The 111,883-nt window shown below is 45.5% G+C and overlaps 2 protein-coding genes across 5 annotated transcripts; both read left to right on the top strand.

The window, feature by feature from the left end:
- Positions 1–34,617: 34,617 nt before the first annotated feature.
- Positions 34,618–35,967, top strand: S1PR4 (sphingosine-1-phosphate receptor 4). The gene has a single exon (XM_033955990.1). The coding sequence runs from the start codon at positions 34,618–34,620 to the stop codon at positions 35,746–35,748; it is 1,131 nt and encodes a 376-aa protein (XP_033811881.1). The 3' UTR covers positions 35,749–35,967.
- Positions 35,968–56,588: 20,621 nt separating this feature from the next.
- On the top strand, positions 56,589–89,208 carry NCLN (nicalin). 4 transcript variants are annotated; one of them, XM_033956634.1, is made up of 15 exons: positions 56,589–57,042; positions 60,341–60,531; positions 61,917–62,061; positions 64,653–64,747; positions 65,143–65,223; positions 65,375–65,478; positions 65,668–65,756; positions 66,307–66,446; positions 66,754–66,932; positions 74,870–74,957; positions 75,032–75,103; positions 75,244–75,407; positions 80,266–80,319; positions 80,403–80,481; positions 88,514–89,208. In XM_033956634.1, exons 1-15 carry the CDS (start codon positions 56,868–56,870, stop codon positions 88,571–88,573), a joined length of 1,716 nt encoding a protein of 571 aa, XP_033812525.1. In that variant the 5' UTR covers positions 56,589–56,867; the 3' UTR covers positions 88,574–89,208. The 4 variants fall into 4 exon arrangements, with proteins under 4 accessions (XP_033812525.1, XP_033812529.1, XP_033812527.1 ...); XM_033956638.1 differs by having other exon boundaries at positions 56,868–57,042; positions 75,032–75,070; positions 75,247–75,407; XM_033956636.1 differs by having other exon boundaries at positions 56,868–57,042; positions 75,032–75,070.
- Positions 89,209–111,883: the final 22,675 nt, after the last annotated feature.

Below are 111,883 nucleotides of genomic sequence, written 5' to 3'. Positions count from 1 at the left end.
AGCAAAACAACTTTAGCTGGCCTTTTTTGTAAGATTCTCCACTGATATGTGTATCACTGCTCACCTCACTTTGCTGGTATCAAGATCATCGTAGTCTGCCTGCACAGAAGTGATATTCTGACTTAGGCCATGGTATATATAAACATGACCTTTGCGCGAAAACAAGAGACTCCTCTAAACACTAGCAACCTTCTCACAGCCCTCCCCAGTCTGTCTCTATATGTCTTCTGCCCCTCTAAAGACACTGGGCTGTGTGTGTCTCAGATCACACTTAGAAAACAGAATAAGAACACATACACATGAAATGAGATGATCAGCACATGATGTGTGGTGGGTAGGGGTGGGGGTGGTTCTCATCCATCTGACCCCAAGCTGCAAAGACAGATTACAGACATGTATAGGCTGCTCAAGGGAACAAAAGGAGTCTCGGCAGGAACAACTGTGCAATTGCTGGCTTTGCGGGGGGGGGGGGTAACTGAGCATGGGGGTCATAATATTGTGATTCTGGTTAAGAAAGAGGAAGTGCAGTTTATCAAACACCAGATGGTGAAACCTTCATGTATTCTGACTCTATCTTGAATGGTTGGTTGTGCTGTAGATGGGAATGAGGAGAGACCGCCATGTAGATATTTTAGACTGAAGCATGAAGATATAAACCAAGATGATAGTTCTGACTCTCTGACAAATGGACAAGGTTCTGGAAAGTGGGGTTTTTTTAAGAAAAAAAATATAAGATTTACCTAAATGACAGCAGATAAAGACCTGAACGATTCTTCTAGTTTGCCCTGTAATTACAGGCATTACAATTTCATGATTAAATTCAAATGTCTTTTTTTCTTTGCTATTTCTGGGACATAGACCTTAGAAGTCTACCTGGTACAGTCCTTAGGTTCCAACTACTTGAGTTGCTGTTGAAGATCACTCCAGCCTATCCAAACTATCTCCTTTGCAGGATTCACACCATGAAAGTTTGCTCATTCATATCCTAATTAGAGATCCTCTGTGTTCATCCCATGTTTTTTTTTTAAATTCCGTCACCGTTTTCCTCTCCACCACCTTCCTCGGGAGGGTGTTCCAGGCATCTACCACCCTCTCCATGAAAAATAATTTCCTAAGTCTTAAGTCTACCACACCTCAACCTCAATTTATGTTTTCTAGTTTTACCAATTTCCCTTCTCAGGAAAAGTTTTGGTCCCATATTAATACCTTTCAACTTTTTTTTTTTTTTAATTATCATTATTATTATTTTTTTTTTATTTATAAGTTGTTTAACACAAAACACAACATTCAAAAACATAGCCCAAATAGAAAAACAAGTGATAAGAAAGTCTATCGTGTTGTTCTTCACGGAGACTATAAAGACTCAAAAACAGACCGCAACTGCCCCCCGCCCTCTCCCAACCCACCTCCCACCCCTAGCACTCCAGTGTCAAAAGTTCAGGAGAGCACTTCGGGCTCTATGGGATATGTTGTACCAAACAGGCGCCCAAATAGCCTGAAATCTCCTCCAATGTCCAGGACCACCATGTTTAACATCCAAATATTCATATTTTAACAAAAGAAACACCTCATTTCTTCATATAGTAACAGTAGGAACTTCAGCCTGTCTCCACAATAAAAGAATACATTTTCTAGCCAACAGGGAAGCTTTTTGGTACCTTTCAACTATTTAAATGTCTGTCCCTCCTCTCCTCCAGAGTACACATAGTGAGGTCTTTTGGTCTCTTCTTGTACTTCTATTGACGCAAACTCCCTATCATTTTCATCACTTTCCTCTGGATTGCTTCAAGTCTTTTTACAGCCTAGCATCCTTCTTGCTACAGCTACTGCCTTGTCACACTGCTTTGTCGCCTTCAGATCCTCAGACACTATCACCCCATGGTCCCTCTCTCCATCTGTGAATATCAGCCTCTCATCTCCCAGCACATACATCTCTCTTGGATTTCTACTCTGCAAAAGCATCACTCTGCCCTTCTTTGCATTGAATTTTAGTTGCCAAACTTTGGACCATTCTTCCAACTTTTGCAGATCCTTTTCCATGTTTTCCACTCCCTCCGAGGTGTCCACTCTGTTACTAATCTTCGTATCATCTGCAAAAAGGCAAACCTTTCCTTCTAACCCTACGGCAATATCGCCCTCACAAATATATTGAACAGAATTACCGTATTTTCATGCATATAACGCGCGCGTTATACACGATTTTACAAACTGAGCATAACCATGCGCGTTATATATGTGAACGCGTTATATAATATTTTTTTTTTCATTGCGATCCGGCATCCCCCCTGCGAACCGGCATCCTCCCCCCCGCTTGCGTCACCCCCCTCCCCCGCGATCCTACATCCCCCCCAGCACCGCAAAGACATTGCTTACCCCGATTGGGCACCAGCACCAATGCACAGGACGTGCCAGTGCCAGTGCCCGAAGATCCTCCTTCGCCTGGGCTGGGCTGGGCGGTGCGAGGGAGATCCTCCCTTTTCCCTGTGCTGGGCTGGACTGGGCTTTGAGCATTTGCGCATGCTCAAAGCCTTCTGGTCTCGCTCTCTCCGAGATTCTCAGATTCAGAATCTTGGAGAGAGCGAGACCAGAAGGCTTTGAGCATGCACAAATGCTCAAAGCCCAGTCGAGCCCAGCACAGGGAAGAAGGAGGATCTCCCTCGCACCGCCCAGCCCAGCCCAGCCCAGGCGAGGGAGGATCTTCAGGCACTGGCACTGGCATGTCCTGTGCATTGGTGCTGGTGCCGGAGCCCAATCGGGGTAAGCGATGTCTTTGCGGTGCTGGGGGGGATGTAGGATCGTGGGGGGGAGGGGGGTGACGCGAGTGGGAGGGGGAGGATGCCAGTTCGCAGGGCCAGAATAGGGAATAAGCGGGGGTGGCGGGAGGAGGTTTTAGCAGCATGCGCGGTATACGCGGGTGCGTGCTATATAGAATAAATGCGTTGTTCCCGCGCGCTATACGCGTATGCGTGTTATACACGTATGCGCGTTATATGCGTGAAAATATGGTAGTCCCAGTACCAATCCTTGAGGCACTCCACTACTCATCTTTCCTTCCTCTGAACAAATTCCATTAACCAACACCCTCTGACATTTGTCCGTCAACCAGTTTCTAATCCAGTTCACCAGGGATAAACAGTGGTTTTCCTCAGGTCTACCTTAAAAATGTTTTATGGACTTTTCCTATAGGAATTTGTCCAAATCATTTTTAAACCCAGCTATATTAGCTGTGTTTTTTTACTACTTGCTCCAGCAAGTAACGTTATGCTGGGTGAAAAAATACATTCTCCTAATTGTTTCAAATGTGCCACCAAGTTACTTCATGGAGTGTCCCCTTGTGTTTGTACTTTTTTGAAAGAGTAAACAATCAATTCACATTTACCTGTTCCACTCTATTCAGGATTTTCTATACTATACTTCTATCATGTCTCCCCTCAGCCATCTTTTTTCCAAGCTGAAGAGCCTTTCCTTACATGAGTTCCAGCCTCTTAATCATTTTGGTTGCCCTTCTCTGTACCTTTTCTAGTTCCACTATATCTTTTTTGATCAGCATTTCACACAATACTCAAGATGTGGTCTTGCCATGGAAGGAGCTTTTTCCATCTAAGACAGTGGTCTCTAACCTTTTCCATGTACAAGGCCGCAAGGTGGACATGAGAAAGCTCTGGGGGCCACAAAAAGATTTTAGACTCACAAATGTAATTTTAAATACTAATTAAGATCCTACAATTACACCTGGCAAGCGACGAGGGTGCTCGTAACACAGCCATTACAATCCATTGCTGCCTGTCGGTCCACCTTGGTGCAAAGTACCAAAGACTTTTTCTCTCATTTTCAAACCTATCAAGCTAATATTAAAATGGGAGTTGCATGTTCACTAGCAACCAGCAAACCTGTGATTTCACTCTGCTTAGATTTTCAGGTCTGAGCTGGAGCAGAGGTGTACCATTGGGAGGTTTTGCCATTACCACGACTAAAGAAAAGGCCCCATGAAGCTCTGCTGGGTCATGTGTGACTGCATAGTCACAGCTTCACAGGGCTTTTCCTCTATCCACCATAGCAACAGGGGTCACTGGATATGAGGGCTCTGTGTTGGGGACTACTGATATAAGCTAAGAACATAAGACTAGCCTTACTGGGTCAGTCCAATGGTCCATCAAGCCCAGTAGCCTGTTCTTACGGTGGCCAATCCAAGTCATTAGTACCTGGCCAAAACCCAAAGAGTAGCAAGATATTTAGTTTAATCCATTCATTTACAAATCATATTACACATAAAAGGCAATAAGTGATACAGAAATCTGTATAATAAATTTGAACATAATACAATCCAAGCCGCAGTCATTACATACCATGTAATGGTGATTTGGTGTAGGATGGGCTGGGGAGAGCATCAATGGGAACTCCACTAACTTGACACCTGAGGATGTTACTGGCTAGTCTTTCCAGTAGATATCTTGCAAACAACGGAATGGTTGGATAGGCTGGAGTGAGCTTAGATGGCAACTTCAGCAGTTGGAACCTAGGACAATACCAGGTGGACTTTAGTCTATGGCCCAGAAACATCAAAGAAGAGACAAGTGAATTTAATCATGTATTTTTAATGAGAATAACTAATGGGCGGACTGGATGGACCATTCAGGTCTTTATCTTCCGTCATTTACTATGTTAATGAGATATTATTGCTAGGGGCTGACAATAGCAGTAATAGCATGAAACTACCACTAGAGGTCTTGGCCACCATACTTCTGTCACAACCACCAGGGGCAGGAGTGAGGTTTGTTGCTGCCTATATTGATCCAGGGAGTGAAAGGTAAGCCCAGAGGACCTACTGGATGTGTGTGGGAAAGGTTTCTGTAGTTGAGGTGGTTCTATGGTGGGAGTCTTAAGAGAGGGCCTGAAACTCATTGTGAGAGGAGCTTCTATGATTGAGGGGGCACACACCTTGTTGTGGAGGGGAAGCTTCTATGGTTTGGAGAGTCTGGAGGTGGAGGAAGACCTTGTTGGGGAAAGAGGGAAGCACATTGCCCAATTTGGATCACCACCCAGAAGCTAGGCAGGTACTGGTTGATATTCAGTGCCAGCACTCGCAATGCTAAGCATTTCTATCTGCCTACTTAGCTATGTGGGTGCTGGCACCAGTTATCACCAGTACCCACCTAACGGCCAGCTTCTCCCTAGCCACATCCCCATAACAGCCTTTTAAAATGGCCAATTAGTGCCAGTATTCAGCAGCCCTGTACAATTAAGTGCTGCTAAATAGCAGCAGCCAGTCTGCTAAGCATGATTTAAGCAAGCAGGAGCCTCATTTACCTACTTACATTGCTGTGAATGATAATCCCTACAAAGTCCTGAGATGGAGTGCCCTTTTGTGGACTGGAAACGGGCTAAAAGCCAGGAATCTGAGAACAGGACTGAAGGATCAATAGTGGAGTGATCCAAAGGTGTGGAGTTTGTACTGCTTAACATACTAATGAATGATCCGGAAAAAGGAGCGACAAGGTAATAAAATTTGTGGATGATAGAACATTACTCAAAGTAATTAAAATGGCAAAGGATTGCAAGGATTTGCAAAAGGATCTTGTGAGATAGTAATCGGAGTATTAAAATGGCAGATGCCCAAAAGTTAGCAGGCATTGAATTTACTACCACTGCTACTATTAATGATTTCTATAGCGTTATCGGACGTACTCAGCGCTGTACAGAGTCACTAAGAAGACAGTCCCCTCTCAAAAGAGCTTACAATATAAACAGACAAGACAGACAAACAGGATGTCATGGATACAGTTAAAGGCAACGATTAATCTGCTGGCTTGGTTGGAGGGCAGAGGGAGTACAGGACAATTAAGCCATTGTGACATCACTGATGATGTTGGCTCTTATTGATGGAATGAGGCATTATGACATCACAATCTCAGTTCTGCTTCCCAAAGATTGAAACACTTCACACTAGTATCACTACCAGACACACACAGCACTGTACAGAGTCACAAAGAAGACAGTCCCTGCTCAAAAGAGCTTACAATGTAAACAGACAAACAGGATGTTATGGATACAGTTAAGGGGTACGGTTAATCTGCTGGCTGGGTTGGAGGGCAGTGGGGAGTAGGGTTATGGATTGAAGGCTATATCAAAAAGGTAGGTTTTCAGTCTGCTTTTATTTAGAACATGGGGGTTCCCTGGGAAGGGAGAAGAGGATCATGAAGGAATTGCAAAGGAAGCAGCAACTGGATCCAGCACAGCCAGGCAACTCTGGGCATATGGAGGATTGATGGACCAGATTTTTTGCTCTCAATCCCATGATCATCTTGATCCTTGGAAGATGTTTGATCATATAAGTGTAGACACCCAGAGGAACTGATTTTTTCCACCAGATCTTACAGACCAAGGGACCAGCAGCATCTCCTTAAAGGGAATATGGATGAAATTAGGCAGCACCATGATAAAGGCTGTGCAAGTAGATGCATGGGGCAAATATGCAGGGGCCCAAAAATTACATAAGAATAGCCTTATTGGGTCAGACCAATGATCCATCAAGCCCAGTAGCCTGTTCTCACGGTTGCCAGTCCAGGTCACTAGTACCTGGCCAAATCCCAAGGTGTAGCAATATTCCATGCTACAATACAGGGCAAGCAATGGCTTCCCCCATGTATTTTTCCAATAACAGTCTATGGACCTTTCCTCCAGGAACCTGTCCAAACCTTTCTTAAAACCAGCTATGCTATCCGCTCTTACCACATCCTCTGGCAATGCATTCCAGAGCTTAACTATTCTCTGAGTGAAAACAATTTCCTCCTATTGGTTTTAAGAGCACGTCCCTGTAACTTCATCGAGGGTCCCCTAGTCGCAATAGCTCCTATCATTTATTTATATGTATATATAAGTTAAATAGACTGGAGTTAAATGAAGAACCTGCTAGGGCAGAGGGAGCATCATTGGTGACCCTGGGAAGGGTGATGTCTTGGTTTATTATTGTTTTGTTAGTCACGTATTTGGGAACAATGGACTGGTTAAACTGTAACATGTTTACTTCTTTCTCACTTAAATTAATATTTTGATCATGTAAATGAGGGGTTCCTTGTAAAGAGGGTCAAAGAAGTCACTCCAGTGAACCCCGAATAATCAGATTTCTCACTTCTCTCTTTGGGTTTTGACTCTGGAGGAGCAAGGGTGAGAAATGGTACCATAGACAGCCATGGTTAGGTTCACCCACTGTTGCAAGTTACATTGAGGTATATTGATGAGAAATAAGTGGGGCAGGGCTGCCCTTCCACTGAACTGGAAGACGTTTTCTGATGGATGAAGAATGGTAATAGGAGAAAAAGGCATTTATTTCTTCATTAACTGTGGGACAGCTCCTTGGAGGGAGGAGCCACTAATATTGTCAGCCATTATCATTGTGAACAGTGTTCAACTGTATCAAAGCAAACTAAAAAAAAAAAAATGCCACATACTTGGTGATTTCCTTTAAGAACTCTATATGTGTCTATTTTTTAAACTTTTGGATTAGCTTCTGATTTTTCATGTGCTTTACAGTTTACAAACAAGAAAATTGTTCTGTGAATGGATTAGAAAGAAATCATGGACAAGTATCATCACCTCAGTAACTGACTAAATTGGGGGAGGGATTCCAGTTCTTGTGCTGATTGAACTGGAAACCCAAAGGGTGGGAGGAAATTGCCCCCCCCCCTCCCCCAACCAAATTCCAAAGGGTTGTTTAGATTATATTAAAGTACATTTCACTGTAGTTCAGCACCATGGTCTGGACAGCTCCTGTAAATCAGATGGACAGATGACCAACTTATGCTGAATAGTTTTTTCAAACTTTGGAAACATTCTGATATAAAAGAATTGTTGTAATAACTGCCCCCCCCCTAGGAAAGTCCAGATGAAAATATACCCCCTCCCCCCTTTTTACAAAACCATATTGTGTTTTTTAGCTCTGGCCATGGCGGTAACAGCTCCAGTGCTCATAGGAATTCTGTGAACGTTGGAGCTGTTACTGCTGTTACTGGCGCTAAAAACCATGCTATGGTTTTGCAAAAGGGGGGATAGTGTTGTCTGCTAATTTATTGGGATTTAATAACCACTTTTATGAAGGCATTTATCCAAGGTGGTGTAAATATTTTGTTGTTTTGGCAACCATTGACAATCATTTCTCTGACTAGGATATGAACTAAGCAAGCAGACCAGAGAGGAATAACAACACAAGCAAAGACTAGCAAAGAGATAAATCAACTTGATGTTCTTATCTACTTTTATTTTCCCTGTGGAATCATTACTGGAAGGTTTGCATCTTAGAGACAACTATTGATTCCTGATGCAAGCAATAGCCACGGGCCATGTCGTATGAGCAATAGCCACGGCAGAGGTAGGTGCTGCTCTTCAGGACACTAGGAAAGCAGAAAAAAGATGCAATGACATCATTGGGGGGAGGGTCTGTTGGATATGCTGGATGGTCAAATTAGGAAGGTCAAATAATCATGACTCTACTGCTCTTTTTATTCCTTTGAAAGCTGCCTACAAAATACACATGCACCTGATGTTCCTGGAGGAGACTGATCGGGGCTAAAACAATGCATGTAGTTTTGAAAATCAAATATAAAAATGTTGTTATCCTTATGGACTTAATCACACCTCCAGAAATCCCTCTTTCTAATCTAATTGTGAAAGCTCATGAGCACTTTTAGCCACTCAAAGGTGGGGCATTTTTCAAACTGTCTGGGTAAATGAATTGTTCTCCCAATAGTACGAGCCCCTTTAGACATATCAAGGGCATTATGGGTTTCCTGAATGGCTTTACTGTCCAAAAGTGAACACAACACTCATTGGGAGAAGGAAGTAGGGGCTCACCAGGGTTCACTCCTTGGAGCTCTGTACAGAGAAAAGATAATGTGAACTCACCAAGTGTGCTGGCAGGACAGTGAAGAACACAGATTCACCCTTTGCAATAAGTGGCTGTCATGACCCAATCAGGAGTCCCAATCAGGAGCCATAAGAAACCACTTACAAGGGGTCACCAGAGAACACAACAACATTGTGCAGTAGAGCTGGTGAAAAGACATTTTCTCACCAAATCTTGCCGATTACTTTCACATGGCAACCTTGTTGTATAAAATCCATACCAAATCTTAGTAAGGTACCAATACAATTCAAATATGGCAGGAAGAAAAAATAAATATTCACACTGGTCACCCATTGTCCAAGATGCATGAGGGGCCACTGAAAAGTTCTCAGCCCAACCAAGAAGAGAACAATGTGGAGCCATGAAACTTACACGTTATTCCACACTTTATGTTTCAATGATATGAAATGAAATGAAAAATGTCAAGAAAAGTGTGGAATAATGTGTAAGTTTCATGGCTTCACATCATTCTCTTCTTGGTTGGGTTGAGAACTTTTTAGCGGCCTCTTGAAGTTTACAGTCTATGGTTAGAGAAAGAGATGGTGGTAACCATAGTGTAGAAACATAGAAACATAGAAACATAGAAATAGACGGCAGATAAGGGCCCACGGCCCATCTAGTCTGCCCACCTTAATGTCCCTCCCCTACCTTTGCCCTGTGAATAGATCCCATGTGCCGATCCCATTTGGCCTTAAAATCAGGCACGCTGCTGGCCTCAATCACCTGCAGTGGAAGACTATTCCAACGATCAACCACTCTTTCAGTGAAAAAGAATTTCCTGGTGTCACCTCGTAGTTTCCCGCCCCTGATTTTCAACGGATGCCCTCTTGTTGTCGTGGGACCCTTGAAAAAGAAGATATCTTCCTCCGCCTCGATGCGGCCCGTAAGATACTTGAACGTCTCAATCATGTCTCCCCTCTCTCTGCGCTCCTCGAGCGAGTATAGCTGTAATTTGTCAAGCCGTTTTTCGTATGGTAGATCCTTGAGTCCCGAGACCATCCGGGTGGCCATTCTTTGCACCGACTCCAGTCTCAGCACATCCTTGCGATAATGCGGCCTCCAGAATTGCACACAGTATTCCAGGTGGGGCCTCACCATGGATCTATACAATGGCATAATGACTTCCGCCTTACGACTGACGAAACCCCTTCGTATGCAGCCCATGATTTGTCTTGCCTTGGACGAAGCCTGCTCCACTTGATTGGCAGACTTCATGTCCTCACTGACGATTACCCCCAAGTCTCGTTCTGCTACCGTTTTTGCTAGGATCTCGCCATTAAGGGTATAAGACTTGCATGGATTCTGGCTGCCCAGGTGCATAACTTTGCATTTTTTGGCATTGAAGTTGAGTTGCCATGTCCTAGACCATCGCTCCAGTAGGAGTAGGTCGTGCATCATGTTGTCAGGCATTGAATCTTCGTCTGTTGTGCATTTGCCCACTACATTACTCAGTTTGGCGTCATCGGCGAATAATGTTATTTTACCTCGAAGCCCTTCTGCCAAGTCTCTTATAAAGATGTTGAATAGGATTGGGCCCAAGACTGAGCCCTGTGGTACTCCACTAATCACTTCCGTCATTTCGGAGGGGGTGCCGTTCACCACCACCCTTTGGAGCCTACCTCCAAGCCAGCTCCCAACCCATTTCGTCAATGTGTTACCTAATCCTATAGAACTCATCTTGCTCAGTAACCTGCGGTGTGGTACGCTATCGAATGCTTTGCTAAAGTCCAGGTACACGATGTCCAGGGACTCCCCAATATCCAGCTTCCCTGTCACCCAATCAAAGAAGCTGATCAGGTTGGATTGGCAGGATCTCCCCTTAGTAAATCCATGTTGTCGGGGATCCCGTAGATTCTCCTCCTCCAGGATCTTATCTAATTGGTGTTTGATTAGAGTTTCCATTAGTTTGCTCACTATCGATGTTAGACTCACTGGTCTGTAGTTTGCTGTCTCCATCTTTGAGCCTTTCTTGTGCAGTGGAATGACGTTAGCCGTCCTCCAGTCCAACGGGACGCTGCCTGTACTAAGGGAGAGGTTGAAGAGCGCGGACAGTGGCTCCGCCAAGACATCACTCAGCTCCCTAAGCACCCTGGGGTGCAGGTTGTCCGGCCCCATTGCTTTGTTAACCTTGAGCTTTGACAGCTCACCGTAGACACTGCTGGGCGTAAACTCAAAGTTACTAAACGGGTCAACTGAGCCAACCCTTGCCTGTAGCTGAGGGCCGAGCCCTGGTGCTTCTCGGGTGAAGACTGAGCAGAAGTATTCATTTAATAGTTGGGCTTTTTCCGAATCCTTTTCTACATAGTCTCCATCTGGAGTCCTAAGACGTACAATCCCGCCTGAGTTTTTTCTTCTATCACTGATATACCTGAAGAAGGATTTATCTCCCTTCTGGATGTTCTTTGCTAGAGACTCCTCCATGAGGAATTTAGCCTCCCTGACTGCTGTTTTGACGGCTTTTGATTTGGTCAGGTAGTCTGCTCTAGAGTCCTGCTTCCCTGATTGTTTGTAAGAGATGAATGCTTTTTTCTTCTCCTTGATCAGGTCTGAGATCTCCGCAGTAAACCACTGTGGCTTATTGTTCCTTCTCCGTTTACTTACTGATTTTACATAGCGGTTTGTTGCTTCTTGTATGGTTGCCTTCAAAGTCGACCACATGTCTTCCACGTTATCGGTTTCTTCTTGGCTTTGTAGCGCCTGGTGAACGAAGTCTCCCATATCTTTGAAATTTGTGTCCTTGAATTTGAGGACTTTGGTTAGTGTAGTAGATTTAGTGAAACCTTTCCTGATATTGAACCATACCATGTTGTGGTCACTGGAGGCCAATGTGTCGCCCACCGAGACCTCTGTGACACTTTCTCCATTGGTAAGTATCAGGTCCAGTATTGCCTGATCCCTTGTTGGTTCCAACACCAGTTGCCTGAGTTTTGCTCCTTTCATAGAGTTTAATAGCCTCCTGCTGCTGCCGGAAGCAGAGGTAAGTGTAACCCAATCCACATCAGGCATGTTGAAGTCACCTAGCAGTACTGTGTCCCCACGCAAGGTGATATTTTCTATATCTTCGATTATTTCCATATCCAGGTCATCCTGTTGTCTTGGGGGTCTGTAAATTACGCCAAGATACAAGCATTTGTCCTTCCCTCTGGCCAAATTAACCCAAAGGGATTCCCCAGTATACTGGACATCTGAGATTCTCGTGACCTTAATGTCATCTTTAGTATATAATGCTACACCCCCTCCCATCCTACCCTCTCTGTCCCGGCGAAGCAAGTTGTAACCCGGTATGACCATGTCCCACCCGTGGGAGTCTGTGAGCCAGGTTTCGGATATCGCCACCACATCCAGGTCGGCATTCCTTATTTCTGTTTCCAATTCCAGGATCTTGTTTCCTAAACTGTGTGCGTTGACGTACATAGCCCTCCATGTTATATTTTTGTTACGTCTCAGTGGGGATATTCCTGCTTGAGCTATTTGAACACCTTTAACATTGTTTGTGTTATTTGTGCTTTCCTGATGCTCAGAACCACAATGTGTACTCCCCATATACCCAGAACTACAGTGTGTACTCCCCCTAGACCCGGAATTACAATGTGACCCATAAATATGATGTGACCCTACTCCCGACTCAAAAGTGTGTGCACTCACCCCTGACCCAGAATTTCGGTGACTACTTTCCTCAGCCTCAAAAATGTATTGGCATTTTAGTTCGCCTGGTATGTTGTTTGTGCCTGTACCCTCCCCCGACTTACCTAGTTTAAAGCCCTGTGGAGTAGGCGGGCTAGGCGGTGTCCAAGGACATTCTTCCCTCTTCTGGTTAGGTGTAGCCCGTCGTGTCCCTGTAGTCCTTGCAATGCTTCTCCATGGTGCAGAAACCCGAAGTTCATCTCCTTGCACCATCCTCGCAGCCAGTCGTTCACCCTCTGTATTAGATCCTCTCTGGCTCTGCCCTTGCCCCTCACTGGAAGAATCGAGGAGAAGACTACCTGCGCATCCATCCTCCTCAGCTTCTCCCCCAGGGCCCTGAAGTCTTCAGGTATGATGTCCGGGCTGCTCCTTGCGGTGTCGTTGGTTCCTACGTGGATTAGAACCATGGGGAAGTGGTCTCGGGGCTTAATGAGTCTGTCAATGCAAGCAGTGACATCCCGGATCCTGGCCCCTGGCAAACAGCATACCTCTCTTGATTGTAGGTCTGGTCTGCAGATTGGTCCCTCGGTGCCCCTCAGCAGCGAATCTCCGATGACCACCACTCTGCGCTTCTTAGGGGTGGGCTGTACTGTTGATTGCGGAGTTGGAACCGTCTGCTGAACAACTACTTGCAGCTCTTTCTCCGGACCTTCCTGTAGCAGCTGATATCTGTTCCTCAGGGCGATATGAGGTGTCGATGTTGAGCGGTCTTTGCTAATTTTTAAGCAAGGACCAATTTGGATCCAAAAGGGCTAGCAGAGAGCTGACAAATATCTTCCTACTTGGGGACATGACACCAATAACGCTTCATGACATTCATTCCTACCAGAACACCTAGCCTTGGTCAGACGTGCAGAATACAGATAAACACATTATGCAAATCCATTCAGCAGAAATAAATAGCCCTAAGTGAAGTGGGACGCTAAAAGGAAGTACCCTGAAAACCCTCGCTAAAGGCACATCGGTGGCAAAACGGGTCCCCGTCGGGCTTGTCAGCACTCTGCACACTTTAAGATAAGTTTTTTGCTGTCTATGAAAAAAAGTTTTAAAATAACTAATATATGACACAATAGAAATTAGTTACACAAAAAAAGGGAGGTGGAGGCAACTTTGGTCAGTGATGGAAACTACAAACCACTAATAGCTTGGTATTGGATTGAATATATCCTTATCCAAGCAGGTTTCTGAGACCAATCTGCTCTCCACTATCCTATCCGCAGTTGGATTTGCTGTGTATTTCTGACTTTGTTCATCGACCCAGTGCAGGAGATAAAATTGAGAAGTTAATGAAAACATTAGGGCAGTGTATCACAAACTGTGCCGCGGCACACCAGTGTGCCTCCTGAGATTTCAGGTGTGCCGCGACACACTGGCAAGGAGGAGAGTCATCCACGCCGGCTGACGTCGACACGATGACATCACACATGCATGTGATGTCATCACGTTGAAGACCGCGCACTTCCGGGTGCCTTCTGGCCGGGGCACTGGGTTTAGTGTGCTGCCAGCTGGAAAGTTTGCGAGACGCTGCATTAGGAGGTTGATATTCAAAGCACCTCTGAAAATGTCCGATTAGCACCTAACTGATAACCAACTATTTGGGGGGCATTCCAGGAGCAGAGTCAGCATTTCGCCAACTTCCAAAATTTAGCACTTAAATGGCCAAGGAAACTGCATATAGAGGCCTGCATAAAAGTCAGTTCCATCTTTATGCAGTCTGCCACAGCCAGTTAAGTACTGAATTGCACTTAATCAGCTATGGTTTAGCCGGCTCTCTAAACCTGGAAATTCAATACTGGAGTCTGGACATGGTCTGATATTGAATTTCTGGGCATAACACCAGTAGCACTTAGGTGCTGCTGGCTGTTCAGCTACAATTAAGTGAACTCCTGCAGATAAATCAGAGATAATGAACTGCTACCTTTATGCTACAAACTAGAGAATGACACGGTAACAAAATTAATCACTGTTCCCGTCTCCACGGATAAACGCGGGAAACCATCCCTTGCCATTCTTTAGTGTCTCTCTCAACCACCAAAGCTTGAGGGTCAGTGGTTGTGCCCATCCATACTCTGGATTCTTCCCTCTCTCCTTAAAGAATGATATAGAGATATAGAGATGGTTTCCTGCGGTTATCCACGGGATTGGGGACAGTGATGAATTTTATCACTGTGTCATTCTCTACTACAAACCTCTATTTACATCAAGAAGGTATACCAGGAGAGTCTGCCAAAAACTGAAGGAAAGGAATACAGTGCTCCCCCACGAATTCGCGGTCAGTGATTCACAGTCCCGGTCAATCGCGGTATTTTCCGACCATGAATGACCGGGCAGGAGAGGGCAGCTGGAGAGGCAGGAGAGGACAGCCGGAGTGCCGGTGAGTGAAGGAAATTACTCGCGGTATGCTCCGACCGGCTCTTCCTGCACTAAAGTCGGGCCTCACCAATCTGGACCGTGTTGGGTCCGTATTTCATGTATATGAGAGCCATTTTTATGGATTACAATTTTGTATAGATTTTTAATAAAGATTCCTGTACCTGGTACATTCTACTCTGCAGTTTTTCTCTTTGGTTTTGTTGCTCACCTTTCACTGCAGACCTGTTGGATTTTGCTTTGCTTTGCTGTGTAGCAGAACTGCAGAAGGAGGTACTTTGGCCCAACGCAAGTGCGGAAACGAGCTTTAGCAGTAAATCTAAGAGACCTAGGTTATCTCCAGCATAGGGGATGAGAATCATTTCTGGCGCAGTATGATTCTCATCCCCTATGCTGGAGAAAGAGTCTTAAGAAAAGTAGCAGAAGATAAAAACCCATCATTTTAGAAACATATCCATATGTAAATATAGCTGTTGTTGTTAGGTGCCATTGACTTGTGCTCGAGTCCTAGCAACTTGATGAATTGCAGATCTAAAAAGAAATCGGTTTTGTGTTAGTCCGGAAAGGTCCTCCAGCGTCATCCCCACGGTTGTTTTCAACGTGTCCAGCCACCTGATTGCAGGTCGCCCTCTTCGCCTGGTTCCTTTGATCTTCCCAAACATGATGTCCTTCTCCAGTGATTTAATTAATTAATTAATTAATTAAGATTTTTATCCCGTCCTCCCAGTAACTCAGAACGGTTTACAAGTAAACATTCACAATGGAGTGAATTGGACATACAAGATTATACAGTAGATTTAAATACTTGGACATACAAGACTGTGCAGCAGTTTAGATATAGGGACTATACAGCAAATTAAGAACAGTAGTTTAAATATAAGTAGTTTAGTTTAGATACAAGTTATTTGAGTATAGGCTGAGAGTGGACTATACCGAAATTTAATCAGAAGATTAGAATGGAGAAAGAAGGGTAGAGGTAGGGTTTAAGGGAGTTGGGTGTAGACTGAGGGTGACCTTTAGTTGAAGAGGAGGGTCTTTACCATTTTCCGGAAAGTCATTAGTGAGTTCTGTAGTCTGAGTTGAGGGGGGAGTTGGTTCCAGAGTTGGGGAATGAAGTGGCTGTAGGAGCGTTTGCGATTTCTCTCTTCTAATGGTGTGACCAAAATAAGGCAGTCGTAACGTCATCATTTGGGCTTCGAGTGACATAGCTGGATTGATCTCTTCCAGAATCGATTTGTTAGTTCTACATTTCCATATTTATTTATTTAAAGAAAAACCACTTAAGAACTAAACGGTTCACATGAGTTAAAATAAACACAATAATTATAACAAAGTAAAATCTTAAAATCAACAGGGCAGAACTATCTTTTCTTTTCCGAAGGAGTATTAAGTCAAAAGAATGCAGTGACAAACAATTGGGTTTTTAGTTTCTTGAATTGAAAACGATCAATACATTTTCGCAACCGACCCACCAAAGCATTTCACATCTTAACACCAGCTATGCAGAATGTCATTGCTCTGGTGTCTGCATAGTAACCTTGCTTCCTTGAGGTTAATAGATTTTTATTTTCACATCATAAAGATCTGCTTGGTTTATAGTTCACAATGACTTGGTGTTTGATGATTAACAGTTTGATGGATCACAGAAATAACCTTGTGTTGCACTTGAAAAAAAACTGGTAACCTATCTACACCCAAAATTAACCTGGCCGCAACATTATCATGCATTTTGTGTTCAGCTCATTTTCAAAAAGCCGCTATCTACACATGGAGATCCATACCACATAAAGATTTCAAGGGTGCGTGGCTTGGAAACGAATAAAAATTACACGTGCCTTCCCCGTTTTACATAGGGAATGCACATGTGTGGGGAAAAGTTTCCATGTTGGATTGTGCACCAGCTCAAAGGCATGTATAAGCTTTAAAGAAGGGCTTGTTTTAGCCAGAGTTTTACACAAGGGAGTCATTCTTAAATCCCACATAGTTCATTTTGACGTCCAAAATGAGACAAGTTACAATGATGGCCTCGTTACTTAATTGATGGCATCTACACATTGTAAAATGGGGCAGCTACACATGGAAGTAGCAAAATTAGCACTTCCACATGCAAACACCATCACCTCCATGTGGAAGCTACTGGCAGTGGCATAGTAAGGAGGGCGGGGTGGGAGTGGTCCGCCCCAGGCGCCGTCTTGGTGGGGGCACCCCGCTGCGGAACCTAGGCTCATTCCAATTATTTCGAAAGCATCTGAAAACCTGGCTTATCTCCAAAACGTAAAGCTATCTATTTAAAATGTAAAGCTAGCTATCCTCTTCATAACCTCTAATTTCTTATTATGTCCTTCCCTCATTTATTGAATTACCTGTAAACCGTGTCGAGCTCTATCTTTATAAAGATGATGCGGTATACAAACTTAAGGTTTAGTTTAGTTTTAGTTTAGGCACTGGCAACTCTCTGCCCCCCACGCCATGCTCACACTCTCTCTTTCCTGTCCCACCCATACCTCTTTAAAATCTTCACCAGCGCAAACAACTAGCCTGCCCTGCTGCTGATGCAGGCCTGGCTCTGAAATCACTTCCGGGCCGCGAGGCCAGAAAGTGACGTTAGAGGGAAAGCCAGTGCGAGCAGCAGACTGGAAAAGCTGCTTACCCTGGCAAAGATTTTAAGAGGTATGGGGATGGGAAGGGAGGGTGCGAGTGTGGTGCAGAGAAGAGGGCATGGGGTGGGAGTGAGGGGGAGAGTGTGGCACAGTGGTTAAAGCTACAGCCTCAGCCCTCTGAGGTTATGGGTTCAAACCCACACTACACCTTATGACCCTGGGCAAGTCACTTAATCCCCCCATTGCCCCAAGCACATTAGATAAATTGTGAGCCCACTGGAACAGACAGGGAAACATGCCCGAGTACCTGAATAAATTCATGTAAAACTATTCTGAGCTCCCCTGGGAGAACAGTATAGAAAATTGAATGAATGAACAAATAACTGTGCAATTTATAGGGCAGCCTAATGGTTAAAGCAGCAGATCAGGAGCCAGGGTTCAAGTTCCACTGTAGCTCCTGTAATTTAGCTCTCTGTTTCCTCAGGTACAAACTCAGATTGTGAGCTCCTCCAGGAACAGAAATAACAAGTATAGCCAGAATACCTGAAGGTCCACTGCTTCAATAACCTTTCAGTTTGCCGGTGGTATTTAAGAAATTGAATACCATCAGTTGTGCAAGTTGCATGGTGCTTGAATTACACTTCTCCCTCCGTATTCGCGGTGGATGCGGGCAGAACATAGCCGTGACTATGGAAAAACCGCGAATAACTTTTATATGTTATTTGCGGTTTTTTGTAACAGCCAGCGTTTTTACTATTGAAACCGCGAATATCGGTGAAGACAGCAGCGATTTTCAGGCTGATAGCAAGCAAGCAGCGATTTCCAGCGATTTTCAGGGTAACAGCGATTTTCTCCATGCATGCTGGGAAGCAGCGTTTTTCTCTGTGCACACTGGGAAGCAGCAATTTTGTGGGAGAAAGCAAGGAAGCAGCGATTTTCTGAGTGAATGTTGGTAAGCGCTAACACTTATATCAGTACAGTAAAGGAAAAGGAACTTTACTCATGACATAATTTGGGGGGGCAGAGTCAGCATGCAAAAAAATTGCAAATAAATGAAACCACAAGTGTAGAAACTGCAAATACAGAGGGAGAAGTGTAAAATCCGGATATCTCAAACCGTCCTCCTTTTTCTAGAGCCACTATCTACGTAGGACTGTCCCTCTGAAGATGCAGCTCATGACAGGAATTTCCAGGCTCAATGGCTGTGCAAAAGAGGGTTGTAGATTTCCTGCTAACTGCTATGCACTGCCAGCAGGGGTCACTAGCAGGGAGGGAAAGCCCATGCTCAAAATCAAAGGCCAGAAAAAGAAAAAGTTGTCAACATGCACCAGACAGGGTGGTTTCTCACATTTTCCTGTTTTCTTCTGAACTATAAAAAGTCACACTTTTTTTTTTTTTTTTTTTAAACAGAGCAAAAAACAGCTCTACCCCACCCTGTATCAGTGATCTGTATCAGTGAAGGTAACAATTGTTTTGGTTAGAGGGGAGGTGGAGGGAAGAGAAGGCATCTTATAAATACTGTTTTTCACTTGCTATGAGATATCGAAGATTACAGCTTATACATCTGGTAATAAATGCATTCTATATATACAAAAATTATTTATACGAAAGAGGCAGCCAAAGCTATAGTTAACGAGACACAAAAATAGAGTGGAGGACAGGCATGAAACTTTGAGTGATATCTTGGAAAAGTAATTCATAACATTTGAAATATGGGGACTAAAGTAATCCACCTAGAACCACAAGGTATTGGCAGAATAAAAGAAACTAATGTAATGTAAAGTGAGCGAGGGAACAAGAACCGATTACCTCTGAAACAGGAGGATTGAGGGGATGGACACGGGGATAGTTTCAAGTTTCTCAAGTTTATTAAAATTTTTGATTGAAAGCCTATCATATATTCTAGGCGATGTAAAATGGGAATATTAAAAAAAATGGGAATATAATTATAACCTTTAAAACATATTTACAACATAAGACATGGATAATGACAGACTCATAGTAACATAGTAGATGACGGCAGATAAAGACCCAAATGGTCCATCCAGTTTGCCCAACCTGATTCAATTAAAATTTTTTAAATTTTTTCTTCTTAGCTATTTCTGGGCAAGAATACAAAGCTCTACCCGGCACTGTGCTTGGGTTCCAACTGCCAAAATCTCCGTCAAAACCTTCTCCAGACCATCTACACCCTCCTAGCCTTTGAAGCCCTCTCCAGTCCATCCTCCCCCGAACAGCCATATACAGACACAGATCGTGCAAGTCTGCCCAGTACCGGCCTTAGTTCTTCAATATTTACTATTATTTTCTGATTCTAGTTCCTCTGTGTTCATAAATACACAGAAGGGTTAGGGTAGAACTGCGATAAATTCCGAAAAGTAAACATAAAGAGGAAAAACCAAGAGGGAAAGGTAGAAAATGGTTGTAGAATGAGATCAAAACATGGGCAATGTATAAGGGTCAAGAACATTTACTGGACCAAAAAAGGAAAACATATCCCCTCTAGGACTGGAGGGCTCAGAGGATGGACGCAAGGAAACACAGCCTGTCACCTCTAGGACTGGATTGTTTGGGGAATGGACACAGGGATGCAGAACCTGTCAGCTGTCGCCTCCAGGACTGGATGGTATTTGTGGGATACACACTAAATACTACACTCAGGATGCTCTTTCAGGCATTAGAATTTTACAACTGTGCACTTGCTTTTCACAGCTTGTCACCACACCCAGTGAGAACATTATTTTTAGTCCAGAGTTGAGAAAGGTCTCTGAAACTTTTCTCATTCTCAGAGGCTGCAGAAAGTGAGCAGTCTGTGATAATAACTGTTTGGGTGCTGGGGATTCCCTAATATTGCAGACCAGGTGTCCCTACTTTCATTCAGTGGCTCAAATTTAAAGAAAGGTGCTGTGAAAGGACTCTCTATGGCACTAGGCTTGTAGGTTCTTATTAAGCAGGCAGTGGGGTAGAGCTATATACAGTGGTGCCTCGCATAACGAACGCCTCGCACAGCGAACGCTGCGCACAACGAACTTCATGTCTTGCTTCCTACAACGAACTTCGTTTCACACAACGAAGTCGCCCGAGCTGCATCCTTCCGCGCAGGCACTGCACTTAACTGCCCTCTCTCCGCCTGGCTCCCTGTGCAGTGGCGGACCGTCGGCTCGCAGGGGCCCGGCGCCTACTGCTGATGCGTTGGGGGGGGGCGGAGCTACTCTTGCCGCTTCCCCGATGCTAGAAAAAAAAAATAAATGAACAGTTAAGTCCCAGTTTTTGCCGCTGAGACTCTGCCCTCTCTCACTGTAAAATTAGACTCTACTTAGTCTGTCTTTAAATTTAAAAAATGTGTGTTGTTTTAAAAAACAATTACGTTTTTAGATGTATCTAAATAAAAATAATAACAAAAAATTTATCTTTTTTTATGTCATCTTAGCATATTTTATGCTACAGAATGAATTATTTTTTTTAACATGTATTGTTATGGGAAAACGCGTTTCACATAACGAACGTTTCGCATAACAAACTTGCTCCTGGAACCAATTAAGTTTGTTGTGTGAGGCACCACTGTATTCTGAAGATTCATTCTTTACCAACTCTGAGGCTGATGTAGTAACCTTGTGTCAGAGCTCCATACTAAAACTCAGCACATGATCTCCTAATGCACACATACAGAAAACATTTTACCCTCTGCGGCAGTAGCATAATAGTACAGAAATAATGTGTGCCTAAAAATGTGTGCTAGCATGGAAGAACACATCAGAAGCATGTGCACATGGGTCTGCACTAGCAGCAGCTCAATTTTGCACACATAAAAAGTGCTCAGAACTGTAGGAGTGGAGGAGTAGCCTAATAGAGAAGTGGCCTGGAGAACTGGGTTCGATTCCCACTGGAGCTCATTGTGACCCTGAACTAGTCACTTAATCCTCTATTGTATACCGCATAGATTCCTTGTAGAGAACTGCGGGATATGGGATATAAGACATTGTACTGTATTGCCTCAGGTACAAAAAGTTAGATTGTAAGCCCACTAGGGACAGAGAAAAGACCTGCATATAATAAAAAAAACTTATTGAGAATAATTACATAAGAACATAAGAATTGCCACTGCTGGGTCAGACCTGTGGTCCATCGTGCCCAGCAGTCCACTCACGCGGCAGCCCTTAAGTTAAAGACCAGTGCCCTGAGACTAGCCTTACTTGCGTACATTCTGGTTCAGCAGGAACTTGTCTAACTTTGTCTTGAATCCCTGGAGGGTGTTTTCCCCTATAACACCCTTCGGAAGAGTGTTCCAGTTTTCTACCACTCTCTGGGTGATGAAGAAGTTCCTTACGTTTGTACAGAATCTATCCCCTTTTAGCTTTAGAGAGTGCACTCTCTTTCTCTCTACCTTGGAGAGGGTGAACAATCTGTCTTTATCTAGTAAGTCTATTCCCTCCATTATCTTGAATGTTTCGATCATGTCCCCTCTGTCTCTTCTTTTCAAAGGAGAAGAGGCCTAGTTTCTCTAATCTCTCACTGTACGACAACTCCTCCAGCCCCTTAACTATTTTAGTCGCTCTTCTCTGGACCCTTTCGAGTAGTACTGTGTCCTTCTTCATGCAGTATTCCAGGTGAGGGCGTACCATGGCCCTGTACAGCGGCATGATCCCCTTCTTAATCATTCCTAGCCCTTTTCGCCGCCGCCACACATTACGCGGACGGCTTCATTGACTTGTCGACCAGTACTCCCAAGTCTCTTTCCTGAGGGGTCTCTCCAAGTACTGCACTGGACAACCTGTATTCGTGTATAAGATTTTTGTTACCGACATGCATCATCTTACACTTATCCACGTTAAACCTCATTTGCCATGTCGTGGCCCATTTCTCGAGCGTGTTTATGTCACGTTGCAGGTCTTCGCAATCCTCCTGAGTCTTCACTACTCTGAATAACTTTGTATCGTCTGCAAATTTAATCACCTCACTCATCGAACCAATTTCCAGGTCATTTATAAATATGTTGAAGAGCATGGGTCCAAGCACTGAACCCTGCAGCACTCCACTCGTGACGCTTTTCCAGTCCAAGTATTGTCCATTTACTCCCACTCTTTGTTTCCTATCCGCCAGCCAGTTTTTAATCCACGTGAGTATTTCACCCTTGATTCCATGGCTCGCAATTTTTCAAAGTAGTCGTTCATGCAGAACCTTGTTGAACATCTTCTGAAAAACCAGATATACAATGCTGACCTGGTCTCCCTCGAAGAAGTGCAGCATGTTCGTCAAGCGAGATCTTCCTTTTCTGAAGTCGTGCTGGCTGGTCCTCATCAGATTGTGTCCATCAAGGACGGATTAAAGGGTAGGCCCAGTAGGCACGTGCCTCAGGCCTGAAAACATCAGGAGGGCCCACCGGCGTTAGGGGGAAGGCATCTTTTCTCTTTCCCCTTCCAGAGCTGGTGTTAGAGGGCAGCAAACAGGGCAGGGGGCCCCCGACTGCATGGTGAGGTGATGTAAGCTTCCCTCCCTTCGACTCCCTCTCTCCTGCCGCTGCTGCAGCCTGTAAGCAAATTGAACCCATGCTGCGGGACTGCTCTAATACTGTGCGTGCCTACTTCCCTTCTCCTCGGGGGGGGAGGGGGGGAAGGAGGGGAAGGAGCAGAGAGAAGGAAAGGCACCGGCACCAGCTGACTCATGTATAGGACATCTCTCGTGACACACCCAGAATTTTGCCGCAGCTCACTATGCAATTCACTACATTAAAGCTTAAAGGTTAGAAAACTCACTGCTCAGCCTATGGGTCTTCTCTCTTCTGCACACTTCTATGCATTGGGGTTTAATAGCTACTATCTTCTTTCCCTTGCAATTTGAATGTGGTGTTGTACATAGTTAGTTCTAAAATAAGGTGCCCAATGTTAGAAACAAAACCATACACAGAAGCCACACTAAATTGGGCACTTTATCACATCAGCCCCTGTCTCTATTTTTTTCCCCATCTCCTCAGAGTACCCTTTTTGGCAACACACAGGTATTTTATAGCACCAGAACTGACAAAGTGGGTCAGACCAGAGCCACAGGAAGTGTACCAGCCACAGGGCGTGAGTAGAGTTAGCTCTCGGTTGTCACACCCTTCCTGTTTCTGCTAGTCACGGTTTAGGGATAGACTGAATCTATGACATCCCTGACTGTTATGTTTAACCATACTCAATCTCATTAAACTATCTGCACATTTTTAAGTTATCTACCATTGCAAGCAAGACATCAGGCATTTTGCCATGTTTCTAGGTGCCAGCATCAGTGAGACTTCAATTTCTTCCCAGACGGGAGCTGCCTTTTAAAATTTCCACTTTGCAAATCCATGCTAGAGATTGACCACTATTGGTTTTACTCTTGGAAATGCATGCCACCCTATTCTTTACATGGGGAAGGCTCATGGCTCGAATGAGGGGGAGCGCTAATGCATGCTATTTACTGTAGGTCCCAGTTTATGCTTTGAGACCTAGTTACTAATAATGTATGTGCTAACACCCATATTCTGTAAAAACTGTGCACACAATTTAATTAAATAACAAGCCAATGAGCGCTGATAATTGGCTTTTTACCAAGCAATTATGGGTGCTAATTAAAATCAATTACGTAGTAAGGGTGTGTGTGTGTTGGGGGGTAGGGGGATGGACCGTCCCAGGCACTGTCTTGGCAGGGACACTGGCACCTCTCCTCTCTGCCCACCCCTACCTCTTGAAATCTTTACCAGAAGCACCGAGCATCTCCAACCTGCTGCTTGCACCAGCTCAGCTCTCCCTCTGATGTCATTTCCTGGTCACTGGCTCTTTGGTTGGTTCCACAATTGAAGGAACCCGCAAGGGGTGGGGGTTGGGTTTACTTGCTGGCTCTAGAGCTGGAGCTGAAGGGAAGGGTGGTGCTGGATCTATTCTGGGGGCTGGAGGGGAGAAAGGTGCTAGACCCATGGGAGGTGGGGCTGGTGCTTGAGGGAAGGGGCCAATATACTGGGCCAATGTGGGGGAAGCCTGGAGCTGAAAGGAAGGGAGAAGTGCCAGATCCGTAGCAGGGAGCTGGAGGGAAGAGAGAGGTACCAGACCCAGACTGGGAGCTGGAGAGAAGGGTTGAGATACTGGACCCATGGCTTAGAGTTGGAGCTAGAGGGAAGGATGAGAGATGTTGGAACCTTAGGGAGGGGAATGGAGGGAAGAGAGAGAGGTGCTGGATCCATGGGGAGAGTTGAGTGGAGAAAGATATTTGACCTAAGGGGAAGGAGTGCTGGAGGGAAGGGAGAGAGGTGCTGAACCTGAAGGGAGAAGGAGTGAGAAGAAAAGGGAAAGAGATTTGCTGAAGGGATGAAGGAAGAGGGAGTGAAATATTTAACACAGTAGTAGGAAAGAGGGAGGAAAGAGAGGGTGAGAGACAAATTAGTGTAAGGGAGTAAGAGAGGGGAGAAGCTGGACACAGGGAGATATACAAACAGATGGGAGGTGGTGGGTATGAAAGAGAGTATAAGGACAGGGATACAAAGGGGAATGCTGCATGGCGGGTGGTATATGGGCCCAGTCACTGAGGCAACACCTGACATGGGAGGGTATATGGACATAGACATGGGTAGACATGGAGGAGAATAGGAAGGCAGATGGGAGATGCTGGACTTAGGGGGCATAGGGACACATAGGAATGACACTGGACACAGGGGGCAGGGATAGGGACACAGAATGGTGATGATGAAGGCAGGGAGATGGGCATAGGGGAAATACTAGAAAGGGAAGTATAAGAGACAGAGAATGGAGATGCTGAACATGGGGGAGGGGGGGAATATACACACAGATGGAAGATTGATGGTGAGAATGGGGAAAGAAAAAATGTCAAATTGTCAGGAGACCTTGGTGAGTGAATTAAGAGAAGACAGAAGGCAACAGAAACCAGAGCCTGAGACCAATATGACTTGAAAAATAAAATGACCAGAAAACAAAAGGTAGAAAAAAAATAATTTGGTTTTGTGATTAGAATATATCAGATTTGCTGACTGCTGCCAGTGTTAAACTGGGAAAATCAATGCTAAACCATGTCTGAATTTCCGGGTTTGTGGAGCTGGCTAACACAGAGTCGGTGAAGTGCAATATTCAGCACTTAATCAGCTAAAGGTTACCACATAAATATAGGACTAGTTTTTATGTGGTCCTATTTATGCAGGTAACCTGGCCGATTAAGTGCTCAATTTCAGCATTTAATCAGCAAAGTGCTAACTCAACCCTTAAAATGCCCCCCACATCGCCAATTTGCAGTTCAGCAGTACTAGCTGGCCAAGTGCTGCTGAAAATGAGCGGTTAGCCCAGAACAGGCAATTTAACCAGCCAGGAGCCATTTATGGCTGGTAAATCGCTTTGAATATCTACCTGTATAATGCTGCATTTAGAGTGGGAAGAGAGAGTTCCAGGTCAGAGCTGCATATCTGTATAAACTAAATATACAAGATAGCCCTTTACATATCGGAGTTGATATTTAAAAGGGTTCAATTGGGCAGGAGAGGCTGTTAGGTTAGGGGCAGTCTGTGGCATAGGCATAGTAAGGATGGGGGGGGAGGAATCATTCCAAAAATTAGTACCCCTTTTTTCCTTAATTGTTCTTTCCTTTCAACTTATTGTAGTTTTACCCTTTTCCTTTCATGTCAGTTGGTTTGTGAGATTTTGTACTCATCTTTATGGGATATTAATTAGCTTTTAATTTTAACATGTCTGTATTACCCTGTTTTTGCTTTTTATTGTAAAGCCGCTTTGTAATTTTGAAAAGACAAGATAACAAATTTTTAATAAACTTGAAACACCTCTCCTCTTCCTCTTTATATACTTCTTCAATTCTTTGCCAATCACATTCTTTGCAGCATCTGTTACCCACTGCTCGTGCCAGTTTCATCCCTCCCTCTGATGTTACTTCCTGTTTGTGGGGACCAGGAAGTGATGTCAGAGGGAAGGTTGAGGCTGGCGTGAGCAATAGGTAAGAGATACTGCTTGCATATAAGAACATAAGAATAGCATTACTGGGTCAGACCAATGGTCCATCAAGCCCAGTAGCCCGTTCTCATGGTGGCCAATTCAGGTCCCTAATATCTGGCCAAAAACCAAGGAGTAGCAACATTCCATGCTACTGATCCAGGGCAAGCAGATTTGAAGAGGGCCCCCGGGGGAAGGGCTGCAGGCTATGGGTAGGGTGAGTAGGGTGGAACATGATGCAATGATGCCAAGAGGATTAAGGGGAGAAAATTGCACAGCGATGCTGGATGCCTCTATCCCAGGCACAAACTCCCTTTGCTACATCACTGGTCTGGGGCAGATCAAGGGCAGAGTGCCAGCTTAGCCAGTTAGCAGTGATATTCAGTCTGCTAACTGGCTAAATGAGCACATAAAGTTACTCAACAGCAAAAAGGCCGTCCTAACTTTATGCACTGAATTAACCAGACACCAGTCTGAATATGGGCCTGCACCCAGTTCAGTTCAAGATCTGCGCTTATACCCACATATGCCCTAGCCCTGAATATCCAGGGTTAGGTCCACCCATGGCTGGAAGCAGCTTACTAGTTGTTCTTCAGATATGTGAAGGGGAAGCAACCGGCAAGGGAAGAAGTGGGGCCATTGGATGATGGAGACAAAAAAGGAGTGGTAAAGGAGGAAAAAGAGATAGCTGACAGGTTAAATAAGTTCTTCACGTCAGTCTTCACGAGGGAGGACACATCCAATATTCCGGAACCGGAGGACATCGTAAATGGGGATCGGGATGAAAAGCTGGTCCAACTAGAGGTAAGCCAAGAGGATGTCCTCAGGCAGATAGACAGACTAAAGAGCGACAAATCGCCAGGTCCGGACGGCATTCACCCAAGGGTACTCAAGGAACTAAGGAACGAAATAGCAGAGCCACTTCGCCAAATATGTAACCTATCCTTAAAAACTGGAGAGATCCCGGAGGATTGGAAAATTGCAAATGTCACGCCCATCTTCAAGAAGGGTTCAAGGGGGGACCCGGGAAACTACAGGCCGATGAGCTTGACCTCGGTCCCGGGAAAGATGATGGAAGCACTGATTAAGGACAGTATCTGTGAACACATAGAAAACAATGGACAGCTAAAGTCGAGCCAGCATGGCTTCTGCAAGGATAGGTCATGCCTCACAAACTTATTGTACTTCTTTGAGGGGGTAAACAGCCAGGTGGATAAAGGGGAATCCATTGACATCATTTACCTTGACTTTCAAAAAGCCTTCGATATGGTACCGCACGAAAGACTGCTTAAAAAGCTGTGGAAACACGGGGTGCAAGGGGAGGTCCACCGATGGATCAAAAACTGGCTGGCAGACAGGAAACAGAGGGTTGGAGTACAGGGCCATTACTCAGACTGGCATTGGGTCACGAGCGGAGTTCCGCAGGGGTCGGTGCTGGGACCGCTCCTGTTCAATATATTTATTAATGACCTGGAGGCGGGAACAAATTGCGAAGTTATTAAATTTGCGGATGACACCAAACTCTACCGCAGGGTTGAAACCATGGAAGACTGCGAAGATCTGCAAAGGGACCTAACGACGCTAGAAGAATGGGCCAAGAAATGGCAAATGAACTTTAACGTAGGGAAATGCAAGGTCATGCATGTAGGGAAAAAGAACCCGATGTTCAGCTACAAAATGGGGGGATCACTGCTAGGGGTAAGTAACCTTGAAAGAGACCTGGGAGTGATGGTAGACACATCTTTGAAGGCGTCGGCACAGTGCGCCACAGCCTCAAGAAAAGCAAACAAAATGTTGGGTATCATTAAGAAGGGTATCACGACCAGGACAAAGGAGGTCATCCTGCCACTGTATCGTGCAATGGTGTGACCGCATCTGGAGTACTGTGTCCAGTACTGGTCGCCGTACCTCAAGAAGGACATGGCGGTACTTGAGGGAGTCCAGAGAAGAGCAACTAAACTGATAAGGGGTATGGAAAACCTCTCATATACTGACAGACTGAAAAAGCTGGGGTTGTTCTCCCTGGAAAAGCAGAGACTTAGAGGAGACATGAAGGGTATAGAAAAGGTAGACAGGGACAGATTTTTCAGATTATGGGGAACCACAAGTACAAGGGGGCACTCGGAGAAATTAAAAGGGGACAGGTTTAGAACAAATGCCAGAAAGTTCTTTTTCACTCAGAGGGTGGTGGATACATGGAACGCGCTTCCGGAGGCTGTGATAGGCCGGAGCATGTTACAAGGCTTCAAAGAAGGTTTGGATAGGTTCCTAGAGGATAAAGGAATTGAGGGGTACAGATAGGAGTAGCGGTAGGTTATAGGGATAGTCTGGGACCATTGCTCAGGCAATGGGCCTGATGGGCCACTGCGGGAGCAGACCGCTGGGCGAGATGGACCTCTGGTCTGCCTCAGCGGAGGCAACTTCTTATGTTCTTACCATTGCAGGCTGAGTATTAGCCCCATAGATTATACTTTTGGCTTGGACATGGGAAAGCCAGGTATAATCTGGGCTGTTCGAGCCAAGTACATAACCTATACACATGAAAGGCAATTCTGGCACCTAGCTGTGCACATCTTTGTGCCTATTGCATGTGTAAATATTCAGAGTACCAGCACTTAGGTGCGTAGGTGCACATATACCTGTGTGCATCTACACACATACCAGAACGTATGGGGCACTACTCTGCAAAACCTGCTTGTTACATAGCAAGTTTGCAAGGGAGATGTACACAGGGGCAGAGCTTATGTGGGACAAGGTCATGGCTCCCACTTAGATGTGTTCCTTTCAGCATACTGTCAGTTACCGTATCTGTTTCCACATACAGTCCAAACTCCTCTTCCTGACCTACAAGTGTATTCACTCTGCAGCTTGAGGAGGAAATGAGGTGTGAGAGGTCCTGGGTAGAGAATGACACGGTGACAAAATTCATCACCGTTCCCGTTCCCGCGGATAACCGTGGGAAATAATCCCATGTCATTTTCTAGTGTCTATTTCAACCTCAGTCCTTCTACACCAGCATTCTTCAAAGCAAAGCTTGTGGGTCAGTGGTTGTGGTCATTCATACTCTGATTCTTCCCTCTCTCCTTAAAGAATGACATGAAGATGGTTTCCCGCGGTTATCTGCGGGGACAGGAACGGTGATGAATTTTGTCACCGTGTCATTTTCTAGTCTTGGGTTCAAATTCCGGATGAGCCCCCATTATAAGCTCCTCAATATCTCTCCTCTCTCCCCACACTCCCCTCTACCCCCGGCATGCTGCTCATTAGATAAGTCTCTCTAATCTGTACCCTTCTCTACAGCCTGCTCCAGACTCCTTGCTGCACCACTGGAACAAACTGTCTGACTCAATATGTCAGGCTCCATCTCAGGTAGTATTCAAATCCATACTCAAAGCCCACTTCTTTGAAGATGTTTTCAATTCCAAATTCCAACCCACCTGCTAAGTACCAATATCTATCTTATCATTCCTTCTGTAATTCCCCCCCCCCCCCTTGAGCAGTGTATTAATGCACCTTTTTGTCCAGTTTATCTCTCTTGACTAGATTGTAAGCTCTTTAGAGCATGGACTGTCTCTTCTATGTTTTGACGTACAATGCTGCGTATGTCTAGTAGCGCTATAGAAATGATTAGTAAGTGTAGTAGTTACAGACACAACTGCTACGTTTAGATGCCTGCACTTATGCCAGATCTATAGTGGTGTAAATGTGGCACCTACATGTTAGACGTGCCAGTAGTGGGTTATGCTTGTATTCTGTAACAGAACCTAGCCCTCTAGGCTCGTCTCACATGGTCTCAAGCTGCCTAAATGAAGGTGTCCTTATTATAGAACCCTCTGTGGTACAGCTAATGGGGGGGGGGTGAGGGGGGAAGGGTGTTACACATGTAGCTCATGTGTTATAAGCCCTAATATTTTGTACATCTACATATAAGTTTAATTATACTGGCTTACTCAAGCTACAAGTACAGGGCCACTGAATATGGGACTAATTTGAAACACCTTGAATAGACATTTGCTATTATCCCTTTTCTTAATATTGAGCTGAATATGTCCATATTTTTTTGCTTTATTATACCGGTATGTTCAACACTATACTAGAAGGCTGAATGCGGTTACAGGTGGAGTCGTGATGGGAGGCCACTGTGGTTTCCGCTGTGAAACCCTTTCAAGCATTGAAAAACATGCTTCTGTCTTCTGCAAGTATTATTATTGCTTTTGTCTTGTTTTGAGTGAACCCAAGTGCTGGCAACGAAGTGGTTAATGCTAGGATTTTGTAATATCCTTTTTTCTTTTAATTAGACTTTTCTCCCACACGTTGTGAGTTCTTTGCCTGATTCTATTGAGAGTCACACACCGTTCCCCGGGACGTGAGACAGCGGATCGCCAAAAGGTGAGTTCAGAAAGTTACACTTGCTGAGATTCAGGAAGCAGAGCGCCTGGCAGCGGAACAGGTCTAGGACTCTGTGACTTTATGCTTTCTATGTCGCTATGAAGGCTATGAAACCTGCTCATGTCAGACTCTTAGCATTAAGATTAAGGGCCCCTTTTACAAAGCCGTGGTAGCAAGTACCAGCGCAGCAAATACAACGCAGCCCATAGGAATTGAAAGGGCTGTATCGCATTTGTTGTGGGAGAATTGCTGGCACGGCTCTAATGCATTTTGCCAGGTCTACAATTTTTGCCATGTAAAATACTAATCAGTAGAGTTATCAACATGGGCTGTTGTTAAGAAGACATGTTATTTCACCACAAACTTGTGTTATTTTATCACAGATTCTACTTTATCCAATGAAATCTAGTTACTACTAACTGGAGTTAACAGTAAAATAGCACATCTTAATAGTTCCCTCTAAATTGTTAAAAATGTGTTAAAAGGAATCAAATTGTCACGTGGTAAGAAAATAATATAATTGTAATTTGCTCTGTTCAAGGGGGAAAAGTTTATAAAGCTAGACTACTACAAAAGTTAAGATGCAGGAAATCAGAACTGACATATCTATATTATAATCCAGGAAACAAATATCTGGAAAATTAGACCTGTGAAGTGTCTGTGGTCTACTGCAGGATAGCAGGTATTTGGGTTGGATACAGAACCAGAATCTGAAGTGCAAAATTCAAGGGCTGAAAATTCTGGGCTATCTGGAGAAATGCCTTTCTCCAGTGTCCATGCTTTCAGAAGTGGATTAAGCTGTACACAGAAACTTGCCTGAACGTTACTTATGAGGGGCATAAGCACTGTTTATGTTTTTTTGTGATTCAGTGTCTCCGACATCCCAAGGGACTCAGATCTGGGGTTTTTTTTTTATTCAAGTCCCAATGCATTCTGGTATTTGCAGTCCTTTAGTTCATCCCTTTGAAATCAGCACCACAGGTTCCAAACTGCATCAGGACATAGGATTGTCAGAAATCTGAGACTGGTTTCAAATATTCATTCTTGAACTGAGTCATGTTCCAGAATTTCCAAGTGATGGGTCCTGCACCATCCCTCCAACCAGTCAGGTTATTGAGATGTCTCTTTCTTATCTCCCCTTCCCTGCCTTTCTTGCAAAGTATACATATTGAGCTTTTTAAGTCTTTCCCCATGTGCTTTATGATGAAGACTACTGACCATTTTTAGGAGCTGTCTTATGAACTGACTCTGTCCTGTCTCCAGAATTGTACACTGTACTCTAAATGAGATCTTAGCAAAGGCACTGCCATCTTTTTCCAGCTGGCCATTTCTCTTCCCATGCACCTAAGCATCCTTCTGTCTTTTGACATCACCTTTTCTACCTGTTTGGCCACCTTAAGATTATCATATACAATCACCCCCATGTCCCACTCCTCTTTCAAAAAAGAAAAATCTTGGGAGACAAAACAATATATAAATTGAATTCATAAAAAACTATTAATATATTAGAATTCAATGAAAAAACAAAAATGTTATTCTTTAAAAACTGTGTTATATAAATATATGTGAAAAAATAAATTAAATATTAAGTTATGAGTGCTCAGTTTAAAACACCATCTAAACACAGCAGTAGTGTCAACTAATGATGTTAGAACAAGACATCATCGCACCCACCTGCCTGCCTTAAACATTGATATAGTTATTATTGTAAATCTGTTAAGCAAGTTTGTAAGGCCATATATTGTATAGAAGTTGCACTTAACTCTGATGGAAATGCTCCGTGATTAACTTCCGGTCGGGGGTGCGAGAGTCTTATTGAATAAGGTCTATACTGCTGGTTAGTTTTCAAGTTTCCAAGTGCTCTCAATCCAATTGTACTCCAAAAAATGTGATGTATAAGTGCAAATCCCTTGAACACAAAAATCCACTGCTTCCTCTTCCTCACTCCTCTTTCATACATAGAAGTATTTCACCCCTATAGTACACTGCTCTCTCGGGTTTTTGTAGCCCAAATGCACGACCTTGCATTTTTGAGCATTAGCTGCCAAATTCTGGATCATTCTTCAAGTTTTACTAGATCCCTCCACATGCTCTCCACACTTTCGGTGGTGTCTACCCTATTGCAGATTTTGATATTATCTGCATAGAGGCAAACCTTACCAGATGCCAGATGATCGTCCACTATAATATCAGAAACACTCTCCCTATTCAAAAGCACCAGGTCCAGTATGGTCGCATCCTACTTGGGTTCATCAGTTGTTGGAACAGTTTTCTGTGTAGAAAATCCAGGATCTTCTTCCTTCTAGATGACACCACAGCAGGAAGGTCCCAATCAACTTCTGAGGTGATTTCAAAACACATCTATAATACTTCCTCTTTCATAGCAATATTGTGAATATCTTTGATTAAATCTCTGCACACTTCTTCTACCCCCGAAGGTCCATACATAACATATATGTAAATAGGTGTTCCATTACTTCTTTCCAAATTAACCCACAGTGCCTTCTTCTAACACCATAGGTCCTGTAATTCTATTCCTTTAATAATATGGTTAACATATAGGGCTGGATTCAATACCAGGAACTGAAAGTTAGATGTCAGAAAGATCTGCACTGAAATCGTATTCGATAAAGAACGGTCTGCACCAAGCACCCTTTATAGAATAGCTTTTGGCACTAATTCTCACAACTAACTTGGGTTGTGTGGACTTGCACCAAGTGGAACCTGGTATGAATCCTGGCGCACAAGTTGAGTGCACAACTCCAGGATTCTATAACATTGTGACTAAATGATGGGAACACCTCTAACCCACCCATGCCCTCCCATGGGTTGCATGTGAGATTTTTGCCGGGCAACTTTATCAAAAAGCGCCAGGCAGAAGCATGTGGAAATCCAAATAATTGCCCAATTAACACCAAAAATTAGCATGTTAACTACTTATGCTGCACATGCATTTCAGAATCACGCTTACATTTTGATGCACAGAATTTGGCAACCTTTATAGAAGCTGGGGGATAATGCTTGATAACCCTGAAAATCAGGTCTTACTGCAGCCCTAGAGGATTAGAACTGACCCTCCCTGATGAAGAGAATACAGACAAGGATAGATTTCATGGACAGGAGAGAAGCAAAAGAATTGTGAGAAAATGCCATGAATATCAGACAGGAGAGCATGGCCATAGCTTGCAAAGAGCTTGAGCCCTGCACTGCCAACCGCAGAGCATTAAAGGCCAGGAAAGCATTGCTTTCTGACTTGACTTCTGAAGTGACTGGTAGCAGGTTCTGTGATTTTTGTTCTGACTCTGAGTGAGAAGATGTGGTGGCCATGTTAGTCCACTCTTCAAGGTAATATGTAGAAATAAAACAAAAACATAAGGGGGGGGGGATAATACCTTTTTATTGGACTAAATTAATGTAGTTTATGATTAGATTTCTAAGGTAACCGCTTCTTCCTCAGATCAGATCTAATTCTAAAACAAGACCCTCTCATTACTCTTCCTGTCCCCCACCCTACCCCTCCCCATGATTAAAGGGAAATGGCTTTTAGCAGTGCCAACGCCTTTGCTCAAAACAGGAAACTCTGAAACAGGAAGAGATAATCTATTATAATTTTACAAGTGTATCCATTTCATAACATCTCTTCTTCCTCCACAGTTACCTGGTTTCTTCTGGTTCTTGCTGGTAGTGGAAGTAAAGATCTCATACCATTAGCATGACCCCTACTGAGGAATCCTGCTGGGAAGCTTTCACCAATGGGACCGGCAATATCATACTTTTGCACTATAACCTGACAGGAAGGCTGAAGCTGAGGAGACCACGGAAAGAGAACTTTGATGCCATGGCCATGTTCGTCATTGGTATCAGCTGCCTGATTGTGCTGGAGAATCTCGTGGTGCTGCTGGCCATTCTGAAGAACATGCACTTCCGCCGATGGGTGTACTACTGCATTGTCAACATCACACTGAGTGACCTCTTGACTGGCATCGCCTACCTCATTAATGTCTGCCTGTCAGGCAATATTACCTTTCAGCTCAGCCTTGACATCTGGTTCCTTCGAGAAGGTGTGCTCTTCATAGCCCTGGCTGCCTCCATCTTCAGTCTCCTTATTACCGCCATTGAGCGCTATACTACCATGATCCGGCCCAGCCCAGAAAGTGAAGCCAACAAGACTATCCGGGTCTACGCCCTCATTGGGTCTTTCTGGCTCCTGGCTTCAATCATTGGTCTCTTGCCCATGCTGGGTTGGAACTGCACCTGTGACTTCCAGAACTGCTCCACCCTCCTCCCTCTCTACTCCAAGAAATATATTCTGTTTTCTGTGATTATGTTTAGTGCCATCCTGATAGGAATAGTTGGTTTCTATGTTGCCATCTATATTTTGGTACAGCGCACTTCCAACAAAACGCCCAGCACCTCACACCACAGAAAGAAATCCCTCAAGCTTCTGAAGACTGTATTAATGATACTGGGGGCTTTCATTCTCTGCTGGAGTCCTCTTTTTGCTCTGCTGATGATGGATGTTTTCTGCCCCTCCTTAACCTGTGAGTCCCTTCGAGGTATGGATTGGGCCCTCACACTGGCTGTGCTCAATTCTGCTATTAATCCTATCATCTATTCTTTCCGCAGCCTGGAGGTGAGAAAAGCCATTCTCAGCTTCTTGTGCCACTGCTGTATCATGAAAGGCATTCATGGCCCCTGTGACTGTCTTGTGACAGCTGACATCACTTTGGGATCTTCAACAGAGAGCTCTCTGCGCACCCGAGACAGTTTCAGAAAATCAAGACCGCTAAGCGTCTTGAGCCGGGAGCCTCTGACTAGTATCTCCAGCGTGCCAAGCACATAGAGCAGGATCAGGAACCACCGTGGTCCGTGAAGGATCCTCACTAGCTCACAGCCTATGAGAAGCAAGGTGACAAGAGAGAGACTCAACTTAGCAGTCATTAGAACCAGCTCACCTCAAGAAGCCACAGTAAAGTCAGGGATATCCTTAGCAGACTGATTTCCACATCAATCCATCATGAAGCCAAGAATATTTCCAGGCCTTAGACTTTGGTATTGGCAATCCACCAGAGATATTTATTGACTTATTTCTGGAACGTGACGACAGTGTCCTCAGGTGTACTGGCCTTTGAGCCCTGCAGTACAGCAATTGCCTTATTCTGTGCTTGTTAATATTCTCTCTATTAACAAAGCAAACATTTGAGGCTAAGTCTCGTGCGAACATTTCTCTGTGTACAGCTCAGTGCTTGAAGCACAATGGCCTCTTACACACAAAAAACAAATGGAAAAAAAATCATACACACCAAAGTGCCCTTCCATTTAAACTGCATGGAAATGAAAGCATTAGTTATTGCTTCAATGCAGAGAAGTGCACATAAACTCCTAAAGCTAGGCTTTTATTTTATTTTGCTTTTGCCACTGGAACTTTTACTCCTGGTCAGAAGCAGAATCCTTGTGGCTGCAGTAAGTGAAGGTTGCCACTTTCTTTGTCCTTCTGAATCACCTACCTCTCTCAACGAGGGCGAGAACTAGAGCTTGAGAGAAAGAGGTAAGGGAGACAAGAGACCAGAGCAATAAAGTGCAAAGGATGAGAAGAAAGAAGGATAGGACAGCTCTGGCTTGAGCTCAGCAGGATTTCTTGCATCACTCTACCAGAACCAAAATCCAGAGAAAAGACCCTGCGATGTGAAAACCAATAGAAAGAAGTAGGGCTGAACAAGGGACTTCTAAACAACCAGGAGAATGCTCAGGGTAAAGCTGTAGTTTATTGTAAAATTCCAAATATGTGCAGGGTAACTAACACGGCACCGTGTTTCGGCGAAAGTATGCCTGCCTCAAGGGTTAAACAATTCTGTATCAAGATACATGGAGAGCACAAAACAAAGGTTGTCTTTGTGGGTGATATACAGCATTAAAACTGCAATTACTTTGAAAAGAATTGTCATTTTAATACCATATATTACCCACAAAGACATTTATTTTGGGCTCGCTATGTATCTTGATACAGAGTGGTTTGACCCTGAGACAGGCATATTTTCGCTGAAACACGATGCTATCTAGAATTACACACTTCTCCCTCCGTATTCACGGTGGATGTGTTCCGGATATAGGCGCGAATATGGAAAAACCGCGAATAACTTTTTGATAATTTATTCTTGGTTTTCTGTAAAAGTCAGCGTTTTTACCATTAAAACCGCGAATGCAGTAGTGTACTATGGGGATTTAAAAGAGCTCCTGAGCAGGGGGAAAGTACACACTGTTGAGTGCATGGCGGCCGGCACCAACGATCACCTCCCCGCCCCTTGCTTACCTTGGACATGATTAGCTGCTTCCTGTGCTCCAGGCCCCCTCCATTTGCACCTCTCGCTCGCACCGCTTTTTGTTCCCCTTTCATTGGGTGTCACAGTTTCCTCTGAAGCCAATGGAAGGGTGTGCAGAGACCTACCTGCAGGGTGTCCTCAGCCCCAAGACGCGCTGCCACTTGTGATATGCGGCTGTCTCTCTCTCCTCCTCCCCGGCCTTTTTTCCCGGCACGGAGCCTTCAGCCTTGGCTGAGCAGCCGAGCGTTCAAAGCCCTCCTCTCCGCCGGCTGCAGCAAGCTCTTGATTTCCAAAGCGAGGGGGGGGGGTTTGTCTCTCCCCTGGGAAAGAAGATGGGGATTGTTGCTTCTTTTTTTTTTAAGCACTGGCTTCAACGCTGTCGGAGAAGCGATTATTTTGGATAAGTGAGAAGTTTCTTTCTGCCTCTCAGCTCGGGTGCAAGTGGGGTCCCATGACAAAGTGAACCTCTTGAGGTGCCTGAGGCATGACAAGAGGCTACACGGTCAGGTCAAGTGAAAGGCTGCTCTTATGGATAAGGAAACCTCGGGACCTTAGCAAAAGTGATTTGAAACTGAGGGATTGCTTGCATAGAAGGAGGGAGGTGGGAAGGAGTTTTCAGAGTGATGTCATTTGGGGGGGTGCGGAGTCAGCCAACGAAAAATCGCGAATAAGCGAAACCGTGGATACGGAAACTGTGAATATGGAGGGAGAAGTGTACAATAAACTACAGTCTTACCCTGAACTTTGCATCACTCTGTGCACATTAAAACCCATTTTTAATTCATACATTATTTATCTGCGCCGGGCTCAGTTCCAGATTTGCAGGCAAAATGGGAGGCAAGAACACTGCACACAAACACCCTTTTACAGTGCAGCTTTCAGTGTCAGCAGCGGTGGAAACAGCTCCATCGCTCATAGAATTCCTTTGAGCTTTGGAGCTGTTACCACTGCAGAAGGTGCTAAAAACTGCACTACGATTTTGTAAAAGGAGAGGGGGAGGGGAGGACAATAAGAACTGTGGTTATCCCAGGACAAGCAGGCATGATATTCTCACATGTGGGTGACGTCATCTACGGAGCCCCGGCGCGGACAGCTTTTCAAGCAAACTTGCTAGAAGTTTCAAGTTTGCACACTGCACCACGCATGTGCGTGCCTTCTGCCCACTAGAGGGCGCATCCCACCTCGTGGTCCTCAGTTCAAATTTTTCCGCGGAGCAAGAAAGCCCTGTGGATCTGAGCTCCAGTGTTTTTGCCTTCTAGCTGCCGCGTTTAGTTTGTTTATTGATCGGATTAATCGCGGTGCTGCTTTATTTTTCGTCCGTCTTACAAAAAAAAAAAAAAAAAAAAAAAAAAAAAAAATAATAATTGTTTTTCGTTGGGCTCCGGGGGCTCCCGGAAGCCTGAGCCGGGGAACGTCGGTCGTTCCCGGCCTTCTTCTTTTTCTCGTCGATGTCCCGTCCTGTTACGGGATTCAAGAAATGCAGCCGGTGTGAGAGACTACTCTCCATCACCGACCCTCACCGGTGGTGCATTGTCTGTCTTGGGCCCGAACATCCAACAGCCTCGTGTGATCGCTGTGCTACCTTCCAGAACAGGGCCCTCCGTCGCCGTAAGGCCAGAATGGCGGAATTGTTCGCCGTCGACGCGCCGCCCAAGGCCTCGACGTCGGCCCCGGCTTCGGCCCCGGCCTTGACCTCGGCCTCGGCGTCCTCGGGGGCCTCGGCGTCGCCTCGGCCCTCATCTTCGAAGCCGTCGTCATCGAAGCCAGCTTCGGGTAAGTCCTCTGTTCCATCCCCTTCAGCAAAGAAGCCATCCTCGAGTCAGGCCAAAGCGGGTGGGTCGACCCCGGCCCCGCATCGGACCTCGACTCCGCACACCCCGAGGGAATACTCGAGACCGAGGTCGCCCTCCAGGGAGTGTGCCCCGGACTCGGAACTCCCCACCTTCGTGGGGATTCCGGCCTTCCAGGATCTCCTTCGAGCCTTGATCTCATCGGAGCTGTCGGGAGCCCTGGAAGTGCTGCAGCGTGCTGCGGGCCCGGCGACGTCGACCTCGGCCGGGGCGCCCTCGGCCTCGGAGGCCCCGGTCTCGGCTCCCTCGACCTCGGGAGCCCCGGCCTCGGCGACCTCGGTCTCGGGTATTGCGGCCCCGTCCACCTCGGTCTCGGCCCCGCCCCGGACCTCGACCTCGGGGGAGCCTCCTGAGCGCAGTGTCCGCCCAAAAGAAAAGTTCCGCAGAGTGCGCCGACTTTCCTCCTCGGCTTCGGGATCTTCCCCAGACGCCTCGCCCTCGAGGCGACCTCGGACGAGGCGCCGATCGAGGAAGCCTAAGCGACCCCGGGGCTCGCCTCGGCGCGATCGTTCCTCGTCGTTCGGGGGCGAGGCGCTGCAGGTGTCGGAGTTGCGCCTCGATAATCCGAGGCTCCTCCGCTCACCTCGGGGAAAGTCTTCCCGCGCCGCCTCGCCGAGGAAACGGGAGAGGACCCCACGGACCCCGGGATCCTCCCCCAGGGACTCCCCTAGGAGGATGATTTCACCCTCCCCCTCGAGGGCCGTGGAGAGAGGATCCTGGGATTCAGGATCGGTTAGGAATCCTCAGTATTCCCATGAGGCCTCCCCCCGCTCCTCGGTGGGACGGTCGAGAACCCCGTCCCCCCAGGCTAGGCCGTCCTCCTTCTCATCTTTTGTCCAGGACATGGCCCAAGCCCTGGGGATTGACCTGATGGTAGGTTCCAAATATTCCAAGGAATTTCTAGAGGAACAGGACCTTCCCACTCCCCCTAGAGAGGTACCTAGACTCCCTCTCAACAGTGTCCTCCTGCAGACCTGGCTGAAGAACTTGTCGAGCCCTCTTACAGGCACATCTGTCCCGTCAAAAATGGAATCAAAGTATAGGACGATTCCCCCGAAAGGGTTTGATAAGGCGCAGCTCTCCCACCAGTCCCTCCTGGTGGAATCTGCCCTTAAAAAATCACAGCCCTCACGGGTTTCTGCGGCGGTTCCACCCGGCAGGGAGGGGCGGACCCTGGACAAGTTTGGCCGTCGCCTCTATTCAAACACTCTGATGGCCACCAGAGTTCTAAATTACTCCTTCACCTTTTCCTCCTACTTGCGTGGGATGGTGAAGGACCTTCCTCAATATCGGAACTCGTTACCGGACTCCAAAAGAGCAGGATTCGATAAGTTTATGTCCAACCTGTCTCAATTGCGGTTGTACCTTTTCCATTCAGTGTACGACACCTTTGAGCTGGTTTCGAGGGTGTCGGCCCTCGCAGTGGCCATGCGCCGCTTGGCCTGGCTTCGCACCCTCGACATGGACCCAAACCTGCAGGAACGTCTTGCAGACCTGCCCTGTGTGGGGTCCGAGTTATTTGACGAGTCTTTGGAGGCGGCGACCAAACGGTTGTCGGAACAGGAACGCTCTTTAGCATCCCTGGTCCGCCCCAAACCTAGGCCCCCGCCACAGAAACCTTTCCGGCCTCCGCCGCGCCGGTACCCCCAGAAGTCGACCCCGTCCTTCTCAAGACCGCCTCCGAGACGTTCGTCTCAACGAGGCAGAGGGGGACAAACCCAAGCCCCGGCGCAGGGCCCTTCTAAGCCCGCGCCTTCCTTTTGACGGGCTGAGCGGACGGGGCGGGTTCCCCTCCGCACCTTCACCAGAACCCCTTCCTATCGGGGGGCGTCTTCGGTCCTTCCGGAAGGCATGGACCGCGATTACCTCAGACGCTTGGGTGCTCCGGATCGTCTCCGAAGGCTACTCGCTCAATTTTGTGTCCTCACCACCGGACAGTCCCCCAAGTTTAGCCTGGTGCAACCGGTCGCAACTACCGACCCTTATGACCGAAGCCAAAGCTCTCCTGAAGCTTCGGGCGGTCGAGCCGGTCCCCAAGGACCAGTGGGGGACGGGATTTTACTCCCGTTACTTTTTGGTCCCAAAAAAGACCGGGGACATGCGCCCCATACTCGACCTCAGGAAGCTCAACAAATGCCTGGCCAGGGAGAAATTTCGAATGCTATCTCTCCCGGTCTTGTATCCTCTCTTGGAGGAAGGGGACTGGATGTGCTCCCTCGACTTGAAGGAAGCATATACCCATGTCCCGGTGCACCCCACCTGCCGAAAATTCTTACGATTCCAGGTGGGAGACCTACACCTCCAGTACAGAGTCCTGCCCTTCGGCCTGGCCGCGTCCCCACGAGTATTCACGAAGTGCATGGTAGTAGTGGCGGCAGCCCTGAGGTCTCGCGGGCTCCACGTGTTCCCTTACCTGGACGACTGGCTCATCAAAGCCCCGACCAGGGAGGAGGTTATCTCAGCGACCCGACAGTCTATTGCCTTCCTGCAAACCCTCGGATTCGAGATAAACTTTCCAAAGTCTCAGTTGAGGCCGGCTCAGTCTCTTCAATTCATAGGTGCGGTGCTGGACACGGTGCGCCTGCGCTCCTACCTTCCGACCCAACGGTTGGAAGTCTTGGTACGGATGAGCCGCCAGGTCTCTCAACTACCAAGGGTGTCGGCCAAGCGCATGATGATGCTGCTCGGCCATATGGCCTCGACGGTACACGTCACGCCATTTGCGAGGCTGCATCTGAGGATCCCTCAGTATACACTCGCATCACAATGGCGCCAGGAGTGCGATCCGGAGTCGCGCCTCATTTCGGTGACTCCGCTTTTGCGGAAATCGCTAAGTTGGTGGACAGACTCTTCAAATCTGTCCACGGGACTAATGTTTCGCACTCCCCCATTTCGCAAGGTTCTGACCACGGACTCCTCGGACTACGCGTGGGGAGCCCACCTCGACGGTCTTCGCACACAGGGCCTGTGGTCGGCGGAGGACCGTCGCTGTCACATCAACGTGCTAGAGCTTCGGGCCATCTTCCTAGCACTTCGAGCCTTCGTTCACGTAGTACAGGACCAGGTGGTCCTCGTCCGCACGGACAACCAAGTAGCAATGTACTATGTGAACAAACAGGGGGGAACGGGGTCGTGGCCCCTCTGCTCCGAGGCCCTTCGCCTCTGGGAGTGGGCGGCCTCCCGGAACATCTTCCTCCGGGCGGTCTACATCCAGGGGGAACTGAATTGCCTGGCGGACAAACTCAGTCGACTCCTGCAACCCCACGAGTGGACTCTACACTCAGCAGTTCTGCACGAGGTCTTCGCTCGCTGGGGAACGCCACAGGTAGATCTGTTCGCCTCTCCGGAGGCACACAAACTACCACTATATTGTTCTCGGATGTACTCGCGGGATCGTCTGGAGGCGGATGCCTTCCTTCTCGATTGGGACGGGAAGTTCCTCTATGCATTCCCTCCTTTCCCTCTGATCATGCGAACGTTGGTACACCTCAGATCGTCCACGGCCACGATGATTCTCATAGCTCCTCGGTGGCCGCGTCAGAACTGGTTCTCCCTACTGCTCCAACTCAGCGCCAGGGAACCCCTTCTTCTGCCTGTCGGTCCTTCTCTGCTATCTCAGAATCAAGGATCCATGTTACATCCCAATCTGCAGTCATTGCACCTGACAGCTTGGTTTCTTGTTCCCTGACCCCTCCGGACCTGTCTCAATCAGTGAGGGAAGTGCTGGAAGCCTCCCGCAAGATCTCGACGAGGCTTTGCTATTCGCAGAAATGGACCAGGTTTTCCACCTGGTGCTCTTCTTTCCTCCTGGACCCGGTATCGGCCCCGGTACCCTCGGTTCTGGACTACTTATTCCATTTGTCGCGCTCTGGCCTGAAAACCACTTCGGTGCGTGTCCATCTTAGTGCGATTTCCGCCTTCCACCAACACCTGGATGGACGCCCTCTGTCTCTCCATCCCTTGGTGACACGCTTCATGAAAGGATTACTCAAGGTTTGTCCCCCGCTCAAACCTCCCCCAGTCGTATGGAATTTGAATGTGGTTTTAGCTCAACTGATGAAACCACCCTTTGAGCCACTCAACAAGTCCCTCTTGAAATTTCTGACTTGGAAGGTGGTGTTTCTGATTGCCCTCACCTCCGCTAGGCGGATTGGGGAACTACAAGCCTTGGTTGCGGACCCACCCTTCACCGTATTCCATCATGACAAGGTGGTCCTCCGCACCCATCCTAAGTTTGTCCCGAAGGTTGTTTCTGATTTCCACCTCAATCAGTCCATTGTCCTTCCTGTGTTCTTCCCTAAGCCCCACTCCCATCCTGGCGAGACGGCGCTTCACACGCTTGACTGTAAGAGGGCGTTGGCATTTTACCTTCAACGCACCAAGTCCCATCGGAAGGTCCCGCAATTATTCTTGTCCTTCGATCCCAATCGATTAGGGCACCCAGTTTCCAAGCGCACTCTGTCTAACTGGTTGGCGGCGTGCATCTCCCTTTGCTATACTCAGGCTGGCCTTCCTCCCCCGGGTCGAGTCACGGGGCACAAGGTCCGAGCAATGGCAGCTTCGATAGCCTTCCTCCGTTCCACCCCGATGGAAGACATATGTAAGGCTGCCACTTGGTCTTCGGTTCATACATTCACCTCTCACTACTGTCTGGACACTCTGTCCAGGAGTGACGGCCGGTTTGGCCAGTCAGTTTTACAAAATCTGTTTTCTTAAAATTGCCATCCTCCCACCTGCCCTTTTTGGTTTGGCTTGGAGGTCACCCACATGTGAGAATATCATGCCTGCTTGTCCTGGGATAAAGCACAGTTACTTACCGTAACAGGTGTTATCCAGGGACAGCAGGCATATATTCTCACAACCCGCCCACCTCCCCGGGGATGGCTTCTAAGCTAGTTATGGAACTGAGGACCACGAGGTGGGATGCGCCCTCTAGTGGGCAGAAGGCACGCACATGCGTGGTGCAGTGTGCAAACTTGAAACTTCTAGCAAGTTTGCTTGAAAAGCTGTCCGCGCCGGGGCTCCGTAGATGACGTCACCCACATGTGAGAATATATGCCTGCTGTCCCTGGATAACACCTGTTACGGTAAGTAACTGTGCTGTTTGTGCTCACTTTGAATGCCACTGAGACCAGCAGCCCATTAAAGCCAATTCTGTAACTAGGTGTTAAGATAATAGACTCTTGTGTGTGCTGAAATACAGGGAAAATTAGCTCTTATTTCCTGGATGCTATATATGGCGCCCAGATTTGCGTACCCAAATTAATTGAGTAATGAGCTTTTATCTACCAACACTTGGGTGCAAACAATCAGTTACCGAAGTTTAATTGGCATTCATTAAAATTTGCACCAGCATCTCTGGCTGTGCTCTATTCCAGTGTTCTTCAACCCACCGGTCCGTGGACCGGTGCTGGTCCACAGAAATTTCCTGCCGGTCCATAGGGCCATGCATCAGGCCCAAAACAGTGTTCTTCAATTGCCGGTCCACGGTGCGATCGATGCGGCATTATCTTCGAGCCAGCTACTTTTTCCTCACTGATTCAGTGCACAAAGCCACGGGCAGTGGCTCCTACGCTGAACCGGAAGCCTTCTCTCTGACGTTGCAACGTCAGAGGGAAGGCATCCAGGTGAGACACGGGATGCACAAGGAGCCGCTGCACTGCATCAGTGAGGAAGAGGGAGCCGGCCTGAAGATAACACCGGGGGCGGCATAAAATGGCCAGGTGGGAGCAGGCCAGAAGGTAAGGCATAGCATGGAGGGAGGGAGACAACAAAGGTAGGGGGGAATGATTTTATTTTTGAATTTAGTGATTGAATTATGTCAATTTTGAGAATTTACATCTGCTGTCAGTGTGCTTTGTGTAGTTTAATTTTGTGGTTAATCATTATGTGTTGTTAATAAGATTATATTGTGTATCTGTGAAAAATGAATGGAATAAATAGTGTTACAATTAGTATTATTATGGAGGCGGGGTCTGGGGTGGAGATAGGCAGGGTCCGGCCCACGACAGCCCAGTGTTCTTCAACTGCCAGTCCACAGACCGATGCCGGTCCACAGAATAATTATTTTATTTCTGCTGGTCCATAGATGTAAAAAGGTTGAAAAACACTGCTCTATTCTATAAGGCACGGTGCCTAACTCTGCTAGTGTATAACCCAAAAGGGGGGATGGCCTTGGCTAGGTCAGTGGTGTTCCATAAAGTTGCCTGCTTAATTACAGAATACTGCCTCGGTGCACCTAACTTGGGCGCCATCATTTACACCAGGCGTAAGTCTGGCACCTACGGTTAGGTGCGGAGATTGGACAAACCACAATAGCCTCATCTGTGCTCAGTTCCTGACTCCTCTTGCGCTTTTCTTCAATCAAAAAGGACATTCCATTGAACTAAAGGGCTGCTGGGCTGCATGTCTAGAAAGAAGTCTTTCAAGCAAAATACAGATGTTTTCTGTTGAGGTGGGAGGTTGCGGTGCATGCGAGTGACATTAGCAGCGCTGCACTTACACAAGAATCAGTTAAAAGCTGGCAGCAGGATTTCCCCATCAGAGTGAGAGTTCCCTGTCCTCCTCACTGCTGCCTAATTCTGAGAAATGATTGCAGACAAAGCAATCTTGCTTACTCATTTACTCTAAGAGTTACCTGTGCTTCTTCTGGTTTCTACATTAACGGTTCCTTGCATGCGCCACGTGAAACGGATTTCAGCTCTCTGAGATAAATGGTGCCCGTTGGAACAAGCTCCTCTCCTGCTACAGCAAACGTCATGGGAATCCAGCATTGAGGCTGTGGAACCTGCACTCTGATTTCTGCTATCAAATAAGCTGCAGTTAATGATCAGGGAACTCCAAAAGAACTGATTAGCCTGGCTGAATTTGGCTTTTCTAGAGAATAAATAGCAACCCAGGAGCAGATGCGGTCTGCATAAACTGTGCTCTGAAAGCTCAAACGTTCAGCTTTACTGAACATGCAGCATTCGGGCTGGAAGCGGACTGTGGTGTTTCTGCTAACTTCACTGTTAGCTGTAACAAGCTGTGGGCTTGGTGTGTTTGTGCAGAAACTTGCTTGAGTGCAGTATGAAATTGTGTGAGGGGCAGCAATACTCATATGAAGATAGGGCCCTTCTTAACAAAGGCACCAGCTTTGGAGGAGCAGCAGGGGTGAGAGCACCCTCAATATTAAGGCAGGGTTCCCTGACTGGAAAAACCTTAATAATCAATATAGTATGGAGTTCTTATGCTTTCAGGCGGACTTCTTGGGTCACCAAGCCGCCCAGTGGTATAAATGGCTGACTGGATTTATTAAAAAGAAACCAAACACTGGTCTGAGAGACATTTGGAGCATTGAGATTAAGCATCAAATTACTGCATCTCAATGGCTACGAATTTGGACTTGGAGGATGAAATGTACAGTGTCGGCATCTATGAAACAAACTTGGTTTTTTCTGTTACATAGAGCATTATGGACCCCTGTTCGGTTACAAAAATTGGATAGCTCTAAGTCTAATAAATGTTGGCACTGTCATCTCAAAGCAGGGACTTTAGATCATTTATTATTCTATTGTCCATTTATTATGAATTTTTGGAAGTCAATTTGGGACCAAATAAATTGTTTATTAGACAACCCAGTGGCATTATCATATGATACTGTGCTGTTTGGTATGGCAATGAGAGCAAAAAGTCAGATTTCTGCAAATAATAATAAATTATTACTTACTAGTCTTTAAGCCCGTTACATTAGCGGGTGCTAGAATAGATGTGTCTGTCTGTCTGTGTTTCTTTATCTCTCTCTCTCCTTGGCCGCTGTCTGTATCCTTCTGTCTCCCCCCCCCTGAGCAAAGCTGTCTGCCCTCAGGACACACCTCCCCCCCAAAGCAGGCCCCTTTCCCTCTCCCTGTCTCTCCATGGCCCTCTTCTGTCTCCCCCCCCCGACCAAAGCTGTCTGTCCCCAGCACACCTCCCCTCAAAGCAGCCCCCTTTCCCTCTCCCTATCTCCCCATGGCCCCTTCTGTCTCCCCCCCAGCACACCCCTCCCCCCAAAGCAGCCCCCTTTCCCCCTGGCTCCCGGTATTGATTCCCTTCTTACCCTCCCAACATCCAGGCATCTTCTGGCCTGCTCCTCTTCACCAAAGCAGCCTGCGATCATGGTGGCCGGCTTTAGCGAACCTCGCAGGCTGCTCTCCAACTCGGTAGCACGTTCCCTCTGACGCGATCCCGTGCGTCAGAGGGAGCGTGCTACTGAAGCTGGAGAGCGGCCTGCGAGGTTCTTTAAAGCCGGCCACAATCGCAGGCTGCTCTGAAGAGGAGGATCAGCGGCGGCAGCGGCGAGTGAGGGCGGGAGGTGACACGGCGACTCCTTCTTCTGCACGGAGGTGGAGAGCGGCTTGCGAGGTTCGCTACATCTCCCACTGATTATTAGCACTTAGCTGGCCAAATGCTTAGGGTTACCAGATTTTACTTTAGTAAAATCCAGACCCCTGGGCCTGCCCAGTTCCACCCATCCCTGCTCTGGATGCGATAATGTTACACGCACTCATGCTTGTGTGTAACATCATTGCTGCAATTATTTCATAAATTCCTGAAAACTTTGTTGTTCTCGCAATTTTTAAATGGTTTAACTACAGTCTCAACGAAATGATAATATTATAGTTATTTTTCTTATGTACTTTAGTTTTTAATTAGTTCTTCCTTCTCCTATATTTTCTGCCACGTACTCTAGTCTTAATTACATGTGAACAGAGTCGAGCTCCACTGGGAGATGACCCAGTATAGACACCAAAGATTAGATTACATCATCGCTTGGCATATGCAAATGCACAGCTGCCCTGCTGTCCGACATGATTTTGAGGAAGCTTTTCAAAACCCAAAGTGCTGGGTTTTGAAAAGCCGTCTAAACAGCGGATATGCCCTCGAAAAGGAGGACATGTCCGTGGAAATCCAGATGTCTGGTAACCCTACAAACGCTAGCCATTCCTTACTAGTTAAATAGCCCTGAATGTCGGGCTGACTGTATCGCTTCTTGGGGATAAGTGTATTTTTGCCCTGCACAGCATGGATGAATGGGTAATTTCCATGGATTGAGAATATATGGAGGGCTCATTTCACAAAAAAAAGTTCCAAGGCCTGGGTTCTCTAAATGGTGCTGTTTATTTTAGAATCCTGGTAGGTGCCCAGGCTCAGTGAAAAACACCATTTAATTGACATTTTTCAAATTTTCAAGGCGCCCATAACATCGGCACCGGAATTGTGCCCCCATAGGTGCCACTGTAGGCATAGCTAATGCCAGAAGTAACACTAGGTGTCACAAACGCTTACAGAGGTGTGATTTCCATCAAAGGTAGGTGTCAAAAATGTAGGCCTGGAGAACCCTGGTCTACATTTCTGGCACATACCTTTGTTAGTATTCAAAGGCAAGGAGGTAACACTCCAAACAAAGATCAGACTTGTCTACGCACTCATTTTCTCAGTGGTCAGTTATGGATGAGAAAGCAGGACACTACGGAAACAAGACAGAAAGAAGATTGACTCATTTGAGCTTTGGTGCTGGAGAAGGATTTTAGGCATGCCGTGGCCTGCCAGAAGAACTGACAAATTGAAGAGATCAAACCGGCTATGTCATTCGAAGCCCAAATGTGTCTTATTTTGGTCACACCATCAGAAGAGAGAGATCACTGGAGAAGGACATCATGTTTGGGAAGATCAAAGGAACCAGGCGAAGAGGGCGACCTGCAAATCAGATGGCTGGACACGTTGAAAACAACCGTAGGGGATGACGCTGGAGGACCTTTCCGGAGTAGCACAAAACCATTTTCTTTTTTGATCAGCAATTCATCAAGTTGCTACGACTTGAGCATGAGTAGATGGCACCTAACAACAACAACCTTTGCCAGAGTTCTGATTCTTTAACTGGTACCAGCATGTGATTCACACGCAATCGATGGCTGCTTTTAAGGTGGCCACTGACTAGGGTTACCAGATTTTCTGTTTGGAAAATCCGGACCCTTTAGACCCGCCCCTGGTCTGCCCAGTTCCAACCATCCCCGCCTCATCATGTCCCAGTTCCGCCCCCAATCCCACCCTAGCCCCACCCCAGCCCTGCTGCGGTCAGGCAAGAGGGCACATGTGCATGTGCGTGTGACATCATCACGTTGCCCTCCTGCCCGATGGCGATTTTGAGGGAGGCTTTTCAAAACCCAAAGTACTGGGTTTTGAAAAGCCGCCCTGACCCCCGGACATGTCCTCAAAAGGACATGTCCAGGGAAATCCGGACGTTTGGTAACCCTACCACTGACAACAGCGCCAGTTAGAGAATCCGGGCCCAAATGTCTCAACAGTATTTCTGTATTCTTAATGAAAGAAAATGCCAATGCCAGTGATTCCTGCCCTGGAGCAGAAGATTGACACAATGGTCTACAGCTGTGCATTAATCTAATGTAAACCCTGAAAGGTTGAAATTTTCCCCTTCATACTAAGGTCTCTAAATTTAGCCATTTTGGATTTTACTGCAACAATATTTCTGACAGAACTACTGCATGAGCATATAGCTAAAGGGGGGAGGGGGAGGGGGGAGGGAGGGAGTCATGAACATGGGCTGCCATTAAGTAATTTTTCCACAGCAGAGTCTCATTGCATAAAATGGGACTCTGTGCTAAAAAAGCACAACTTGTGGTACCAAAAAAAATCTTAACATTCACCCATATTGATAACCTCCCCCCTAAATCTCAAAAGAGAGCTTAGAACTCAAGACACTGTTGTGATCAGTGCAGAATGGTTTATGTCATTCTCTTATCATTATCAGATAGAAGTGGGCTCAGTTACTTGTGTCGACAGGCAGAGAGGCATTAGAAAGTGTTTCCATCAGAAGCTGCGCAATACAACCTTTATTGCACAGTATGGTGTAATTGTGGTCAAGTGTCTTCTTATGTACACATAATCTGGGGTAATCAAAAAGAACATTAACTAATTAACTAAAATTAACAAAGAACATTAACTAACAGATTTAAACCCTAACCCTGGAAATTTTCTAGAGATTTCTTGTTTAGGGCATTTCTCAAATGCAGGATAAGGAATTTAGCTTTTTGTCAGCTCCTCTCTGAACAAGAGACACTACCTCAATGCCCCCTCGAGACAAAGCAACACACAGCATCACAGTCAAAGAACAATTCGGCCTTGACTCCGATGATGACTCCGTGGCCAGCTTTCTTGGCGCTTATACCTCGAACCTCTCTCCACCCAGCTCACCAGCAGCACACCGGGATACCACAGCACTGTACAAGACTGAAGCTTCCCCTAAACTGATGCCAGAAGACCTAATCTACCCCAAGTTCCTCCAGAAGCTTCTAAACAAACCGGATTATTACAGCTTGATTCTTCGTAGACATCCAATGCTATCAGAATAACTGACCTCTTTCACACACACAGACCCTCAACAAGCACGGGATAAGTATCTACAAACTAAAAATAGAAATATGAGATTTTGTGAAGTCTTGTGAGGCTGCCGCACAAAGTCTCAGCAGCCATCTTAAAAAACTTCGGAGCGGCAGGGGCTGGAAAGAATTGTGTTCTTTTTTGCCCCGATGAAGCCACTAGACTGCCAGGGATGTTAAAAGGTAGGCTTGGGGAGGGCTGCGCTGTGTCCCCATTGCTACAGTATTACCGTGGCAGCAGTTCCCATTCCCACACCATCCCTTGGTGGGTCACTATACTTTGAATAATCCAACCTATCATTAGCCATGGGGGAATACGTACAACAGTTCCTTTGTTGGTCATGGTTGTACCACAGAATCTATGCTGGCGCTTCTCAGCTCTACTTTATGGCTGAAGTATCGAGAAGCAACTTATTGGCCGTTGATGCCATTAGATTGAATGTTAGCTTCCCCCAGCATTTTACAATTTTGTTGAAAGAACTCTGGGACAAAGGCCACACTCCCGGATCCAGAGCCTGGCAACTGAGATAGTCTGCTTGTACATAGTCCACTCCCACTATGTGCGCCACTGAAATGGCTTGTAGGCAGGATTCTGCCCAGCAAGACAACAGCTGGGCCTCTAGCTTCCACAGAACACTCTTGATTCCTCCCTGTTTGTTGGTGTTTGTCACTGCTGTGGCATTGTCCGAGAAGACCCTGAACATCTTGCCTTCCATGATCTTTTCAAATGACTGCAGTGCTAAGTGAATGGTTCTTAGTTCTAATCTGCTGATGGACCATGTTCTCTGAGAAGGCAACTATTGGACCATAATCAGGTGACCCTCGCAATGACCTCCTCAGCTGTAGAAGCTGACATCTGTCATTAGTATCGCCCAAGAAGAAATGTGGAGAGGCAAGCCCATGGACAGTGTCTCCGTCCAAAGCCACTAACACAAGCTTTGATGCACTTTTGCTGTCCAGGTCAACAACATCTGGAGCAAATCTATCTGTGGAGACCAGTGGGATAACAGTGCATTCTGAAGAGGGTGTAAATGAGCTTTTACCCAAGATATCACTTCTATGGTTGTTACTATCGACCCCAGTTCCTGCAAGTACTGTCAAGCCATAGGAGCTGGCTTTGTCAGGAACTCTAAAATCTGGGCTCTTCGCTTCAGCTTACGTGACTCCAGAAGAAAAATACAGCCTTCTGCGGTGTTAAAGAGGATCTCCAAGCACTCTAGGGATTGGGTTGATTCCAGGTGACTCTTTCAGAAATATATAATCTGTCCGAGGTCTTTCAGGAGCTGGACAACTTGTGTCACTGTCTTGTGTCTGTTGGTTTTGGATGGAGCCTTGATTAACCAATCAACCAAATATGGGTGTACCTTAATCTCTGCTTTGTGCAGATGTGCTGCTATCACCACCATCACCCTGGTAAAGGTGTGAATTGCTGTTGCCATCCCGAATGGCAATGTCGAGAATTGAAAATGCTTTTCCAACATATGGAACCTGAGGAACTTTCTGTGTCCTGGGAATATGTAAGCCTCCGCCAAGTCCAGTGCGGCTAGGAATTCCCCCAGCATCCTCATCCATCCAGAACCTGTGTGACTTTAGTGTTGCATTGACAAACTTCAGATCCAGGCTAGGTCTCCAGTTATCTGAATCTTTCTTTGGCATGATAAAGTATATGAAGTATCTTCTGAGCCAGATTCTGTGTCTGGCACAGGCTCTAGGGCTTGAATCCCCAGAAGCCATTTTACTGTCTCTCAGACTTTGACTGCCTTTTCTGGTCTTCTGACTGGAGAATCCACAAAGAAATCCTGAAGAGGATGAAATCATTTGATTTTGTAGCCCTCTGGAATAATGTCCAGCACCCACTGTCCAAACAAATCTTTACCCCGCTTCTCTGAACTTCGAGTCTCCCTCCTATTCGGGGTAGCTCGGGCTCTGATCTGGCATCACTGGGACTTTTTAGGAGTGGCTGTTGAGTGGAAACCTGAGTTCTAGATCTACAGAATCATCTCTGAGCAGAGGAGCCTGTCAATGACTGGCAAGACCATCTGTAGCCACAAAAGGAACCATGACTTGACCCCCCCTGGGGCATGTGCTCTACTGTCTGGTAATGACATAGGAAGACAGTCTCCTACATTGATCATTAGGACGTGCAACCCTTTGCCAACGAGTATCTGTCCAATGAAAGGAAGCCTGCTCAAGAAAGCTTTAGAGGCAGAATCTCCCGCCCATTATCTGATCCAGGGCATTCTGCAGGCAGAGATAGAATAAGCAGACACTTTGCTCATGACCTTGAACCTGTCATACGGAGCATCTGCTACATAATCAGCTCCTGAAAACACTGCCTGGGGATTTGGATCCTGGCGCACCTTAAGGGCAGGCGTGTACCATAAAGGAAGTCTCTGTTGATGCTCTCAGACCCAAAGCTAAAGCTTCAAACTGGCATTTGAAGACTAAGTCCACCCTGTGATGCTGTGTATTCTTTAGAATTACTCCACCTAGGACGTGACCTGTGCTTTGCAATTTGCACTAGCAGCAAATCTACCCTAGATGGAACAAATAATTGCTGGAACTCAGAAGCCATCAGATATAATTTTGTCATGGCTTTGGCAAACCTCAAGGGGCCCTCTTGCGGCTCCCACTCCTCTATCAGGGCTCCCATTGCTCCATCAGTATCATGGTGATCTCTGGAAGCAAAGGAAAAAATGTGGTCTGGGTCTTAGAACTGCTCATAAGAGATTTGAGCTGTGGAAGCCTGAGATGGTTCCAAATTTTATTCCCTCAGAGATACTATAATTACTTCCATTAAGTCCGCTGGTTTAAAGAATCTACACACCGTCGGATCCTCTGCCTGGTCCAGGGCTGCCATTGGCTCTTGGATGGGAGTGCCCACTTACAACTTGAAATTCTCTACACCTGAAGATTCACTTTGAACATGGAACACAGGAGGGAAGCAGAAAGGGGGCACTAACTTGGGACAGGAGGGAGGAAATAGAAAGGGAGAATTGTTGGACATCAGTTTGTGAGTGAGAGGGAAAGGAAGAAAGAGGAAAATTGGGCATAGAGGAGTGAGGTAGAGATGCATGGGGAATAGAAGAATGAGAGGGAGAAATGTTGGATATGGTGGTGGAGAGGGACCAGAGGGACAGATTGAAGGGGATGCAAGGGAGAGGAATGTTGGACATAGTGAAGGAGGGAGAGATGTGGCATTGTTCTGGAGAGGGGTGATAGAAGGAGATATGGGCATGGGGCTGGAGGTCAGTGGTGAAAAATTCTGCACATGATTCTAGGATGAGAGAGTGAGAAATGTTGGATGTGACAGCAGAGAGGGTGGGAGAGATGCCTGGATCTCCCAAGACAGATGGACAGTGAGAGAGAGGGAGATTTGTTGCCAATAGGGGTGGAGGAGAGAGGAAGAAAAGTTGGAGAAGACGCAGTCAACCCATCCAGCTGATATCCGCGATGAACCGACACCTTCGCTCTGGCACTTATCTCGAGAGAAAGAGAGAGACTGCGATATCAGCGACAGAGCATAGCAGTATTGGCAAGTGGGCGGTTTTCCCGTGTGTAGAGTGCTGCACGGGAAAACCGCCCACTTGCCAATACTGCTATGCTCTGTCGCTGATATTGCAGTCTCTCTCTTTCTCTCGAGATAAGTGCCAGAGCGAAGGTGTTGGTTCATCGCGGATATCAGCTGGATGGGTTGACTGCGTCTTCTCCGGGCAGAGGTGGCGGCAACTTACTTGGCTTTATCCTTCAAATGGCAAGAGCCGCCGTGGCCGACAGGCTCTGCACCGCCATGCGCATGCGCACTCCTACCTGCGGGTCCCTACAGCTCACAGAAAATGGGAGCATGCAGGTGGGAGTGCGCATGCGCGCTTAGGGCTTTATTATATTAGATAAGAATATAAGAGTTGCAATATTGGGACTAGAGAGTTGCAAAGAAACATAAATGTCACCTATCCCAAATTGAATCTCTTTGCTCAATAGCTTGAAACAATTTGCCTTGATTTTAGCTTCCCATCTGTTTATCCCAACGGACTGTATCACCCATCTTGTCCCCTTCTATTAACTGCTCTTGGCTCCTTAGCTATAGGATAAGCTGTATTATAGAAAAGCTTCGGGGCCTTCTACTGCTCTGATTTGCTGGCCAGTAGAAGGCACCGAAGCAGCAGTGTGTAGAGTGCTGCAGATGCTGCTCAAATTGGAAGGTTAGTCGGGACCGCGGGAAGGGAAAGGGGGGACTAAGGGAGCCGGCCAGGCCGCGGGAAGGGAAAGGGGGGATAGGGGAAACGCTGCTGCTGCACAGGGAAGCGGTGTGGGGGGAGGGAAATGGAGGGGGAGGGAATGCTGCTGAGGCTGCTGCACAGGGAAGTGGTGGGAGAGAAATGCTGCTGCACAGGAGGAAGGGAGAGAGACATAGAGAGAAAGAAAAGAAGAAGACACAGGGGCAGGGAGAGACACAGAGAGACAGACAGACAAAGGGGGCCAGGGAGAGAGACAAGCAGGAGGGAGAGAGAGACAGAAATATATTCTAGCACCCGTTAATGTAACGGGCTAAAATACTAGTGTACTATAATCCTTCTGTATTGCTCCATGGTGTGGACTCACCTTAAGTACTGTGTGCATTTCTGGTTGCTGAATCTCAAAAAAGATATACAGTGTTTCCCCGAAAATAAGACAAGGTCTTATATTAATTTGTGCTCCAAAAAATGCACTAGGGCTTATTTTTGGGGAAACGGTATCTACCCTTGACACTTACCAAATGTTATACCTATAGCTCCTATCCCTATGTGCACCAGAACACCACCAACATCAGATGACATCATCAGTGACGCGGCAGAGGGAAGGCCCTGGCGGGGAAGGCCGCGAAGCAGCCTGTTCAGAGTGCTGCCACCAGTTTTGAGGCTTCGGAGGTTTGTAAAGCAGTCTCTGGTGTTCTGGTAAACAAAGGGATGGGAGGGAGGGATCTTAACTAAGGCTTACTTTCAGGATAGGGCTTATATTAGGACCTGAAAATCATGCTAAGGCTTATTTTCAGGGTAGGTCTTATTTTCGAGGAAACAGGATAGCAGAATTAGAAGAGGTTCAAAGAAATGCTACTAAAATGGCTAAGGGAACAGAACTAAGGCCCCGGCAGGAGAAGGCCACTAGCCTGTTTAGAGTGCTGCCGATGCTACTGTTTGGAGGGAGGTATGTTGTCTTGTGGTGGGAGGGTCGGTGTGGTTTTGCTGCACGGGGGGGGGGAGGGGGGGAATGGGAGGAAGGGATAGAAAGATGCTGTGCAAGGGTTCTGCTGCATGGGGGACGGGACGAGACAATGGGACAGAGAGAGGGATAGAAAGATGCTGCAGATGGAAGGCACAAGGGGATGGGTGAGAGGGGAGGAAAGATGCTGCACATGTGGGGAGAGAAAGGAAAGAGGAAGAATTGGGGTGGAGAAGGAAAGATGATCATTGCACATGAAAAAAAAAATAAGACATCTCCCGAAAATAAGCCCTAATACGTTTTTTTGACCCAAAATTAATATAAAGACACTCTTATTTTGGGGGAAACACGGTAGTAACCCTAGATTGGTAGTATAGAACCAGTTGCTACTGTTTGGGATTTCACGTACTTGTGACCTGAACCGGTCACTGTTGAAGCAGAATACTGGGCTAGATGGACCAATAAGTCTGTCTAGTATTCTTATAATGTTGGGCATGGGCGTGGAAGAGTTGCTGAACGGGGGAAGGAAGAGCGGAGCGGGGTTAGGGCCTTGAGCTGCCTGGGTGGGGCGTGGGGATGCATGGCTCAAGGTTCGCCTTCAGCGTCAGAAACCCTTTGGCCAGTCCTGTCGCTATTTAGAAGACAAATCTTATCCCTCAAAGACTCCGGGAGTATTTATTCACGCTGGTTTCAAAATCCTCAGAAATTTTGGGACTGTAAATGTCAACGTTTTGTTCTCTGAAACACAACTTCCTGGTTTCACGTAAAGCTCCTAAAATGAACAAATTCAAAAGCTCTTTTCTTTTAATCCTGGTACCATCAATAATCGATTAATTATTAAAAGAAATATGCATCGCCACAGTTCTCCTGCAACGACAACCATCATCACTGCAAGTGTGGCAAGCACGCATAACCCTTCCCTACCTATAAATTCCACAATCCCTCCCGGCCGCAGCCAACTCTCCGTTCTACTTCAGGTCCCGCCTTGTTCATAAAGACTACGAGTCCCAGTAGCCTCTGGGTGTGAAAGGTCCCCTACGCCGCCGTTCTGAGGTCGTACGTCAGAGCGTTCGGGGTGTTCACAGTGCGCCTGCAGGGATTCCAGCACTGTCAGCGTGTAGTGAGGGAGACCGGAGACTTCGCTGTGCTGCGACCGGGACCCGACCGACTGCCGCCATGATCGAGGAAGCAAGCGAGGTGTTTGAGAACATGCTGAAGGCATCCTTCCCGCTCAGTTTCATTGTCTTCTTGCCCGCGGTGTTGTTGCTTGTGTCTCCGCTGCCGGCTGAGGCTGCCCACGAGTTCACCGTGTACCGCATGCAGCAGTACGACCTGCAAGGACAGCCATACGGTGTGTTGGTACTGCTTCCTGTAAATACCTCCTACCCTTCCCCGACTTATTTCTATATAGCTCTCCAGCTTGATACATGCTCCTAGTTACCCTTCCCATTTCCCCCATGAATCCCTATCACTGACACTTCTCACCATTTACCCAACACCCATCCTCACTGGCACCCCTGTATACTCCTACAGATTCCTACCCACTCCACACTAACATGCCACATAATGCCTCTATACCAGTGGCTGACAACCATGGTCCTCGAGGGCCACAGCCCAGTCTCCATTTTCAAAACTTCCACAAGGACTATGTGTGACATTGAGTCGCTTGTACGGCTTCCATTGTATGCAGATTGCTCTCATGCATATTCATTGTGGAAATATTGAAAGGTTGACTGGATTGTGGTCCTCAGAGACTGTGGTTGCCCACCCCTGCTCTACACTGATATATCCTGTTGTTTACCCTCCCACCCTGACACCCCTATATACCACACATACTATTGCATAACTCCTGTACCCACTCCCTTGTTGATATACCCCTATGTACTTTGCATAAACACCTAACCAACAAAAACATATGCCCTCATATACCTCACACTCCTATATAACCTAGCTTCAGCCAAGCACTGTCACCATGATATATCCCTCCCACACAATCCGCTTAGGTGTAAGTGGAATAAAAAATTTTAAAATTAATAAATACACCCAAACTAACACACTTCTCATACACAGGGGTGTTAGTATTTGTTTTATATCACCCCTTTCGGATATATCCCACATTAATACCCTCCCCCCACTGCCACCCTCCTCAGCATTGGCACCGCCCCCTCATTTGCATCTGATATAGTGTTTAGGCAAAATATGGCAACATCAGGCACCTGCTTTGTTGAAATTACACAGTAACATAGTAAATGACGGCAGTCCTTCAAATCTGCCCAATAGAAATTATTCATTTCTCTTGCTAAGTTTCTCTATAAGATGTCCTCCCCTTTCTTGCCCCCCCCCCACCCCAAATATGCAAGGCTGGCACTCGGATGATATGAATGTGGTATAAAATAGGTATACTTGCTCCTGATCTATCTTGCCATATACAGGACACAGACAGACCTTAGACGTCTGTCTGGAATTGGCCACATTGCCCCAGTGCCGGAGCCACTGTCAAAGCTAATTCCAACCTGTCCTGACTTTCCATATATGGGACAAAAGACCGTATAAATCTGTCTGGCATCAGCTTCACTACCTCACTGCTGGGGCTGCATTTAAGCGTTACTCCTGCACTTCATGAACAAAATTATAGTTGCTGATCTGATGATCATTACTATCCTTCTATTTAGGGATCCTTTGTGCTTATCCCATGCATTTTTTAACTTGGTCACTGTTTTTACCTCCACCACCTCCGCAGGGAAGTCATTCCAGGGATTCACCACCCTCTCTGTGAAAAAGTATTTTGTGGCATTACTTCTAAGTCTAACATTCTGCAATCTCATATTATGTCCTCTTGTTTTACTGCTTCTCCGTCTCCAGAAAAGATTTGTTTGTAGATTAATACCATTCAGGTATTTAAACACTTCTATCATTTCTCCTTTATCCCTTCTTTCTTCTAGGGCAGGGGTAGGGAACTCCGGTCCTCGAGAGCCGTATTCCAGTCGGATTTTCAGGATTTCCCCAATGAATATGCATGAGATCTGTTTGCATGTATTGCTTTCAATGCATATGCATTGGGGAAATCCTGAAAACCCGACTGGAATACGGCTCTCGAGGACCAGAGTTCCCTACCCCTGTTCTAGGGTATACATATTCAGATAGTCAAACCTCTTCTCATATGTCTCTCAGCGCAATTCCAATATCATTTTTGTCGCTTTTCTCTGGACCACTTCATGTCTTCTCATGTCCTTAGCAAGATACAACCTCCAGAACTGAGCACAATATTCCAATTGGGGCCTCACCAGCGACTTGTACAGGGGTACTAGAACCTCCCATTTCCTGCTGGCGATTCCTTTCTCTATGCAGCCTTGAAGTTCTTGGACACTATCACACCAAGGTCCCTCTCCCAGTCAGTGCAAATCAGCTTTTCTCACCCCCTAACATATACAGCTCTTATGGATTTTTACTTCCAAGTGCATCACTCTGCACTTCTTTGCATTAAATTTTAGCTGCCAAACCTTAGACCATTCTAGCTTTTTCAGATCTCTTCTCATGATTTGTTCCCTCGGGTGTGTCCACTCTGTTGCAAATCTTTGTGTCATCTTCAAAGAAACACACTTTTCCTTTTAATCCTTCAGAAATATCCTTCACCTTTCTTTCCTCCAAGCAAATTCCATTCACTACAACTCTGTCATCTATCAGTCAACCAGTTTCTAATCCAGGTTACCACCTTGGGTCCTAACTTCAACCCCCTAAATTTGTTGATGAGTCTCCTATGAGGAAGCATGTCTAAGGTTTTGCTGAAATCTAAGTAGACTCTTTTGCTTCATTTGTTTGTTCTGCCATACCCCTCCTCAAAATACTTAAGAGTACCTGATTACTATTCAATGCATTGTAAACCACTTTGGGTAAATCTCATCATGAAAAGGCGGTTAATAAAGCCCAATAAATAAATAAATATGAGGGCGGTTTGAAAAATTCAGTAAAAAAAACAAGTTAAATATTTTAAAAATGTGACAGAACCTATTTTTCTGATGGGATGGAAAAACGGGACACTCGCTGGACTATGTTGAGAAATATAACTTTTAAAAAAAGTTTGTTTAACTTGTTTTTTAACCAAACTTTTCAAACCATCCTCATATACACACACTCAAATTATACCTATTTATTTGCCCTCTCTATCATATATACCGCATGCAGTAATATGACCTTCAGAGGCACCCTAAGGTTAGTGCCACTACCACATACCCCAACTGATACAACCCATATTATCTCCCTCCTTCACTGACATACTCCCCATGTACATAAACATTCAGATAATCCCATCTCATATACCCTCACCCCTTCCCATTGACATACCTTTCCATATATCCTCCCACATCCTACTGACATACTCCTCCCACACAGATAATTCCCACTTCATATAACCCCTTCCCATCATAAACCTCTATGGTGCGTTACTGCTACCCTCTATATTTTCTCCTCCAACTACTGACATACTACCCTTCATTCCCAAATTGTACACCCTGCATGCAACAGAACAACTTGCAGGGGTAGCCTTATGAGAGGGTATATGGGAAAGTTACAGAGCCACGGAGATCTTTGCTGGTGTCATTTTGTAATATTTGGCCTAAACCCCAGTTAATGACTGCCTTGTCCTGCTACAGGCACCAGGAATGCAGTATTGAATACAGAGGCCCGTACTGTGGAGGCGGACATTTTGAGCCGCCGCTGTGTGATGATGCGGCTTCTAGATTTCTCCTATGAGAAGTACCAGAAAGTGCTCAGACAATCAGCGGGGGCAGTAGTGATTATCCTACCGGCTAACATGTCGGCTGTGCCCCAGGACATTCTCAGGGTGAGTACATTTTAGAGGATAAGATGGAGAAACAAATTCTACAGTGTGTGTTTAATACTGCTACAGAAGACAAGAAGGAAAGCAAGCATTGTTACTGTAGCTGCAGCTAACTAGTGATGTTGAGTATGTGCCTTGGTGAAAGCATTCATCCAATTCTTGGTCTGGCAAAAGGGTCCTGTAACTGCCTCAGCATGGTGTAAGATAAGAGGGATCATAGCTGGAGAGGTATGATGCAAAAACAAACCAGAGAAATAAGATGAGACATCAGCTTTCTCCTCTTTACATAAAAAGCCTTGGTTTTCTACCAGAAGACCTTGAATTTTGGCAATTGAATGGTGCAAGTATTGCATGGAACAAGTTTCTGTTTTATCATAGAATGTGTCCTTCACAGAGTGAGGATAGAAGTCATATGCGCTGTTTAGGCTTGCACCTTTCCTTTGGTTGCTCAAGATGAGTTACTTTCAGGTGCAGCAGGTGCTTCCTTGCCCCCGCCAAGTTTATACTCTTGTTGGCTTATTTATTGCACTTGATACACTGCTTGATTAGGCGGACTAGATAGGCCATATGGTCTTTATCTGCCTTCATTTTTCTATGTTTCTATAAGCACTATGGACAGCTTACAAAAAGAGGGGTTGCAAAGTACATACAAGAAGCATAAATACTTAAGACCATAACTCAACAGAGTATGTGGAGTATCATCCACAGTAGTACTTGTATCATGTTGAAGAAAGCTTCCCTCTGGAGTTCATAACATGTTATAGGGCAATCTATCCAGGTGTGCTTGGCAATTCCTTCTAATCAAGCCTATTGCACCTAAACAATAGGAAATATTTTGTATCTTTCTGCTGCATTTTCCTAATTTTGGACAATATTTCTTGTGCGTGTTCTTGAGAGAATGTAAGGAATGAGGGACATGGCAAAATAATGTGGAAAGCCTATCTAGGGAGAACCTAAATGTTGAATTTAATTCAGTAGGCAGTGTTCCTTGATTAGAAGGGGAGTGACAATGGAAGATAATATGATTTGCCCAAGGTCAGAGAGTGTTGGCTGGTTTCTCTGACTCAGCCTGCTGCTCTCACCATTAGATCGGTATTTCTCAACCCTCTCCTGGAGACACACCCAGCCAATTTTTTTTTTTTCAGCATATTGATAATGAATATGCATGAGATAGATTTGCTTTTATTGGAGATTCTGGAAACATGCTAGCTTTTGGAAAACACTGTACCAGGCCATGCTTTCATTAGTACAGATCTGGTCTGATTTCAGCACTGTGATTTTGTTGCCTCTTTCTTTGGGTTTCTGAAGGATCTTTGCTGTGGTGATTGGATGCTTGATCTCCTCTGGGGGAAAAAGTGTTTTTAACTGTTCCACTTGTGTTTTCTCAGCAATTCATGGAGATTGAGCCAGAGATGGTGGCAATGGAGACCATCGTCCCTGTGTATTTTGCTGTGGAGGATGAAGAGCTGATCTCCATTTATGAACAAACTCTGGCTGCCTCTGCATCTCAAGGCTCTTCCTCTGCAGCAGAAGGTGAGTGAGTCTCTATGTGTGTGTGTGTGTGTTTATGTGTATGGGATTAGGTCCAAGCCTACAGCTGAAGCAATAATTACTCCACTTGAGAGTACTCCTTTTTTTTCAAAAGTCATTATTGAGATTATAGGAGTATTGCTCTGTAAGTGTGAGGCACAGAGGATTTTAGGTAGAAGAGGGATTCTGTCCTGAGAATATGCCATCAGTTGTCACCTGGTGACAGCCATCAAATAAGGTTAGTTGTATGCAGAGTTGAAGCTACTGTTGTATGCAGAGTTGAAGCTGCTGTATCTTTCTGCTGCATTTTCCTAGTTTTGGACAGTATTTCTTGTGCGTGTTCTTGAGAGAATGTAAGGAATGAGGGACATGGCAAAATAATGTGGAAAGCCTATCTAGGGAGAACCTAAATGTTGAATTTAATTCAGTAGGCAGTCAGTGTTCCTTGATTAGAAGGGGAGTGACAATGTAAAGAATACATACAATAATGAAGCACTTATTAATAAACTTTACGGTGACCCATCAGTTGAGCATTGGACAAAAGCGCTCTGACAAAGACGTGCCAATAATTGCGCACAGGACGTATGCGTGCCACCGGCTGCCACTTTAAACATGCTATGTTAGCACTGTGAGGGTGGGTGTGTGGGACCCCCCCCACTACATGTACGAGTCCTTGCACTCCCGTTGGGGTTTGTGGGGGGGGAACCCAAAAACTTAATGGAACTCCGAAAACTTAATGAAAAACAGAAGTTTTAAGTGTACTTGGGGGGAGTTCACCCCTCCAAACCACCCCCCAACGGGAGCGTGAGGATTTCTATATGTACTGGGGGTTTTCCCACATATCCCCCTCACAGCGGTAACTACCAGTTTAATGAGGCGGGACCAGCGGCACACATACGCCCTGCGCGCAATTGTGGGCGTGCCAATGTCCGGCTTTAGTTACGGAACCAACTTTACTATATCACATAATGAAATAATATACAAAAAATTTATTAACAATGTATTCAAAATTATGTAACCCCTAGAAAACCACCCACCAACAAAACCAATTTGACCGTAGACAATATCCTTGAAATGACAAATCTTAATAAAATTTCACACCAATGAGATGCTCAAATTTTCAAAGTCCCTTCAGCGATCATAGCTGAGAATTTTCAAAGTTTCTCTCAAGTCCGTTAGATTCTCTACTGGCTGGAGCTCTTAGTTCTCCACTGGTTGGAACATTTGAAATAAGGCTTATTTCAAGTGTTCCAGCCAGTGGAGAATCTAACGGACTTGAGAAAAACTTTGAAAATTCTCAGCTATGATCGCTGAAGGGACTTTGAAAATTTGAGCATCTCCCTGCTTTCCCATTGCCGCAAAAGCCAGGCCCATGCGGGCCCACAAGCCTCTCCCCCCACCCCCCCAATTCTGACATTGGAGAGACAGTTCTGGGCTCACCAGGCAGCAATTGATTTGCCCAGAACTTCCTCTCCAATGTCAGAATTGACATTGGGGGGAAGGCTTGCGGGCCTGGCTTTTGCGGCATCGGGGAAGCAGAGAGAACACAAAGGCACGATCGATTCGCGTTGTCCTTGCGATCTACTGGTTGATTGCAATCGACCCTTTGGGCACCACTGCTCTAAGGTGTCTATCTCCAGATGGATTTGCATAGTGATTACCTCTGCGTACACTGGCTGAGGTAAACGGCTGCTGACATCTTTGAGAGCTAACTCCACTAGAAGTGTAGAGGCTTCATGGGTGGAGGTCCAGGTGATAACGTCCAAAGAGATTTGTAGGGCAGCTACACGGTCCAACCTCTATACTTTTGTTTTACAAAATTTTACAGAGTGAATGTAGCAGCACATATGGATACCACTTTTGGGTCCACAGTGCTGACAGCAGGCTCATCTATTCCACCCTAGACTCAAGGGACTGCTATGGTATGTTCCACTTATCAAAGATTCCTGTACCCTTGCACCAGAAGGGAAGATTAGATTCTAACCTTGATAATCTTCTTTCTGATAGAAGGGTACAGGAGTCTTGATGACTTGCCCTGTCAGATTTCCATCCAGCCCCACCCTCTTCTTCTCCAGCCCTGCCCAGTTCTGCCCCCACAAAGCCTCCTCTCTTCTTTCGGATGAGCTCCAACTGTATCTGGAGGGCCTGGAGCATGTGTGGATGTGTGTGACGTCATGTGTCCATGCTCAGAGACCCTCCAGATGCGACCGGAGCTCGTCAAAGCTTTCCAAAACCCGGACAAATGCTGGGTTTTGGAAAGTCTGTCTGGGAGCCTGGACAGTCCTCTAAAAAGAGGGCATGTCTGGGTTTTCCTGGACGTCTGGTAACCCTAGCTAGGGGGAATTCTCTGAAACCGTGATGAGGTTTCATTTCTTAGAGATCCAAATTCACTATGACCTCAGTGTTTTATTAAATTCAGGTGGAAGGTATTACAAGGCACACAAGCAGGGAGCACGTATTCAGAAAACAGATGAAATATAGCTGTTCTCCCTTGATACTGGAGCTCTGGCACTCCAAGAGATTTTAATTTGCAAACTGGGAGGTAGGTTTATCCAGAACTGATCAATGTTTTTCTGACTCTTTTATTTCCTCAGTGCTTCTTCACACTGCCACAGCTAATGGCTTCCAGATGGTGACCAGTGGTGTGCAGAGCAAGGCTATTAGTGATTGGCTGGTAACCAGCATTGAGGTGAGCTCTGCCTGAATGCAGCAGACATGTAACAGGAAGTTACTGGATGGCTGTTATGTTACATGTAAAGCTCTCTTAGTACCATAAGAATGCCTTATTCAGGTTGATGATACAAAAAGTGGCTCTTTAAAGGTTTATATTTTTGAGATGTAAAAGCTGAACAATATATATTTGCTAACACTTTTCTGTATAGCATGGCGCGCAAAACAAGGCTGTTAAATATTCTTGAAGGCCAAGGGACCACCTACTACCAGTGCTAGGCAGAGTGCTGCTGTATGATTGCTTCTTCCTGTGTTATCCTAGGTCAGCTCACTTTAGTCCTGGAAGATTAGCGATGGTGGGCGCTGTTCTGCTCATTCTCTCTCCACGCTGGTTTCATTACTGTCTCTTGGCAGGGGCGTCTGATGGGCTTGGGAGCAGAAGACCTGCCTACTATTGTAATAGTAGCTCATTATGATTCTTCCGGTGTTGCTCCGGTGAGTAAAATTTATTGCCATGGGAGCTGGGCTACCCAGTATACAGCATGCATTTGATTTTTCTTCTGTAGTCCTTTGCTCCTCCAGGCTCTGGAAGTGCTGTGTTTGCACCAGGTAGCCTGCTTAGCTGTCACATGTTCATCTCTCACAGTGGCTGTCTTATGGTGCAGACTCTAATGGCAGTGGGATCTCCATGCTGCTAGAACTGGCCCGGCTCTTCTCCAGGCTCTATACTTACAAACGCACTCATGCAGGGTAAGTATCTGTCCTGACATTGCAACTCATGGTCTCTAGTAAGGTTTTATGTAGTTGAATTCAGAGTGCATTCCAGTTTCGGAGGTGAAAGTTAATTGGGTTGCATATCTCTGTACGCTGACAGAGATTTTGGGAGGGGTAGAATGTTTTTTGCAAAGATGATGTAATTGTCCCTGCTTCTCTGTACAGATACAACTTGCTCTTCTTTGCCTCTGGAGGTGGAAAATTTAACTATCAGGGGACGAAAAGGTGGCTAGAAGACAACCTGGATCATACAGGTGAAGGGCCCCAGTCCCCTGGGAGGGCAGGTTCGGGACTAGTGTCAAGATTAAATTTTGTACTCCTGTTGACTCTGCAATTGAGTTTAAGTGTACTGCTTTACCTGGCTATCATTGGATACGAAAATTAGTTCCTTAAAGCACCTTGAAAGGCAGACTCTTTATCCAACGAGTACTGCATATATGCTTCAGGAGTAACGCAAATGCAAAGCATGTTGGGATAGAACATGCCATATGATTGCCAATTATAATGTATTCTCATTGCATAATTGGCAGATTCCCTCTCTGCTCCCCACAAATTTGCAAAATGACCATTGTAAAAAGGCAGCCACAAGGAAAATGAAACCATGGTATGTAAGGAGTATAAGTAGGACCTTCAGAGAACCTAGAAATTAGGTAGAACATTGCACCCTGGAATCTCCCTACTCCTTCACCAGTGCAGAAGAACTCCAGGTACCCTTGTAGGGGGCAAAGCCAGCGCCAGCTACAAGAGGGGAGTTGCTGCTGATTCGGAAGGTTATGATGGATTGCATTTCTGGTTTGCTTTCAGATTCCAGCCTGCTACAGGATAATGTGGCCTTTGTCCTGTGCCTAGACACCTTGGGCCAGGGAGACACACTGCATCTCCATGTCTCGAAGCCCCCCAGGGAGGGGACGCTGCAGCACACCTTCCTGAGGGAGTTAGAGATGGTGAGAATCTGAGGGGAATGGTGTGCAGGATTCAGTCAGGGGGTTGGGATCCACACTCACATCCCACCGATCTGAGCCATCCTGGGCTATACAGCCTGTCATCTGTAACCAGAGATTTCAGAGCATAAAATTCAAATGTATAGTTTGAGACCAAAAAGTCAGACAGCAGCTCTCCCAACTGAGCTAAGCAAGAACTCCCTTTAAATCCTCTCTCTTTCTCTTCATCCTGAGACACATGAGACCAAGAGAGTGCCCTTCCTCACATTGCAAATGTTGCTTCAAGCTACTGCTTGTATTATCCTTACAGGTGATTGCTAGCCAGTTTCCAGAAGTGAAATTCTCCATGGTACATAAGAAGATAAACCTAGCAGAGGACATGTTGGCATGGGAGCACGAGCGCTTTGCCATTCGTCGCTTGCCGTCATTCACTGTCTCCCACTTGGAGAGTCACCGGGAGGGGCTCAGGAACAGCATTATGGATGTGAGGTGGGTGTCTTGCAACTTAAAATCAAAAGTGGTCTTATTTGAAGTAGTCTTTGAAAAACTTTACTTTTTGTGATGTGAAAATATTTACATTTTTCTTTCTGATTTCTCCTATATTGCATATTTTATCACTGAATGGTTTCTGATCTTTAAACGAAATGTAATATTAGAGGGAACCCAAGTTAACACAACACAGTTTTTAAATTGTTACTTTGTTTATTTAAGGAATAAAGTTATCCAATACCTATATTATCCATATGAAAAATAACTGCTCCCTAAACATAATAACTGGTTATACCACCTTTAGCAGCTTCCTATAATTTGATTTCACATTGCTGTTGAGGAAACTTAGCCCACTCTTCTTTGCAGAATTGCTTAATTCAGACACATCACCATCTACAGTATATTGAATTCAAAGAAGGACTTTTGACTAGACCAATCCAAAAATTTAGTTTTGTTTCTCCTCAACTATTTAGATATAGAATTGCTTTTGTATTTTGAATCACTGTCTTGCTTCATAACCCAATACACTTCAGCTTCAGTTCACAGACAAATATGACTGAACATTCTCGTAAAATTCAGAATTCGTGGCTCCTTTAATAATAGCAAGTTTTTTAGGTGCTAAGGCAGGAGGGCATCCCCACTTCATCACACTACCACAACCATGGTTTGACTGCTGGTATGTTTTTACTGCAGAATACTGTATTTGCTTTATGCCAGACATAATGGGCCTTGTGTTGTCCAAAGATTCTACTTTTAACTCATCTCTCTATAGAACATTATCCTAAAAGGGCTGGGGAGCATCCAGATGTGTGTTTGCAAATGTGAAATGAGCATTGAGGTTACTCTTGGGATAGCAGCGGTTTCCACCTTTCCACTCTCACATGAGTCCTATTTTTGCCCAGTCTTTCTTATTGTGGGCTCATAAACACTGACCTTCGTTGAGGCTAGAGAGGCCTACATTTCTTTGGATGATCTGAGAAATGTTATGACTTCTCAGATGAGTTGCTGCTGTGCTCTTGGAGTAATTTTCTCAAGCTGGCCACTCCTGGGAAGGTTCACTACTATTCAGAGTGTTCTCCATTTAGAAATAATGGCTCTCATTGTGGTTTGGTGGCAATGGAGTCTCTAGAGAGAAATATTTGAGGTGGTAACCAATACTCCCTCTAAAGATTGGCGGAATACTTGCAGGTTTTTTTGTGTGTGTGAGCAACAAAGTTCTAAAAAAATTTTTCATGTGTGCAACAACTTCTAAAAACCAGATTTGCAAGTATTTTTGTGAGCAACCATGTAAAATCTGTGAGCAATACTCCTAGAATGTATGAGCAATTGCTCATGCACTCTGCTTAGAGGGAACATAGATGGTAACATGGGGAGGGGAGGCAAGCCAAAGTGACATCTTCATACATCATAATCATTTCCCCCCTACACACACATCTTTTAAATAAGCTATTAAAAAAAACCATTATAAAGTCCCAAGGGTTATCTATGCATAAAGAATTCCCCCAGCTAGTTTCAGTCACACAAGAAAACTACTACTAACTAATAGCATTATTTCGCAAATTCTTCTACATCGCAGTATATAAAAATAAAATATAAAGGAAATAAGGTAATACTTTTTATTGGACTAACAATGCATTTTTTGATTGGCTTTCAAACATAATCCTTCTTTAGATCAGAAATAAGCAAATGTTGACAAAGATAAGTGAAACAAAAATCATTCCAATGACAATCTCACAGGACCAGGGAAGTCGTGGATAAGGTGAGAAAGAGGGAGGGCTTGGTGGGTGAGAGACAGATATGGTTGGGTAATAAGAAGGTGAAAAAGCTGTATAATTTTATGGTTTATAATGCGATATAAAACCAAGATCTTTGTTAAGTCCTGTCGGTATATAGACAAAACCGCGCACACAGTGGAGTGCTGACAATCGCGCGCAGGATATCTGCGTGCTGGATTTAAACAGTATTTTAAAGTGCTCTGAGGGGGAGTTTGGGCAGGGAACCCCCCACTTTACTTTGAACTGTTGGTGCTCCCGTTGTGGGGGGGTATTGGGGGGAACACCCTATTATAGAGGAAACAGCCTTTTTTCCTGTTTTTTAGGGAAGAAGTAGTTTCCTCTGTAATGGAGGGGGAGGTTCCCCCCCACCCCCCAAAGGGAGCGCCAACAGTTCTAAGTAAAGTGGGGGTGTTCCCCCCTCCCACACACCCCTCAGAGTGCTTTAAAATATTGTTTAAATCCAGCGCACAGACGTCCTGCGTGCGATTGTCGGTATTCCATTGTTCATGTGGCTTTGTCTCATGCGGTTTTGACCTGTCACCGTCCTGTCTGATGGGTTTCAAAATATTTTATCATTTTGATTTCAAAGATCTTTAAATTTCCTTTTAGTATTCTCATCACAAAATCATTAATGCAATGTTCTGGTTTTCTGAAGTGTTGTTCGACAGAGGTGATATCCTGGCCAGCACTGCAATGTTTAATATGTTATCTGTATAGATTGATCCTAGTCTTTAGCATCTTGCTTGTTTCTCCAATATAGCACCCCCACACCCTTCTTTACACTTTTTGCATCGATTGATATATACATATTAACATAGCATAATTCTTTATTTATATACCGAACATATGCCTTTCGGTTCATGGCGGTGCACAAAAGAATACAACAAGGAGAATTGTTAACATTAAAATTGGCTAAACCATGAGGAAGTATGGCACTCAAAAACTCCCTATCTGTCCCAGATAGGGATCGCAATCTGCGCTAAGGTGCCAGGAGAGTAATAAAGAGAACTTAGCAGAACAACAAAAAACCCAGACAATATTAATTTTGAATTAAAAGAAGAAAAAGAAATATAAATGAAACAGTAAGTAATAATTAATAACAAAAACAAATATAAGAAAGAGAAAAGAAAAGTGATGGGGAGTAGTTTGAATCAGTCATTAGGCAGCTCAATCGTCATAGCAGGTAAGGACCAGGAGCATCGCATCACAGAAGCAAAAGTCTCAAAGCAGCCGAAGGTAAGCAGCCCGAGATTGAAGAAGTCCACAGAGGCAGGCAACAGGACCCATCAGTCAGCCACCCCCGACAGGGCTGGCCCACTGGCTGCTCGCTGCATCAGCTGGGCATCCGCAACCCTTATTCTCGACGCATCAGACGCATGCACCAGCCAATCCTCGCCAGTACGCAGAATGCCCCTGCAGGCCACCTCCTCCGAAGCAAAGCATCGCTCTCATCTCAGTGGCCCAAACGTCGATCTCCCCACCGCTGACCTATGTCATCATGCTCTTCACCAGCAGATGAGGGAAGAGGAACAACCATCCGAATATACCGCAGAAAAACTCCGGTCCTGCTGCAAAAAGATAGAAAGAATGTCCACTGCCATTAAGGCCGTTAGCCCATAGAACCAACGGTCGTATGAGGGGTAGTGAGAGGAGAACTAACTAAATAAATTTTAGGACCAAAAATTCAAATCGGATCAAAAACAAAAGGAAAAATTAAAGGATGATGATGATAAAAAAAATCAGATTAAAGATGTAGGGGAAACTTAAAAATAAATTGAAAATGAAAATAAGGAAGGAAGATGGCACAGCTGATGACTTAACTGGACACCATCTTGAAAAAAAAAAAAAAGTGATATGTATCACATATACACTATATGGGAGTGAAATTTGTATTCCACATAAGACAAGACAGAATCCCCAAATTTACCCTGTACCAGGAAGGAGTTGAGACTTTTTGACCAATCCTGGTTTTAAAATTAAATCTCACACTGCTTTAAGTTGTATAGTCTTGATTTTACCCATTGGAGTCCATGCTGCAAGTCCCATAATTTATTGTGATGAGGCTTGTCAGAACTGGTCTAAAATCTCCCATTTGTAACTTGGCAGTTCTGAGTATAAAGCCTGAACCTCCAGTTTTGCAACATACTCCACAGTTCCCATCTCATGAACAACTACGCAGTCTCCTTCAACTGCCAGACAATTTGGAAAATAACTCAAAACCCTGAAAAAGATTCAGAGCCTATATATCATACTTATCAAACTACAAGGGACCTAATTCCCTGAACTCAAACAGCCATAACTTTACCTTTGAAAATATACACTGGGCCCTTGATTACCAAACATGCCTGCTACTAAGAAACTAGAACAAGCTGCTTTGCTATTGATACCTAGATAGAAACCACACATTAGCATAACTTGCCATGCATGTAAATCACAGCCAAACTCTCATCTGAAAAAAAATGCCTCTCCTCCTCACCGGCACCTCTCCTCCTCTCGCAGATTAAAATCACCTATTAATAATACTTCCCCTTTTACAACTATATTCTGAATGTCTACTATTAAATCTCTCCCACTTCTTCTGTCTGTAAAGGAGGCCTGTATATCACACCAATGTAAATACATTTTCCATTCTCTTTTTCCAGATTGGCCCACAGTCCCTCTTGCTTATTGCAGATCCTGCAATTGTGTGGCTTTAATACAATCTTTAACATATAATGCCGCTCCACTCCTTTCCTGAACAGATTATAGTCTGGTATAACTACTGTACTGTATATCCCAGTCATGGTTCTCCATGAACCATGTCTTTGTGATAGCCACTAAATCCAACTCAGTCTCTTCCATCACAGCCTCTATACCCAGAACCTTGTTTCCCATACTTCGAGCATTGGTATATACAGCTTTCCAGACATTGCCCCTTTTTCCCCTTTTATGTAGAGGTATTTAGTGATTCACTTGAGGGCTTATAATCACCTGTGTGCCTTGATCACCTTACCCCACCGATTCTAGTTTAAAGCCCTCCTCAGCAAGTTAACCAGTCTGCTGCTGAATATACTTCTTTCCTACTTTGATAAACTAAACTAAACGTTAAGTTTGTATACCGCATCATCTCCATAAAGACAGAGCTCGGCACGGTTTACAGGTAAATTCAATAAATGAGGGAAGTACATAATAAGAAATTAGAAGTTATGGAGAGGATAGCTAGCTTTAACATTGATAGATGTACACCATCCCTGCTCAGCAACCCTTGGAAAATCATCCCATGGTCCAGGAAGCTGAAACGCGCTCAACTACACTATCTATGCAGCCACGCATTCATCTCCTGGATGTGAGCTACTTTTCCCAGGCCTTTACCCTCATCAGGGAGGATTGGCGAGAATACCACTTGCTCACCTGACTGCTTCACCTTCTTTTCCAGAGCCACAAAGTCACTTTTGATAACGTTTGGAGAAGTGCCAACATGGATGAGCCGCATTGGCTAATAGTCATTAGGCTTGATGAGTTTCAGTAAGTTCTCCATAACATCTTGGATTTTGGCACCAAGCAGACAGCATACCTCTCAGGACCTCATGTCTGGTCTGCTGATGGATGCCTCTGTACCCCTCAGAAGGGAATTGCCAACCACCAATACCTTACATCTTCTAGTGGTCACAGATCCAGCAACTTTGGGGATTTCTAGCTTTAGTCCTTCCTCTCCCAAGCATGCTCTCATTTCTTCTACTTCCAGGGCTACATATCAGTTCTTCAGTTTGATGGCAGGTGGAGTCACAGTATCAATCCTCCCACAACATTACCTTTTCTTCCCCACTGCTGGAAATCTTTGATGCATCATGAAGCATGTTTACTGTTAATAATCTTTTGTAAACTGCATAGAACTTGTGGCAACGCGGTTAATAAGTACAATGTTATGTTATCTCCCTATTCCCTCCATGTCCGGCACCGCTCTTTGTCTTCTTACTTGTCCCATATCCAGTATTTTCTTTTACCTTATAACATCCTATGTCCAGCATCTTCCCATGTTAGATCAGTTAAGGAGAAAAAAGGAACCTTTCTCACCCCCTCCCCTACATCCCATCCCAGCATCTCGTTTCTGCCACTTTATTCCCCTCGTGCCCATTATTTCACCTTCTGTTCTTGAGCAAGCATATTCCATTTTTGTATCCTTCCCTGATTTACCATCTTTGTCTCCCACCTTCTGTCTAGCAGTTCGCATCTCTGTCCTCCTGCATCTTCCTCGTGTTTAGCATCTCCCTTTGTCTTTCTGCTCCCCACCCCACGTCAGTAACTCCCTTTTATTTTCCTATTTCCCCTGTTATCCTACTCACTGCAAGGTCTAGCATCATCCTCCGTGTTCCCTATTCTCCCCTTATCTACACCCACCAGATTCTAGCAACTCTCCTCTCCCCATCCTGATTCTTCATCTCCCTTTTGTCACACTTTCCTCCCTCTCCCAATCCAGCATCTCTGCTTTCCTTCCCTGGCCAGCTCTCCCAGTCCAGCATCACACTGCTTTTACCCTTCTGTGTAGTGGCAATCTTGGTTGCTTTCAGCCCTAGCCCTCAGCCCCAGTCCTAAATCATCCACATCATTGTCACTAATTTGAACATCGGTAAAACAGCAAGACCTCCTGTTGCATGTGTGTAGTTTAAAGTTCTGCTGGTCCTGCTCTTCAGAGACAAGAAGTGATTTCAAGAGGTGGGGAGGAGGAACACTGGGATTGGGACTGACAGAGCCTGTATAAGTGCACACAAGATTGAAGACCCTGTGGCTTCTCTGATTTACTGCCATCTGAATTGGTGACAGCAGCAGCAGCTGATATAGGTCTGGGGCTGAGCGTTAAGAGCTGATGGCAACCAAGTGAGGTTGCCACTATAGGTTATTTTGGGGGCACTTCCTACCCATTCACTCCTGTTGTGGGCATAAGAACATAAGATTAGCCTTACTAGGTCAGACCAATTCTAGGTCAGAAGCCCAGAAGCCCGTCCTCACGGTGACCAGTCCAGGTCACCAGTACCTGGCAAAAACCCAAAGAGTAGCAACATTCATGCTACCAATCCAGGGCAAGCAGTAGCTTCTCCCATGTCTTTCTCAATAACAGACTGTGACTTTTCCTCCAGGAAATTGTCCAAACCTTTCTTAAAACCAGCTACGCTATCTGCTTAAGACAAACTTTAAATCTACTTCTGCATTTCCAAGCCAGTTCACAATGGAGTATGTGTCCTGGAACTGGAGTGGCAAAGAGATGCAAGCTATTTTTTTTGGGGGGGTGACACTTGCCACCCCTTTATAGTGCTTGTTTGGTGGAATCCCAGAGCTTCAGAAATGACTTTGTAACCCATTCCAGACTGATATTTCAGCAACTTTTTTCTGATCTCTTCTGGAATTTTCTTTGGTGGTGGTATAGTATTCTTATAGAAACTTTGTGGTGACTGTTTCACACTATGGTAAGGTTCAGTATATAGCAGAGATTCTCAGTCCAGTCCTCAGGACATACCAAGCCAGTCTACTTTTCAGGATATCCACAATGAATATGCATGAGATAAATTTTCAGGCTCTGCCTCCATTGTATGCAAATCTATCTCATCTATATTTATTATGGGTATCCTGAAAACCTGACTAGCTAAGTATGGCTTAAGGACTGGGTTGAGAACCCCTGATATATAGTGAGGTTTAGATTTAACAGTGCTGGTTTCAATCAAATCTAGCTGTGTTAAGTCAGCTGAATTTAATGATCAATTATATTTGGTCAACTGAATAATTAAGGGGACAGTATTTCCACATGAATAATAATTTAACAGTTTTTAAATTATGTGTTTACTCAGGTTCCTTTTGTCTAGTACAGTATTACATTTTGTTTAAAGATCAAAAGCCATTTAGGGTGACATATGCAATAATAGGAGAAATCAGGAAAGGAGGGACTGTCATATCACTATAAATGAATTATCATCCTTAGAAACCCCTCCCCAGCAAACTAGGATGTGCATGCTAAGCCTTATCAACTAAGCCAGAAGTACTGGGAGAGGGGAGGGCATGGTAGGAACATGAGAAGATCTGATGAAAGAAGAGAAAATGCAGAACAGGGGAGGGTTGAGGGAGGGAAAGAGTGCTCATCCACTAAAGATCTTCCCCAGTATCAGTGCACACTGTCACTGTTTTCCTCTGCAGGTTGCGAGTCGACACCAGTACTTTAACACGAAACACTAGAATCATTGCTGAGGCACTAACAAGGGTCATTTACAACCTCACTGAAAAGGTAAGGATCTCATTTCACATCCCTGTCTCACTCCCTGTAAAGCACAGTCTAACCTCTTCCTTTTCTGTCCCCAGGGGGCGCCTGCAGATCTACAGATCTTCACTGAGCAGATGGTACGGGAGCCTCTCATGGCATCATGCTACATTGTTAGTATCGGGGAATGTAGAGGGGTGGCTGGGAATGATACAGTGAGATATCGGAGATGGACAGGAGGAAGCAGGCAGAGAAACTGGTTTATGTAGGAATAATAGAGAAATTATCCTTTCCTCTTTATCCTGTCTGGCAGCAGGTTCAGCAAGAACAGCTAGATGCAATGATGCAATGGCTCACTAGCCAGCCACGAGCAGCACAGCTGATGGAGAAGGATAGCACCTTCCTCCATACCCTGGAGTATTCTCTGAGTCGCTATCTGAAGGATGTCCGGTTGCACTATGTGAAGGCTGACAAGCGGTAATTGATTCTGAAAATGGGAAGTTAGAGGAGTGGCCTAGTGATTAGAGCAGCTGCCTCAGCACCCTGAGGTTGTGAGTTCAATTCCCACTACAGCTGCTTGTGACTGGGCAAGTCACTTAACACTTCATTGCCCCCAGGTCCAAAATAAGTACCTGTCTAAATATGTAAACCACAAAGAAAAAGCAGTATACAAGTCCCATCAGCTTGCTTTTCTTTTGGCTATTAGTCTTTATCCTGCTTCTCCTTTCAGACTAGTCCCACATGACTTAGGCCCAGATTCTCAAAAACCCACGTTAAAAAGCGACGGTCTGCTAACGCAGCCGTTCCAATACTGAATCTAAAAACTCAAGACATTCTTTAAAAAATTGCTTATGCAATAAGGTCGGTGGACAGCAGCGAAGATTTCGTAATTTGCATGTGCCCATAGGAGGGGCTTGGGCATTCTGGCCAATCAGAGCCTCAGGCTCTTTATGATGCATCCGGGGAAGGGCCTGAAGCTCTGATTGGGCCAGGTTGTTTAAGGCCCCTCCCATGGGAGGGGCCTTATACAACCTGGGCCAATCAGAGCCTCAGGCCCCTCACCGGTGCATCCCAAGATGCACCGGGGAGGGGAATTCTCTTACATGACGCAGGCAGCCGGCAGGAGTGGGTCCATGTCCCTCCCACTCTTCATCTTTGAGGTGGAGTGGCGGGGGAGTGCAGGGGGCGGCTGGGGGGGGTGTTTACGTGCCAGCAGGAGAGAGTAGGCATCTCTCCCACTATGTGTGTGTGTGGGGGTGTTGGGTTAGGTTTTAGTGCAGCGGGAGAGTGTGGGCATCTCTCTTGCTGCAGGGGGGTTGTTGGGTTAGGTTTATTAGTACAGCGGGAGAGTGTGGGCATCTCTTCCACTGTGGGGGGGGATCTGTGTTTTAGGATTTCTAGTAGACTTGACACTGACCGGCACCCCCGGACCACTTTTTTTTTTTTTTTTTTGTAGGTAAAATCTGATGCCGCTTTTAGAAAATGGCTTGGCAATTTTTTAAAATCCATCAAAGGGCTCATTTCACTGTTGAAGAGCCCATTTGCATGTCAGTGTTGGAGACTGCTAGAATCCTCGCTAAAAAGGGAGATACCGTATTTTCACGTAAATAACGCGCACCTGTGTAAAATGCGCACACGGGGAGAGCACGCGAAAAACACAAATTTATGTACAGAAATTTTTATATACCGCGCACACCCATATACCGCGCATGCTGCCCTACTCCTTTCTCCCGCCCCTTTCGCCCGCCCCGACTCTCCTCTCAGCCTTGAAGTCCTGTCCCCACCCTGAAAGCCTGATGTCCTCCCGACATCCGATTCACCCCCCCCCCGCAGGACCGCTCGCACCCCCACCCCGAAGGACCGCTCGCACGCACTCCCACCCGCACCCCCACCCTGAAGGACCACTCGCACCCCCACAGCCTCCCGACCCTCCCATCATGTAGAAGCTCCTACCGGTGTCCTGCTGCTTCCTCTTGGCGGTCCCGACTCCCCGACACGATCGGGGCAAGAGGGAGCTCAAGCCCTCTTGCCCCAGCCAACCGCGGCACCCCCGACACGATCGGGGCAAGAGGAGCTCAAGCCCTCTTGCCCCAGCCAACCGCGGCACCCCCGACACAATCGGGGCAAGAGGGAGCTCAAGCCCTCTTGCCCCCCCGACTCCCCGACACGATCGGGGCAAAAGGGAGCCCAAGCCCTCTTGCCCCGCCGACTCCCCGACAATATCGGGCCAGGAGGGAGCCCAAGTCCTCCTGGCCCTGGCGACCCCCCCCCCAGCCCAAACCCTCCTGGCCACGGCGACCCCCTACCCCCACCCCGCACTACATTACGGGCAGGAAGGATCCCAGGCCCTCCTGCCCTCGACGCAAACCCCACTCCCCCCAACGACCGCCCCCCCAAGAACCTCCGACCGCCCCCCCAGCTGACCCGCGACCTCCCTGGCCGACCCCCACGACACCCCCACCCCCCTTCCCCGTACCTTTGTGTAGTTGGCCGGACAGACGGGAGCCAAACCCGCCTGTCCGGCAGGCAGCCAACGACGGAATGAGGCCGGATTGGCCCATCTGTCCCAAAGCTCCGCCTACTGGTGGGGCTTAAGGCGCCTGGGCCAATCAGAATAGGCCCGGGAGCCTTAGGTCCCTCCTGGGGGCGGGGCATTGGGCACATGGTCGGGTTGGGCCCCCAGACTCCCTCTTGCCCTGATCATGTCGGGGGTGCCGCGGTTGGCTGGGGCAAGAGGGCTTGAGCTCCCTCTTGCCCCGATCGTGTCGGGTGTCGGGACCGCCAAGAGGAAGCAGCAGGACACCGGTAGGAGCTTCTACATGATGGGGGGGGGGTCGGGAGGCTGTGGTGGTGCGAGCGGTCCTTCATGGTGGGGGTGCGGGTGCGGGTGGGAGTGCGTGCGAGCGGTCCTTCGGGGTGCGGGTGCGTGCGAGCGGTCCTGCGGGGGGGATGAATCCGAGGTCGGGGGGGGAAACTATGTAAAAAAATTTTTGTACAACGCGCTCACGCGTATAACACGCAAGGGTATGCGCGGTACGTAAAAACCACGTATAACGCGTGCGTTATATGCAAGAAAATACTGTAATCCCTTTTTATAATCTGTCGCTAAACTGCTTACAGGTTAAACTGCCGGAAAACAGTTTAGCGACAGCGTTGAAATTTTGAGAATCTGGGCCTTTGATTCTTATGTTTTGTGATTGCACTGTCCTATCTGCACAGGCTGTGAGTTAATCAAGTTCTGAGCTCAGAAGCCAGTTTCTTTGCCAGTAGGGAAACAATGACCAGAGAGAATAACTTCTAGTCCTGAGCCCCTTTTTTATCAGAGATACCAAGTTACCCAATTCCAAATTGGAGATATTTTGGTCAGTCCTGGCTTTGAACATGCATCCCAAAGCAGTGTGAGATTTGTAGTGCCTGATCCTGACCATTGAAATCAGTGCTGCAAGTTCCAAAATGTGCTAGTACAGGGGTGGTCAGAAATCCAGGACTGTCCCAAAATCTCCAGCCTGGAACAGGGCAACTTGGTATCTCTGCTTTTTTATTTGTCATCTTTTTTATCCAATCATACACAAAGTATTCAAAATAATAAAAAAAGGAAGCAGCAGCACATACACAAAAACAAACTGTATCATAAGAACATAAGAACATAAGCAGTGCCTCTGCCGGGTCAGACCACAGGTCCATCCTGCCCAGCAGTCCGCTCTCGCGGTGCCCCAAAAACAGGTCAAGACTTTGAGGAGTGTTCAATAATTTATCTACCTGAGTATGAAATAAAATAGCAGGCGTGTTGAAACAAGTCTGTGCATGTTGTGACATGTCTTAAGGTTACTTATTCACAGTTGGGGTTCAGTGTGAGTCTAATATTCCAAAAGACAGGATGTCGGGAGAGTTCTCATGTGAATCAAGAAACTGCTAGATTCGGAGCACCATTCAGTGATAAAATTTCTCACAAAAGAAGGAAAAAAGGCAAAGGAGATCCATGAACGCATGACTGCAGTTTGTGGTGAGTCTACCCCATCATCCTACAAAGTAACATTTTGGGGAAAGCAGTTTAAGTGGGGTAAGAGAGTCCTTCACGCTGGATGGCCTGTGGAAGCAACTTTCACAGAAATGTGCAAGAAAGTCGAGAACTTAATTTTGTCAGACAAATTAAGGGCACCTCGGCAGGTACAGTTTGGAAAAGTTGGGCATGTTCAAGGTTAGCGCAAGATGGGTTCCAAGAATGCTGACAACATGTCAGAAGGCCTTGAGGTTCCAGTGCTGTCAAGAGAACTTGGAGATGCTCCATGAAGAGTAAGTGAATTTTTTCATTGTTTGGTGACTGGAGATGAAACTTGGGTCTATCACAGAGATCCTGAGTCCAAAATGCAGTCAATCCAGTGGAAGCACAAGTCATCCTCCACCCCCCAAAAAATTTAAGACAGAAAAATCTGCAGGCAAAGTTATGGCAACTGTCTTCTGGGATGATGGAGTTTTGCTTCTGGAGTTCATGCCACACAAGACAACCATAACTGGGGAGAGTTATGCCAACACAATTATTGCTTTGCCGGAGTCAATCAAGGAGCAAAGATGAAGAAAACTCGCAGCAGGCATGCTGCTTCTTCACAATGCGCTGGTGCACATGTTACGACAGTCACAGGCTGCCATCCAAGAATGTGGGGTTCAGCAGCTGAACTATCCATCCTACAATCTTGATCTGGCTTCCTTGGATTATTTCCTGTTCCAAGTTTTGAAGAAATCTCTCAGTGGACAGTAGTTTTCAAGTGATGAAGATATCAAGGAAGATGTTGTTCTGGTTTGAAGGTCAAACAGAAGAATTCTTTTCAAAGGGGTTAGTCATTGCAAGAAAAGTGGATGAAGTGTATGGAGCTATCAGGGGACTGTATTGAAAAATAAAACAAAATTTTTTGAAAACTCTTTTTTCTTTCCTACTGAGGTGGATACATTATTGAAAGCCCCTCGTAGTGTTACACATCAATAACATCTAAGATGACTTAAAACAATCCAATCTGCACAATAAAACAACTCCCCAAAACAATTTACCACATCCCAGGTGAATGTTGAGTCAGGGTGACAAATCTGTGGCTGCATGACTGTATTTACTGCGTCCCCTTAACTACACAAAATCCTATGACTGCACACCGTTTCTGCTTCAATTCACCAATTAGCAGAAGAGCTGTTTCCAGCTGTTTGTTGTGTTTGCTGATTTTATCAGATGCTTGTCCAGCACCCTGTCATGCATGCTTACATACATATGCTCTTTAGAGAACTCTTGCCCCCCTCCCCCCCCCGGGATGGAGTGTTTTTTGTAAAGATAACTGGTTTGTTTCCACAGGGATCCTGAGTTTGTGTTCTATGATCAGTTAAAGCAGACAGTGCATGCATACAGGTAACTGCTGCCCATTTTGTCTTTATTCTGACACTCCTACTTCTCCTTCTTTGGCTCTCATGTTATGCTGTTGTGCTTTTCAGGGTTAAGCCAGCTATCTTTGATCTGCTGTTGGCTCTGTGTATAGCAACATATCTTGGAGTTGCGTATATTGCAGTGCAGGTAAGCAAAAATGGTATGTAGAAGACTGACCAGGATTAATCTTTCTGTAGGGCTAAGACAGAACTGAAACAGAAATATAGAAAATGACAGTAGAAAAAGCCCATACAGCCTATCCAGTCTACCCATCCACAGCAACTATTCCTGTACAAACAACATACGATTCCTTACGGATGGGTTAAGCACCTCATCTTGCAAGCTTGCAGAAGACATCAATCATTTTCTTTTCTCGGCCCCCTTGTGTCTCTGGGCAGCACCCTCTCTCCTCATTCTTAACTTCTGCACTAGATATTTTATTTTTGGGATTTAATCCAATATTTTTTGAAGCTTCCCTGTTCTAAGAGGTTCTCAGTAGTCCTGGGACAGCTGTGCCTGGGAGAAGGGCCAGACGTTGGGGTCTGTAGCCAGGAGGGCTACACTTTTTTAAAAAGAGCATCTGCCTGACCAGCCTGCTTTAACACTTGGGGCACGGAAGTAGGTTCCCTGGGAGCAGTGTTCACCCCTGTGGTGTCAGGCGCTTGAGTGCAGGCTGATTTGACCCAGAGTAGCCGGGAGGCTTGGTGTAGGTTGACTGCACCCCCTCACTGAAGAATTATGTGGGAACTTGAGGGGTCAAGAGTTTCAGGTGTTAGGGACATGAATAAAAGGAAGCCCGAAGAGACAAGCCACTAAAGTTAACCTTGCTTGTCTGAGGCAGAAATCCCTTCTCCTTTTCCAACTGCAATAAGAAGCTGATGCAGGCACAGCACATGGAAGTTCTGTGAGTACAGCTCATTACTTATTGTCTATCGAAAAATTGGGGCAGGTGTGACTTCAGCAAAACTAAAGATTTCTGAAGTGTCCCATAGGCCCCCCACCTCCAAAAATCCTATTTTCAGTGATTTTAGACTTTTGGTTTTGCTCCCAAGGGCCATTTTTGGTACCAAAACGCTGCTGCGGCAGCCATCTTGAATTTCCTGATTTTATTTCAAAAGCCTCTTTCTCCTTCAAATAGTCTCAGTTTTGGTAAAAATTGATTATTATGGACTCCTTAGTTTAGACCCAAAATCATGCCAAATTTGCACTGCTGCTGGACCCTGGACTTGGCCCCTACTGGACACTTCACAGGTCAGGAGGTGCTGAAAGCTAGAGATCTGGGGCATAAAGCCTTGTTAGAGCCTCTTAAATGCAACTTCGCCAGCAAAGCACTTTGCACAGATAGTCCTGACCCTGAGAGGAAACGTGCAGAGGTCCTCGGAGTTCCCAAGCTAGGTCTTTGACCCTGATTTTGTGACTTTAATGTATGCAGCTTACCAGAAGCATTAAGGGTTGTCTATGGGTCAGCCACTCAGCTCTCAGAGGAGTTTACCTCCACAAAGCCAGGTCTTACTGCAACCAGTATAGCTGCAGGATCCAGAGGCCCATTTGGATAAGGACTGGGAGAAGCTGATCTCCCACCATGCATCCTTCCTGGTGGATTCTAGTTCTCAGGGTGGGGTGGGTGACCAGGGATTAGTGTCAGCTCTAGATCAGGGAGAGGACCCGATGCTGCGCAGGCTATTTAAGATAACAGATTAAACTCAGGTTATTACAGTTTCTCTTTGGAGTTGGATTTAAGAGTCCCCACAGGTTTTTACCACCCAGCTCTCAGTGTTAAGCAGTACCAAGTCACTGTCCACATGCTTCCCTTCACACCTAGAGATTACCAGGATGGTAACGGTGCATTGGGAGATGCCTGAGGGTCTCCTAATGGGGGCCAGGGCAATGTTGAAATTGTATCACATGGCTTCTGATTTCCAGCAATTTACTACACATAAGGTGGAGTCTCTTGTGGCTCAGATTACTAAAAGAACTTCTCTGCTTAGTGAATGTGGAATAGTCCTGAAGGATTTGCAGGATTGCAGAGTGGACTTATCCTCAAATAGCAGTATGAGGCATTGGCATTAGGTCTTAAAGCCATGGCCACAGCTTCCTTTGTAGTGCAAGCCTGCCATAAGATGCTATGCCAGAATCCGGACACAGAGGGGGCGGGGTGCCCTCCTGTGGTACTGGCCAGGGTGGACTATGTAACAGACGCTTAGGGTCATGAGTAAAGTGTCAGCATATTCAATCTCCACCCGCAGAATGCTCTGGCTCAGGCAGTGGGCGGGAGATTCGGCACCTAAGGCCACCTTAAACAAGTTCCCTTTTAAGGGGCAGATTCATTTTGGGAAAGGACTGAATGACTTGATGACCAGCATGATGGATAATCGTCCCAATCCTTGCCGGACAGTAGGCCACATGGTACCGGGAGTTCCAGTCATGGTTCCTTTCGCAGCTACAGAAAACCGCGTTATGGGTCAATAGGCTCCTCGCCCCAAAGGCCCTTCCAAGGCTCTAGACAGGTTTGGGGATTCCAGAAGAGCCGCCATAACCAACTCTCGCTCTGCCAGAAATTCTAAGAAGTTCCAATGATGTCAGGTTGTCTTCTGAGATCCCCATATAGGAAGGAGACTCTTTGAGCTCTAGGACACTTGGGTGCAGATTTCATTAGAATTCTGTTCTCTCAAGTTTCAAGTTTAATAATGTTTGATTTTTACCCAATGTCATATATTTCAATGCGTATTCTCTCCAGGACATATTTCTAGACTCTCCGGCGGGAAGACAAGAGAAAGCAGCTAAGGTCAGAGCAATTGTCCAAAGACTGTTACAAATTAAAGCCATAGAGCTGGTGCCAGATGCAGACTCTGGCTCAAGCAGATACTTGATATACTTTATCGTGCCCAAGAAAGACTCAGAAGATTGGAGACCAATCTTGGATCTCAAGTCAGTCAATGCAGCGTTAAAAGCTCCCAGGTTCTGGATGGAAATGCTGAGATCGGTCATCACCTCAGTAGCTCCGTGTGAATTTTTGGCCTCTCTGGATTTGACAGAGGCTTATCTGTATATACCCATTTTCCCAGATTACAAGAGGTTTTCTCAGGTTCCATGTGCTAGAGAACCATTTTTAGTTCTCAGCACTGCCCTTCAGATTGGCAATGGTGCCTCACACCTTTACCAAAGTAATGGTGGCAGCAGCAGCACATCTGCACAGATCAGGCCTCCATGTTTAACCACACTTGGATGATTGATTGATCTGAGTGCCGTCTGAGGTGGAATGTTAATGGGCAGTATCTCAGGTAGTTCAGCTCCTGCAGGATCTGTGGTAGATTATAAATTTCTGAAAAAGCCACCTGGAACCCATTCAATGTCTGGATATTTGGGGTTTCTGTTCAACATGGAAAAGGGCCGAGTCTTTCTTCCAGAACCACGCAAACTGAAGCTCAGATACCAGATCCTGAAGATTTTAGAGCTACCAATGCTTATGGCCTGGCATTACCTGCAGATTCTAAGCTCCATGATGGTGACCATCTGCGTTCTCTGCAGAGCACACTGTTAACGCGTTGATCACTTCAGAGGGACTCTTTCCAATCGCAGTTAGTCTGGCCAGCGGAAGCACACCAGAGTCTGCAATGGTAGCTCCAGCTGGAATTGTTATTCAGAGGCCTTCCTCTCCACATAGGGTCTTGAGTGATCCTGAAGACAGATGCCAGTCTTTACTGATGAGGGGTATCATTGCGAAGGTTATCCAGTACAGGTTGCCCTTACAGAGGAAATGATCCATCAACAGATTGGAGTTGAGAGCCATTTGGCTGGCTCTGTGGTTCTTCCAGACACGGCTGAAAGGCAAAGCAGAGTTTTCTCAAACAATGCCATAGCTATGGCCTATGTCATTTGACAAGGGAGAGCCAAGAGTGCTCCGCTGCAGGTGAATGCCCGATTTGCTTTTTCGTTGAACAGAAGCCCATCTGCAGGCCATCACAGCAGCTTATGTAGCAGGAGTGGACAATGTCCAGGCTGATTTATCTCAGCCGCCAGACCCTGGGTCAAGGGGAATAGGCCTTGTCTCGGAGAGCATTCAACTGCATTGTGAAATTCTGGGGGTGGCCAAAATTTGGTCTCATAGCCTCAGCGGACAACAAGGAAGCCCATCTTTTCTTCAGTTGAAGGTCAAAGCTGTAAAGCGTTGGCTTAGATGCTCTAGTACAGGGGTGCCCATAAGGTCGATCATGATCGACCAGTAGATCACGAAGGCAACGTGAGTCGATCGCAGAGTCCATCCCGGGCTCCGTGATAGACTCGCATTGCCTTCCGTTCTACCTGCTTCCCGACCCTGTAAAAAGGGCGCTGAAGCACCGGGCCGACCAATGTTCTTCACGCGACGTCAATTCTGACGTCGGAGAGGAAGTTCGGGGCCAGCCAATCGCTGCCTGACTGGCCCGGAACTTCCTCTCCGATGTTAGAATTGACGTCGGGTGGGGAAGGTTGGTCGGCCCAGTGCTTCAGTGTCTTCTTTATGGCAGCGGCAGTGGCTTGGGGGAGGCAGGGAGACAGATAGAAAGGGCATGGAGAGAGAAAGACAGACATAAAGAAATAAAGGGGGGCAGGGAGATAGAAAGAAAGGGGAGGAGAGCAGGGAGAGAGGAAGAAAAAGTTGGGGGAGGGAATGAGGTCTGGAGGAGAGGAAGCATACAGGAGGCTGAAAGAAGGGAAGAAATATTGGATGCACAGTCAGAAGAAGAAACCAGAGACTCATGAAATAACCAGACAACAAAGGTAGGAAAAATGATTTTATTTTCAATTTAGTGATCAAAATGTGTCCGTTTTGAGAATTTTTATCTGCTGTCTATATTTTGCACTATGGCCCCCTTTTACTAAACCTTGCACTATGGCCCCCTTTTACTAAACCGCAATAGCGTTTTTTAGCGCAGGGAGCCTATGAGCATTGAGAGCAGCGCAGGGTATTCAGTGCAGCTCCCTGTGCTAAAAAACGCTATCGCGGTTTAGTAAAAGGGGAGGAGATATATTTGTCTATTTTTTGTATAATTGTTACTGAGGTGACATTGCATAAAGTCAGCTGCCTTGACTTCTTTGAAAACCCACGGAATATAAATGATAATTAACCTTTTCTCTGCGTATGGTGTGCTTTGTGTTTTTTAAAATTTTATTGTTGGTAGATCATTTTGACTTGGTCATTTTAAAAGTAGCTCGCAAGCCCAAAAAGTGTGGGCACCCCTGCTCTAGTACAACCTTGGCCAGTAAACAGGCTTCTGTATGTGTTCCCCCCATGGCCGATCATAAGCCTGATCCTTCGCAGGATAGTGACCTATCAAGGATTAGTAATCCTGGTGGCTCCGGATTGGCTGCATTGTCCTTGGTACACAAATCTAGTCTGATTCCCTAGAGACAGCTGTCTCAGACTACCTCTGCACCAGGATCTTCTGCCCCATGGACCCAGAGCCCTAGAGAATCCGGAATGCTTTGGGCTTTCGGCATGGTTGTTGAGTGCACAGCCTTAGCATGAACGGGATATTCAGATATGGTTAACACAATGCTTCTACAATTAAAGAAGCCAGCGAATGTAGCAACCTATGCAAAAGTGTGAAAACTTTTTCAGCTCTAGTGTAAGGAGAATCAGTTATGTTACTGACCCATGCTAAAGCGCCATATGAGCCTTTGTCAGTAGTATCTATCATGGATTGTGAAGATGGTTTTCTTAGTCGCAATCACTTTGGCGAGGAGGGTGTCAGAACTGCAATCATTATCTTGCAGAGAGCCTTTTCTCAGATTCACGGAAGCAAGGGTGTCTTAAAGCACTATGCCTTCTTTTCTACTGAAGGTAGTTTTGGCGTTTCATGTCAGCCAGAAAGTGTGGCTTCCCGCTTTTCAGCCCATGAGTGAGAAGAAACAGGAAAAAGTATTGAAGTTGCTAGATGTCAGGAGAGTTCTCTTTTGTTATCTCGAGTTGACAAATGAGTTCTGCCTATCGGATCACCTATTTGTATTGACTGTCAGGGCAGACCAGCCTCTAAAGCTTCTGTTTCTAGATGGATCTGCATGACTATTTCCTTGGCATAGATTGGCTATGGAAAGCGGCCACCATTTGCCATGAAAGTTCACTCTACCAGAAGCGTGGTGTCTTCCTGGGCAGAGTCCAGGGAAGTGCCGCCCAACAAATTTTACAGAGTGGATATGGCAGCACAAAGGGATGGGGCCTTTGGGTCCTCTGTGCTAGTCACAGGTTCATCTGTCCTAGATTCAAGGGACTGCTCTGGTACATCACATCTGTAAGGAATCGTATGCTGTTTGCACAGGAAGGAAGGATTAAGGTTTTACCTCTATAATCCTTTCACCTGTAGAACCGCATACAATTCCTTACACCCTGCCCTATCAGATGTCTGATAGCCAAGCAATAGAAAAAGTTCCTTTTGAAGAGGCAGCAGATTACCATATATACTCAAATATAAACTGAGATTTTTGGGCCAAATAAATGGCCCAAAAATGAGGGTTTCTGTTTATATTCGAACCAGCCCCTTGCGGACCTGTTGCATTCCTTCACTGTAAGACAATTCTCATCTTCCTCCCGCCTCCCCGATTAGTAAATTATGGTACCTTTTAAAATCCTTGGTGGTCCAGCGGTGAACCGGGGTAGGAGTGATCTTCCTACATTCCTGCCACATGCAGAGTCTCTATCTGAATGGCTGCTGTGAGTTCCCATGATCTTGCAGTTGGCGCAGGAACGCGTGACAGCCATTCAGATAGTGGCTCTACACGGGGCAGGAGAAAGATCGCTCCTGCCCCAGTTCACCGCTAGACTGCCAGGGATTTTAAAGGTACCATATTTACTAATTGGGAAAGTGGGAAGGAAGTGAGACTTGTTAAGAGTTGGCTGGTACAGGAGGTAGAAGGCATCCTTTCTGTCCCGGGCCACTGCTGGACCACCAGGTCTTACGGCAGGCCTGGTGGAGGCCTGCAAAGCATCAGGAGGGAGTGGGGACAGGGTGCAGAGCCTGGCAGGGCAGAAAGGGAGGGGGGACAGGGTACAGAGCCTGGCAGGGCAGAAAGGGAGGGGGGACAGGGTACAGAGCCTGGAAGTGCAGAGCGGGATGGGGGACAGGGTGCAAAGCCTGGCAGGAAGGGAGAGGGTGCAGGGCAGGGAAGGAGGGTGCAGAGCCTGGCAGGGCACTTGAATATATAATCTCCCCCCTCCCTCACTGGTTTATATTCTAGTCAACCTTTTGTCCTCCTTTTGGGGGGGGAAAAGTTATCTTGATTTATATTCAGCTTGGTTTATATTCAAGTATATACAGTAATATCGAAATTGATAATAGCACATTTTGCCTTGTAGAGAGCTGTATAAGTGTTAGTGTCTGTTGCACACAGGTAGGTGTTTGTTTTTTTGTTTTACCGCCGTTCTTTGTTGCCCTGTTGGGTGGTTGGTTGTTAACTCTTATTTATTATTGCAAAACAGATCAAATTTATCTGGATCAGGGAGTTCCTCGAGTTGCCCTTTGTTCTTATTTCCTCTCCTAGGGGTTATCTCTTGCTTTGGTACAGACTGAGGAGAGGGGGCGCTGCCCAGAGAACAAAGGGGCGGAGAGAAGAAAATGATTGATGTCTTCTGCAAACAACTTGTGAGTTGAGGTGCTAAGAAATTGTATGCTGTTTTACAGGAAAAAGGATTATCGAGGTAAGAACTTAATCCTTCCTTAAGCTCCACAATACCTTTCTACCTTTCTCTCCTTTAGAAGATCCACTGTGCTTATCCCATGCCTTCTTGAGCTCAGATACAGTCCACTGTGAGGCTAAGTGATGCTTCCACCACCCTTTCTGAGAAGTAGTATTTCCTTAGATTATTCTTGAATCTGTCCCTTTTCACCTTCTTCCTTTGTTCCAGAGCTTCCTTTTAATTAAGAAATTTGCCTCCTGTGTATTGATGCCATGGAGGGATTAATTTCTCTCTCCTGTCCTGCCTTTCTTCCAAAGTATACATATTGAGATCTTTAAGTTTGTTCCATTGGTTGTTCCTTAGGCCTCTATGTGTGGATCTAGCAGGAGACTGGTCAGCTGCCTCAGTGAAGTCCTCTTTTGCTCGTATCTACAATTTCCAGTTTTTCATATGAAGGAACAGTGTCTTCCAGGTTAATGGCTGAGAATGTGCTTCAGTTCTTTGTTTTTTTTTTTTTTCTGTTAATAGAATTTTGGTCTCCTCTACAAGACTGTTCAGAAGCTGTCTCTCAAAGTGAAGCAGCAGTAATGTGATGGATCACCATTTCTCCATCGCCTGTTCCAGCTTGGTGAAACCACACCTGCTGGACAACCACTGAGCCATGATGAACCAACCAGAGCTTCCACCTCTCACCCAAATATGACAAAACCAAACTGTAATTGTTCTTTGCCCAGCCCCTGTTTTGGGGAGAAGATGGGGAGGGGCTTAACACAGACCTCAGTCACTACTGTATATTGTACTCACTAGGCACAGACTTAAGTTGGCCCTGCAAGAGTCAGGACTTCCTCTGTATTATGTATTTCAGTAAGAAGACTGGTTATAGCAGCCATTCCTCTGCAATGTGTGCCATACAAATGGATTCTAAGCAGGTTGCTTAACTGCATTCTCCACCACTAATCTCAAGATGGTTTCTTATGACAATATGTTTGCAGATACACTGTTGCTTTTATTTATGACAGGGATTTCTTTTCTATTTTGTTCCCCCATCTCCTTTTTGGTTTGTCTTTAATCACTGTGCTAAATTGTGTTTTTTTTTCTTTGGGTTTCTCACTGTACTCTGTCCACAGTCGGTTCGTAAATGATGGCCTTGCAGGTAGTTATTTGCAAATAATGTGGGGAAAATAGCCCCTTGCTGAAAAAATAAAATAAATTTAAAAATCTTGTGTAAGGTTTCTTTCTGTAATCTGATGGTATAAGTAGAGGAGTAGCCTAATGCTTAGTGCAGTGGCCTGAGAATCAGGGGACTGAAGTTTTATTCCTTGTGACTCTGGGCAAATAACTTAACTCTCCATTGTCCCAGGTATAAAACCCTTCAATTTTTGCTTAAAATCGATTACTGCTATATCATGCCAAATTTGCACTGGATGATCGGCTGAGGAGTACCATGTGCTGCAGCACACATGAAGGGGTTCGGGGGGGCCTTGGGCTTAGCCCTCTCTAGTACCTTTAGGGCTGGGGAATCGCAAGGGGCTCATTTGTCAGGAAAAAGTCCCTCCCGGAGCCACTGGAGTGAACGCCACAGAACCCAAAAGACAACAAGGTGAGTCCTTGAAGGGGTCCTCTGGGCATCCTGCTCAGGGCTTTACCCCTGATTTTGTGAGTCTCATTTGGAAAGCTTACATAAATTGTCAAAATTTACATAATTGCAAAATATGTAGTTTCTTTACAATATCATTAACATTAAACATTTTCTCTTTCTCTGCGCACTGCTAAGACCCTCATCCATACCCTCATCACCTCTCATCTAGACTACTGCAACCTGCTTTTCACTGGCCTTCTACTAAACCATCTCTCTGTTCAGAACTCTTCTGCATGCCTCATATTTCACCAATGTTGCTATGCCCACATTACCCCTCTCCTGAAGTCACTTCATTGGCTTCCCATCCGTTTTCACATACATTTCAAACTCCTCTTAATTGCCTGCAAATATATTCTCTCCACAACTCCTCAGTATCTTTCCTCTCTCATCTCCTCCCCCCCCCCCCCGGGCACTCCGCTTATCTGTACCCTTCTCTATGGCAACTCCAAATTGTGTCCCTTCTACTTTACCATTACGTATGCCTGGAACAAACTACCTAACTCGGTACATCAAGCTCCGTCTCTGGCAGTATTGAAATCCAGACCCAAAGTTCACTGAAACTGCTTTCAGTTCCAAACTCCAACTCACCTGCTAAGCACCAATATCTGTAATTCCCCTACCTGAGTACAGTGTATAGATGCACCTTCTTTTCTGATTTGTCTGTCTTGACTACACTGTAAGCTCTTTTGATATACAGCGCTGCGTATATATAGTAATGCTATAGAAATAAGAAGAAGTAGGAGTATTAAATTGTCAGAATCTGCCTGCAGCTGTAAAAGGGGTCTGGCCCCCACTCCCCTTCCCCCCCAAAAAAAAAGGTTTCCAATCAGAAACCAGAGAACCAGTCAGAAAAGGAAGGAGGAGACCAAGAGTCAGAGTCCATGCCTTTACTGCTGCAGAGGGTTTCTTTGCTTTGAGGAGAGTTGGGGGTTTCAGGCAGAGGCCATCAGTTAAGAGGTGGTGATAGCCCTTGAGCAATGGGAGGACCTGACTATGCTACCTTTTCAAGTCAACAGCATTGCTAGAGATTATTATGGATTCACTGTGGGAGTTAAATTTAGAAGTCCCACAAACCTCGGCTACACCGTGCTCTGTTATAAGTTGTTCTATGACTCGGACTACTTTTTTCCCCCCCACATATCCTGATATGCTAGCCATGGAGAATTGGTGGCTTGGATGATATCAAAGCTGTATCCCATGGTTCCTAAATCTCAGCAGCAGTTTGTTCAAGCTAAAGTTAATTTGTTGGTAGCACAGGTTACCAAACATACTTCCCTGCCTATTGAGTTGTTTTAAAGGATGTGCAGGACTGCAGGGTAGATGTGGTCCTCAAAAGGCAGCAGCCTTGGCCTTGGGAATTAAGGCAGCAATAGCAGTCTCATTTGTGGTGGATGTATATGTTTACCCCCCTGCTAGTAGTGGCAGGGGTTGACTATGTTGCAGATGCTCTTTATGATATAATCAGAGTCATGAGCAAAGTTTCTGCCTATGCTCTCTCAACTTGTAGAATGTTCTGGATCAGACAATGAGCGGGAGATTCAGCTTCTAAAGCAACACTAAGCAGGCTCCCCTTTAGGGGCAAATGCTATTTGGTAAGGGCTTGGATGCTGTTATGACCAGTGTGGCAGATCGTCATCCTAAAGTTTTGCCAGATAGCAGACCTTGAGCCGCTAGAGCAGTGGTTCCCAACCCTGTCCTGGAGGAACACCAGGCCAATTGGGTTTTCAGGCTAGCCCTAATGAATATGCATGAAGCAAATTTACATGCCTATCACTTCCATCATATGCAAATCTCTCTCATGCATATTCATTAGGGCTAGCCTGAAAACCCGACTGGATTGCGGCCCTCGAGGACCGACATTGGACACCCCTGTGCTAGAGGGTCGGGTCAAGCTAATTTTCGAAGCTTTCAACAATATTGTCAGTGTTGAGGAAGAGCCTCACCAGGAGATCGTATCAAAGATCTAGACCAGGAGTGGGCAACCTTGGTCCTCAAGGGCCACAATCCAGCCAGGTTTTCAGGATCTCCCCAATGAATATGCATAACCTAAAGCCTAATCTTGGTGGGGGGAGGGGGTTCAGCAAGGTAGGCATAACTCAAATTCTTAAAACCAGCTATTAAATATTTAATACAAACAAGTATCTTAATTCAATTTTAATATTATCTCCCACAGTTCATTTCATTACAATACTTTTACAACTTATCAATAATTAATGTATTAATAAATATTAGAATAATTTAGTCAGTAAACCTAATCCCCATCAACTCACACTCACTTCCCAATTTTCACACACAAACTACAGTCATTGTGATTACTTCTATCCAAAACTAGATCTTAGTTCATTAGTCCATGATCATCTAGTCAGAGAGGCTTGTGTTTAAGAAACTGATTCTCATGTGCTAAGACTGTTGTGCAACTCTCAGTTTGAAGCGCCTCTGACTAGATGATCATGGACTAATGAACTAAGATCCAATTTTGGATAGAAATAATCACAATGACTGTAGTATGTGTGTGAAAGTTGGGAAGTGAGTGTGAGTTGATGGGGATTAACTCACTGACTAAATTATTCTGATATTTATTAATAAATTAAGTAATTGATAAGTTGTAAAAGTATTGTAATGAAATGAACTGTGGGAGATTATATTAAAATTGAATTCATTAAGATAATATTTGTATTAAATATTTAATAGCTGGTTTTAAGAATTTGAGCCAAGAATATGCATGAGATCTATTTGCATGCACTGCCTCCATTGTATGCAAATAGATCTCATGCATATTCATTGGGGAAATCCTGAAAACCCGACTGGATTGTGACCCTCGTCCACCCCTGAACTACGGAAGTGCTAGGTGACTTCAGTCCTCTGGTTCTCGCACCTCAGTAGCCTCCAAAAATTCCAATGATGCCATAGCTTCACTGATAAGCAGGAGATTGTTGGCTTATTGGGAGGCTTGGGAGCAGATTTGCTCGGACTGCTGGGTACTGAACATTCGAGAAGGGTACAAGCTTGAATTCTGTCTCCTGCTCCTGGCTCAGTTTGTAGAATCTGGTCCAGGTGACCAGAGAAAGCGGTCAAAGTCCAGGCAACGATGGCAAGGCTCCTAGACATTCGAGCCATAGGGCCCATAGCTCCTGAAGAATCAGTTTTGGGCAAATACTCTATACTTCATAGGGCCCATGAAAGACTCAGATGACTGGAGACCAATCCTGGATCTGAAGTCTGTCAATGCGCTGGGAGAATTTTTAGCCTCCCTGGTTTTGATGGAGGCCTATCTGCGTTCCCAAAGCACAGGAAGTATTTAAGATTCTAAGTACTGGGGAGAACTTTTCAGTTCTCCATGCTTCCATTTGACCTGCAATAGCACCTTGCACTTTCACCAAGGTGATGATTGTGGTGACTGCATCTCCGCAAGATGGGACTACTAGTGCATGTGTACTTGGACGATTGGTTGATCAGAGCTCCATCCAAGTCAAAAGGAAAAAGGCAGTAGCAAAAGTGATTCACCTGTTGCGGAACCTGGGTTGGATCGTCAACTTTCAGAAAAGCTATTTGGTACTGTCCCAATCCCTAAAGTATTTGGGAATTTCAATATGGCAGAAGGCTTTTTTTTGCATGGCTTTTTCTTCCCAAGCCATGCAAACGGAAGATCTTAAGACAAATTTCAAATCTTTTGAAGATGCCGGTGCCTAAGCCATGGTACTGTCTCCAATTATTGGGGTCCATGGCAGCAACCTTGGGTGAAGGTTCTTATGTGCCCACTCCAGGATGGAATGGTATGATTCATTATGGGACATTTCATTGCAGCTGTGCTGAATCGTTCCATTCCGAGAGGGGATGGGGCACTGGAGAAGGAAAGCTGTGGTAGATGTGCTGAATCGCAGACAGGGAGGAGAGTGGGAGGGTAGAATTATGGGAGGGTGTGAGGGGCATCACCCCACCAAATGCTGGAATCATTTGAAGGGAAACCTCTTTGGGGTTAGTGTTAGTGGCGGCAGCCTTCAGTGCAGAGGGAGCCCTTCGGAGGGGGAGGGTAGAATTTGGGGAGAGTGGGGGGCATCACCTCCCCACTACACACACACACACACAAATGCTGGAATCACACAAAGGGAAACCTCTTGGGGGGCATGTTTTATCTCAGGGGAGAGTTAGTGGTGGCATTTTTTGGTGCAGAGGGAGCACTTTGAAGCAGACCTGTATCACTTGCCACTTTCTGCATCAGGGCAAGGTAGGTCTTTTAGATTGGGGCTGTTGGAACCCTGCAGTATTGCTTGGCATGTGAGGGCAGCCTATTTGGTTGGGGGGGGGGGGGTAATTCGTCATGGGATGTTTCATGGCACAATTCGGCACTTAAATGGCTGTGCTGAACTGGCTGCGATGAAACTCCTGTGATGAATCATCCTAGACCCCCTCCAGGACACCCTGTTGTCTTGCTGTTCTCTGTTGTCTTTCAGATGCCACTGGCTTGGATGAAAGAAGCATGGCGCATCCTACTTTGGTGGCTTTGGCAAGAGTCTCAGTCAAGGGGCATGCCCCTCCAGTTAGCTTTGTGGGTGATACCACAGATGCCAGTCTTTACGGTTGGCGGGCTCATTGCAGTGTTCGTCCAGTTCAAGGCTTATGGGTGCCCTCTCAAAGGAAATGGTCGATTTAAACAGATGAGCTGAGAGCTATACGTCTGGCATTGCAGTCGCTGGGGAAGTCTCTGGAAGATCAAGCATTTGGGTATTCTCAGATAATGCCACAGCAGTGGCTTATGTCAACCAGCAGGGAGGCACCAGGAATGTTCCCTTGACTGGAGGCCCAGTTGTTCCATTGGGCAGAGACACACCAGCAGGTGATCACAGTTCTTGTAGCGGGGGTGGAGAATATACAAGCCAACTATCTCAGCCGGCAGACACTGAATCTGGAGGAGTGGTCGTTGTCCCAGAAAGCCTTTCAATTCATTGTGCATCATTGGGGGCAGCCGAAAGCAGACTTTCTTCAGCCGAAGATTCGAGTCCAGAAGCACCCAGACTGGATGCTTTAGTACAACTATGGCTGGAGAAAGAACTGTTGTACATGTTTCCCTATGGCCCATGATAGGCTGGGTCATCTGCAGAATAGCACTCCACCAAGGATTAGTAATCCTGGTAGCCCTGGATTGGTTGCGCCGGCCCTTGTATGCGAATCTGGTATGCCTGCAGAGAGACATGTCTCAAATTGCTGGTATATCTGGATCTACTGTCGTAGGGTCCAGTGCCCATGGAGAATTCAGAAATCTTTGGAGTTACAGCATGGCTCCTGAGTGCGCAACTTTAGGATGGAAAGAGTATTCGGAAATGGTTATCACTACTCTCCTTAGAGCTAAGAAGCTGGCTACGGTCACAGCCTATGCTAAGGCCTGGAAGATGTTTCAGCTTTGGTGTGCTAAAGACAATATGAAGCCCTGCAATGATTTGATTTCAATGTCCCTGCAAGATGGACTCAAGAAGGGTCTAGCGGTTAGATCTCTCAAGGTATAGGTATCTGGCCTTTCACGCTTTAGAGCCTGAGTAGAAAAGGATTCGCTGGCTTCTCAGCCTGATATAGCCAGATTCTTGAAGGGGGCACTTAAGTTGCTGGATCTTACAGTTAAGACAGTCTTTCTAGTGGCTATCGCTTCAACAAGACAAGTCTCAGAGCTGCAGGCATTTTCATGCAGAAAGCCATTCCTCAAGGTTACTGAAGCTGGGGTCTCTCTATACACGGTTCCTTCCTGTCAGTTTGAAAGTGGCCCCCACAATATTAGGTGGTAGGGGTTAAGTGAAAGGCGTACTGACAGACGCCAGGTCCCAGGTTCAGTTCCTTCACAGAAGTTTCATTAGGGATAGAATCAAATAAGAAGCCAAAAGTAGTTTTGGCTTTTCATGTCAATCAAGATGTCTGACTTCCTGCATTCAGCCCACAGGTGTGAAGAAACGGGACAAAGGGTTGATGTTACTGGATGTGAGGAGAGTTCTCCTTTATCTTGAAGTGACTAATGACTTTCATCTCTCTGACCATCATTTGTCCTAACTAGTACAACCAGACTTCGCAAGCCAGCGTGCGTCTAAGGCATCTATTTCCAGAAGGATTTGCGATTTTGTCATCCACCGATTTCTTTGAGAGCGCATTGCACGAGAAGTGTAGCTTCTTCACGGGCAGAGGTCCAGGTGATCTTGCCCAAGGAGATGTACAAAGCAGCTATATGATCCATACTTCATACTTCTACAAAGTTTTATAGAGTAGACGCAGTGGAAAAGGATGCCACATTTCGGTCCTCAGTGTTAAAAGGCAGGCTCATCTGTCCCTAGTTTCAAGGAACTGCTTTGATACGTCCCAGGCGTCAGAACTCGTATGCCAGTTGCACTAGAAGGGAAGATTAGGTTTTTTATCTTGATAATCTTTCTGGTAACATAGCATATGAATCCTGACACCCTGCAATGTCGGTGTACTTATTTTTTAACTTTTATATATATATAAAATAATAAACAGTAATATAATACTAGGCATACAACTGTCATATCAGTTCTTTGATACAATGCACATAAACTCATAAAAAATAAAAATCTAGAACAATCCCAACAGTCCTCTCCCCTTTCTTATAGAAACTTAGCCAATACAACAAAGAAATCCTATGTCAGTTCACTTACAAGCTCCTTGAGCTTCATTCTAAGTGATATAAGGCTTCCAAAGTTTCAAGAACACTCTCAGTCTAAGATATTTCAGGGCCATCAACTTGGAAATATGGAAGACAAAGTCAACCTTGAACAATACCTGTGTTTGGGATGGAATGTCCACTTGCCTCCAAGCTGCTGCCAACATCAATCTGGCTGCTGTAACAATGGTTCTGATCATTTTATGGAACTTATTAGGAATGCCCATAGCACATCCCATATCTTTTACAATTATTATCCCACAAATATCAGCAAAGAGAAAATCACCCTGCAAATTATCAACCCACAAATATCAGCAAAGAGAAAATCATATCCCAAAACAAACGCACCTTACTCACCAGTGTAATATCTAGGGTGTAATATCTAGGACAAGTATATACCCAAGAAGAGGAGTATAGAAAGGACTACCGGGTGAAACTGAAAGAAGCCGAGAGAGATACGTCTGGCGAAAGCGGAAGAGCAAATGGCTAGGAATGTAAAAAAGGGAGACAAAAATTTTTTCAGATGTATTACTGAAAGGAAGAAGAAGAAAAATGGAATTGCGAGACTAAAAGATGATATGTATCGATATGTGGAGAGTGATGAGGAAAAAGTAAACATGTTAAACAAATACTTCTGTGTTCACAGAAGAAGATCCTGGAGAAGGACCGAGATTGTCTGACAAAGTTACACACGAGAATGGAGTAGATACCATGTCATTTACAGAAGAAAGTGTTTATGAACAACTTGAAAAATTTAAGGTGTACAAAGCGATGGGACCGGATATCCCAGGATATTAAGGGAGCTCATAGAGGTTCTGGCGGGTCCTATTAAAGATTTGTTCAACAAATCTTTGGAGATGGGAGTGGTTCCTGGGGATTGGAGTAGAGCGGATGTGGTCCCTATTCACAAAAGTGGTCGCAGAGATGAAGCGGGAAACTACAGACTGGTAAGCCTCACTTCGGTTATTGGAAAAATAATGGAAGTGTTGCTGAAAGAAAGGATAGTAAAATTCCTAGAATCAAATGGGTTACAGCACTGTTCTTCAACCACCGATCCGCGGACCGGTATCGATCCGCAGAAAATTCCTGCCGGTCCGCACAGGGCCGGCAAGATCAGATTGGGGCCATCGGCAGCGTCTGGGCTGCAACGGCGATGAGCGGTATCGGCGCCCCCCCGAAACGCAATTCAAGATCGGCAATGAGCCCCCCCCAGCACTCAAGTTCGGCAATGGGCATTCTTGTCCCCCCGGCATCAATAGCACTTCAGATGGGCAACGCGGTGCTCAGCCCAAAGCTTCCCTCTGACTCAGCTTCCTATTTCCGCCCAGGCAGTTCGAATCAGAGGGAAGCTTTGGACTGAGCACTGCGTTGCCGATCTGAAGTGCTGTTGATGCCGGGGGGAGGAGGAGACCCGTTGTCAATCTTGAGTGTCATTATGGGGAGGGGGGCGGCCTTGCCGATCTTGTTGCCAAAATCGGAAAGAAAGGTGAGAGGAAGGGAGAAAGATGGGCCTGTGATGGTTGGAGAGATTGAGAGAAGGGGCAGATGATGGAAGTGGAGAGAAAGAGAGAAGGGGCAGATGATGGAAGTGGAAAAGAGAGAGAAGGGGCAGATGATGGAGGTGGGAAGAAGGGGAGAGAGGAGAGAAGAGGGCAGATGATGGAAGAGGGAGAGAGAAGAGGGCAGATGATGGAAGTGGGAAGAAGGGGGAAAGAGAAGAGGACAGATGATGGAAGTGGGGGGGGAAAGAGAGAGAATGAGCAGATTATGGAAGTGGGGGAAAGAGAGAAGGGGCGATGATGGAAGTGGGGGAAGAAAGAAGGGGCAGATGATGGAAGTGGGGGGAAGAGAGAGAAGGGGCAGATGATGGAAGTGGGGGAAAGAGAGAGAAGGGGCAGATGATGGAAGAGGGAAGAAGGGGAGAGAGGAGAGAAGAGGGCAGATTATGGAAGAGGGAGAGAAGAGGGCAGATGATGGAAGTGGGAAGAAGGGGGAGAGAGAAGAGGACAGATGATGGAAGTGGGGAAGAAAGAGAGAGAAGGGGCAGATTATGGAAGGGGGAAAGAGAGAGAAGGGGCGATGATGGAAGTGGGAGAATAGAGAAGGGGCAGATGATGGAACTGGGGAGAGAGAAGAGGGCAGATGATGGAAGTGGGGAGAAGGGAGAGTAAATGCTGAATGGAAGTGGAGAAAGAGAACATATACTGGATGGAAGGAGGGATAAAGAAAAATGACATGCTGGATGGGGGAAGAAGATAGAGTTAGTGAAATAGTGGAGGGGTGAAGGAAAGGGGTGGCATGCTGTGGGTATACACAGTGAAAAGAGGGAAACAGGACTGCATAGTAAGAAAGAATTTAATTTAGACGGAGGCAGAAAATAAAGAAGGAAGACTAGAGAAGGAAAGGGAAGAGAGAGAGGAGAGAGAGAAGCCAGAGAACGGGGAAGGAGACAGATATCAGATCTGAGCGGAGAAAATCAGAAGAGAGAGATGCTAAAAACCATAGGCTGGGGAAAGAGAGATGAAAGAAGAAAAATGCCAGACCATGAGGGAACAGAGGGAAGACGATGGATGCCAGACCAAAGGGGGGTCTAGAGGAGAGATGGCAGGGGGGAGACAGACAGTTTCTGGAAGGGGCAAACTGGATGGAACAGGCAGATGCTGGATTGAAGAGACAGGGCAGATGCTGGAAGGAAAAGAGTGAAAAGAAGATAAAAGCAGAAACCAGAGACAACAAAAGGTAGAAAAAAATCATTTTATTTCTATTTTGTCATTAGAATATATCAGATTTTAAATTTATATCCTGCTAGAGACATAACTGGGGACTGCAAAGCCCAGGCAGTGCTTCTTTAGCTTCCAGATGGCTTAGGGCTCTCTCTGACCAGGGGGCACTTCCCTAACACTATTCCTGTCATGTGTGACTGCAGTATTCTATTAGCAAGATATTTCTGTGTAGCATTCTGTAATTGGCTTATTCCGTTTTCTTGATAGTAGAGGGGATATATGTGAAGGGAAGGGGAGACAGGGGTTTTGTTGGTCATTGCTCTGACAATTGTGCAGAATATTTCTTTTTATACTTTAATAAAATACGTTCAATATAAAATCATAACTGAGGCTTGTGCGGATGGGATCAGATGAGTTGCGGGGACCAAGCTCACGGAGAAGGGGCGGAAATGTGTTTTTTAAATTTCAGTCTTAGTAGTTTGCCAGTCCACAAAATAATTCTTTTATTTCTGCTGGTCCACTGGTGTAAAAAGGTTGAAAAACACTGGGTTAAAGAATCCGAGGCAACATGGTTTTACAACTGGTAAATCGTGCCAGACAAATCTGATTGAATTCTTTGATTGGGTGACTGAAGAATTGGATCAAGGGCATATGCTAGATGTAAATTACTTAGATTTCAGCAAAGCCTTTGTCACGGTTCCTCATAGAAGGCTCTTGAACAAACTTGACGGGATGAAGTTAGGACCCAAAGTGGTGAACTGGATTAGAAACTGGTTGACAGACAGATGCCAGAGGATGGTGATTAATGCAATTCACTTGGAGGAGGGAAAGATGAGTAGTGGAGTCTCTCAGGGATCGGTGTTGGGGCCGATCCTTTTCAATATGTTTGTGAGCAACATTGCCGAAGGTTAGAAGGAAAAGTTTGCCTTTTTGTGAATGATACCAAGATTTGTAACAGAGTAGACACTGAGGAGGGAGTGGAAAACATGAAAAAGGATCTGCAAAAGTTAGAAGAATGGTCTAATAGCTGGCGACTAAAATTCAATGCAAAGAAGTGCAAAGTAATGCATTTGGAAATTAGAAATCGGATGGAGCGTATGTGCTGGGAGATGAGAGGCTGATATGCACGGATGGGGAGAGGGACCTTGGGGTGATAGTGTCTGAAGATTTAAAGGTGAAGAAACAGTGTGACAAGGCGGTAGCTGTTGCCAGAAGGATACTAGGCTGTATAGAGAGAGGCATGACTAGTAGAAGAAAGAAGTTGTTGATGCCCCTGTACAGGTCGATGGAGTATTGTGTTCAATTTTGGAGTAGAGGTCTGCACGGGAACGGGGGTCGCGGGAATCTCACGGGTCCCATGGAGGCCCCGCGGGAATCCCCCCTAACCCACAGGACTTCCACGGGGACCTCCCTCTCGCCCACGGGACTCACACGGGGATGGAAGGCTTTGGAAGCAGGGTTCGTCCATATAATATAATTGACACGTCAGCCTTAGTAAAAGAGGGGGTTTATAAGTTAATTACCTGAACAGAAAACAAAAAAAGGGTTCCACCAAAGAGATTCCACAAGGAAAACAGCAGCACAAACACAAAAGAAACTGTGAAATTGATGATCCTGTCCGAAGTAATTGCTGCTTTTTATGGGGACGGGCGGGAATGGAGGTAATTCCTTGTGGGGATGGGTGGGGACAGAGATGATCCTGACAGGGACGAGAGGATCCTGGCGGGGATGGGTGAGAACGGAGAGGATCCTGGCGGGGACAGGCAGGGATGGGTGGGATTTCTGTCCCCATGCAACTCTCTATTTTGGAGACCGCATCTGGTGAAGGACATAAAAAGACTTGAAGCAGTCCAGAGGAAGGCGACGAAAATGGTAGGAGGTTTGTGCCAGAAGAGACTGGAAGAGACTGGACACCCTGAATATGTATACCCTAGAGGAAAGAAGGGACAGGGGAGATATGATTCAGACATTAAAATACTTGAAAGGTATTAACGTAGAACAAAATCTATTCCAGAGAAAGGAAAAATGGTAAAACCACAGGGCATAATTTGAGGTTGAGGGGTGGTAGATTCAAGAGTAATGTTAGGGTGGTTGATACGTGGAATGCGCTCTTGAGGGAGGTGATGGAGAAGAAAACAAGCATGGGATGAACACAGAGGTCTCCTATCAGAAAATAATCGGTATACATTGAAGGAACAAAGGCCAGTACTGGGCAGGCTTGCACGGCCTTTGTCCCATATACATTCAGTTGAGGACGGGCTGGGGAGGGTTTCGATGGCTGGGATTGTTAAAATGGGCTGGAGTGAGCTTTGATGGAGACTCAAGTAGATGGAACCTAAGCACACTACTGGGCAGGGCTCTGGGTTTCTGGCCCAGAAATATCTAAGAAAAAGAAACATTTAAACTAAATTAATTTATGGAACATGTATAGTTGGGCAGACTGGATGGACCACTCGGGTCTTTATCTCCCGTCATTTACTATGTTACTGTCTAGAACTTGAAATCTTCTCATGCCAGTCAGGTATGAGTACAATACTATATTATTGTTACAAATGCAGTTGAGTATACAAACTATAAATGTTAGTGCTGGTTGCATTCAGATAGGTGGTTTAGTTGTTCTATTTTGTTTTATGTTATGTTTTGATTAACATTGTTCATTATACTTGTTACAGAACAGCAGTGTCTTGTTGGGGAAGTTCACTATACCCCTCCTCCTCATGTTTCCTATTGTAGTAGATATCGAATGTTTTGGTACATGCTGAAGAAAGGCAGTATAGCCCACTGAGGAAGGAGGCAGAGCTGAAGAAAAAGTGTATGCTTCCTTCTGCACAGCCCGCAGTTAAGGAAAGTTAGCCCAATCATCAGAACTTGTATGCCACATTACCTGAAAGATTATTGAGGTAAGAACCTAATCTTACCTTGTGTCGTTATTGTATTTGTATTGTAGTTCGTCCCCTTTTTCCACATGTTTCTGTTCATTTTTGTCTGAGTTTTTCATCCTTCTAAACTCCCTTGTTGTTTTTAATTGTCAAGTTTTAACCTTGATTTATTTGTTGAAAACTGTATTTTTATTGTACATCGCTCAGAAACCTGATTGAGCAGTATAAAAAATTTTAAATAAACTTGAAACTACAGTGACACATCAAAACCATAGAGGACAACAGCGCACCGACATTTGCACGCCCTTTTTTATACAGGTTGTCTTTTCAGATAAAAGCACAATGTAGATCCTTGATGATCATGCTCAACTGTTGTGGGTAGATGCCCTGGAGAGGAATTCCACATAGATTGTGCAGTTCAGACAGTTCAACATCTGCTTTCTGTGATGGTGTGAGGAGCAATAATAGCATGCATGTCTTAAGCTGGATGCACATTGTTGAGGGGACCATATGGCAGGATAAGTATCAAAAGATTCTCAAAACATGGCTACTTACCCAGGCTTGGTATGATGAAAACCTTGAAGAAAGAGATCATCTTTGAACAGGACAAGGCCCACTGCTATACTATTAAGAAAATTAAGAACTTGGCCCAATACAAGTGAAACTTCTGGATTGACCAAGAAACAGTGCAGATATGAATCCTATTGAGAACATTTGGAAGATCTTGAAGGAAAAGATGCAGACTGCACTGTCACAAACAAGCGGCAACTAATGGAGAGTAATACACAACGAGAACATCAAAAAGTGTGCAAGTGGTATGATTCAAGGCATGCTAGATTATATAAAGGCAGTGATAAAATGCACATGGATGGACAAAGTATTGACATTATGCTGACTAATATCCAAATTTTACATAAAATTTTACAAATGTTCTAACAATTGTTATAAGGCTTTTTCATTTTAATGTGCTAAACATGTTTTGTTGTTGAATGTTACACTTTTCTGTATTTTACAGTGAAATATCTGAGTCTTAGGGCACATTTGACCTAATAAAATAGCCAAATTTAAACACTCAGTCTCATCAGGGAAATGCTGGTCTAGCTATACACAGCCTGGCACTCTTGTACATCTCATTTATAAATGTCATAACATACATTTGTTCTGGTCTAGAGTTATTTCTATAACTCATTTAGACATTGATTTGCCTATCTCTTTTAGGGCCATTATTTTGCACTCCTCAAACCCAGATATCTCAATTCCATCAAAGTTCTTTAAAATATTTGACACTGATAGCTCTGGCTGCAATTGGAAAGATAATTCTAAACTAAACTAAACCTTAAGTTTATATACCGCATCCTCTCCACGGAAGTGGAGCTCGGCACGGTTTACAAGAACTTAAAATATAAGAAGAGAAAGGAAAAGGTTTACATGAGCTTATATATAGAATGGAAGAGTAAGGGGGGAAATAGAATTACATGTTAGAGAAGAGCCAAGTTTTCAGTTACTTGCGGAATAGTTGGAGAGAGCCCAGGTTCCGCAACGGGATAGTAAGGTCGTTCCAGAGACCTGTGATTTTGAAGAGAAGAGATTTTCCCAGTTTACCTGCATAGAGAATACCGCGTAGAGAGGGGAAGGATAGTTTATATTTTTGGGCGGGTCTGGTGGAGTCAGGACTCAAGGAGTTAAAGGATAGTGGGATTAGGGGAGAAAGGATGCCGTGAATGATCTTAAAAGCCAGGCAGGAGCATTTGAAATGGATTCTGGAAATCACTGGGAGCCAGTGAAGATTGTATAGGAGTGGGGAGACATGGTCAGATTTGCGTTTTGCAAAGATCAACTTGGCTGCAGTATTCTGGATAAGCTGGAGTTTGAAGACTTTTTTTTGTTAGGCATAAGTAAATGGCATTGCAGTAGTCAAGTTTGGAGAGGATGATGGATTGGACGAGGACAGCAAAATGTTTTTGGCAAAATTCTAATCTCAGTTTTCATGAATGGTGAAATCATTTATGTATAATTAGAAAATTTGAAGAAATAATGCTTTCAAACATAACATTATTGCTAGCTTCAATAAGAAATGGGCCCCACTAGACGATTTCTGTAGAAACACTTTGTAATCTCACTTGACTTCTCTATATCTGAAAAGATTATTTGCAGCTCTTGTGCATTTTGTTTTATTTTGTTTAATTTGTCTAATTTGTTTTAGGTTATTTCCTCTATTCTGATGTTTTCAATATAATAGTGTATTATTGTATGTAATTAATTTATGTTGTTAGTTTTATTTGTATTTTATGTATCTACTTGGTAAAATTAATAAAAAAATATTTGATAAAAACATAAAAAAAGAAGAAATATCTGAGTCATTTTCAATAAAAACAACTTAACATTATAAAACCCATAATAATTTAGCCAGCACTCTATTTAAACTGCTGTGATCATAACCACAGAAAGGCAGTACATCAAATCAACCTCCTTTTCCTTCCTGTGCTGTGTGCTAAGTTTTGCCATCATGAGCTATTCTCCCAGCGTATAGGTCTTTGCAACCCAGTTATACACAGAGAGAGAGAGGAAGGTAGATGATTCAGAGAATCTGGTAAAAATGTGACGGTTATTTACCTTTCATATATCACTATGTCTAGGGAATCTTCAATGAAACTAACCAGTCATCGATTTTAAAGCAAATTTAAAGAGAACAATCCCCTTGGTATTCAGCTTAGCCTGCCCACATTTAGCCCCAATATGCAGTGCCAGGACCTGGACATAGCCTGGCACTGAATATTGGGGACTAAATACAGATGGGCTGGGGCCCAAACTTATGCAGGTTCTGGCTAAATATCGGGTTGGGACCCGTGTGACTTTTTAAAAACAAATTTGAGCCCCCTCCTTCCCTCCCGCAGTCAGTGGCCAGAATTTCTTTTATTTTGTAATTTTAATTCATGTGTAAATCGCTTTGAATATAGACAAAGCGATTAATCAAATAAATATTAAACTTGAAACTTGAAACTTGAACCCCTGGCCCTACCTCTATCCCGGGTGGTTAGAACATAAGAATTGCCGCTACTGGGTCATACCAGTGGTCCATCGCGCCCAACAGTCTGCTCACGCGGCGGCCCTCAGGTCAAAGACCAGTGCCCTAACCGAGACCAGCCTCACCTGCATACATTCTGATTCAGCAAAAACTTATCTAGCCTTATCTTGAATCCCTGGAGGGTGTTTTCCCCTATAACAGATTCCAGAAGAGCATTCCAGTTCTCTACCACTCTCTGGGTGAAGAAGAACTTCCTTGCGTTTATACGGAATCTATTCCTTTTTATCTTTAGAGAGTGCCCTCTCGTTCTCTCCACCTTGGAAAGGGTGAACATCCTGTCCTTATCTACTATGTCTATTCCCTTCATTATCTTGAATGTCTCGATCATGTCCCCTTTCAGTCTCCTCTTTTCAAAGGAGAAGAGGCCCAGTTTCTCTACTCTCTCATTGTACGGCAACTCCTCCAGTCCCTTAACCATTTTAGTCGCTCTTCTTGGACCCTTTCAAGTAGTACTGTGTCTTTCTTCATGTATGGTGACCAGTGCTGAATGCAGTATTCCAGGTGAGGGCGCACCATGGCCCGGTACAGCAGCATGATAACCTTCTCCGATCTGTTCTTGATCCCCTTCTTAATCATTTCTAGCATTCTTTTCGCCACCGCCGCCGTACATTGCGCAGACGGCTTCATTGACTTGTCAACTAGTACTCCCAAGTCTTTTTCCTGGGGGGGCCTCTCCAAGTACCACCCCAGACATCTTGTATTCGTGCATGAGATTTTTGTTCCCTACATGCATCACTTTGCACTTATCCACATTGAATCTCATTTGCCATGTCGATGCCATTTCTCAAGCTTGATATGTCACGTTGCAAATCTTCGCAATCCCCCTGTGTCTTCACTACTCTGTATAACTTCGTATCATCTGCAAATTTAATCACCTCGCTCATCGTACCAATTTCCAGATTGTTTATGAATATGTTGAAGAGCACGGGTTCAAGCACCAAGCCCTGCGGCACCCTGCTGGTGACATTCTTCCAGTCTAAGTATTGTTCATTTACCCCCACTGTTTCCTATCCGCCAAACAGTTTTTAATCCACGTATTTCACCTTATATTCCATGGCTCGCAATTTTCTGAAGTAGTCGTTCATGCGGAACCTTGTCGAACATCTTCTGAAAATCCAGATATACAAAGTCGACCGGGTCACCATTGTCTATCTGCCTGTTTTTTTCATCGAAGAAGTGCAGCAAGTTCTGCAGCAAGATTGTCCTTTGCTGAAGCTCTGCTGGCTGGGCCTCATCAGATTGAGTCCATCAAGGTGATCAATAATGCGGTCCTTTATCAGCGCCTCTACCATCTTTGCCGGTACCGAGGTCAGACTCACCGGTCTGTAGTTTCCCGGATCTCCCCTCAAACCTTTTTTGAAGATCAGCGTAACATTTGCCACCTTCCAGAATCTTTCCCAATTTGATCTATAGATTTGCTATTAGTTGAAGCAGTTCAGCTATAGTCCCTTTCAGTTCCTTAATGACCCTTGGATGGATGCCATCCGGTCCCGGGGATTTGTCGCTCTTAAGCCTATCAATCTGCCTGCATACCTCTTCTAGCCTGACTGTCAACCCTGTCAGTTTTCCGTCTTCGCTTCCAGCGTATAGCCTGTCGGGTTCCGGTATGTTGTGTATATCCTCTTCGGTAAATACAGATTCAAAAAATGTGTTCAGCTTATCGGCGATGGCTTTGTCCTCCTTTAGCACTCCCTTTATTCCATGGTCATCCAGCGGTCCCACCGCTTCCTTTGCGGGTTGTTTCCCCTTGATATATTGAAAGAACGGCTTGAAGATTTTTGCCTCCTTGGCTATTTTTCCTTGTAGTCTCTTTTGGCCCCTTTTACCGCCTTATGGCACCTGCGTTGATGCTGTTTGTGCTTTTTCCAGTTTTCATCCATTTTTTACCTTTTCCATTCCTTAAACGAAGTCTTCTTGTCTCTGATCGCTTCCTTTACCACTACAGTGAGCCACGCCGGTTCTTTTTCCTCTTAGATCCCTTGTTGATGCGTGGTGTATATAGTTTTTGCGCCTCGGTGACTGTGTCCCTAAAAAGGGACCATGCCTGCTCTAGCTTATCCTCCTCTTATCCTCTTCCTATCCTCTTCTAGCTTATCCTCTGCTTATCCTCTTCTTGATCTTCTTCCCCACCATGAGTCTCATCCCTTTGTAATTCCCTTTTCAGAAGTTCAGTGTCATGGCCGTCGTTCTGGATCGATGTTTCGCCTCTGGATCCATGTCGAAGCGGACCATATTGTGATCACTGGTTCCCAGCGTCCCCTCTATTTCTACATCTTGCGCTGGTCCTCGTAGTCCATTTAGAATTAAGTCCAGAATTGCATTTCCTCTCGTATTTTCCTTGACAAGTTGTTCCAGGAAGCAATCGCCTATAGCATCCAGGAACTTGGGCTCCCTGCCACAGCCGGAGGTGCCTAGGTTCCAGTCTATTCCCAGATAATAATAATAATAATAATTTTATTTTTTATATACCGCCAAAGCCAAAGTAGTTCGAGGCGGTTTACAATAAGAAGAGCTGGGCAGTTAGCGAAGATATAACAATGAAGTTCTTGAATACAATGAATTTTTAGAAGAACAGTGATGTCTTAGAATACATGCATATTTGTGGGGGGTGGAAGAGAAACAGAGTGAAAGTCGTATTGTAGGGACGTCGAGTACAAATAAGTGGAATACAGGGGAAAGTCTTTAGGAGTTCTTGGTTACAAATCAGTTAAACAGGTTGGTTTTGACTAGTTTTCTGAAGTTAAGGTAGGATGAAGAGTGCGTGGTGAGATTACTTAACCAGCCGTTCTGTTGGTTTGCTTGAAACGCAAGAGTTCTGTCAATGAATCTTTTGTATCGGCAGCTTTTTATTATTGGGTGGCTGAATATTTGTATTCTGAGTTTTGGGCTGGTGGAATAGTCCAATTTAAAGTGGGTGATCAGGTATATGGGGGCCAAACCCAGAATGGATTTAAAACAAAGGCAGGCTAGTTGAAATCACCCATGATAACTGCGTTGCCTCCCTTGCAGTTGCGTTTGATCTCATCTATCATTTCTCCATCCATTTCTTTGGACTGCCCTGGAGGTCGGTAGTAGATGCCGATCTTCATTTCCAATCCATTGGTTCCCGGAATTTTGGCCCATAGAGACTCTAACTTGTCATTTTGGGCATGTTCTCTCCAGTAGATTCGATTCTCTCTTTGACATATAGGGCAACGCCCCCCCACTTTTTTGACCCACTCTGTCTCTGTGGTATAGTTTGTATCCCGGTAGTACAATGTCCCAGATGTTTTCCTCAGTCCACCATGTTTCCATGATGCCGATGATGTCAAATTTATCTTTTTGTGCCATAGCTTCTAGTTCACCCATCTTGTTCCTTAGGCTCCTTGCGTTCGTGTACATACACTTGAGTTTGCGGCCTGTTCCTTTCTTGCATTTCCTTCCCTCTTGTGTCCCTTTTGTTCTGTCTTGTCTATGATCTGATGAGTCTTCCCCGCTACCTTCCTTCATGGTATCCTCTGGGTACACCGGTTCTCGAACCATCGACTCTCTCAGTCGACTGTCAGCTTTCCCCTTCTTAGTTTAAAAACTTCTCAATTTCTTGATTTTGCTTGTGAGGTGGAGTCCGTCCTTCCTGAATAGCTTGCTCTTCCCCCAGAGGAATGCAGCCCTCTTTCTTGCACCTTGTGGCTGCCTGCCAAAATGGCTGTTCATATCTCTTGTGGTACTACACAAAGTACCATGAGCTGCCATGATAGGTCACGACAGACATTTTGACTGACAGTCATGAGAGGGCTGTGTTCCTGTCCCCCCTCACAGGACCACCAGGGTTAGAGGCCCAGGAGGACCTACCTGGATAGTTGGATTTGGGGAGGGGGCAGAGTGGGAGAGGGGTTCAATCTTTTAAGTTATGTGGGTGTAGGCCCCATATTCACTGCAGGCATCCACATAGTTCAGCAACCTAACTTAGGACAGCTTTTGAGCTATCCTAAATTAGGCTGTGGAGCAATGTGGGTGTACTTGCATTGAATGTTACCAACACCCACCTAACCCTAGGCTCCTCTCTAATGCCATCCTCTGTACTGCCCCCTGACCGGCCCTTTTTTTTGGTGGTGGTCAGAGGCAATATTCGGCAGCAGTGCCTGCTTTAGTGCCATTGAAAATTGGAGATTAGCTTCTGCCCACTTCAATCGCTTTGAATAGCGGCCTGAATGTTTAAGTAGTTCTGCAGCTTAATTGTGCATTGTAAGGTATGGTCAAGGCTAATAACATAGCTGGAATTAAAATAAAAAGCTTGGAAAAGAATCTTCAACTGGGAATGGTTGCCTGAATTAGGAGACCTGAGAACATCTGGAACTTATAAGGCCCTAGTGAAATTGGGAAGGGAGAAGGAATTAAAAGGGGTAATGTGAAAATGGGCTGGAGATCTTGGTCTTACTTTAAATGGGATGTGATTAATATCAGGGGTATCCCAGCAATGAGGATCTGACTTCAGAATGCTATTTCTGTATACTTCACAGAGTATATCTGATGCAAAAACAGCTGTATTTAGTGGGTGGGGAACTGTCTCCCATTTGCTCTAAATGTCAACACGAACAATAATTTTAGTCTCCTTTTAGTGTGCCCAAGTATACAAGCTTTTTGGGCTGAAGTGATGAAATATCTGAGTTCCATTCTGGAGTGTACTATCTTGGGTTTAGTGGAACAATTATTTTAAAATAAGCCGGGCTCTTTAGCGATAAAGATAAGGGGGGGGGATACTCTTTTTTTTTTCATAAAGTGTACTTAATGACATGTAAATGTATATTGCAGTCATGGACCTCAACTGACTCCCCAACATATTGGCACTGGATAAATCAACTCCATCTGCTTGTGAGCTGGGAAGCAAGAGAAGCAAAGGGCTCCCCAAAACAGAAGGAAAAATTTGGTTCTTACCTGCTAATTTTCTTTTCTTTTAGACTCTCCAGACTGGTATAACTGGGTAATAGCTCACTTTGACCAGCAGGTGGAGACTTAGACCATACTTTGGTTGTAGTATTTATAGCTGTAGCTCCCTCTAGCAAACCAGTCTGCCGAATAGCCAAGCAGAGCTAAGAAGTGCTAATATTTAACTGTAACAACACTCTGAACAGGAGTAATAAACTAAACATATAGGAATACTGTTGGAAAGTGCATAGAACAAGCCACTGCAGTAAAATGTCCCCACAGCTCACCAGCTATCCCAGCTGAGCTATAGCTGCTGTTCTTTTATCTACCCTGCCCTAGAAAAATGCTGGAACTTGCAAAAAAAAGCAAAATCTTCACGTGATAATTGGAGGGGCAAGTAGGGTCCAGTGAGGGTTTTATCTGTTCCATACTTTTTGAGGATCCTAAGAACCAAGGCCCTTACCACAAGGCTAGCAGAGTTTATGCAGGAGGATGTTAAACTGGGGAGGGTAAATGTTCTTCTGTTGCTACCTGGATGTATAAATTGGTAGTCATGCTATTGTCAGAAGGGATGATGTGTTATGGGGATTGGAGGGGGGCAGATATACTAATCTACTATTAATCATTTCTATAGTGCAACTAAACATACACAGCGGTATACATCAAAACATAGAAGGTCCCTGCTCAAAAGAGCTTACAATCTAGTCAAGACAGACAAACTGGACAAGAAGGTGTATCAATACACAGTGCTCAGGTGGAGGAATTACAGAGGGAATGAAAACAGAGATATTGGGTGGGTTGAAGTTTGGAATTGAAAGCATCTTCAAAGAAGTGGGCTTTGAGTCTGAATTTGAATACTGCCAGAGACTGAGCTTGACATACCAAGCCAAACAGTTTGTTCCAAGCATATGGTGCAGCAAAGTAGAAGGGACGGAGTCTGGAGTTGGCCATAGAGAAGAAGGGTGCAGATAATAGAGACTAATACTATGAGTAGAGTGCCTGTGGGGAGAGGAGCAATGAGAGTGTGGGAAGAGAGGAGAGATACTGAGGAGCTACGGAACAAATACATTTGTAGGTCAGTAAGAAGAGTTTGAATTATATGCATAACTTGATAGGGAGCCAATTAAATGATTTGAGGAGAGGAGTAATGCCAGAATATGAGGCATGCAGTAGAGTTCAGAACAGATTGAAGGGGACCGGTATGGTTTAGTGGAAGACTACCAGTAGTGAGAAGCAGGTTGCAGTAGTCTAGGTGAGAGGTGATGAGGGGGGTCCCTACCTGTAATCTATACATGGTGCCATCAACAATATGTGCACACTTGGACTTCAAAATGTGATACCAACACAAGTTGGGCATTTTAATATGGTCATGCTGTCACTAGAATTGAAATTGCCTCCACCAGTTACACTTGCTGTACATAGCCTAGGGTGAATTTCATAAAAAAAAAGTAAACAAATCTTAATAAATATGCTAAATTTTAAAACCAAAGCAACTCTTGCTGCTAAAAGCCAGATTTTCCAGATCTTATGCTTTCCACCTTAGATTCACTGGTGTTGTGCCCGATCTTCTCCTTGAAAACCACTCAATCTGGAGGATCCAGCTCCTTTTTATCTACAAGTAGTTTGCCCAAGTCTCCTCTAGATCCTGATCAAGCTTCTGGACCTGCGCCAGATCCACTGAGTAGGCATAAGAACTACTAAAACTACTTCTTATCATTTCCATAGCGCTGCTAGACATGCAGCGCTATACATTAAACATGTAAGAAACAATTCTTGCTCAATAGAGCTTACAATTTAATTAAAAACAGGACAAATAGGGGTAAGGGAATTTTTCACAGAGGGAATGATAAAACAGACAAGGGTACTTTACAAATGAGTGGTAGTTAGGAGTTAAAAACAGCCTAAAAAAAGTGGGGGTTTAGCCTGGATTTGAAAACTGCCAGAGACAGAGCTTGAGTACTGATTCAGGCAGTGTGTTCCAGGCATTATGTGCAGCAAGATAGAAGGGACGG

This window comes from Geotrypetes seraphini, chromosome 8 (genome assembly GCF_902459505.1).
Source record: "Geotrypetes seraphini chromosome 8, aGeoSer1.1, whole genome shotgun sequence".
Lineage (NCBI taxonomy): Eukaryota > Metazoa > Chordata > Amphibia > Gymnophiona > Dermophiidae > Geotrypetes > Geotrypetes seraphini.
This window is presented reverse-complemented; position numbering and strand designations above follow the sequence as displayed.

Excerpts from the sequence above, each read along its gene's own strand:
- NCLN (XM_033956634.1), top strand. The coding sequence starts at position 56,868 with ATGATCGAGGAAGCAAGCGAGGTGTTTGAGAACATGCTGAAGGCATCC. Across the intron at positions 60,532-61,916 it reads TGCCCCAGGACATTCTCAGG|CAATTCATGGAGATTGAGCC; the intron begins GTGAGTACATTT and ends GTGTTTTCTCAG. Across the intron at positions 66,933-74,869 it reads AACAGCATTATGGATGTGAG|GTTGCGAGTCGACACCAGTA; the intron begins GTGGGTGTCTTG and ends TTTCCTCTGCAG.
- S1PR4 (XM_033955990.1), top strand. The coding sequence starts at position 34,618 with ATGACCCCTACTGAGGAATCCTGCTGGGAAGCTTTCACCAATGGGACC.